The 129,142-nt window shown below is 41.5% G+C and overlaps 14 protein-coding genes across 16 annotated transcripts; 9 read left to right on the plus strand and 5 right to left on the minus strand.

The window, feature by feature from the left end:
• Positions 1-5,987: 5,987 nt before the first annotated feature.
• Positions 5,988-9,133, plus strand: LOC115683078 (homeobox-leucine zipper protein ATHB-6-like). Its single transcript, XM_030607492.2, has 3 exons — positions 5,988-6,195; positions 6,756-7,153; positions 7,605-9,133. The coding sequence occupies exons 1-3, from the start codon at positions 6,135-6,137 to the stop codon at positions 8,163-8,165; spliced, it is 1,020 nt and encodes a 339-aa protein (XP_030463352.2). The 5' UTR covers positions 5,988-6,134; the 3' UTR covers positions 8,166-9,133.
• Positions 9,134-14,974: 5,841 nt separating this feature from the next.
• LOC115683076 (bifunctional riboflavin biosynthesis protein RIBA 1, chloroplastic-like) lies at positions 14,975-22,800 on the plus strand. Of its 2 annotated transcripts, none has more exons than XM_030607488.2 (7): positions 14,975-15,133; positions 16,029-16,401; positions 16,524-16,745; positions 17,509-17,831; positions 19,758-19,887; positions 21,564-21,860; positions 22,397-22,800. In XM_030607488.2, exons 1-7 carry the CDS (start codon positions 15,078-15,080, stop codon positions 22,619-22,621), a joined length of 1,626 nt encoding a protein of 541 aa, XP_030463348.1. In that variant the 5' UTR covers positions 14,975-15,077; the 3' UTR covers positions 22,622-22,800. The 2 variants fall into 2 exon arrangements, with proteins under 2 accessions (XP_030463348.1, XP_056168513.1); XM_056312538.1 differs by having other exon boundaries at positions 14,981-15,133; positions 16,089-16,401.
• Positions 22,801-25,812: 3,012 nt separating this feature from the next.
• Positions 25,813-37,168, plus strand: LOC115682975 (ATP-dependent RNA helicase DEAH11, chloroplastic). Its single transcript, XM_030607345.2, has 3 exons — positions 25,813-26,898; positions 31,205-34,343; positions 35,744-37,168. The coding sequence occupies exons 1-3, from the start codon at positions 26,005-26,007 to the stop codon at positions 36,970-36,972; spliced, it is 5,262 nt and encodes a 1,753-aa protein (XP_030463205.2). The 5' UTR covers positions 25,813-26,004; the 3' UTR covers positions 36,973-37,168.
• Positions 37,169-39,234: 2,066 nt separating this feature from the next.
• LOC115682976 (E3 ubiquitin-protein ligase RING1) lies at positions 39,235-40,779 on the plus strand. Its single transcript, XM_030607346.2, has one exon. It carries the CDS (start codon positions 39,433-39,435, stop codon positions 40,609-40,611), a length of 1,179 nt encoding a protein of 392 aa, XP_030463206.2. The 5' UTR covers positions 39,235-39,432; the 3' UTR covers positions 40,612-40,779.
• A 3,269-nt stretch (positions 40,780-44,048) lies between these two features.
• On the minus strand, positions 44,049-45,963 carry LOC115683048 (transcription factor bHLH96-like). Its single transcript, XM_030607446.2, has 3 exons — positions 45,327-45,963; positions 44,715-45,113; positions 44,049-44,363 (listed from the first exon to the last, which is right to left on the minus strand). Exons 1-3 carry the CDS (start codon positions 45,717-45,719, stop codon positions 44,265-44,267), a joined length of 891 nt encoding a protein of 296 aa, XP_030463306.2. The 5' UTR covers positions 45,720-45,963; the 3' UTR covers positions 44,049-44,264.
• A 9,157-nt stretch (positions 45,964-55,120) lies between these two features.
• LOC115683058 (60S ribosomal protein L35a-3-like) lies at positions 55,121-57,905 on the plus strand. The gene is made up of 5 exons (XM_030607460.2): positions 55,121-55,244; positions 55,365-55,400; positions 55,915-56,143; positions 56,228-56,270; positions 57,679-57,905. Exons 1-4 carry the CDS (start codon positions 55,213-55,215, stop codon positions 56,267-56,269), a joined length of 339 nt encoding a protein of 112 aa, XP_030463320.1. The 5' UTR covers positions 55,121-55,212; the 3' UTR covers position 56,270; positions 57,679-57,905.
• A 2,649-nt stretch (positions 57,906-60,554) lies between these two features.
• On the minus strand, positions 60,555-70,530 carry LOC115683019 (uncharacterized). Its single transcript, XM_030607395.2, has 8 exons — positions 70,223-70,530; positions 70,008-70,124; positions 66,911-67,137; positions 66,621-66,832; positions 66,394-66,496; positions 65,666-66,036; positions 63,764-64,262; positions 60,555-61,842 (listed from the first exon to the last, which is right to left on the minus strand). The coding sequence occupies exons 1-8, from the start codon at positions 70,380-70,382 to the stop codon at positions 60,694-60,696; spliced, it is 2,838 nt and encodes a 945-aa protein (XP_030463255.2). The 5' UTR covers positions 70,383-70,530; the 3' UTR covers positions 60,555-60,693.
• Positions 70,531-75,526: 4,996 nt separating this feature from the next.
• On the plus strand, positions 75,527-76,078 carry LOC115682988 (E3 ubiquitin-protein ligase ATL6-like). The gene has a single exon (XM_030607365.2). It carries the CDS (start codon positions 75,527-75,529, stop codon positions 76,076-76,078), a length of 552 nt encoding a protein of 183 aa, XP_030463225.2.
• A 1,576-nt stretch (positions 76,079-77,654) lies between these two features.
• LOC115682961 (putative clathrin assembly protein At4g40080) lies at positions 77,655-79,275 on the plus strand. Its single transcript, XM_030607329.2, has 3 exons — positions 77,655-78,199; positions 78,322-78,602; positions 78,711-79,275. Exons 1-3 carry the CDS (start codon positions 77,830-77,832, stop codon positions 79,158-79,160), a joined length of 1,101 nt encoding a protein of 366 aa, XP_030463189.2. The 5' UTR covers positions 77,655-77,829; the 3' UTR covers positions 79,161-79,275.
• Positions 79,276-81,364: 2,089 nt separating this feature from the next.
• Positions 81,365-86,796, minus strand: LOC115683036 (protein DETOXIFICATION 27-like). The gene is made up of 8 exons (XM_030607419.2): positions 86,434-86,796; positions 85,769-86,310; positions 85,335-85,421; positions 84,926-84,982; positions 83,125-83,363; positions 82,850-82,968; positions 81,850-81,939; positions 81,365-81,599 (listed from the first exon to the last, which is right to left on the minus strand). Exons 1-8 carry the CDS (start codon positions 86,737-86,739, stop codon positions 81,552-81,554), a joined length of 1,488 nt encoding a protein of 495 aa, XP_030463279.2. The 5' UTR covers positions 86,740-86,796; the 3' UTR covers positions 81,365-81,551.
• A 4,666-nt stretch (positions 86,797-91,462) lies between these two features.
• Positions 91,463-95,818, minus strand: LOC115683037 (protein DETOXIFICATION 27). Its single transcript, XM_030607420.2, has 8 exons — positions 95,417-95,818; positions 94,752-95,293; positions 94,396-94,482; positions 94,088-94,144; positions 92,501-92,739; positions 92,231-92,349; positions 91,971-92,060; positions 91,463-91,728 (listed from the first exon to the last, which is right to left on the minus strand). Exons 1-8 carry the CDS (start codon positions 95,720-95,722, stop codon positions 91,681-91,683), a joined length of 1,488 nt encoding a protein of 495 aa, XP_030463280.1. The 5' UTR covers positions 95,723-95,818; the 3' UTR covers positions 91,463-91,680.
• A 9,656-nt stretch (positions 95,819-105,474) lies between these two features.
• Positions 105,475-106,694, plus strand: LOC115683038 (non-specific lipid-transfer protein 8-like). The gene is made up of 2 exons (XM_030607421.2): positions 105,475-106,069; positions 106,445-106,694. Exons 1-2 carry the CDS (start codon positions 105,720-105,722, stop codon positions 106,452-106,454), a joined length of 360 nt encoding a protein of 119 aa, XP_030463281.2. The 5' UTR covers positions 105,475-105,719; the 3' UTR covers positions 106,455-106,694.
• Positions 106,695-113,384: 6,690 nt separating this feature from the next.
• On the minus strand, positions 113,385-114,410 carry LOC130138542 (classical arabinogalactan protein 4-like). The gene has a single exon (XM_056312820.1). The coding sequence runs from the start codon at positions 114,158-114,160 to the stop codon at positions 113,726-113,728; it is 435 nt and encodes a 144-aa protein (XP_056168795.1). The 5' UTR covers positions 114,161-114,410; the 3' UTR covers positions 113,385-113,725.
• Positions 114,411-124,405: 9,995 nt separating this feature from the next.
• LOC115683041 (uncharacterized) lies at positions 124,406-126,501 on the plus strand. Of its 2 annotated transcripts, XR_008816809.1 has the most exons (7): positions 124,406-124,768; positions 125,053-125,151; positions 125,276-125,317; positions 125,438-125,582; positions 125,785-125,972; positions 126,073-126,174; positions 126,266-126,314. XR_008816809.1 is itself a non-coding variant. In XM_030607437.2 (6 exons), exons 1-6 carry the CDS (start codon positions 124,550-124,552, stop codon positions 126,328-126,330), a joined length of 672 nt encoding a protein of 223 aa, XP_030463297.2. In that variant the 5' UTR covers positions 124,407-124,549; the 3' UTR covers positions 126,331-126,501. The 2 variants fall into 2 exon arrangements, 1 of the variants encoding a protein (XP_030463297.2); XM_030607437.2 differs by lacking the exon at positions 125,785-125,972 and having other exon boundaries at positions 124,407-124,768; positions 126,266-126,501.
• The last annotated feature ends 2,641 nt before the right edge of the window (positions 126,502-129,142 follow it).

Consider the following 129,142-nt stretch of genomic DNA (forward strand, 5'->3'; position numbering starts at 1 on the left):
CTAAGCTCCGGGGGCGTGCGACGATACTCTCCTCTTTTCACCACGCAAGAAAGCCTATAGAACTCGTCGTTCGGCGATGCACGGAGCATTTTAGGACGTGTTTGTCCGAGCGAAAGGAATTTCTCGCGAATTAATTTTCCGGTCACGTATTTGGTTTGCCGAAAACGATCAAATATAACTGAAAACCAGCGACTGTTGCTGTTGAGCCCGTTTCCGATGACATCTTCAGGGCTCGTGACTCATCGGGAACGCCGTTTTCTCGCCCTAGTCTTATATTACCAATGTATAGGCCAATTTGAGATTAAATCAAAAGGGGGCATTTATGTAAAATTACTAAAGAGAAGGTACTGAATCTTGTTTGAGGCTTTGGGATGTGATTGGAGCACATACAAAATTTACAAATTGACTCGGAATATCAGGCTCGGTTTTTCTCTGTGTGTGGGGATGGGGGCCATGTTCACATTGCAAAAGGGGCCAAAAGAAGCAGAGAGAGAGAGAGAGAGGGAGAGTCACTTTCTGTCACGACAAGTAGGCTTTTCTCCACTCGGCACGGCAAGGAAAAAAAAAAGCAGCTCCCCTTTGTTTGAATCGATCCAGCGAATGACGCACGCGAATGGCAACATATATATATATATATAGAGAAATTATTTTCGCGCATCGGAAACATTGCACTTATATATCACGCAACAACGATAATCGAAGAGAGATCAAAACGATTCTTCAAGAAGAACGAGCCACGGAAAGAAAAAAAATTGATCGAAGCGGGTACTTCGTTTTCGAATAACATAATCGAAGAGAAAATAACACGGGCGGTCCCTGGACTCTGATTTGACGCGCAATTTCATCCCGGAACTTTTAATCTGTACGTCTCGATCGTCCCCGAATCGTTCTGAGGGACAACAACTCAAAAGTATAAGGACGGTATTGTGCATTGAACCAAAAAGTTCGCGGGACTGCGTTGGGGGCCAAATTAAAAAAGCTCCGGGGACGACACGGCATGCCGGACTAAAAGTCCGGGGACCATCCGTGCAATTATCCCCGATCCCGGGGGGCTCCGGGGGCAAAAAGGTCGCCAAATTTCGGGGGTGGGGCCCCCGTTTCTCGAAACTTTGAGAAGTGAAATCGGCACGTGTCGCTGTCCGATGAAAGGTTGGGGGGTGGGGCCGGGGGGGGGCGCGTGGGGGTGGGTCCCAGGAGGAGCGATGACATCTCGCTAACATCCCCCCTCCCTCCCCTCTCCTCCACCCCCACTAACTCTTGTCGTTTTGCCTGTCACGGTCGCCCACGCACACATATCCCCGCTCCTCCTCCTCTTCTTCTTCGACAGCTTGCTTGCTTACCTGCCCCTCTCTCTCTCTCTCTCTCTCTCTCTCTCTCTCTATTGCCTAATTTCAATTTCACGCCCCCTCTTCAAAAAAACCCCCCAAGAGAGAAAATTTTTCTTCCCTTTCCTAAAATTTGAGGAAAAAAAAAAAGGAGGAAAAAAATTGACCGCCGAGAATACATTATTAGGCTCGTTTTGCTAATTGAAATGAGTAGTTAGAGCACGGGGCGCAGAGACCGCGCGAGCCGCCGTCGAAAGAGCGGGACGGTGTGGCGGCGGCGGCGGCGGCGTCGGCGGAAAATCTTGTGACCTTCGAGGTCATTGTCTTGTGAGAACAATCGGGGGGGTGAAATGAGCAGTTAGAGAGTGATTATCTACTGCTGTTCAAGGGGGGTGCAAAAGCCACCTTTTTTTTTGGGGGGGGGGATGAATTTGTGATTGCCGCCGACGAGTTTGGAGGCGCCGCGATCGTAATTCACGATGGCGTCGAAGCGGCGGCGCGGAGGGGGAGGGGAGAAGTGCGATTCCCCCCCGACCGATCGGAGACGAAATCGCGGCTTCCAAAGGGACCGGTTCGGAAATGCAATTTCCGGGAAAGTAAAGTGCAAAAAGTATTTTTGACCCAAAAAGAAAAAGACGAAAAAAGCGCAAAAGGGTATGATATCGCGGTAGTTTCGAGCGTGGAAATGCGAATTTCTTGAAACCTCGAGGTCCAAAATGGGGATTTCCTAAAAGCAGGGGGGGGCGGGGGGAGGGGGGGTGGTAAGAAATGAGAACGTCGTGTGCTCGTCCGTCGTGCTCAATTCGTGCGACTTGTGCATGCATGTGATGCAAGCAAAAAAGTAAATCACATGAACTAGGGCCGCTAGGCCTACTCTATGCTCGGTCTGAATACCCCGCGGGACTTTGAGTAAAAGGCGTGTCGGCCGCCTCGTACCTTAACCCGACCCCGAGCCCGGGTGAATTCGACGCGCCGGAGCGCTCCGAACCCAGCGTCGGCCCGACACCAGTCGGACCCACGGAAAAACGGGGTAACGGCGCGAGGCGAACACCGGGCGGCTTGCTTAGATACGAAATAATTCGTGCTCGATAGTGCAGAGAATCGAACACGCACGTGCCCTGCATCGTCGGATCGGTATTATAAATTCGTTCTCATCTACCGGATCGAATCCGGTCGTTTTTTCGCAATACAAATTTTTTTTGTTCTTTTATGAGTAAATTTCGCAAATGCGCGTTCTTTATTATTTTGCGTCGACGATTAAAAAATTATATACATATAAATTATTATGTTTTTTGGGGTCAGATATATACATTATAAAGAAATTTAACAATATGCTTTTTTTTTTTAATACGTGATAAAATAATGCCACCGGGTTCTGGAATCGCGCCGAGCTCGGGTCCAAAAGTCAAGCTCCTCGCCCCGAGTTTTCAAACCTCGCCGTCGTGGCCCCCCGATTAATCGCGCCGACTGCGACCCGCGATGGCGATGATTCGCTGACGCTCGTCGCGATCTCCCCTCCCCACCCCCCCCCGGGCTCGAGCCGAGCCGAGCCGTTTAAGCCGAGCCGCGCCGTTGTTAAGGTGCTTCGGACTTCGGAGTATGCTAAATTGGAAAATCCCACATTTCATGTTTGTCCAAAACTCGAGACTATTAATCACGTTTAATTGCAAATCCCTATAGTTCCACCCCCACCTTCCACGCGCAATTCTTTTTTTTTTTTTGTAAAGCCGTCGTCACGGGATATTTTCAATAAATTTTTTCGGCTACAGACGGGTCATTAACATCGATATAAGATGATTTGCCGAGCACATGGATTTTTTGCCGTCACGTTTCATGTTGCCGCGTCACCTGCGGGCAGAACTCGAGGCCTCACGTTTCTCGAGATTACCGATGTTCAGTTACTCGACCGATCTCGTGATTTTAATTGGACCGGGCGTATAGTTTCAAGTTATTGCGAATGTGATGTCGACTTCACAATGTACGTACATGTATAAGTGGTCTTAAAGGTTTTTTTTGCCACTTAAATATTTTCTTTACTTATTTGAAATTTTAATTTCATGTCAAATCAAGCACCCTAAAATAATTAACAGCGTATCGCTAGTAGTATCTTAACAGAAGGTTGTTTTTTTTCTTTTGGGGTAATTTTTCTTCAGAATTGATATGAATTCCAAATTTCAACAAGCATTTTAAAGGTGAATATTTTGGAAGATTAAACGCCCAACCAAACATGCACTCAATATTCAGGTTTTGGTTTTGTAGCTCCTACATGAATAATAAGTAGCTGAGCCTCTTCGTGGATATATGCTAAGTTTGTCGAGATTGTTTTTATGAAATTCAATTCGATACTTAACTAAATTGGTACTTTTCTATTGAGTGTCCGCTTGTAACTTACTACCTTACTTAGGAATTAAATTTATAAACTAATCTCGACATACCTCATTGAGAGTAAAAGCTAGATAATTTTTTTTTTATCTATTTTCGATTTTCTCTATGCTTGGTTGAACGAAGTTCCCTTATTCTAGTTCATGAATTATAAATAGGGACGTTACTTATATTCATATAAGTTTTGGGTACAGTAGTAAGGTGGTGTATGGATCGGCTTCCACGTACTTCGACTAGTCCACTTCCCCAAACTATCTTAAGAATGTATTTATATTTGTATTTAGTTTGATTTGCATGTGGCGATGTCTGAACTTGAAACCTACTAATAAGAAATCCGATTGAATGAAGATTTGTCCAACAACAATTTAGGGAAAATATAGTTTACTCTGAGGGGATATTACACAAAACTCCCCTGAACTTTGGAGGTAGTACATGTTTGCCCTTTAATCATCTGAACATCATTTTATTAGGGTCGTTAGCCTTTCGTTATATTTTCCATTAGCATGCGCAATGCACGTAACCTTAGTTTTCTCTCCTGTTTTCCAATCTGATTTTTTACAATAATTAAGGTAAAAGAGACTTTTCCTTTGACAAATGAGATGAAAATATAGATTTACAATTTGGTTCCTTAAAAAGTCATGTACGTTGAACATGCTAAAGGAAAAAAAAAAGAAAAGGAAAATGACATAAATGATCTCTGAACTTTGGCCCAATATGCAATATGGTCCCTAAACTTTTAATTTATTCAATGTAGTTCATAGACTTTAGCCTAACGTATAATGTGGTCCATGAACTTTTAATTTGTTCAATGTAATCATTGTACTTTAAGTACATGTCAATTTAGTCCATTGATTATATGAAAATGTTTAGTGTTGTCGTTGATGTTAAATTAATGGAAATACTACATTAAATATTTTCATATAGTTTGAGGGACTACATTGAACATGTACTGAAAGTCTAGGGACTATATTGAACATTTGGCTAAAATTCAGGGACTACATTGGACAAATTAAAATTTTATGGATTACATTACACATTGGGCCAAAGTTCAAGGACAATTTGTGTCATTGTCCCCGGAAAAAAAAATGATGCAGGGGCTGTACCAAAATTAAAATTTATCAGGTATTATGAGATAGTCAAAATTTCGAAAAGTGTACTACTATCTGTTTCGCGAAAAAATGAATGATTTGGAAAATATTTTTGTAAATGATTTTTTATATTTCTTACAAAAATGAATAAAAGAAACATACTTTTATCGTGTATGAAAATATTCAGACATAAATTATTATCTATAATAAAAATATTTTTCATTGATTAATTATTTCAAACGATACGAACGATCAATTTAAAAAAAATATTTTTTAAATTATTTATTTTCTACGAAATAAATAGAGACGGAATTTTATTTATTTTTTCCCCGATTTTGATAAGATCGACCACGGATCTTCTTATCACTCCAAAAAATATCTCCCCCCAGGGCCACCGGCACGACCGGCTATACCCGGTTGGCAAGGGAGCTGCATTTGGGTTGAATTTTGGGCGCATTTCATTTGGCTCAGGATGCGCTTAACCCCAGTCAGATTCTAACCCCAGGGCCTGACCCAGGGCTGGTTTATTTAAAGAGAGAGAAAGTGCGTGACCACCAGCTGGGCAGTGAAATCGCTCCTCTCATCCTTCCAATCCCTCACCACTCCCAAACACCGGTCCCCTGTGCTTCCTCTCTCCTCTTCCCACCATTATTACAGAAGGTGCAGCCCATGACCGTGCAGTGTTAGTGTTGAAAAACTTGATCCACAATTGATTGGGCAATGATGATGTAGTGAGAGAGGGAGAGCATCAAATCAGTGCAAGCCATTGGTTGGTGAATTGGTGATTTGGTGACTTGCTCTTCTGGGTTGGGTTGGTCTTTTGCTTGTAGTGTCTGTTCTTGTCCCTGTGCATGAATTTTCTTGGGCCGTGCTCATGCAGTCTCCTCCTCCATCTTCTTCGTTTTCGTCGTCGTCACCACCACCATCATCATCTTTGGCTTTGATGGGTTCACGGGGAGGAGCGTTTGGGGAGAGGGCGAGAGACGGGGGAGAGAAGAGGAGAGAGAAGTGGCTGTGCATTCGTGTGCAGAACTGCACGAGCTGGTCTTGCTTCATACACGGGCGCTCTGCTTCCATGGCTGCTTTTAAATAGGACCCAAAAGGAAAAACCTCGCTTCTATAAAAAAAACTCTCCACTCGAGCGTCATGAACTTGCACTGAAAGTGCCAAACCAGGAAGGAAGGAAGGAGGGAAGAAAGAAACCCCCCTCCCTAGAGAACACGAAAAGAGTAAAAGTAAAAGAGCAAGCTTGATCTTACCTGTGATCTAATTATATATAAGAACTCTCTCTCTCTCTCTCTCTGTTTGAGAGAAGTCACAGTCCCCACTTTTTCCAGACATGAAGAGACTTGGCAGCTCAGATTCCTCGGGTGCTCTGATGTCCATCTGCCCACCTTCAGGTTCAACTTCTTAAATTAGATTAAAACCCATTCTTTTTGTTTGGGGGAACTTCCCTTTCTTTTCACAAGATTCACGGGCACTAGCAATGCTAGTTTTTGCATAAAGTGATAGACCCATGTGACACATGCTCTTCTGGTCCTCCTCATACATCTTTCCAACTGCATCGATCTCGTGTGGAATATGAATTATTCCACCCCCATGTTCACAAAAAGCCAGAGAATTTCTTTTCTTCTTTTTTTTCCTCATCTTTTCAGGCAAAAGAACAAAACACAAGAAGGAGCAAAAAGAAAAAAAGACCAGTTTTGATTCAATTTCAGGAACTTCACGCCCCCTTCTTTTCTGGGTTTTCAATCTCAGCCCAACTCACAAACCTTTTCCGCTTATTCACTTGATTTGAACTGATTCGGAGGAACTACAGCACAGCCCCCAAAAACCAGCATTTTCTCCCTGCTTTCCTGAAACAGTTGCGATCCAATTTCGACCTACTCGCCAATTCATTTGTGGGTTTCAATCTTGAGCCTAAACCCGCCAATCTTTTCTGTGTTTTATCTCGATGCAGAGGAATTGCAACACAGTCCAAGAAACGGCAACCCCATCTACAACGGCAGGGACCTGCAGTCCATGTTGGAGCTGGGCCTCGACGAGGAAGGCTGCGTGGAGGACCATTCCGCCGGGCACACCGCCGGCGAGAAGAAGAGGAGGCTGAGCATCGACCAGGTCAAGGCCCTGGAGAAGAACTTCGAGGTCGAGAACAAGCTCGAGCCGGAGCGGAAGGCGAAGCTGGCCCAGGAGCTGGGGCTGCAGCCGCGGCAGGTGGCCGTGTGGTTCCAGAACCGCCGCGCGCGGTGGAAGACGAAGCAGCTGGAGAGGGACTACGGCGTGCTCAAGGCCAACTTCGATGCCCTCATGCTCAACTTCGACGCTCTGAAGCACGACAACGACGCCCTTCGCAAGGAGGTAAAAAACAAAGCACTGATTAACACTGTGCATGGGTCAATGCGAACGATGCGATGACGTCATAATTGGGGTTATGGTCGTAGATCAGTGAAATTATTTATCATGGTACGGTGAATTGTCATCACCCGGATTAAAGTAAACAACATTGGATGATGAAAAGTACTTCAGGAACATGGATTTTGATGTAGGCCCTCTTTAATTATACGAATAAAGTGAAACATATCGCGATTCGCGAAGTAATACGGTACCCAAAGTAAAGTCCGAACGATATGTGCTAGGTCTTGATAAATGTCGTGACGCCTTTAGAGCGATGTCTCTAGCAATTGTATTCGTGTAATTTCCGCAATTGATTTGAAGTGTAGTTCCGAAACTAAGCAATTGGACTCCATACGTATATTACCCGAAACCACAAAATCTTTCTTACCAATTCGTAAATTGAACTTTGCCGCAGATACAGGAACTGAAATCGAAACTCCGCGAAGAAGACAAACCCGAGAGCAACCTTTCCGTCAAAGAAGAGGTCATAATGCCCGGCCAGGACTCCGACAAGATCCGGGCCCCGGATGACGGGGACGAAGCCAAGGCCTCTCCTCCCCCTCCGATTGCTGCCCCGCCTTGCGAGCTGAGCTTCAACAACGGCGGGCTCAAGGACGGGTCGTCTGACAGCGACTCGAGCGCTATCGTGAACGAAGAAAACGCCGCGACCAGCAGCAGCAGCCCGAACCCCGCCGTCCAGAGCCACGGCGGCTTCTTGAAATTCATCGGGTCGTCATCCTCCTCGGCCTCCCCGCCGCCGCAGCCGTCTTCCTTCAGCGGGTGCTTCGGCTTCCAGTTCCAGAGAGTGTACCAGCCTCAGCCTCAGCCTCCTCACCACCACCACCACCACCACCACCAGAGTCAGTACGTGAAGATGGAGGAGCACAATTTCCTCGGCGGCGAGGAGGACTGCAACTACTTCTCCGACGAGCAGGCTCCGACGCTGCAATGGTATTGCCCCGATCAGTGGAACTGATGGATCCGAACCTTCCTTCGGTCGACGGAACTGCAGATTAGAGAGAGAGAGAGAGAGACAGATGGAGGGCGAAAAAAACAGAGGGAATCCCTAGCGTTGCGTGCTTGGGAAGCGATACGAATTTTCGGGTACATGATCGCGTGAATCACTTCGACCTCGCACGACATGATACGATACGACGAGAGTAAGATCGAGAGAGGGGGTTCGGGTGCGGACCGGGAATTCAAGTAGTATGCGGTTCCTTATTGCAGGGTGGCATTCCAAGTTATAGGATGCAATTGAGATTGAATATGATGATGCGATTTGCTAATGTTTTTGTTCGCTCTTGCGACGGATCGTGAGAACTAAAGCATGGACAGGCCGGGTCACATGAAATTTCTAAACCTTAAGACAATATCAAGACGTGATCAATTATATTCCTGATCAACCAATAGGCAGCAAATCTGACCAAAAAAGAGAAACGAAATTGGGAAGCAACGATTGGCTTATCATAACGCGAGTTGCCAGTGTCGACTAGTCAAAATTCGGTGATTAGAGGTAGGGAAAGCTATTCGTAACAAATGCCTTGTGGACCCTTGACAACAATCCACAGCGATAGCAATTAGGGTTGTTGACAAATGGGACAAGGCGAGAATGCGGTTCTCGAGAGGCATTTGGGTTAAAAGCCCACTTGAGATAATGCCCATTTTGACTTAGCCTATATCTATCGAGTTTCATTGTTTTATCTTTTGATGTATAGGTATAAACACTTTCTCAAGAGGTCATTTATCTTGGTATTGCTATCACCTAAGCATGCTTGATATCAAAATTCGAATGCTAAATGATGTTGTTACGTCAAAATGCACCTCTTGTAGTTAATTGCTAAATCACATATATAATTATGTAGTGCTCTCTCCTTATTCAGCATGTAATTTGGTACAATCTTGACCCCTTCGCCGTTGTAAAAGTCTGCCGTGAGCTTCTCCTTATCCGAGCTTGTTCGCCTCGATGTTCACTCTCTGCCTTCGTCGATCGGACTCAGTTGTTACAAGCCCACCAGCTTTCGTGTGATTTGTTCCCCAATCACACAGCTACTAGAGGATATCCCGCTCTGAAGTAACACTTTTGGATTAACTTATTTGAGGTATTGTTCGTTTTGATCTATCGTGTACGAAACCTCACAGTTTTGTCATTTGGCATACAATTGGGCACTTTCCTCATGAGGTCACCTATTATAGTAGTGCTCTTACATAAGAACACTTGTCATCGAAGTCCCAATACCAAACTTAATCGTCACGCTAAGATGCTTATCTTGTGAGCTAATTATAGTTTTACATATATTATCTAGGAACGCTTTCCCTTTGTTCGGTGCACAATTTAGTTCGTTCTTGGCCCCTTCGCCATCCTAGAAGTTTGCCAAGAGTTGCTCCTTGTTTAGGCCTATTCGCCCTGACAATCACTCCCCACCATCTTTGAACCGGGTCGTTACAGGGGTAAATCCCTTACCTTTGTCTCAAAAGACATAGGGATGCCCTATCTCCTTAGCTTGTTATAGATGGAGCAAGTTTCTCTAACTTTATCTCCATTGTCGGTCCCTTCAAGTATGTGGATTTTTCTACTCAACTTGCACCGCTCCACATTAAACAAATGATATAAAAATCAAGCTATTGAAGTTTACTACATAACCTATTGGGCAAGTGGCGCAGTGATAAAGGGAATTGGGTGACGTGAAGACGTTTAGTTTCAGGTGTGAGGTCCGACACCTCACGCTCCGTAAAGAGGCGGAGTGAGAGTCCGAGAGAGAGAGAAGAGGATTAGAGTAGGACAGACAAAATAAAAAAGGTTTACGACAGAAAGTCTTCGTAATCAAATTAAGGAAAGAAGAGCGAAAAAATTTGGCTCTAACTAAAAGAGTTTTAATGCGTGAAAGAAGAATAGAGGAAAAGGGTAGTTTATACAAGGAAGAAACTGCAATTCATGAATAAAAGTTGAAAGGTAGGGGCAAGGCTGAGCCTATGCGGCAAGGGCAGCCATTTCCACTCCTTCCCAAGCTCCTCGAGCGAGGAGATGAGAATTTGCTCCATCCCTTATCGGACATAAGTAACTGGTCAATTTGTATTTGGATACGTACCCGTCTATGCATATTGGTATAAAGTAGACATACAATACGATTGTCGTTTCTGTATTGGTACGGATTATTTGGGTTGTTTCAATGTAAATGAGTGCAAACACTAGTCGACTCGAAAATGCACGAAATGTTTACGCTCTTTGCTGCTAGCTTTTTTCTTGAAGCAAGCATGTTGCACGCATGTACTTCGATTCGTGGGACGGGATAAAAAATATTCGCGACGCTCTAACTTGAACGATAAATTTTGTATATCAAATTTCATAAATGACGACGTACAATTAACGAAAATTTCTCCAAACACCAAGAGATTAATTAACTAACCGCAAGAGTCATTGTGGGTGACTTTTATTCGAGGCAACTATAATCGTTTTTAACTATTACTTGATTTCATTCCAACTTATGCAACTTATTCTTTACTATGGAAAGCGCTCGGTGAAGTATGGTCTGGCGTCTTAGACGGTATGAGATGGGTAGCGGTTAATGGGAGAACAGTTAAATTCTGAATTGATAACTAGGTTGATGAAGTTGGTCCCCTGGTCAATTGGATTTTGCCGTTTGCTACAATTCCAAATCTTGCCTCGTTCTTGATTTTGTTTGTAACAATCAATTGAGTCTCACAAGTCCAGCAGGTGTCCTGCCTCAGTCAATTTTGATGCAAATTCAATCCATGCTCCCACCCACCTTCAGGCTGTGGTGGTGGTGATTTGCTAGCTAGTTTGGGGTAGCAATAACAGTGGTTCATTCACTGTTAAAGAAGCTTACGAATTGATTTCACCAAGACATCATTTACCTACAGATAAGCTCTGGAGTTTAGTGTGGAAATGGGAAGGACCATAAAGGATTAGAAGTTTCTTGTGGCTGGTTTCTCACCGTGCCAACTTACTAATTACGAGAGATTCCAACATAAAATCACTGCGGATTCCTTTTTCACTTCTTGTCCGCAGTCGTCTGAAACAATTTTTCACGTGCTTAGAGATTGTAAGTATGTAAAGGCCGTTTGGCTAAAGATTTTGCCAGCAAGCTTAAGAGGCGAATGTTTTGCTCGTGATCTACACAAGTGGTTGTTGGCAAACCTATTTACTTCAACAAATCTGGTAAAAGAAGCGAACTTGCCACTAGTTTTTGGTGTAACTTGTTAGCATTTTTGAAATTGGAGAAACAAGAGATTATTTCAGACAGATTTTTCTCTTCCTGGGGCACCTATGGGCCTGATTTTGAGATATGGTAAGGACATCATTTTGGCTCGTATAACTGAGAACAGATTGTCTTATCAGAGGAAGAAACAAGATATGTTCGTAGGTTGGACCGTCTCTCCTATACCGACGAGGCCTCTAAAGGCAACTTGGTCGCTTCAATAGGTGGTCTTATTCGTAATAAATCAGGCAATTGGCTTGCTGAGTTCGCACAAAATGCAAGAGTGTGTTCTTCGTTCAAAGTAGAACTTTGGGCACAAAATGACCATCTCATCAGACATTCGTAAACTTACTGTGGAGGTGGACTCATAAACGGCTATTTCCCTTCTTTAGAAGTGAACTCCCTCTCTCAATTTTGGTGATATTCTCATTTCTCAGATTAGGAAATTGTCAAAGTATTTCCGATAGGTCAAAATCGTAGATACTTTTAGGGAAGGAAATTCATGTGCAGATTGATTATCAAATTGGATGCTTCAATCTATGATCTAAATGACCCTTTAGCATTAGATAGGCCACCTAGAGGTTCACTTTCTTTGTTGATAGGAGATCAGACATGATCAAGTTTTTTTTTTTTTTTGGGTAAGGAGACATGATCAAGTTTTATAAGGAGAGAAACAAAAAAAAATATAATAATGATTGACGTATGAACTTAATGGAATTAAAATTTGAGACTGGCTTGGTTTGTTTCGCGGAAAATGTAATATTCCTGGAAAATGGTTTCTAGGAAATTGAAAATATATTTTGGTATTTGGCTGAAACCTGAAAATAAGGCTGTGTTCGTTTCCGGAAAAATATTCTCCCGGAAAATATTTTCCGGATTTTCCGATGTTCGGGGCGGAAAACGTTTTCCGTGGAAAACATTTTCCTTCCCCTTCACAAAATAGCTTTTTTCCTATGGAAAATGACTTCCGCTTCTTCAAAAGCGGAAATCATTTTCCGTAGCATTCTGCTTCTTCTTCTTCACTATTTTTTTCATTTTTTCTTTCTTCTCTTTCCTCAATTCACCGTGGCACGGCCGGCCGTGGCGAGGCCCGAGCTTTCCGGCCTGGGGACGACCTCGGCCTCGCCGCCGTCGCGGCGTCGGGCGAGTCTCAAGCCTCGCCCAGTCGACAGATCCGGATGAGGCCGAGCTCGCCCGAGGTCGGCGAGCTCCAACCTCACAGATCCACGACTCGGGCGAGACTCGAGGTCGCCGGATCTGATGCTTTGATTGTTTTGTTTTCGATGTTCTTTGTTTGTGGGTTCTTCTTCTTCTTGTTCGTGGGCGAGGCTCCTCGGCTGCTTGATCGCCCGGCGCGACTTGGGCCTCGCTAGATCCGGCGACCTCGAGCCTTGCCCGAGGTCGCCGACATTAGCGAGGCTCCGGCGACCTCGGGTGAGGCTCGAGCCTCGCCCAGTCGCCGGATCGGCGAGGCGGCTCGCCGCGGCCTCGGCGGATCAAGCGAGGCGGAGCCTCGCCACAAGCCGGCGAGGCTCGACGTCGCCGGAATTTGGCGAGCTCGAGCCTCACCGGCTGGGGCGATGCTCGAGCTCGCCTCCGGCCGGCCGCGCCGCACCGGTTGCCGGCGACCTACGGAGAAGAAGCAAAAGAAAAAGAAAAAGAAAAGAAAATATTAAAAATATTAAAAGTATTGCAAGAAGCAAAATCATTTCTATACCGAACAACGGAAAATATTTTCCGAGACTTTTTGATTTTAGCCGAACACCGTAAAATTGTGTTCCAGGAAAATATTTTTCAGGAAAATGACTTCCGGAAAATATTTTCCAAAAGGAGAATATTTTCCGCCAAACGAACTGAGCCTAAATTGAAAAATATTTTCCATCGTTTACTATGGAAAATCTGATTTGATTTTTCTTAATATGCATACACTATTCGAACGCTAGTAACTTGCGCATGGACAATCAGGAACCGAGTACGGGCACTAGAGTCCTAGATCCGGCCTCGATGGAGCCTCGATGTACCTTGACCTGGGCACCGAGATCGAGGCATGGGCACTTGAGTCTCGGGCTTGGCCTCAATGGACCCGAGCGAGGGAACTGAGGTTCCGGGCCTGGCCTCGATGGACCCGGGCACGACCTTTGTGGACCTAGGCACAACCTTTATGGATCCGAGGCCGGGTGTTGAGGATCCGAGCTTGGGTATCGAGAGCTCGCACTCGGCCTTTGTGGACCTGGGCCTTAGTGCAAGGATAGGCATAAGCATTGGGGGCTCGGGCCTAGCCTCGATGAACCCGGCCGCGGGACCCAAGCACGGGCACTAAGGTCTCGGGCTCGGCCTCAATGGACCCGAGCATGGGCGCTGGGGATTCAGGCGCGGACACCAGGGTCACAGGCCTTAATGGACCCAAGTCCAGGCGCAGGAGACCTGGTCTTGGACATCGGGGACCCAAAAACCAGCATTGGAGTTTTCGTACCTAAGCGTAATGTTTCGGGTTCAAACGCTAGTTATATTTTAGAGAACGATTTTTGATTTTTTTTTTAAAATAAATTATTTTCCCGAAGTATAGGTAGAAAAACATTTTCCGTTGACTTATTTTTCCTAAGCGAACTGAATGCTTGAAAATGAGGAAAATGCTTTTCCAGAAAATGTTGTCTGTAAAACAAACGGAGCCCGAAGAAAATTCAAAATTTCTCCATCAACAATCCTAGGATAAAACAATAAGGGTTAATACCACCAAAAACCCAAAACTGGTACGCGTGTGACAATTTTATCCTGAACTTTTTTTTTTACCATCAAAAACCCCAAATTGGTACACCTGTGACAATTTTATCCCAAACTTTTTTTTTACCATAAAAAACTCCAAATTAGTATTCCAAACTGGTAAACCCGTGACAAATTTACCCTAAACTATTTTTTTGATCACGAAAAATCCCAAACTGGTACACCTGTGACAATTTTACCCTGAACTAATAAATTTTTAATATTATTTTTTATTTTTTCGATTTTTTATTATTTTTTCTTTTCTTTTTTTTTCTTCATCTTCAATCTCTTGCCGGTTGCTGGACCAGCGACTAGCCAGAGGCGGAAGCCGGCGAGGTCGGCCCTGACGGCCGTTGGCGAGGCTCGACCTCGCTGGCGCGGGCTAGGGCTGCCCTCGCCCGACTCAGGTGAGGGATGCCCTCGCTTGAGTCGGGCGAGGGCTGTCCTCGCCCGCCCAGGCGAGGTCGGTCCTCGCCCGACGCCGGCGAGTTTTCCGTTGACTTATTTTTCCTAAGCGAGCTGAATGCCTGAAAATGAGGAAAATGCTTTTCCAGAAAATGTCGTCCGCAATACAAATGGAGCTCGAAGAAAATTCAAAATTTCTCTATCAACAATCCTAGGATAAAACAATAAAGAAAAACCGTAATTCCAAGCCAACCATTAGTTCTCATCTATGCGACCCACTTGTTCATCATTTCCGATGACGTTCGAGTTTTCAGGGGACAACCGACCTCACTTCCGTACTATTTATTATCCGATTTATTCGTCTGACCAAAAAAAAAATGTTATTCGATTTATTCGGATAATTTTAAGAATTACGAAACCGAGAAAACAAAGAAATAATTATCCGACCGGCGATTTTCAGTTTTCACGACCATCCGCTCGCCATCGCTCGTTTCGTAGGGGAGGTGATGATGGCGTCACTCGGTCTTCGCCACCCTTCTTCCTCCGCGTTCGCGAGCTCGCAGTATGCTCTCTATCTCTCTCTCTATCTCTCTCTCTCTCTCTCTGACGTGCCTGTGAACCAGAGTGCAAGGGTGCGGTGATTAAAGAATTCGCTTGCGTTGGCATGTAGTGCTCGCCTGTTTCGTTATTTAATGCGACCCGCAATCGTGTCTGTCCTTCGCTCTCGAAGCGGCGCCGTTCGTTACTCGCGTTGGGATTTCCCAGATGAAGGGTTGTCGCCGATACCTATGAAAGTTCTGAAAGTTCTGGGATTGAAGCGTTCGGTTCTGTGAATTTTTGTGTGGTGGGTGATGACAACTGGGTGGAGTGTTGAGATCTGGGATCAGCTGGTTCCTGGTTTCTAGGTATTGTGAACAATTCGGCTGGAAATGGGTGGCTCTTGGCTTGGTGTTTCGCTTCTCTTGTAAATTTGAATGGGGGGCTGATCCAAAAGGAGAAGAAGAGACGATTATGCCAATAATTTGTGCTGAACTTTGGCTTTTGTGGTGACCAACGATTTGTCTTTGCGGTTCATTTCGGGCATGGCTAACTAGGAGTGATTTCTAATCGCGCTTATATAAAAGGGTATTGTTTTAACTAATGTCCAGAGCACTGGATTTCCAAAGCACCGAATACGGATGATCTGAGAAAAAGCATCGTATTGAAAACTGCAAACTTTCTTCTTTTGTTCCTTAAAAAGTGCCATGGATATTATAAGCTTTGCGACTCGCGATAAATAAAAGAGAACGTCTTACGATGCTGTGTTTATTTTGACTTGTAATCTAAGTTGTTTTCGATAAGTTAATGTATAATTTTGGGAATTCAATTTCAATGTGTCAGTAGTTTTGATATTCCAAGCAAATTTTATGATGAATGAGGAAGGATGGCTAATTCTTTCTTTGTTCCATACAACAAAGTTGTAAGCATGGAGTGAGTACTTCCACATCATACCTCTCCAAATCCGGTGTGTTCTTCAGGATTCCGAGCAAACCCTGTAGATTAAGGGCTATCAGAAAAGCGACATTTGCAGTACTTTCTGGGGAGGATGATCTCTTACCCCATTCCTATAACAATGGGGCGGCCTCAGGGCAAAATTTTATATTAGATGGCCAAGCACAGCCCAAAAGAGTTCATGTTCACTCCAACGGTCTAGCGTTTGGGACGCTTGCTGCTGAAATAACACCTACCACTCAAGGTTTTTTTCCTAATGAAGATGTGTATGACCTTGATGTACCTTCCGAAGGATTTTCTTCAATTCCGGAGGCAATTGAAGATGTTCGTCAAGGCAAGGTTGGAGCTTCCTTGCCAATTAACTCGTTTGTCATTGATCTGCCCAATCAAAATTCTTCTCCTCATCTGTTATTTGGAGATGGGAATGGGATTAGGATATTAAATTCTGTGTGTTCTTGCAGTTTGTTGTTGTAGTAGATGATGAAGACAGAGAAAATGAGGGAGATTTAATAATGGCAGCATCTTTGGTAACACCGGAAGCTATGGCGTTTATAGTCAAGCATGGTACTGGAATTGTATGTGTGAGCATGAGAGAAGAAGACTTGGAGAGGCTGCAACTTCCCCTCATGGTGACCCACAAGGAGAATGAGGAAAAGCTTTGCACAGCTTTTACTGTTTCGGTGGTATGGATTTTCTTGAATGTTAGATCGATCCTATTACCATTTTAATTATTTCTCTGGAAATTTTTATAATGGGCTTTTACCTAGACAGATAGTCTGACATCAAATTGTCTTTTGCTTTGGAAGACAATAAGTCCCAAAGATGGCATGACTAACCATGCAATTTATGTTTGATTTCTCTTATTTTTTGGTACTATCTGGAATAGTTTTGGTTGTTTCTGTGTATAAATATGATATTTACGACATGATTCTTCCACTTTTATTGTTTGGCGTGCAAGTATTTTGAGAACCATCAAAAGGTTGCATCACCATTCGATGATTACGAATATGTCTTTCATCTTTATGCTATTATCTAGTTATTCAATACCATATGTAACATCAATGGTTGATGCTGGACATCTTGACTGAATTATTGTTTTATCTGCTTTCTGAAAAATCGATCTTTATATTGAACACTGTGACATCAACCTATGATGTAATTGCTCATAGTTGTACATGTGGTTTTTTAGGCAATAGTTTGCTTCTTCTGAGAGAAGTTTGTAGGTTGGATACATGCTAGAAAGGAGATTGAGGTTGCCATGAGAGAATGCATTATCCCGTCAGAGGACCTTAGCATAAAAAAATCATTAACTATAGGCTGGATTTTTCCGCAATTGTAGTTGACTAAAAAAACAAGTTTGGAAATTTCTGATACCTCAGTAGCTTCTTCTCATGGACGGTTGCTTGATTCACTGTGAGATCTGAGTCAGTCATCTTTTCATATAAGGACGCAAAACGCGGGACAACTACTGGTGTCTCAGCTCATGATAGAGCCAGGACAATATTGTCTCTTGCATCAAAAGATTCAAAACCTGAAGATTTTAATCGGCCTGGCCATGTTTTCCCCCTAAAATATAGAGAAGGAGGGGTTCTCAAAAGAGCTGGGCATACAGAAGCTTCTCTTGATCTGGCAATGTTGGCTGGGTTGGAGCCTATTGGAGTTCTATGTGAGATAGTGGATGATGATGGTTCTATGGCCAGATTACCAAAGCTTCGTCAATTTGCACAGAAAGAGAACTTAAAAATAATTTCAATTGCTGATTTGATCAGGTACTTTTGCACCCTTCTTGCATGCGCAATTTCCCTTTTGTTAATTTTTATGTCCCTCTGCTTTTAGCCACACAGACGGTCTTTGATTGTCTTCAGAGTGGTCATTTGCAGCCATTTCTTCTAAAATGGCGAATCTCCTTTCTGAGCGTCCAATCTTTGAGGTGATTTTCCTTGTGGAATTTCAACCTTCAAGCGATTAAACACTGGTGTATCTTGTTTATCTTCTGTACTGAAATGAGGCTTCCTCTGCAAGTGATATGTCGACAAAGCTATGAATTGACAAATTCTGCGATCTAGGTTGCTATTACTGGTACCCTGCGCTCGTCTCATCTGATATTTCACTGTATCTCCTGGAATCAGATGCATGTTGCATCTTTTTTCTTCACTTGCTTCATCTGTGGATGATTTATCGCTTAGATTGCATTTGGAATCTCATGCATTTTTTACTGTTAGATCTAATCTATGTTTTGTATGAGGATTGAGGAGTACTATGACTGTGGAGAAGCTAGGAATGTTCAAGTTGAGTTATTAGAAGTACATCAGAAGGGATAAGTTATACAAAAGAAAGTTCTTTCTTTTAACTCACCCAATCCTTGGATTCTGGTAGATTCCTGATCTAGTTTTTCAAGTCATGTAGGAAGAACGGTGAAAACTTCCGTTCCTCTCGCACGATTCATGGTTATTCCAGCGTAATCTTTATCACAGTCAAAGTTGTAATAGCTATTACATGGAGCCCTCCGTAATAGCTATTACAACTATTCTCAGTATATGCCTTTGTTCTCGATGTTGTAATAGCTATTTTCAAAATACCCATCTTTATCACTCATTCTATCAATGTTAGAGTAAATTAGCGTTGAAATAATTATTAATTCTAATTAAATTTATTTATATTACTTGTAATGATAACATCAATTATACTTATCTTTGACTTTAATCACAAATTGTGTAATTAATAAATAAAATATTAAATAGTAGGTAAATAATTCATGAAATATAATTTATGTTATCTTGATAATACACAACTTTCATAATAAATTGACAGTCTATTAGTTGCTCCCTATTAGGTAAGGTTGTCTAAATTTTCATAACTTGAAATTACATTAACTAATGCTCAAATTGTGATATAATTATTATTTCAATCATACTATTAATTATGTAATCACTAATATTTTTTTCATATAATCTCATATTATATGATTAAATCTAAATCATAATCATAAATTAATTATTAAGTGATTGATGATAATTTTATATACTATTGAAGTAATAATTACAATAATATAATATTTATTTTATTAAAATCACGTGTTATGTGCTTAATTTTTAATTATAATCATAAATAAGTTACTAAAATATAAATAAATGTTTGATGTAATGGATTATTTTCAAATGATTTATACGGGGTATTAAACTCATGAATCATGATTAACAATTAAAGTGATAATTATAATATTCTCTCCGATTTCTATTTTAGGGTTATTTTAGGAATTCTGATGCTATATGTTATTCATGAAATCAGACTATGTAACGGGTATTACATTTTTTAAACTAAATAGCATAATAGGCGTTCGGCTTTATTACCTTATAGCATAATGGCATGTTCCAACCTTATTCCATTTTTGAAACCAAACGGGCTGTAATTGATAGCCTTTCTTATTACAAATAAGCAATGACACCTTGCGTCCTTGAACTGATGATTGTCTTTCGCCTGAAGTAGCCTCCTCTGACCCTTGGGATCAACGAGGCATAGTAATTGTCCTTTGAGAACAGGTTGGGTGATGTGAGATGCTGTTGGAACTTGGAAGATTGTCTTCCATAATCATGTTTCCAGCGTAGCATGCATGTGGTTTTTCTGTTAACGCTGTGTGCTCTTTGATCCAAATAATTTATTGCGATAAAATTCTTTTTGTGCAATTCTTATGGCAGATATAGAAGGAAAAGGGACAAGTTGGTGGAGCAGGCTGGTGTTGCCCCAATACCCACGATGTGGGGGCCTTTTATGGCCTTCTGTTATAGATCACTGCTTGATGGGATTGAGCATATTGCCATGGTTAAAGTAAGTGCCATTGCTGGATAACTAAAGAATTTTTCAAGTAGTTACTATTAAACTAGTACCAGATGCAAGATGCAGGGATAAACTTCTCAGTTTGCCCAGTGTTTTGACTTTCCATATTCGTATTTGTGATGCAACGGCTTACTGAAATCTGCGACTCTGTTTTTTCCCCTCGAAGGCTTCTTATAACGTTTAATCATATAATCAGGTTCTTTTTATGGTTGCCATCACTTATACGGTTCAAAAAATTTTCAAAGAAAAAAAAGTAGATAAAAGATCGGCAAATTGTCTTGGGACAAAAAGGTGCTGTATTGTACTTTCTATGATCAATTTTCTAGGTGTTTTTAGAAAGATGCTTGTTTGTGTGTCCTTTGTGACTTTCATTTGATTGGTCCATGACAGGATGAAGATACATGGGTTAAAATTGGCTGTAGGCTTCAATTCTCCATTTAATTTATTCTGGAAAATCCTCGTCATCTGCTTTGTCAAAAATTTATTATCATATTACAGTCTAATTATTATACTTCCTTGGATGTAATGAAACAAGACAAATGAAGAAGACAAAAGATGCTTCTTCTCTTGCTTAAATATATATATATATATATATTTTCGGAGTACCTGTAGTTGGAAGTTCCAAACTGCTGATTTTCTTGTTCTGTAGTTATACTTTTTTCTACTTGATTTTCCTTTCTCAGTATAATCTATCTGCAACAGTAGATGCTATGTGTGTGGAGCAGGAGGAATATCAGAACTCCTGAAGATAGAGAAAATTCTTATTCTATTGTTGGGCTTGTAAGACCATCCACACCTGCAAAGATGTTCATTTGGTTGCGAATGTCTTTGATAACTAATCCCATAGCGGTGACGGAAACATAGGTGAGAGAATATGTTGAATGATTATAACAGGCAGGTGGTGCTCAGGGGGTTTTAAGAAGAGAAACCAAAAGACCAATCAGAATCTAGTGGTCTTAAAATAATACCTGAAATTATTCAAATATAGACTATAAATACTCACACCACAAAAGCAGGGGAGCTTTGGACTAAATAATGCTGCATGTGCTTTTCATTTCGATGAATTTTCATAGTTATTTTTCGGGGGGTTGGGGGAAGGACAAAGTTCGCCTTTAAATCAACTTTGTTTTCATCCTCCACTATTTAAATCAAACATTTGCATTTGTCCACATGGAGGACGATTATCTACCGGGTGGTTAGTAAATTCTCAATGTCACAATAGTTCAGTACTTACGTGGAATGCCAACTCAAGCAAAAAATAAGCACTAAATTTTAAATTTGTAAGAAGTTTTTATAGGTGCTGTTCAATATTAAATACTGTAATGTGGTCGTGATGTTTCTGAATATTCTTGGAGGGTGAGTGAAAGGTGCTTCTTCAACAGAGTGATGAATGGTATTTAGTTGAAGTAATGGATACTTCTGAAGCCAAAAGGAGTAGTGAATGAATTTTTTAGTACCACTTAGCATCTAACTGCTATGATAATCCTGTTTGTGCATCTAGTTTCTGACTAGCAAAGCTTCCCCTATCAGACCACATAAGTCTTTTAGATCGGACAGTTGTGTTGGTTGGTACAGAATATTACTTGTTAATGCTGTGTCTTGCGAGAATCGGTGAATACTTTATTACGTCGAAATGGGTAAGGAGGTTTGAACTTTGATACTTCCAGGGTGAGATCGGAGATGGACATGACATTCTTGTGAGGGTACATTCAGAGTGTCTCACCGGCGATATATTTGGATCGGCGAGATGTGACTGTGGCAATCAGCTGGCGCTTGCTATGAAACAAATCGAGGCAGCTGGGAGGGGTGTGCTGGTGTATCTTCGTGGGCATGAAGGGAGAGGGATCGGTTTGGGCCATAAGCTTCGTGCTTACACCTTACAAGACGACGGTCGTGACACTGTGGAAGCCAATGAAGAACTTGGATTACCTGTTGATTCCAGGGAATATGGCATTGGTGCTCAGGTACACACTAAAATCCCATTCTATCTGCAATGTATTAATGTGCAAATGCGAATCAAATGATGGCTCGAACCGTGTGATAGTATCAAGACGTACAAACTTGTTTATGGAAGAGGTACAAACTTCTTGATTTTGAACTTGCACCAAATTTGTAATTCTTTTTGAAGGCTTTAGCGTACAATGAAAATGATGGATAACACCATCTAATGTGCTTCAAAAAGGTCACTCTTAGGGGGTGTTTGTTTCAATAAAAATGATATCCATGAAATGATTATCCAAACTCTCGTGTTAAAAAGTGGATGATCAATACAAAGGGTTTTACGATCAAGGAAAACAATCGTAGTTAAAATTGAGGAAAATGATCTCTCCAACTGTAGGTATTTCATGTGTTTAGTTGCGAAAGCAGACGCTGCTGTCCCGTACGCTTTATTAGATCTGCATATCTCGTCTCTCTTGTTCGGTCTATTTCTTTTCGCACCCATTTCTTTCTGTCTTTCGTTTCAAAGTACGTGTTGTTGATTGGCGACCAATCACTGCAGATTTTACGAGATACAGGCGTACACACGATGAGGCTGATGACGAACAATCCTGCCAAGTATGTAGGTCTCAAAGGCTATGGTTTGGCCATAGTTGGTCGGGTGCCGTTGTTGACGCCTCTGACCGTGGAGAACAGAAGATATCTGGAGACGAAGCGCGCGAAGATGGGACATGTCTATGGCCACGAAGATACTGATTCCACCGCAGATGACTCATCTGAGACATGAACAGTTTCAAGAACGCGACCCGCCTTTCAATTTTTCATACGTTTTTGCAGCGTTTTGGATTTCCTGCCATTTTGGCTAAAACTCACATTTGAGTTTCTCTCGTCCCTCGGAGAAGACTATACCACGGTAATCAATTTCTCTTAAAATGATTTCTCTATAGATAATGTTTTGAACCGTAAGCAATTTCTTATAGAATTTAGTAGATAGGCGCTTAATACGTTGGCTAAGGTTTTTAAAGGTTTGGCCCGGTTTGACCTGGGATCAAACTTCGTGAAAATTTGATTAGAGGGTGTAATTGGATCGTATCTATGGCAGACTTTCCAACATTACTCAGCCTTCACAAATCTGGCTGGGAAATCCCAAGAAATTATATTTTCTAATCGCGACCGTCCGATCTCGAGGGTATTGGAAAAATTGGGAATTTCTACGGCCGATTCATCTTAAAAAAAATGCAGATCACAAGATACATGGAGGATCGATCGAACTTACAAAACGGAGGAATGATCATGGCTTGGTCAAATTACTTGGGACAAAAGTTGTCAAAAATCGAAAATTATATCCACTGTAATATATTTATCTAATTTTTTTTCTGTGACACTAAAAATTTCAAATTTGTACCTGTGTGATATATTTACTCTCTATCAAGGTTTCGTCAATGAGCACCGTTAAAAATCTGTTTATATTGACGCTGAAAAGTAAACGTTATTAATATGGCATCCACATGGCTTAAGTGAAATAAAAATAACGTTGTTTTGACTGAAAAATCATTTGACGAATTTTGACGGAGGGTAAATGTGTCATATAGGTACAAGTTGATAAGAAAAAGTTTAGGATAAGTGCTTCACAGTGGGCATATTTTAGGTTTTTTTTATATCAAATTAAAATTTTCATAATTAATGTGTCAAAGTAGTCATTGTTTATGATTTTTTTTGTGACTTTTTCCCAATTAATTACTAATAACGGGGTCTAATGAAAACAGAAAAGCGTGGCATTTTGTGATGATCTTTGAAACTAAAGGAGAACATGTGAGAATTTCGAAAAACAAAAAAAAAAAAGAACATATGAGAATGAACTCAAAACAAACTTCTTGCATTAGCCATGCCAAACCCTAACACACTATACTTCATCTTCAATTTTTCAATGATGTACTAGAGTTTATTCGGCGTGGGCGATCCCGTCTCCAATGTCAAAGCACGACGCAAGTGTGTTTTAAGAGATACACATCACTTGTCTGTTGGACACCGAGATAAATCGCGCAAATCCGATATTAATCGCGGATGAAGATGCGCACATCGGATGTTTAAGCAAAAAGAAAAGAAAAGGAAAGGAAAACATCGGCCGGAGTTGCCACATTAGAGCATGTAGCCTCCTCTCACTCACTATTCCAAGTCACCTAAGTCAGATGCCCTCTCTTGAAGTTTTGACTCCTCTTTTTCTAGTCATAATTTGTGATTTTTAAATTCCAATAACTTCCATTAATCCTTTTTTTCTTTTTTTTATGTATGATCACTACCTTTTTTGTAGTAGCCATGCAAAAGTATCGAATCATTCGTGGGTCCTGCACCCTCTTTTACTTTATCGGATTTGATTAGATATTCGAATCGGTGGCGTATCATCGCAATCATTCTGACACGTACATACATATAATTGACCAAAACATCGACATTTATACTTCCATTTCCTTTTTCTACAAAAGTTTTTGATCCTCATTCCATGTAGACGAAAACAAAACAATATATTCTAGCAACGTGAAATCTTCGGAAGATCCATCGTCATTACTTCATTAATCCGACTCAGGTCTAGTGCATGCATGTACGTAGAGTAAATCCATCCTCGGAAAATAGCTTTTGGTGACCACTTTATGTGCATTTACTCACTCACCTATCTCATTTGGATTTGAAAGGCATAAAAGGAAATCTTAGATGATTATTGGTGTGATTTCATTACCTAATATGGTGAGAATATAACCTAACTTTGGAGGCATGGCATGGCATGCAAGTAACTATACCTCCAAAGTTGCCACATGAAAAGGCAAAGAAAGGAAATAAATCATTTAAAGGACAGTCAAGAGACAAAAAAAAAAGAGAGGACAACTTTCCTTATATACTTTCTTACCCACTAAGCCTTGCTTTAATTTGGATAATTTTTTATTTGTTCTAGATATCTTTTTGGGGAAGGCAAGGAAGGCCAATAGGCAAAACAATTAATAGGGTGGGTAAGTTGTTGCAATCAAAATAGGTAATTTCAATCCACTTTACTAATCTATTGATGGAACAATTTCAATTTTTTTTTTCCTATTGAGAGCACGAATATTGGGATATGCAAATCATTTATTCTAGGAAATTGCACATTTCAAAAAATAGAAAATTATTTAGCAACGAAAAATTAGAACATATTCTTCTTCTCTTTTTACCTTTTTTTTTTTTTTTTTTTGTCTTTTTAAGTCTTTATAGGAACATTTGCCACCTTTTTTCTTTTCCCAAATTCATGACTTGGCAACAAAGTATCACCCCAATGGCCAACACTAGGATTTCTATTTCTCGGTTAGGCAACAAAAAGATGGTAAAGAAATTAAATCGAGCACCAAATTGGGAGGGAGGGAAATTATTTTCACACATCGCCCAAAACCGCATTCCATAATTTTTCTCTATTTACCACCATTGCAGCTTTTTCTGCAAACTTTCCTAGAAAACATCTCCGAATCGAGCTCAATTTCCCTACACATGTACAAAAACACTCTAAATATGGGCTGCAGTACACCTTTTGGCCCCGATCTTTCGACCGTCACCCAATTCCCCCCTCAATTTTCATTTCGTCGCGGTCATCAACATCCGGTTATCTCGACTATAACGCGCAACAATCGAATACGGGGCTGCAGTACACGTTCCTCCGCCCCCCGAACTTCCGACCGTTACCCAATTCCCCCCGCTCGACTTTCATTTTGTCGCGGCCATCCAACATCCGGTCATCTCGACCCTTAACGTGGTAACGAAACAATCGAATGAACATATGGGGCCAAAACATGCGATTACTCGCAAAATCCGGGAGAGTTTCGTGTAATTTTTTTCTTGTTTATTTCCTTTGGATGGAAGGAAGGAAGGAAGGAAGGACGGAAGGGAGGGAGAAGAGAAACCCCTCGAAAGATCGAATTGAAAATTGAAACTTTATGAACGGAGAGAGCTCAAAAGCCGTTTCGTCATCATCCCCCAACATCTCTCTCTCGCTCTCTCTCTCTCTCTCTGTCTCTCTGTCTCCGTCAGTCCAGTCAAGAGTCGAGCTTTGGTGGTGGTGCAACGCGCACAGAGCGCGAGCGCGAACCAGGTTCTCTCTCTCTCTCTCTCTCTCTCTCTAGGTTCATCCTCCGGCGGGTCCCATCCGATGCCATGACCCAATCGTCGGCCATCCCGGACGGCCGGCACCGCCCCCCGCCGCCGCGGGCCACCCCGTTCCGCCGCTCCCTCTTCCCGCCGAATTCCTCCGGCCCCGGCGGCGGGGTGGCGCGCCGACGGCCCCCTCCTTCCCCCACGACCACTGCCGCCCCCGGACCCCGCCCCCCCGCCGACCGCCCCCCGCCGCCCTGCTTCATCGTCGAGCTCCGCCTCCGCCACCAGCTCCCACGCGGCTGCGCCAGGCCGGGGCTGCAGGCCCTGGTCGCGAGCTGCCGGCCCCGGCCCGCCAATTCGACCTTCTACGCGTCGGACGACGTGGTGGCGGCGCTCTATTTCGAGCGGTGGGAGGACGCGCGGGACGCGGCCCTGCATCTCTGGGAGTCCCGCGTCGCCGGCGCGCACCCGTTCTCGCCGGAGCTCGCGTCGTCGATCACCCTGCCTGCCGCGAAACAGGAGGTCGAGGAGAGGCTCAAGGCCTTGTTTCTTGATCGAATTGGGGCGTTGATGGAGGGAGAGGTGGTGAGAAAATGGGAGGTGAAATTGGGCGATGTAATCGTTGAGATTGAAAAAGTGAAAAAATTTATGAGGTCGAGGATGATGAATCTCAGGATTTTCGGAGAACTGAGCAAGAAGGAGAAGGGGCTTTCTACGGAGCGCGAGGTGATTGAGAAGAAGCTCATGGAGTTTAAGTCTGCGATGCTTTGCCTAAGGGATCACATTGAAGGGAATGCTGTTGAGGAGACTCTGCAGGTCTTCAAGTTTGAGAGTGGCCATGTGGATTGGTCTAGGATTCATCAGTTGATTCTGAGGGAGTGTAAGAGGCTCGATGATGGCTTGCCCATCTATGCCTGCCGGCAGGGCATTCTTCAGGAAGTTTATAATCAGCAGGTAGTTGGAACTTTTCTGTTCTTGTACTTTATCTTTGATTTTATGTAATTCGGATGCTGAACAGTGGGAAATCCACCCGTGTTTATATTCCGGGAGTGCCACTTGTATGTGTATATACAATAGTTCTTTTCTTTTTCTGAACTGGTGTATCATACTGCCCTGACGATTCCTAAGGGGTCCTTGACCTTATTGCCTTATGCATGAGTGATGGCAAATTTTCGTGCTTTTCTGATGATGGTTGCCACAAATTTGCTTGAACCAAGTTGTTTTAGTGAGATGGCGCATCTCCCTCCATTTTAAGTCGTCTGCCTGGACTGATTCTCTTAGAAGTTCATTTTAAATGCATCTGTTAGGGCATACCATTCTTGTTGGCAGCATCTGTCAAGTGGCTCAGGATATTTTGTTTTTTGTTTGGGCTCTTCTGTTTCTTTACACACATATCCCTCATCTCTGAAGGAGTAGTGGTTTCTTTGGAACTAGGGGTGAGTTTTGCATATGACTTCAATAGAAGATGAATCATCAATGTTGGTATGCACTTTGTTTGAAATTTGAATTCTTTCCAACCTTGCCCAAGATGTCCAGTACATATTTCGAAGTTACATGTTTGCAATCAGAGATTGCATTTTTCTTTAGCCTGTTGAGACTTGATTGGTTTTATCTTTATTGTCTGGTGTTCCTGACATGTTAAACCTTGATCCCTGAAGCATGTTGGCATTGGCATGATGTATTCTCCGTCCTCTGTATCTCATGACTTTCTGCTTATGTGATATTTTCCAATAGGGCATCTTTCTTTAATCTCAACAATTCAAATTTTCTTTTTTTTTTTTTTCATTTCTTGGATGCTGGTAGATTTCTGCTTGTAAATAAGAGAACATTGTTATTGGATCACCTTTTCTATTTATCATTATGTAGTCTATCCTTGTCTCTTCTTTTTTGCTGTCCAGTTCTCAACTTTGTAGGGCTTTTGCCCTAGCTTAATGCTTCTTGTCAAATCTCTGTGGGGCTTTTGCCCTTGCTTAACGATCAGTTTCCATCAAATGTAAATCTCCATCGAATATTCAGTTTTTGAATTTCTCATCATAGTTGGGTGCCGTTGAACCTCATATGTTACCTGAAGCATCTATTTGCTAGTCGGTATAAATATGGTGCCAAGTGGTCGCATCTTTCGTTCAGAAGAAGTGCTTCTCTGTGGTCAGTTTCTGTGATTTTCCTTGTTTCTTAGCGTCTAGCCATTCACCATACTCAATCATCCTTGATAGATTTCTGTCTTGTTTCAAGGATCTATTTCATCTCTTAAAAACACTATTCTATTGATCGTAGAGCACCATCGTTGAAACTGCGCCTGAAGTAACGAAATACAGTAGTTGGTGATTGGTTAGTCACAGAAACTTGTGTCTAGTGGATGATACGATCTGCCTTTAGGTTGTTAGTGGTGACGGTAGTTGTTAATGCATGATTGTATTTAAATGGAATGATGAATTGTTGGTCTTGGAAGTTTGGAACCAAAGTGGGTGGCAAGATGGCGGCAGCAATGTACTTTGGACTAGTAGGTTGTCATTTGATGGTGATCAAGGTGACTTATTGGTTGATGGTGGTTGATTGTGATTGACGATTGGTGGTCGTTAGCTAGCGACATGAGTGACAAACATCCTTAGAACGACTAATCCCTGTGGAAATTGGAAGTGTTTTATGATACTTAGTATGTACTTTTAGATCTACAATGTGAATTTTTTAGTTCAAGATGTTTTGACTATGCCAATAGCAATAACATGCAGAAGATTTTTTAGGGAAAGTGCAATAGAAGTCCTAAAACTTGAACTAATTACATATGAGTCCTAAAACTTAGTGATAAATCTATTTGAATTGTATAATCAACGATTTTCAGCGGTTTCTCTCACCAGCAATATGCCATGTGTGATATTCGGACAGTATAAAAGTTGCCGGAGTTGCTTGTTTGAACCATTATGAAAAGTTGCAGGACATATATAATCAACTGAAATGTTTGAGGACTTATTTGTACTCATGGAATAATTTTAGGACTTCGAGTGTACTTTCATTGGAAGATTTACATAGTTTTTATTGTAAGATCGGAACTCTTTGGTTAACTCATAAATTGTGATCAGCAGATTTCCCTTTCTTAAACTAGATCGCTCATTATCCTATTCCGGTGCTGTCAAGCCACTCTTTTTGGCAACTTTCATTTAATTCTTTGTCTTACAGTCGCCCCGATTCATAAATTGTGATCAGTAGACATAGTGTTTTATATTGAAGAATGATACTATTGCTTCTGAGGCATCTCTAAGATATCTAAATCATTATGATATACTCAGGTTATGTTTCGTCTCTGATATTAGAAAAGGATACCATTCTTTTTGTTGGGAAGAGGGGGGGGGGTGGTAAGCCACCTAAGGGTGCCACTATTTGTAAAACAAATTTCAAGTTGATGACACAAGATCTACTGTGCTGGAAGTTCCTACATTTTACTCGCTGAAGACTAGCTGATGAATGGCGGAATACGTGAAGTTAGCTAATCTGTCTGCAAAATTACGAAAACTTCCTCCTCGTTATTTCTAGGATGTGACATGCATCTTAAACTATCGTGGGATTTACTATTTCATGTTGTCGAGACATTATTTGAGATTACTTTGCTAAATCAATCCAGTATTTATTGAGATCTTTTTTTGCATGACTATTCCGTCAGCCTTCCTCTTTTCTAGTTCCTCGTTTTATGCTCTTCCTTCCTTTTTTAGTCTTTTCACCTTAAGTTTTCAGATTCTTCTTGTGCCTGTCATGGTACTAAATCTTCGGAGTTGCTTATCAACCCCTTTAGATCACAAGAAAGTGTGAATGCCGATCTCTGAATTGCCTTTCAACCTTTAAATACCAATCTCATGGAGAATTTTTTCCCCTCAATTCTAGAGTTGGACATTAAAGATTAGGAGAGCTTTACTGTAAACGCTCTTTGTACTAAGACGGTATTTAAGGTGCATTAAGAATGCTTCGACATTGGCAATGTCTTATAGACTGAGTACTTGCTTCCGTGTAAACAAACTCACGATGGATTGCTTTTCCTGCTCCACTATTATGTTCTCCGACAGAAAAGTTAGTTTGAGTAGCAGATACTTTCTTTGAACTTTGATAGTGGCTCCAATCCTACATACTTGGAATTTGTTTGGCTTCTTAAATTGAGATGAGCTCGTTGAGGGAGAGGATTATCCCTGATATATGCGATAAAAAAGGTAAGATGGAAGAAAATGCATGTAGTCATGTCTCCACTAATCTCACTTTTGCCACTTGCGGTTACGAGATAATTGGAGTCAGTGAAGCATTTATGATGCTTTCCCTTTTATTGCTTGATCTTGCGTCATTAATTCGCAGATTCCAGGAACAGCCAAGAGGCTGTTTCCTCAACGATAATGTCTTGATTGGAGAGGTCAAATAATGAACTTTGGCCTCAGGTGGGAGGGGAAAATAGTCTCCTGTGGGACCATTGGCCTTAGTCTTTCAAAAGAAAAATTAACAATAATAAAGATGATTGGACAGACAAATTGGAGCATTAATTTTGTGAAGTTAGTCTCTGATTTATTTCCGAATGTTCTATATATCGGTTACCTTCTATATCTTTTAGTTCACAGGTATAGTACTCATCTATTTCTTAACTACAATTATCTGTAGGGGTGAGCAAGATGGACCGCCCAAACCGGGACCGGACCGGACCGGACCAACCGGTTTGGTCCGGTTCTCGGGAATATCAATCCAGTTCCCAGTTCGTAAAAGTGGAACCGGTTTCCGGGCGGTCCGGTTCCCTGTTCTAGGTTGGGAGTTGGACCGGACCAATAAATATATATATTTTTCTAATTTATATATATTTATTTACTTTTTAAAATTTTTGAAAAAAATAGAAAGCCTTATCTAATTTTCCAATTCCCTCTTGCGTTTACCAATAAGTGATTGGTCCCATTGGAACCGGACCGGACCAATGGTCCGGTCCGGTCTACGGTCCCAAGACTAGCTGGTCCGGTTCCCGGTTCATGGGTTGGACCGGACCGGACTGGGAACCGCTTACCCCTAATTATTTGTCACGCATCAAAGCGAGAAACCAATTCATAGGATTAAAAGGGTTAGAATTGCATAAATAGACTACTTGAGGTGATTTCACGTTCTTTTTACTACAAAATACTTTGTGGGTTCACTACAAAATCTATTACGATCATTTGTTGCATTTTTGCATTGGTAGGTTATGTCATTCACTATGATGATGAATCTAAATGCTGATTTTTGGTTCTCTTTTCAAATATTTGCACAGATAATGGTATTGATAGGAGAAACTGGTTCTGGGAAAAGTACCCAGTTGATTCAATATCTTGCTGATTCAGGAGTGGGTGCAAATGGTTCCATAGTATGTACTCAACCTCGCAAGATTGCTGCAATCTCCTTAGCGGAGCGGGTCAGAGATGAAAGTGTTGGTTGTTATGCAGGCAATTCGGTTGTCTGTGATCTGACATTTTCCTCTTCTCAATTTCTGAAGTCAAAGGTTATATACATGACCGATCACTTTTTGTTACAACACTACATGTGTGACGAGAATTTATCTGGGATTTCCTGCATTATTATTGATGAGGCACATGAAAGAAGCTTGAGCACAGATCTCCTTTTGGCAGTAATTAAAGATTTACTTTGTCGGAGGCCTAATTTGAGGCTTATCATAATGTCCGCAACAGCTGATGCAGACCAGCTCTCAGAATACTTCTATGGGTGTGCAATATTTCGTGTTATGGGTAGAAACTTTCCGGTAGATATCAGATATGTGCCACCTTCATCTGCTGGGGCAAATTCTACCGGGGTTATCGCATCCTATGTTGTCGATGTTCTGAGGATGGCTAGTGAGATTCACGGGAGAGAGAGAGAAGGGACCATTCTCGCCTTTTTAACTTCTCAAATGGAAGTAGAGTGGGCTTGTGATAATTTTGAAGCTCCATCTGCAGTTGCGCTGCCCTTACATGGGAAGCTTGCTTATGAAGAGCAGTTTCGAATTTTCCTGGAGTATCCAGGGAAAAGAAAGGTAATATTCTCCACAAATCTCGCTGAGACATCACTTACCATTCCCGGAGTTAAGTACGTGATTGATTCCGGTTGGGTGAAAGAAAGCAAGTTCGAACCAGGCACTGGAATGAATGTTCTCAAAGTTTGCAGGATTAGCCAAAGTTCTGCCAATCAAAGAGCTGGTCGAGCGGGGAGAACGGAACCTGGACGGTGTTATAGGCTCTATGCCGAGTCTGACTTTGTCTCGATGCCCCTCAGCCAGGATCCTGAAATTCTTAGGGTGCATCTAGGCATTGCTGTTCTGAGGATCCTCGCTTTGGGAATTTATGATTTGCGGGATTTTGATTTTGTTGATGCTCCCTCTGACAAAGCTATTGACATGGCCATCAGAAATCTTGTTCAGTTGGGGGCCATTACTGTGATTAATGGTATTTATGAGTTGACAGATGTGGGCAGGTATTTGGTTAAGGTTGGAGCTGAACCTCGGCTAGGTAAGTTGATCTACAGTTGCTTTCGTCATGACTTGGGCAGAGAAGGTGTTGTTCTTGCTGCTGTGATGGCAAACGCAAGTAGCATATTTTGCAGAGTTGGTAGCGATACTGACAAGCTTAAATCTGATTGCTTGAAGTTGCAGTTTTGCCATCGTGATGGCGATCTGTTCACTCTTCTGTCTGTTTACAAAGCATGGGAGTCTGTGCCTCGAGAAAAGCAGAATCTGTGGTGTTGGGAGAACAGCATCAATGCCAAGTCAATGAGAAGATGCCAAGAGACAGTTAAGGAATTTGAAGATTGCCTTAGAAGGGAACTCAACATTACAGTCCCATCTCTTTGGCATTGGGATCCTTATAAGCCTAATAAGCTTGATGACCTTCTAAAGAAAGTTATACTTTCCTGTCTTGCTGAAAATGTTGCCATGTACTCTGGATGTGATAAACTTGGTTATGAAGTGGCTTTGACTGGTCAGCATATACAATTACACCCTTCATGTTCGTTATTATCGTTTGGGCAGAAGCCGAGATGGGTCGTTTATGGTGAAATCATATCATTGTCTACTCCATATCTGGTTTGTGTGACGGCTTTTGATTTTGACTTTTTGTGTACACTCTGCCCTCCTCCCTTGTTTGATTTTGAAAGGATCGAGAGTCGGAAGTTGCAATCGAGGGTATTGACTGGTTATGGCAGTACTCTCTTGAAGAAGTTTTGTGGGAGGTCCAACTGTAGCCTTCAATTCCTGATATCACATGTTCGGGAAGAGTGTATGGATGAACGGGTGACTGTTCAAGTCAATGTGGATCAAAATGAGGTTTCAGTATTTGCTTCTTCTCAGGATATGAAAAAAGTTTTTACTCTTGTCAGCGACTCACTGGAGTGTGAAAAGAAGTGGTTGCTGAATGAATGCATTGAAAAGTGCTTATATCATGGCCCAGGCAATTCAGCCCCCGTGGCACTGTTTGGAGCTGGTGCTGAGATTAGGCATTTGGAACTGGATAAAAACTTTTTGACCGTTGATGTATGTCATCCAAATGTTAATTCTGTCGATGATAAGGAGCTTTTGGTTTTTCTTGAAAAACACGCACAAGATAGCATTTGTGCTGTCCACAAATTTACAGGCAGCTTTCCAGATGGTGACGACAAGGACAGATGGGGCAGGATAACTTTTGCTACCCCTGAGGCTGCCAAACGAGCTGCTGAGATGAAAGAAGTTGAATTTGGCGATGCCATGCTGAAGTTGCATCCGTCGCGGTCATTTTTGGGAAGTGATAATAAGTTTTACTTGTTTCCTGCTGTCAGAGCAAAAGTCTACTGGCCACGGAGGGAGAGTAGAGGTTTTGGCATAGTGAAATGTGATGTCCGTGATGTGCCTACCCTGGTTTTTCAGTTCTCTAACTTAGTTATAGGGGGCCAATATACTCGTTGTGATGCTGGCAAAGATTGTCAGGGCAGTGTAGTTATTAGAGGACTTGGAAAAGAGCTTTCGGAAGCTGAAATTTTGGATGAGTTGAGGAGAGCCACTAACAGGAGAATCCTTGATTTTTTCCTGGTTAGAGGGAAGTTTGTGGAGAATCCTCCAATCAACGCCTGTGAAGAGGCACTCCTGAGAGAGATCACTCCTTTCATGCCCAAAAATAATCCTCGAGTGAGTCATTTCAGTGTTCAAGTCTTTCCACCTGATCCTAAAGATGCCAATATGAGGGCTTTGATCACCTTCGATGGCAGATTGCATTTGGAGGCTGCAAAAGCTTTGGAGCAAATTGAAGGAAAGGTATTGCCTGGTTTTTTGCCGTGGCAGAAGATAATATGCCAGCAATTGTTTCACACCTCGTTATCATGTCCTGCACCTGTCTATTATGTTATCAAAGAGCAACTGGAAGATTTGCTTGCAAGTTTCAAGGACATTGAAGGTAGTTCTGGCATCACTTCTACTTTTTCCTCTCTCTTTCAGGCATTTTTTTATTGTGAGAATGATGTTTCTACTAGTTGTTACTGCATGATTCATTATGAGTCTGGTCTATCATATTCTTACTAGATACTTTCTTCTTTTCTTGTTCGTTCTTATAAATATCGCTAGTCTGTGACAGTGTCTAGAAGTTACTAAATTTCTGTCTTGTCACACCAGATCGGTAAAAATATGCATAGTGCTTGCCTATAGTTGCAGAAGTTAGAACCTATTCATTAGAACTTGGTTCTTTAAGTGGAAGTTGGTGATTGGAGCCCTGCAGACAAATAGTAGGGTATTCTGTATATCTTGTTTCATTTGCTGTGTTGGTTTGGTATTTTTGGTTTTTGTGCAGGGTCTGTCAGGCTTGAGTTAGTGCCAGTGGTATCAATCTTAACAAGGTCCTTTGCTGTTCTTTTGTGTCTACAATGAGCGTATTTGCAAATGTTACGTTTCCGTTTTCTGATTTTATTTTTCTAATTTACATCAGCATCTACTTTATCAGTGGTTTCTCGTAAGTAACTTTATGAAGTACTCTATGCCCATGGGGATTGTTTTACATCTTGAAGCTGAAGTTTAGTAGCAGTATCCATCTCCTGTGGTATCCTTGGATAAGGAATTGTAACCCGTGATTAAAAAAATGTTGATGTTGCTGCACCTGCACCCTAATCTTCTTATGTGGTCTGTTTTTAGCTTTTAACCACTTGAAGTGCTGGATGCGATATTTTATGACAAATGAGGTTTCAAAAAAGGTTGAAATATTTCCTAAATGTGAGTCTTTGGTATCTCTAAATTCTCGTGTCAGAAGTTCCCTGAATTGCTCTACCATTATGTAAACAATATAATTGACAACTATAGTTGCATGACTTCCCTTGTGATATTAAGTCTAGATGCTCTTCTTCTTTTGGTTTTTATGACATTGCTGAATTGCTATTTCATGGAAGATCAATATTTTCTGTTGATGAAATTGATTTATTGCATGGCATATCTTCAATGTAATATCTGGAAGCGAAGATTGTGAGAGAGGTCTGTAGCAGTTATTGAATTTACCTTGTTTGTTTGCAAGTTTATTTGTCTTAAGGTTGACGAATTACATATCAATAACGACAGACCGGGAAATTATAGAGTATAGTTTTTCAATTGGAATATATGAAGATTAATGTTACATTGCTGCCCTTCAAGTGTTCCAACGTATGAGGAACTTTTTTTTCTTTTTTTGATTTCACGAGGTTTTGATTTGAGAAGGGTCATAACATTCACAGCCGCTGCATCATATATTGAATGCTTGCACATATCCAATGTGTGCTGAGTATCGCGTGCTTTGCTGTAGACGGATACTAACTGCAGTAAGTAATCTCATCTCAGGGGCAGAATGTCATTTGGAAAGGACTTTAAATGGTTGCTTTCGAGTGAGAATATCTGCCAATGCAACAAGAACTGTGGCAGAGATGAGAAGACCTGTGGAAGAGCTTGTGAGAGGGAAGACTGTTGACCACCCTAGTCTCAGTCCTGCTGTAGTACAGATTCTTTTCTCCAGAGATGGTATCAATCTCTTGAAACCACTCTCGCGACAGACTGGAACCTGGATATTATTCGACAGGCACATGTTGAAATTGAGGGTGTTTGGATCTTCAGAGAAAATTGCTGCAGCGGAGGAGAAACTCATCACAGCCCTTGTAAACCTTCATAAGAGCAAGCAACTTGAAATTCGACTTCGTGGTAGGGATCTGCCACCTGAACTGATGAAGGAAGTTGTCAAGAAATTTGGGCCCAACCTTGATGGACTTAAAGAAAAGGTACCCGATGCTGAAATCTGTCTTAATGCCTGTCGCCACATCATCTTTATGAAGGGCAATAAGGACATGAAGGAAAAGGCGGAGGAGATTATCTATGATTTGGCAAAGACTATTGGTGCTTCGTCAGAGACACCTGATGAAGTGGTGGTAGCAGCAGAAGATTCCTGCCCAATTTGCTTTTGCGAGGTTGAGGATGGCTACCAGCTTGAGGGCTGTTCACATCGATTCTGTCGGGCCTGTTTGGTGGAGCAGTGTGAATCTGCTATTAGAAACCTCGATAGTTTTCCCATTTGCTGTGCTCACGAGGTTTGTGGGGCTCCTCTCTTGGTTACTGATTTGAGATCATTATTGTCAGCTGAGAAATTGGACGAACTCTTTCGTGCCTCTTTGGGTGCATTTGTTGCGTCGAGTGGGGGGTTATACCGCTTTTGCCCCTCCCCGGACTGTCCTTCAGTTTATCGAGTCACAGGTCCTGGGATACTCCCAGAGCCGTTTCTCTGTGGAGCCTGCTATGCCGAGACTTGTACCAGGTGCCACTTGGAGTATCATCCATATGTCTCCTGTGAGAGGTATCGCGAGTACAAGGAGGATCCTGATATGTCTCTCAAGCAGTGGTGTTCAGGGAAAGACCATGTGAAGGAATGTCCACGGTGTGGGTATACAATAGAGAAGGTAGATGGGTGCAACCATATAGAGTGCAAGTGTGGAAGGCACCTGTGCTGGGTGTGCTTGAGAATATTCAAAACCAGCGAGGATTGCTACGACCATTTGAGGTCCGTTCATTTGGCCATTATTTGAATTTTGGGTACTTGTGGTTATAAGCAGCTCAGTTTCATGTTATTTATGTAAATATCGTCAATGTATATAGTTCATCTGAAGGCCCAAAAGAAAAGAAAATCATCTAGTCAATTAGACTTATAGTACTAGCTCTTAGACTTATAGTGCTAGCTCCTGGTCCGTGACATGTTTCAATAATTCTCTCTCTCTCTCTCTCTCTCTCAATATATATATACACACACACACACATGCACACACATTATGTGCGCGCGCGAGCGTGCGTGCATGCCCGTTCGAGTCTGGGTGTGCCTGCTCGCATGTGTGCTGGGGATGCAGGCGTGCTGCATGGAGATGAGCTCAGGTTGGATGGTCAGGTTGTTCATAAGACTTCTCTGGTGCTTGTGGTTATCGAGAGGAAGAGACTACCGTATATAAAAGACCCTGGAGTTTTAACATTTGGACTTGCTATGCCCAATTGACCATAGATAATAGCCTCTTTAGATCTTGAACGGATTTCAGTTTTTAAGTTTGCACAATGGAAGATAATGGCAGGGTGGAATATTTAAGGACTTTTATAGTATGAGCAGTCGAACCCCGCACTTCTTTAGGATCGGTCCCTCAGGTTAGACTTTTGTCGATATCAGGCATATGCTTTTTTACTAGTGAGAATGAGAAAATCTACACTGGTGGAACTGCTTTGACCCCTCAATTGGAACGAAGGACTGTGACTCAAGTAAGAGACTTCAACCATTAAAGAAAGTTGCACTCCAAAACATCACAAAGTGATCCAACTTATATCATTCTATTGCTCGACTGTTATGACTTTTGCAAATTGCTCTGTTTCTCTTCACTAGGGTTTCGCAGGCGACCTGTGACAATAAGAGATCATACTATTGCTTTTAATGCTTGGGTTATGTTCAGCTAGCAATTCTTAGTGAGGTCATGAGAAGTTTTGCTCGGTCGAAGTTTGTTGTTCATTAGTTGTGCAATCTATGAGCGAGGGCTGTTGCCCCTGTCGAAGATTACATTGTACGACCACCAATCGAAAATATTGCTCGAATCTAGTAAAGTTCAGCCTATTCGTGATATTCCGATTCTACATCTACACTGTGTAAATACAGTCAATACACACGCCTCTTACGCTTAACATGTAAACAACAATTGCAGTCATGAATTCACGATCTCTCTCTCTCTTTAGGTTCCATATGATACAGCTATGTATGTAATGTTTGTGTGATGCGTTCATATGCACCTCCAAACCTTCATTTTCAGGGAGGACCTTGTCTCTTTGTTTCTTTTCTTCCTTCTCCCGTCACTTCATTGGCTGATTTGGAGGGGGTAACTAAGGGAGCTGATTGTTATTAGTGATGGAACACATGCACAAAAAACAAACAGGTAAATAGGTGGGCCTAACACTAATTTCTACAACTTGGCTAGTTGTCCTAGTGTCCACTTTGATGTGATATAGTTTGAGGCTGATTAACATGTGTCTACATTAGTCTGAGTCCCACAGAGTAATATTCAAAGGTCATGAGAACCGTCCAACTTTGCGCGTTAGATCTTGCATTAATTTGGTACCAAAACACCCTCATGAGATCAGGTCACACAAAAGTAATTCCTTACGAATTTTCTCGGTTAATGACCTGTATACCATATCAAAGCACATGAAGGCTAGCACAAAAAATGTCTCTTACATGCTTTTTTTTATTGGATGACACGGGTATCCGAACCGTCGGCTCAATTAATTCCTTGAATGCTTGGAAATCGCTGAGTTCGCATGCATCGAGTATCGCTCCATCCAGAGAGGATGATGGGTTCGGCTGGCAAGTTTACTCCGAGAAGAAAACACCGGAATTCTAACATACACGGAGTTTAGCGTATTCAAGTTAAGAGCTTAAACACTTGCTCTATCTCTTGGACGATGCTATCGCCCCTCAATGTCATGGAAAAAAACAAGAGGAGAGAGAGAGAGAGTGGGACACTGCTGAAAGAGATGATTATGCTAAAAGCAAATAGCCCCAACCCAAGCATCACGCAAACGCGTGAAATACTTTCAACAAAGAGACGTGACTTTGCCCCTTCGAATGAGCAATTGACTCCTCGCCCCCCCAAAACAAACGCGAAAACGAAAGTGCCAAGTAAAAATCCTTCAAAGTCTTCCACGAAAACGACGCTCTTCTTTACCTTTTCATTTTTTCCAATTAGTCATAAAACTCCTTTCAGGGCTTGTCCAAAAAACTGTCATCTTCGATGATAAAAGAGTCATGACCTGTCCTTTCCAATGGGTAATTTGACCCCCGAGACAAACGCCAAGACGAACGCGTCAAGTAAATTGCTTCGAGTCTTCCCATGAAAACGACTGTCTTTGCCTTTATTTTTCCAAATGTTCCAACATCTCCCTTCAGGGCTTGCTCAAGAACTCTCACTTGAACTGAAAATTCTTTGCCACCCTCTATTCGGTTATGGTCCATTCCTTGCTCAATGGCTTTTCCTCACAGAAAGCTTCTGAACCCGAGTCCGGGCCCTAAGCCTCCTAAAAAGCGTGATCTTCCAATGCAACCACCATGCCCTGAAACTCCTAAGGATCCCATTTGGCTACCGCCGCCGCCGCCGCGTCCACCTCCGCCGCCGCCTCCTCTTTCGGAGAACGAAGCCCTCAAGAATCTGCCGAGCATCATGCCTTATGCTCTTGGCTCTGTTCTCCTGGCAGGGCTCCTCTGTTTGATCCTAGGGAAGTACTATCTGAAGCAGAACAGGTCAAGGAGGAGAAGAGACACGCCGATTCTTTTTCATACCCAGCAAGAGTTCTTGGATGAAGACCACGGACCACCCCTAGACCACCCGATATGGTTTATCCGCACGGTCGGCCTCGATCAATCCGTCATCGATTTCATTACGGCTTTCGAGTACAAGAAGGGCGAAGGGCTGATCGACGGGACAGAGTGCTCTGTTTGTCTCGGTGAGTTCGAAGATGGCGAGAATCTCCGGCTTTTGCCTAAGTGTAGTCATGCTTTTCATGTCCCTTGCATTGATACTTGGTTGAGGTCTCATAAGAATTGTCCTCTATGTCGTGCGCCGATAGTCAGAGATGCCAGGAATGGCCACATTAATGTGGATGTGGAAGAGCCTAGACTGAACAATTTGGGCTCTAGGGAAGAGAATATGATGATCGAGAGTCCTGGTAATAGCGAAAACACTCGAGCAAGAGTTGAAAGCAGTGAAAGCGCGGGTCAAGATGACGGAGTTAGCACATCGCATATGGACGGCGGAATAATTTGCGATAATATAAACAAGGTTCCGAGTTTTTGGGGTGGAGAGAGTTGTGAAGTCCTTGTTCCAGGTAATTTGGGTTATGAAGGACATAGAAGGGCCACGGATACAGAGACCGAACCGACAAGACGGTCACTATCGGTGGATATTACCATTTCCCCGGGCGAAGGCAGACAAAAAACTCGGCATAAACAAACAAAGAGTTTGAATTTTAAAGTCGCTGCCAGGCAAGATGCTGAACGTTTTAAAATGCGCAGAGCAGTGAAATTTTCCTCTTTCGGGCAGTCACAAAAGAAGGGACCTGTTCCGATAAACCGCTCACTTTCTTCTGGTGGAAAAGTATGGCCATCTGGACAGACTAGAAACCAGAATGCAGTACATTCATTTTGAAGCTTCCCTCAGAGCTGGTCTTTCAATGCACGGATGTAATTTTAGCACAATGAACAGATAGTTTAGGCATTCACCTTGTTAAAGTTTATTGTCAGTATAAGTTCTTGTCCACACTCTGAAAATGTTACGCCTAAGTCTACTATAATGGATGCATATTGGAGTTCATTACATAGTTTTTTAAGTGTGTTTGTGCGCGAAAGTTCATTCCAATCTGCTATTTGCAGGACTGGAATAGCAATCAGGTCAATTTGGCCAACTTCAACTATTGTACAAATGCAATGTTAAGATAATAATTGACGATGCTTCACAAGACATTTCCTACTTATGGGGGGCAGCTTGAAGACTGACTAAATTAATCGAAGTCCAGCTTGTCACTGAAAGTTTGCACTCATAAGAACCAAAATCTCCTGCATTCTACACCGAGACATAGATAATCACAATAGAGTGGTCTGATCAGTGAAGAGTGTGAGCTTTTCTTTTTTTTTAAAGAAGATGGAGAATTTACAGTTGATCGAGCCGAGTTTGCTCAATCATAACCTAATGGAATAAAGAAAATATGTTGACAGAATTTACTCCGTAGTTCTCCTTAGAATGGGAGCAATTCTTTTGGGATTTGCCTCATGGTGCTAACGCTCTCCATCAACTCGGAGGTTTGCATCCATCCTGAGAGAGGAGGCGTAATCGCCCTTGAACCCGACTAACTTTATTTGCTAGCGCAAGTAAAATATCAGATGGCACCAGCACAATAAGTGCCAACTCAGGGTCCAGGAGGAGCTCGGGGATAAGAATGGACCATGCATGCTCAAGGATCAGAAGGACTAACCCATCTGATATGGTTTCTGCAGTTTGTAGGCTGTAAAACTATATATTTCTGAAAGGTACAATTATAGAGGCTGTAAAACTATCTCGCTCTTACGAGATCATCAAGAGAATGATTGGTATTGGGCTCCTCATGCTTGATCTGATGCTTCGATCACTGTTCCATAAGCTTTTTGCAGTACTCAATCTCCTCACGTTGGCTGCTCTGATCGAGTTCTTCGGTCCCCTGCTACTAATGGCAGGCTTTCCATCTCCAATGCTCAGAGTTTACCGAGAACCAAGCCTCCTAAAGTCTCTTGGCATAAGATCATTTGGTTCTCTAATAATCATCCTGCCCCGGTTTTGCTTGGCTTGCGATGCTTACTAGGTCATTTCCTAATGAGGTGCACAGATTGTGATTGTGTTCTTTGCCGATTTGCTCACATATTTCATGATCACCTTTCATCTCAATTGTTCTCTCACTCTCGAATCATTATGTCCACAGCTGCTTCAATCATGTCTTTTCAATAGAAATATCTTAACACGGCAACTTGAAGCTCAATGGACGGCACAGAATTTCAAAGGGCTAGTCTATTTGAACGGTAGTCAATTAAGTTGGCCCAATGTACATATATGCATCGGATTTGGCGGGCTCGAAATCTTGTCATACACGCTAGTTGTTTCATGAACGTATATGCAGTGTACAAGTCCATTGTACCCATGCTCGTGGAGCTGCTGGTAGGCTGAACAACTTGGATGTTTTGTCACTCTATGACTAGTAATGATGTCTGCAGAACAGAGTTGGGTTGCTTTGTACCATGGATTGCACCTCAAAGTTCATGCAGAGCAGCATTGTGAATGAGTGAAATCTGTCTTTGTCGTGATGTTCGGGAATCGAAAACGGAATTTATTCCGCAGCAATGTTCCCATCAATCTGTTGGTCGGATGTCACTTCGTTCATATCAATCTTCTCAACATGGCTTCGAAACTGGCATCAGTTTTCAATTCTCTCAATTTTCGGATTCCATCAGAGTTTTATACAGTCCAAAAGAAAATAGTAAGTGGATATACCCTGTTTCGGAGAGAGCTGATGCTTGTTGGGTTTGATGAAGTGGGTGATCTAGCCGCAGCAGACGTACCGCAAATTTTTTGGTACATCAGATTCTCGTGTCCATATTTCATAATAATTTCGTGCTCCTTTCAGAGTCAACCCTCGGAGATTTGTTGCTACCGAACGACTTATCATTCCGATTTCCGTGAATTAGGACGGCGAGTTTCGAGCACTAAATCTGTGTCTAACAAGAGCTGAGGGATGCCGATTTCTCAATGCAAGAAAAGCAGCCTTGTATCGCTCTAAAATTTACAAGCAAGCATCGACGTCGCGCCTCATAGGACTCCTAAGTGAGAGACCGCCGCAGCCTTGGCTTCTTGGCCAGGATCCCGACCGGTCGAAGTACCTCGTCGTGGTTTTCCGAAATGGTTAAGCGCTTGATCATATAAACTCGAAAAGGTTCAAGACTCCGGCGAACCTGGTACGCTACCTTAGTAAGTTTCGGCCGTCTCAATGTCCATATCACCCTGATATTCTGATCAATTTACTGCCTGAATTAGGGAAAGAGGACACGTCCGGACGCTCCCATGTGGACCCATGGACAGCAGAAATCAATAAAAGAAGAAGAAGAAGGGGCCACCCACCATCTGATGGGCAAGGACCCAGAAATATAGAGATGAAGATTCCATTCCCTTTTGTCAATGATCATTACGTAATGCCATCCAAATATTCAATTCAATTGAATATTTGAATATGGCAAATATGGCACATTGCCATGGCCACAAGGAACGGGCCAAACTTTTGTCGCCTCTCCAAAAGACAAATCTGGTTAGCGAAATTAAGCAGCTAGTAATGAGCGTACTGCAGCAGATTTGATCAAGATCTTGCTTTTTCCCCTTTCCTTGTCTTGACGTGGCCGAGTACATTTTGTGCCCCCACTTTATGCATTAAATTTTTATTTTGGTCCTAGCGCTAGCAAAAGTCGTTTGTGCAGAAAGAGAGGCAAATTGGAATGAGTAGGAGTTAGGGTTTGTCAAAAAAAAGTCATTGTCATCTGACTTTTGACCCGTTTCTTAAGCAACGTATAGTGTTATGGCCCGGGCTTGCGCACGTGTGGAACGTATTTAGGTGACATTTCCTTGAAATTATTGCATGAGGGAAGAAGAAGACCCTCTTGAAGCCGTAGCTTGTGTATAGGGAAGAAATGAATTTTCGATATCCCAAAGTGGTAAAATGAAATGGGTTTTCTTCGACGCGCATCTTTTCCTTCTATTTCTTTCACTATTCCCATCTAGAAATGTTCGGGAAAACGGGAAATTAGTTCCCTTTTTCGGAGCAATCGCATTGGTGATGGAATGTCTACATGCGCGACGAGGCATCTTTTAAGTAAGTTAGTCTGGATAAGTAGGGGAAGAAGAGGGATTAGTGGTTATAAAAAAGGGCTAATTGCGTGATGATCTGTATTTCATTGCAAGTTCGTTTCTGCTTTCTACTGCAATCTATCATTGATGCAGTATTCATCAATAAACTCCGAGAGGGAAGTCTTTGGCGAATTCACTGGTTCATGAAATCGAAGAGGCGAGCAAAATGGAAAATAATATGCACGTACATAATTTCATCTTTTGCTTTTGTGCTAACCCCATCCCCTAGCACACAAAATCTCTAGGAAAACAATTTCTCAACAAGACCCAAAACTATACCCTAATTTATGCAATGTTTTGGAATTCGGTAAATACTTTTTAAAATGGGCAAAAGAGGAGAAATTAAGTTGAAATAACAATGAAGCCCCCCCTCTCAGTCACTTCTAGCACATAAAGGCAGCTTCTTCTTGGATCCTGCACACCATCTCGTACACAGCAGTTGCAATCTCGTTCACTGAGGTCAGCTGGCAACTATCCTCAACCTGCTTCACAAGCCACACAAACCCAACCTCTAATCAACAATCACATTGTTAGGTACATCAACTCCTGCTAATCAAACTAGATTTTTAGATGACTTTCTTGCTAATTTCTAATTGTGAACAATTTTGATATCGAATCATTATCGGGTAGTCACGGGCGGGGGTCACGATCGGGGTCTCGAAAACGTTTTAGACTAGTCAGCTTGGCTATACACTGATCCTGCCTCTATTGCGGTTTTCTGGACCGGTTTTGCTTGATTCGACTCTGTTTTCTTATCGATTCGATAGAATCTCGGACATCGGTCTGGCGTAGAACGGATGGTTCGCATTGTATTAGTATAGGAGGAGGCTGACCTTGACGCTAAACGAGTACAAGACCATGTGTTGGACCTTGGTGAGGGTGAGGTGGAGAACGCCGAGCCGGAGGGAGTGAAGCCCGACCACCATCTTGAGCAGCTGCTTCGGCCGGTTCCGGGACAGGACCTTGACGTTGGCGTGGCTGTCGACCAGGGTCACCTCCACGTCGGCGACCGCCGGCCGGGCCTCAGGCCCGTGCGAGCCGCCGGGCCGGGTCGAGTACTGCGGGAAGGTGAAGAAGTCGGAGAAGAGGGACGAGAAGTGATCGCCGGGGGCCGGGGCTGACCGGGGGCCGTTGACTTGCTCAGGCTGCCTCTGGGATTTGAGGGATTGGAGGTGCTGCTCAAGCTCCTTCACGAAGTTGATTGCCCCTGCTATTATTGATGCCTGGTCCCCCTATTAGATTAATCAATTTCCAAACAAAAAAAATCTGGAGATTAGCCAAAAAAATCTTTGTATCCAATATTTTTCAACTATATAATAAGAATTTTATTATATAGTATTCCAGCCTTTTGTGAATTAAATAAGATATGGGAGGAAATATGATGAAGTTTTTTTTTTTTCGTGAATCATGCAATCGGTACGGAGGGAGAGAGGCAGAGAACGAACCCTTTGGACGTAGGAAGGAGGCATCATGGAGCGGAGCACGGCGAGGTAATCGTTCATCTGCTTCCGGCGGTTGCGCTCCACCGCAATGTGGGTCATCCTCTGGCTCTCCACCTCGTCCCTGTTCTTCACCACCCTCATCCTCCTCTTCTTCCTCCGCACCGCTGCCGCCGTCGCCGGCGGCGGCGGCGGCGGCGGCGACGCCCCCGCCAGCCCCCCTCCGTCGATGACGTCCCAGCCGTCTCCTTCGACGTTCATCTCGGCTTCAGCCTCGGCGGCGTTCAAGTTCAGGGCCGCCTCGTCGTCTTCGAAGCAGCCGGACCCGGCATGATGAGTCCAAGCCCCGCCGTAACAGCTGAACGGGTCTTGCTGAAACACCACCGTCTCTAAGGCCATTGGAACTCGATCTTCCGGTTCACTTTTCTTCTTTCTTTGGATTGGCGTCAGAAGCAGAGAGAGAGACACAGAGACAGAGACAGAGACAGAGACAGGGTGTGTGTGCTCGAGAGCCGAGATGGGTCTAATGAGGAAGGAGGAAGGAATAAAAAGCGAGGCTCTCGACTCTGTAGGAAATGGAAGTTTTACCTTAAACAGCAAAGTCCTCTTTTCTTGCTCTGTCCGAGTCCGTGTGAGCCTCTGATTGAATCCATGTCTCTGTCTGCGTTTGTTTTTATAGGGGTGAGGCGAGCGTGTGCGATCGTCAGTCACCGTATCCGATGCTCTCTACTTCCCTGAATTCACCTTAAAACTACTCTGTATTTGCAAGCAACTTGACATGACAGCGACATCTCTCTCTCTCTCTCCCCCTCCTGCAATCCCAATCCCACTCGGAACTTTTCGAACACCCGACTAATTCTCATATGATACGGCACCTTTAAATATTGCGGTATAACATGTCGTAAGGGCGCGAGAGCGATGGTGGTGATTGAATTGGATTACTCCGAGCGTGTGATCTGAGAGACCAAAGATTAGACGCCATGAGAGCATGTTTTGGGATTGTGAACAGGACATGGCTTGAGCCAGGAATGCGGACAACACACTGCCAGTGCAACCCCCTTGAATAAGATCGAATCAGATAATGGATGTTGTGTAGTGATATGGCAAGGCGATATTAGGTCGTTCGCATTTTAAGAGTATGAGATATGATGATGTTTATTGTTTAACACATCGCGGCTTTACATAAAGAAAATGAAATGAGAATTTTTAGCATCTCTGAATCTCTTGAGCAGTGATGCTTAGCTTGGATCTCTTGGAAAATTATCCAAAAAGTCCTAAACCAATTGTACAACGATTAATTCAGTCATAAACTTTTCAATTTAGCTAGTTTAGTCCTAAACCTTTTGACCAGTTTAGTCCTAAAAGTAGGACGATCGGTGTCCACGTTGACGATTTCCGGTAAAAATTAGCCAGAAAAACGACATTAGCAAATCATCAAAAGGATTTATGATTAAATTGGCAAATCATCAAAATGTTTCGGACTAAATTAGCAAAATTGAAAAGTTTAGTTCTGAATTGGCCGCCGTACGATAATTTGAGGATTTTTTGGAAAATTATCCCTAATTATCTAGTATGATTTTCTTGCAATAGTTTTTAACCATGAAAAGCGGCATTTCCGCTTCGTTAGGTGTTTGGACAACACTCCACATATTCAAAACTCTACGATCTTCACTGTAGATGTTGTTTCGCCCAACGTCAAACTGTAGATGCACCTACATGTCCATTTCTTATCCATACGTCAAATTCGCGGGGTAAGCTAATTAGCTAGTTTCGGTATTGTAAAAGTTTTTTTCAAAAAATAGAATGCATAAATCCAACGAATATAAGTTCCCAGCACTGATAAAATATCAAATGATAGGAGGAAATTGCGATTGATGGGTAGTTGAGGACTATTTGGCAAATTTTCTACTCTTTCTGTTGAGTATCTGATCTCAAATCTTATATCTAGCACAGACAGTGTAGTGAAAGAGTGGTTTGGATACTCTGGAAAACACTGAAGAGATGGTAAGATGTGATAAAAGAGGAGAAAATGACATCGCAAGTGCCATATATGACATCCGAGATTTTCTTTTTTCGATAATTATATATAAAAAATAAAAAAGGTTAAGTAGCTTGGAATTTTGGATGGCATATGGGTCATTAACTTTTTGAGGTACGGAACGTTAGAAGGAAGATTTTCCGCAACCGTTATCACCCTAGAGTCCGATGTATTAAGATTAAATTGATAAATGTTGACATACACGTTGATGGTGTAGAATAACGGTAGTTGATTTACCCCCATATTAGTTGTAGAAGGGGACCTCCGAAATACTATTGTATGGTTTTCAAGTTTTGATAATTGGATTAATACCACCAAAAATCCCAAACTGGTACACCTGTGACAAATTTACCCCCCGTTAGTTTTCGTTGTATTAAGATTAAATTGATAAATGTTGACATACACGTTGATGGTGTAGAGTAATGGTAGTTGATTTACCCCCATATTAGTTGTAGAAGGGGACCTCCGAAATACTATTGTATGGTTTTCAAGTTTTGATAATTGGATTAATACTACCAAAAATCCCAAATTGGTGCACCTGTGACAAATTTACCCCCTGTTAGTTTTCGTTGAATTTTACAGTCAAATTGTTGAGTTAGATGACACACGACAATTAATTGGTGTACCAGTTTGGGGTTTTACCCTCCGTTTTAGTTTGTGATTTTTCGTGATATTAATCTAATTTAACGAAAATTAACGGAGGATAAATTTATCACAAGTGTACCCGTTTGGAGTTTTTGATGGTCAAAATATTAGTTTGGGGTAATTTATCATATGTGTACCAATTTAGGATTTTTGGTAGTCAAAAAATTAATTTGGGGTAAATTTATTACAGATGTACCAGTTTAGGGTTTTTCGTGGTATAAATCCTTAATAATTTACTAAGTTTAGATTTTCCTAGCATCCAATATTTGTCACTAATAATTTTAGCGAGTTCAAAATATTTTTGTGATTTATCAGTGCTTGGAATGGGCACTGGTTTCCTTATTTACGTACCGATTTGCTAGATATTTTGGTAATTTAATGAAATATCAACTTTAGAAACCATATAGTTGAGCCATTTGTCCCTCTTTAATTTATACCACCTCTCCTCATTTTCCACCAATACTTTAACCCACATGCTCTTAATGACATTGAACTTAGGCTCCGTTCGTTTGGCGAAAAATGTGACATTTTTGGAAAATGTTTTCCAGGAAGTCATTTTCCTGGAAAATGACATAATTTTCCTGTGTTCGGTTGAAATCTGAAAAAGTTTCGGAAAATATTTTCCGGTGTTTGGCGACCGGCGACAGCGGCGGGTGATCAGTGACCGGCAGCAGCGGCCCCGAGGCTGGCGAGGAAAGAAGGAGGCCGGCAGAAAATGTTTTCCGCTTTTCAAAAGAGGAAAACATTTTCGTTACTTTTCTTCATGTTTTCACTTATTGAGGGAAAATGTTTTCCGGGGTTAGTTTATTTTTCGCCCCCGAACACCGGAAAACCCAAGGCCACTGTCGGAGCCTTAGTTTAGTCTTGATATCATAAATTACATCACCTATTTCAACCTTAGCCAATCAATGCTCTTGATGACTCATTCATTTTACTTGGCCAAGAAGCTCTCTTACAAAATATCTCCTATTAGCTAATCTTATTAGGCCACCTCTATCTTTGCAACTCTCACCTAGGGCCACTTGTAACCTAAGGGTTGGAACACATATCTCTCTCCTTTACACATAGTGATTTTAGCCCAAGGTCATTATTACCTTTAACATTGGTATTCTAAGTTCATTCCCCTTAGCCTATAAATATATTTTCTAATATTTTCAAGCTTTAAAAGAATTCCAACTTGTTCTTGCAAAGAAAAAAAAAAAGAGATCTCCCAGCACCTTCCTATTCTATTTTCACTTTCTGATCCTTTGATTTAAAAAGTAAAGATCACATGCTTGTGTTGTTGAATCTTCAAAAAAAATGCCATCTTTCAAGAGTTACAAGGTGATATGGTGGACTTTATTCTCTTCTTAAACTGGTTTTGCTAAAATATTGAAGGTTGTTAATTTTTGTCCTTGTTTATTTTGCTTTGAAAGTGGTTAAGGCTTTGGGTTGTCGAAGTTTCGTTCAAGGTAAGTGAAACTCTAGGGGCTAAGTTAGGTTGATCTACTTAATACTCTTGACTTGATTAGTTAATAGTCGTTAATTTTAGTTTTAGTTGAATTTGATGCCAAGTGAAACCTTTAGGGACTAAGTTAGATTAATCTACTTAGTACTCTTGACTTAATTAGTTGATGTTTGTCAATCTTAGTTTTAGTTAAATTCGTGGCAAGTGTGAGCAAGTCTCATCAGCGGTGTATTGGGATATTATGATGATTTTACTTCTTTTGATGAGTTCTCACATGTCTAAAAAATGTTGGATTGATTTTCGTGAGGTGTGGTAACATGTTGGATGTGAAGTGGTGTGTTGAGATATTGTAACAATTTGACTTGTTCTTACATGCCTAAGGTGTTTGATTGATTTCAGTAATATATTGGATGTCAAAAATGTAAAAATGACAAATATGTGCTTAAAAGTGTTATTTTCATAAATTTTAACTTACCAGCTGCTTATACTCACCTACTGCTTATATACACACGTAAATTTTTATAGTGGTTTGGCTTAAATCAAGCTTACGTTAACTCTTTTCGACTAACAGCCATCAACCGACCGGATTTCACTAGTGATCCTTTGAGAGGTTAAAATGTATCATGTGCTGTTTCTACCTAAAGCTATTAGATCACACTACCAATTCCCTTGCACCACTGCAACACTTCTACACTTCTCAATGGAGATTACAATCAACGAGTCACTCTCGGTAACAATGACCAATTTCCTCAACAAGAGTATGAGGGTCTCTTAATATATATGATGTTTGCATATTTCATACTTCTTTAGCGTATGTCGATCTTCTTATATAGTCTTCAAGATTCAAACCAACAATAAGAAAATCTTGAAGATGATCAATTTAACTGATGAAATAAGTTCCACAATTAAGGGGATCTGGTCGCCATACAATCAAATTTTCCTAGTAATCGTGAGACTTCCATGAATATAGTTGCCTATATTAGGAAATAATCATTCTTGGCTATTTGATTAATAACGGATTAAATTTCTCTCATTATGCATATCTTCGAAATTCTAGCCCTAAGGTTAATTGTCAATATTCATTTACATCATTTCGAAAAGGAATGTCTACGTCTTTATGACATGATGTGTATCAATACACATGTTCTTCTCAAGTCATATAAGGAACTACTTCTATTAGCAACTCGTGAGTCTATCAAGGCTTCCCGCCATTAGATGACTGCGTGCTGACATCCACTTTATCTTCCTGTGTACAAAAACGGCCATATGAATTGTTCACCTTGTCATAGTAATTCAAAGTCCTCACGAACTACCTATTCCTTAACTTGTTCACTTTCATTAAGGTCCTTCTAGTCATCTTTAGTCTTTTACTTCATACTTCGGTTTTCATCAATGGTGATAGAATTATCCTTGTACTCGTTCAATGTGAGACAAGACAACATCTGCATTTATCTATTAACTGATATAACCATATTGTTTTCTCAGCATATGTGACCCCCAGGATGTAGTCGTTGTATATCTAACTAATTTGCAAAAATAGATTTCGTATCATTGATATCTCCAAAATATTTAAAAGATATCTTTAACATCGTTAAAAGAGCCAAATCATGTGAGGAATTTCCAATACTTTCTCACGAATTGATTGATCATATTGCATCAAGCGTGAGTATTAATCTTAAAAGGACGTCGAGTATCATGAGACGCAAGATCCCAACCGTTTAATTTCTCCACCAACATTAACTCTCTCACTTGTGGAAATTTTACTAGCTTAATTTCAGGAATCTTGCTTGATGTCAAAGAGTAAAATAAGATCAATTTGGATCTACTCAACTAGTAATAAAGTCTAGATGACCAAAACAAGAAACAAAATCAAAAGAAAACCTAGTAATGGATGTTTCGTTTTTTATCGTCACATTTTTAAGTTCTCGGTAGTCCATACAAAGTCTCATACTAACATTCTTCTTTTTTACAAATAAGATATGAGCTCCCCAATGTAAAACACTAGGTCAGATGAGACCTTTATCTAAAAGTTCTTGTGTTTTCAGTTCTTTCAATTATATATGACGATATTCAAATTTCACAACCTATACACTAACTTGGCGTCATCTATGATGTGCATCTACAAGTCCTCCAATAACTAGTGCTTGTACGAAACGAAACTCACTTTCAAAACCCCCAAAAGACCTCAGCCAAGATCCGCCGAAAGATCCTCTTGATTGACTAAAAGTATACGCAATGCATGTGTTCATATCTCAACCACAATCAAATCCGTATTCAAACCTAAGCATCTTAATAGGAATCACCTTAGATGTTAGGCTCCATGTATATATATTCTCCATGGTATGATGCATGAATATCAAACCCAATAATGATTCCTTTTAGAACGATTATTTAAACATCTCAAATAGCATAATTAGTGGTGTCCAACGCCGACAATCTGTGCTCCATTGCATGAAGTCGCCTACATTGCTTATCAAATCTACGGCCGTGCTCCTAATCGAGTCCCGACCAATTCGATAACTCTAAGTCTTCTTTTATCAATACATGGTCGAGAGCAAAACAAAAGCACGCATTCATAAATGATGCCTTAACGCATTCATAAATGATACCTTAGGTGCTTCGTGAGATCATTCATGTCACACCATCCAACCAAACCAATCGCTTACGATCTAAGATGAACATGACGATGTCCGGGCACGATTATCTCCCACAAAAGTACCATGATGACGTGATCTGCAGCATCCGAGAAACGACAAGAGAACGCCTTTAGGTGGTGGTGGAAGATCGACGATATTTGCCCCACGTCGAGGAGGTTGAAAAACGTGAAGAGTCCCCAAAAAGAGATCGTGGCGACGGTCATTTCAACCAAAGAAGAGAAGTTTCTACGAGTGCTGTCTTATCTTCCACCCGCACGCCACACAATTGGCAAAGACTTTTGCCGATCTTCTTCATTATTGGGGAATTAATAAGGAGAGGGGCCTAAATGCGTGGGCCTAATCTTGGAAAATCTGGCACCAAATGCGAAGATGCGTGACGGTAAATGTTAAAACCGCGACACTTCATTTGTCGTTTTCAGATCGAGGTAACCAAGGTTGGCGACAAACCCCCCCTTCGTCATTGTACCCTCGTTCGATTAAATTAGCCCCGCAATCGGGAACCATCCCTTAAAGTCGACTCAGTTGATTGGGGCGTCGGGAGGATTTACGGCTCGGAAAATGGAGATCACATGTTCGGATCTCGCCGATCGGACTCAGATTTTTCTAAATGAGACTTGCTTGCACTGGCCATCGGACTTGACCGGTTCATGGACGGCGTTCCATTGACCTCCAAGTGGCGGAGCTCTATGTTCACGCCCTTCGCTCATCGAAAACAAAAAAATTGATAGTCTATTTGGCTCGGTACTATAATACTAGCGTAAGGGATACCGCACGAAAAGAAAAGTTAATATCGCGGGATTCGGTTCAATTCAAGAAGAGAAGTTGCTACGACATCTCGTCCGTTTTTTAGTTAAAATACCATTATTATCAATCTTATGATCACAAAGGGTTTCCTTGACACTTTTGTGTAAAATTTAGAGTTAAAATACGCTTTCGAATTGTTCCATATCAAAGAGAGATCATCTCCGGTGTACAGCTAGTAAAACCCTCCGTGGGATTTCAACCTCAAATTTAGGTCGTGATCGTTTGAGTGAAACTATTTTCCGCGAATCAGCTCTCTAGACTTTCACGCGTTCGGTTTGCCGAAAATGATCAGTCAACGGGAAACCATTTACGGTAAAAAGAAAAATGCACGCTTAAAGTTAAGAAGATGAATTTTCCAACCCGAAAAATGTCTTTTATCACGAAATTTTTTCCGGAACAAATACATTCTTATGTAGAAAAAAAAAGAAACTTCCTAAAATGTCCATGTCATATGCTAACCTCCTACCTACACGTTCACACTTTCGTCCTTTTCCAAAGCCTTCCTACGTCGCCCTCTTTGGGGGGGTCCTTGGAGATCGCTCCCAATCTTCCGAGACATGACCCGTTTCCACGCAAAAGTTCATCAAGCCTAAGTTCACATGAGAGCTACGGCGGTACGAAAAAACCCTTTATTTTATGTCGTTTCGTCCACCACCATGTGCACGGCCAAGACAAAACACGACATGTCCGATGTGGTTGAATAATTCGTTCATCTCCTCCTCCTCCTCCTCCGAATCCCCCCAACCATACGTGCGCGTGACGCAGCTACAATGTCCGAGACTTCAATGATAGAGCAATGAAATAGAAAAAAAACGGAAACGCCGCGGGGCCGCGGAAATTACATTAGACGCCGGTCCGCGCTTAGGTCGCCCTTCGCGAGCTTCCGAAGCGGGAGAAATTGGGAAGAGCGTCGTGGTTCGAGAGCACATATTTTCCGATTTGGGTTTGCGGGTACGTGCAAAATTAGAAGGTGTACTTGATCCAAAGGCTCCGATTTCCCAGCTTTCAAATGGTTTTTAATTTGTACTGGTTTCTCATTCCGTACCTAATTACGGAACTAATACAAATCCTATTCTAATGGTTTTTTCTTTTGGGGGGATTAGTGCAGATTAGCTGTCTCGTTGACATGGAAAATGAATCGCTCGAACGTCAATCGGGCGGTTCGATTGGGGCGCGCAAAGTCTTGAGCCATTGAAAGTATTTGCCTCGAAATAATATGTTTGACAAAACATTTTTTTTTTATTAATTTAAGCTCGTCTCACGTGGCATACTATTTACGATCGTCTCATGCGCAAGGAGCTGGAGAATCCAATGAATAAGAAGAGGCAAGGGGAAAGATTTGATCACAAAAAAGGGAGAGATCAGAAGTCATTATCTGACCATAATCTTGCCACTAATCATTGTGCTGTCTTTGCATGGATGACTTGATGACCTCACCAAAGTCACTGGATGCATGGGAGTCTTCTATATCCATCTTTGTAAGCACTTTTTTGGTGTATGGTATTGCTTTTAATCTCCTTTCTCTATATTCGGTTAGTGCAATTAGACCCGATCAATGGGCGGCCCCCCGACCACCATATTTCGCGCCCGAAAGTCCTCGTGCTGGTGATTTTTATTCATGAAATGATCGGGGCTTGAGTGGGCCTCAGCGGACCTGCGTCGGCTAGCTTTGGCCCGAGAGGGAAGATCGGTTGCGTAGACCACCATTCTGATTTGTGCTTTGAGACTCGTTGATTTGGGTGGGGCCCAGTGGGCCGCCACGCCCGCGATCAAGTCCGCGCGCAACATACACGGTACCCTTTCTATTTTGAAGTAGAATGTATATTCAAGATCTTAATACCGTAACCTCCAAATATGTGCGATTTTAACGAGTAATGCTGGGTGATCTGCTTAGGGTTGATGCGTGGAGTTGGTATACCAGGCGACGAGAGGATTTCCTACGCGGGTGTTAAGACTGTTTAGAGGGCCGCATGGCGATTTGCATATCACTTAGCGTATCAATTTCAATCGACGCAGCATCATTCATTCTTTCTTATTCTCTTGTTTTCATTTCCACGGTCACAACAAAATATTATGAGTTCAAGGACAAAATCCGGAGACTGTCATGACATGGGATTTTGGGCCTTGGGCTTTCTCCGTGCCAAGTTGGGCCACGGTAGGCCCAAAACTCCACTTCCTCCCACGCAAGAGATATATGTTCCAAATTAGGGTTAGGGTTTCAGGGTCTCTCTCTCTCTCTCTCACTCTTCTTCCTCCGCGAGCCGACCGAAGCTGCTTCACTCCATCACCCCGGGAGCGAAAATGGTGAAGGGACGCCAAGGAGAGCGCGTCAGGTCGCCCATCTGCGTGCTTCCATTTGCGATTTCTTCTTCCAATCGATCCGTCTGTGGTCGGATTTGATTCGGCTGCTCGCGTGTGCGCTTATTGTGTTCCCTGTTGTGCGTTCTTTGCAGGCTCTACGTGAGGGGGACGGTCCTCGGATACAAGAGGTAAGCGGCGAATTCGAATTGAGGGGTTTATTGGGTTTTGAGGTTGGAGGATCTTCTTGCATAGGTTGCATTGGGTTTCGATCTTTTGCTCTGTTGGGCACTCACGTCAGCGAGTTTGTAAGGAAGAAATGAAATGAATCTGTTCTTTTAGCTTTGGGATCCGGCTCTAGCTTCGGGAGATGAAGATGATTCCGCAAGTTCTGATCTTTTGTATAGTTTGCAACAGAAGTGGCCAATGTAGTAGTAGCTTTGCTCTCTTTTTCTGCTCCATTATTTTCCCCATTCAGAATAATATGTATACTTCCTGTACTGGAGGCTTTATTAACAATTAGCTTTAAAAGATGAAGAAGAAAAAATGAATAGCAAAGAGAGTTTCCTGTTTCTTAATATTCTGGATGATGCAAGTATGTAGTTTAAATTGGAAGCCGCGAGGTTTTGTGCTTATGGCGCTTATGGAGATTTGTTATTGGGATATTTTGTGGCTGAGTATTGGGTAATGCGGTGGTTGAAATAGGTCGAAGTCAAACCAGTACCCAAGCACGTCATTGATCCAGGTCGAGGGAGTGAACACCCAAGAGGAGGTGGCATGGTACTGCGGCAAACGCTTGGCTTACATCTACAAGGCCAAGGTGAAGAAGGACGGTTCGCACTACCGATGCATCTGGGGAAAGGTCACTAGACCTCATGGTAACAGTGGCGTTGTTCGTGCTAAATTCAAGTCCAACTTGCCTCCCAAATCCATGGTATGAAGTGATGCTTAATTCAATCATGTCTTGTTAGAAAACAATTTTGATTCTTATGTTTAATGAAATTTGCCTTCTCTGCAGGGAGCAAGAGTCAGAGTCTTCATGTATCCCAGCAACATATGAGGTAAATCTATTAGCTGTTTGCGTATTACATCAGTGTATTTAATTTTGAACACCCACTTCCCTCCTCTGATCCTGAATCGTGTCTGCCCTTACTATATGTATTCAATTGGAAACTTGCTGATGGCATTTTGTGTGGACATGGAAGCACTTGGATTTTTTAAGATTAAATGTATTGTTTTGTTTTCAGCGCCTGATTAATTTTTTGATGTTATCTTGGAGGATTTGAGCTGCTTGTCTTGATACTGAAACTAGCATATTATACTATACCGAACTATGAGTAAGTGTATTTCAACTAAAATGACCTTGTGTGTGTGTGTGTGTGTGTGTGTGTGTGTTGTTCTTTTTTTATAGTTTTACATGTACAAACATGGTGTTTTTAAACTATTTTTTGTTATTGAAACTTTTGGGTTTATTATTGTTAAATCTTTTTTTTTTTTTATCTTTTTGTAATATTTGGGATAAAGACACCACAAGTGCCATAACTTTTATACGACACTCAATTGAGTGTCATTTTTTTATCACTTGAGTGCCACATTGGTGAAAAATCATTCACTTGAGTGCCTACTTTGGCTATTCGTGCTACATGGTTAAATTAAATTAAAAAATGACTCCTCGTGACCTTTCGAAAAGAAATTCAAGTCCAATGTGTACAATCTTCGATTGACGTGGCAAAAAAGGGCCAAAATTTTCCCTAAATGAACTCTCCATCTTCACAATTCTAGAAAAGAGTTTGAAATCTTGTCTCTAGTAAGCAAATAAGTGATTTGTGTGTGGCAAGGGATTGGGGATCCATGACTCAACCATCAGGAGAAGAACCTTCAAAACATACCTAGGAACGGGAAAGTCGAATTTTTTTCAAGGAAATTTAAGGGAGTTAAGGTTTTTTACGATTTGGGAATGGGGCTTGGGTATAAAAAGGGAAAGTTCTGACAGGAAAAGAGGACCGCCCGAGGCCGAGCGCTTCCCTCTTAAGCAATGAGGAAGCGTGGTATTCCACAGAGAGAGGGTATTCGTGGCGCACGGTATCGTGCGACGGGCGCACATTAGCAAACCTTGGGGGCTTCCATGGCCGCTCTGCTGCTCTAGTTCTTGCAGCTGAGCGATGGGGTTTCGCCCTACATTAAAAAAAATAAAAAAACTTGCCTCTTGTTTTGGCTCCTCTCGATTTCGCATCTTGTGTTGAATCTTGATTCTGTCTTTTCTGGCGCCTTTTCAATGTTGTTTGTTGAATGCAAATCTTTTCCTATGCTTTTGATATTTTTTAGGCGAATAATGATTCACCTTTGAAAGCTGCTCTGCAATTTCATTTTGCTATACGTTCTTTGCAAATTTGATCAATTGAGGCAAATATGAACGAACGCTCTTACACATTCTAACTATGCTTTCCTGTTCCTGTCGTCTTTTCGCAGTTCCTGCTTCCCAGGGGGCATCTGAATCCCAGCTTCGCGAAGGTTGATTTGGAGGACCTACATAGACATGTAGCTAAAGTGAAAGTGATTCTTCTGAATTCATTAGGAGAACGATGTGTCTGCGTATTTATTTTCGAAATTGTCGAATTGTTTACTAGTTGTATTGGATCAGATACCGATTTTGACAGATGCACATTACGCTTGGGTGCCGGTTTGGTTTTCTTTCAGGCTGCTTTTAACATTGCTCTGAGAAACTCTATCGCGGACATAGTTGAATTCTGGGCATTACGTTTGTTTGCCGTCAAAACACTCCTCTTTACCATCTGTGTCCATCGGCGATGGAATGCCATTGCAACAGTGGCGGCAGCGGCTGTGGGTACACATGTCAACGCGTCGCAGATGGTGGAGAGAGAGAGTACAATGGCAGAGTGTTATTGATGTTTAATCTTAATCATCCGGTCGTATTTTTGAATGTGTAGGAGGAAGAGGAGGGAGAGTGTAGAATTGATGCTATATGAAAATATAGTCTCCATCTTTTTATTCCTTTCGAGAGGACCCTTAAATGCTTATGCTATGTGAAAATACGATGCGTCTAGTTCTAATTCTAATTATTTCTTTTTCATTTTTCATTGCTTTGTTTTTCTAATTGCATGTATCAAGTTAATTCGAATTTTAAGACATACCCAATCAATATGTATTTGATGTGTATACTTAGTTGTTATTTTTTGTCATCACTTAGAATTTAATTTTCTTTAAATTAACATATGAAAGTTAAATAAGTACCATGAGTGTTTTGTAACGCTTATTATGAAGGCGAGATGAACATTATCATCACGATAATGCCAAATTAAACTCCAATGAAAGAATAAATTCTTGCTATACGATATGTTTGACCATCAGAGAATTAACATACTAACCAAGTTGACATCATATTATTTGGCTTTGCTATTTTAAATTAGGGAAAATGACGCAAACAATCCCTCAATTTTGGTCTAATGTCCAATTTGGTCCCTGAACTTTTAATTTGTTCAATGTAGTCCATGAATTTTTTCCAAATATTCAATGTGGTCCATAAATTTTGAATTTGTTTAATGTGGTCCCTAAATTTTTGGTACATGTTCCATTTAGTCCCTGAACTAGATGAAAATGTTCAATGTGGACTAAATAGAACATGTATCAAAGTCCAGGGACCATATTAAACAAATTCAAAGTTCAGGGATCAAATTGAACATTAGACTAAAGTTTAGAAACTACATTGAACAAATTAAAAGTTTAGAGATCAAATTACATATTGAGCCAAAGTTCAGAGACTGTTTGTGTCATTATTCCTTTAAATTATCGTTTCGTATACGTGGTTCTCTCTATACTTTGCAAGCATGGTTGAGAGAATTGAAATGATCAATGGCTGTCTCATTTTGTTTAAAGTACATATGTTTTCTAATTTGAGACCTCTAAGAATGATCTGGTTCATAATATTTCTCAAGTTAAACTATCACGTTTATGGCTCTATCATCATTATATTTAAGCTATATCTTAAGAAAAAGTATGACTGGAATATGTTAATAAAAAATTGATTATGCGCAGCAAAATTCGGGTATGTTGCTGTTTGAAAGACACTAAATCCTTTTTGGTAATAGGTCTCATAAATGATTATGTGCGGCGAAGTGCGACCATCAAATATTTACGTGATCATAAGGTCATATAAATTAAAGTGCAGTTACGAAATTTGACACTTATAATTTATATGTGTCAAAGTTTCTATCTAAGTTCTTAAATAAAATAATTTTAACAATATTGATAATGATTGCATGTGAATATGTCTTATAAATGATCGTGAATTTACTATTTGCACACAAGACACATAATTTATTAATTATTTATTTTTTTACTAGTCGAGTCATTGAAGAATTTAGAGTTAATATAGGATATAATTTAAAAATTTATTCCCTTGATTTGATTTTGTCAAACATGGATGGCCCCGGAATTAATGATTTTAATAAGTTGTCAAACTCTAAATTTGACACATATTTTTCCACATAAAAGTAATTTTAGAGTTATATTTTTATTGATTGATACAAGGGCCTTCTGATATCTTAATATACGAATATAAAATTGTCTAAACTTTACTTCGAAAAAGGTTTTTAGATAAACTGACATTTTATAGAGAGTGCTACAAATGTTAGAAAATTAAAAATGATAAAGTAAGCTACAATATCAAATTGTTAGTGTAACAAAAAGGATTGATAATGTCGTGATTGTTAAATCTTTTTATCCAGCGAAAATGCACATGTTAATATTCTACTTAATTTATAGTCTAATTTCATTTCTTGTGACCAAAGGCACTATTAACCGACTCCTTTCATAGTACAATGGGTTGTCTGAATTCTCGATTGCTCCGGCTTGTTATATCAGATCATGCTGCAATTTGCTGGAAAAAGCAGACAGTTTGTAACAAATGGATCAGTCTAAAGAGGACTCATAACGTCGATATGCATGAGATTAGTCTATGTGATCAAACTACAGTAACACATGATGTCATGTCTAAACTTGTACTGCTCACTCAAAAACGGACAGAATTTGACCCTCGCGGAGTGTCGATCAAAGAGCGTCTCCCATTTGGTTGGACTCCATTTCATCGAGCAAGTTTTCTAGTCTATGAAGTGACTTTACGCGTCATGACAGGTAGTGCGAGCTAAACCAATCACACCAAAAATTGATCTTGAGGTCCGATAACTACCGACAAGTTGTTAATGCGAGGGGCATCACTGTTATTGAAGTCATTATTCAGACATTGTGATTGTAAGTTATCCAAAGGAAGATTAGCAGATAGCAGATACTCACATTGCAGCAGGAGAAAGAATCGTGCGACCTGTGAATGATCCTGTCAAAATCTGAGGCTGTAATCTCTTCTCAACAATATACAATGACATTCCCAAGCAAAAGAGAAAAAAACAAAGAATAGACAAAATTTCTTTCCTATACCGAACTTTGTGCAAACAAACTCAGATCGATCGTCTATAACCATTTTCTATATACCAATATGTAAATTCTCTTGACTATCTGACCGATAGTGAAGTAACCTATGAAGAGCACAACCAGAAATCCAAAATATGATAAGGGAAGTCGGACAAACCCCATGATGGAACCGATTCCAGTGCATGGAATCGCTATCCCGATCGCCGAAATTACGACTGTCGACAAAACCACGGGCCATGATGCAATCTCCTGGATGAACGGGATCTTTTCCGTTCTAATCAAGTGAATGATGAGCGTCTGCATGAGCAGGCCTTCGACGAACCACCCGGAGCGGAAGAAATCTTCTGTGTCAACTAGATCAGCTCTGTAGTAGAACCAAAGAAACAGTAGTGCGGTCACATCACACACTGTACATACAGGGCCATTCCATAATATGAACATCGGTAAACCTTTCCGAGACCATCTCTGTGGGGTTTTCACATAATCTTCCTCCATTTTGTCCCATGGGATAGCAATTTGGCCAACACTGTACAAGAAATTCTGTACAAGGAGTTGCTTAGGAGTCAATGGCTCGAATTGGAGGAAAAGAGTCGCTATAAGGAGGGAGAGAACGCTTCCTACATTTGCAATCACGGACATCTTTATGTACTTCATTGTGTTTCCGTAAGTCATTCTTCCCCTCACAACTCCTGCGACTAGGACATTTAGATCTTTCTCGAGCAATATGATTTCCGAATAGTCTTTAGCAACCGATGCCCCTGAATCCACGGAAATGCCGACATTGGCTGCATCGAGCGCAAGTGAGTCGTTGATTCCATCTCCTAGGAAACCAACCACATGGTTTCCCACAGTTTGCAAGGACTGGACAACACGAAGTTTTTGCGTGGGGGTGAGCCGGGCAAGCACGGTCGCCCTTTGAACCGTTTCGTGGAAGGATTCTTGGTTAAGTAGCTCCAGATCAGGTCCCGTTATCACATGGGTAGTTCTGATGCCGACTTCCTGGCAAACCTTTATTGCCAGAGCAAGCGAGTCACCAGTTAGTACTTTGGCTTTTACTCCCTTCTCAGCTAACCGCCACAATGCTTGCTTAGCCGAGTCCTTTGGTGGGTCGTAGAATGTTACAAGGCCAAGGAACACCATGTCTGATTCTGTTATCTCATCATCATCCTTACTCTGACCAATTCTATTCTGCAACAGGAGAAGTAGGCGATCAGTAAAAGAAAGTTACGATGTAAAAAACAACAAACAGGAAAGATACTTCAGCACCAAGCTTTTTTTCCCTCTATAGGCATACGATCATCTACTCCTCAGAGCTTAATATTGATGATTTGGGACAAACTATGTTGTCAAGGTGAGAACATTTACAGGGGAATATAGCAGTATGGTTGAAGACAGAGCTTGAAAAGAGTATAACACTGCTAGCAGAGGACCACCGGCATGTTTTTTGGTACTTTTATTTGTCTACCGTTTGAGTATCGTGAAATTTTTTATCACATGTTGATTCATTAGGATGGCAAAAAGAAATGTTGATTACAAAAGTGATGAAGAACAAAATACTTTCGCGGATCTCAGTATGTAGTTTAGTAAGGTATGCTTTTACAAGAAGAGGTTAATGAGAAAGAATGATGAGAAGATGGATGATGGAAAATCCGGCCAAGATTAAACCCACACCAGAGCCACTAATAACAGTGGCCACCATTTATTGGGAAAATGTGCAATAGTAGTGCATTACGTCATCAGATAATGGCTGTCCACCACTTGTCGAGGAGACGCGCTTTTTTTCCCTCTATAGGCATACGATCATCTACTCCTCAGAGCTTAATATTGATGATTTGGGACAAACTATGTTGTCAAGGTGAGAACATTTACAGGGGAATATAGCAGTATGGTTGAAGACAGAGCTTGAAAAGAGTATAACACTGCTAGCAGAGGACCACCGGCATGTTTTTTGGTACTTTTATTTGTCTACCGTTTGAGTATCGTGAAATTTTTTATCACATGTTGATTCATTAGGATGGCAAAAAGAAATGTTGATTACAAAAGTGATGAAGAACAAAATACTTTCGCGGATCTCAGTATGTAGTTTAGTAAGGTATGCTTTTACAAGAAGAGGTTAATGAGAAAGAATGATGAGAAGATGGATGATGGAAAATCCGGCCAAGATTAAACCCACACCAGAGCCACTAATAACAGTGGCCACCATTTATTGGGAAAATGTGCAATAGTAGTGCATTACGTCATCAGATAATGGCTGTCCACCACTTGTCGAGGAGACGCAAGGACAAGCATGTCTAGATGCACCATATACTTTTACCATCACAGATACGACTTTTATCATCAGAAATCCGGTTCCTCTAATTATTTGCACTCAATGTAAAGAGATAAGGAGCATATAACAATTAACAGCTACATATAAATTTCTTAACGGAGAATCAGTCAAACAGATCATGGCATGCTTCAACCACAAGACCGGGTTATAGGTGCACAGAAATCAGAAGTACCTAACAGGGTCACACTTATATACCTATTTCACTCTCAATACATCTGTGTGCCACTGCCGGAACGTCTAAGTGACTCCAAAAATAAAATTCTTTTAAACCAATATCTGCCACAAGTCATACATACTATTTTTGTCGCATTTCTTCTTCCATCTAATTTGCTGATATTTCTTGATCAGCTTAGATTTATTTCGGGATGAAACAACATATTATGTTCTGAGCAAGTGAATGACCTAACACATAAATAATGTTCAAACTTTGAGCAAGTGAGCAACTACTAAAAAGAACTCATATAATGTAGGTTCTACACTGTTGCTGCACTTGTAAGATGGACGAATGTCAACTCAAGAGTTGTGAATCTGAAACACTTCCCTTTTAATGTGTTAAATTCAAATATTAAGGACAATTTTCAGCAAGCAACTCCTTTACCCAAAAACCTCCTAAAAAGATGCTACTTGAATCTGGGAGACCGCTAGTGAAGCCTTATCTAATAATGCAATAGAAGCAGAGTCGTTACCATTGTATCGAAACTAATACAGGCAAAAAAGAAAATTCAAGTGAGGTAATAGTGCACCTCAGATTCAAAAGGATGGAGGTAAACTTATACGGACCTTTGTTAGCCTCTTTACTGCAACTCCAATTATTCTTAGTCCTTCATTACTTAACTCTTCTCCCAAATTCAAAATCTGCTGATATTCTTCGGCAGAAAATGCTGCAGTAGAACCACTATCAATTTTCTCAATAAATGAACAAACTTTCATCACTTCTTCTAGTGCTCCTTTTGTTACCATAAATCTATCACTGCTCTTGCTTTTGCTGTCTCTTGAATTTGATTCAATTTCTAAAATAACAGATACGCGTCTACGTATAAAATCAAAAGGGATCTCATCGACCTTTGTCCACTGGGATGGCTGAAACCTGTAGCCATTTGTGTAGACATATGCCAATATTGCATCATCAAGAGGATACTTCTGATCAGTCTTGAAGTAAGAGTTAAGAAAGGCAAATTGTAAGACTTTTTCTCTCTTTACACCCCAGCAATCAAGATGGTCAACCATGATTGCCCGATTCATGGTAAGTGTACCAGTCTTGTCAATGCATAAGATATCCCTGATGGCAGGAAAGAAAAGCATAACAGTCAAGTTTTTTATAATAAAGACATCAAATGCGGGGTACTACAAACAGATAGACTCAAAAAAATCAGGTACCATAAGCTGAAAGCAAATTATATCTGGAGCTATATCAATTCAGCTCACATTCACAAGCAGTGTCCTATAATCAATTTTTGGGCTCAACAGTCTGATTGTAAAACATTTGGAAATTCTTTTCAACTTTATTAGAGACTCGAGTATCCTCCACAACTAAAGGACAGAAAATTCTCCAACTAACACCCAAAGAGAAGATTTGTTGCATCAGCCAACTACCCACAACTATGGAAAACTCTTTAAAGGCTACTTCTTGGTTAAATCGAGAATCCATCTGAAAAGCTAAACTGACATCTGATAGTTGCGACACACCATTCAAATTGGCCTTCCATATACAGATAGAATATTTCAAAAGACACAACTGAGATTTTTTCAGTCTTGACTTTGACATCCTGAGTGGCTGACTAATTATCTTATCCTTAGTTGCTTGTTGAATGAAGAACTGTGCTTACTTCTTTCTCTCTGAAATTCATAATGAAGCTGCTCTTTTCTGGGGGAAATATTCATATTATAAACTGTACAACCAAGAGATGGTGTAGATGCCACAGACATGTCCCACCATGCAACTAGAATTAGCTACTACCGTAAAGCTGAAAATAGTTAGCTTGACAAAATTGACAGCTGGATGAACTAAAGAACGTAAAAGCCTAATACTGGAGAGGGAAATAAGTGAAGTTCTCCAGATACGAAATATAGGGAGATGTCTATTAACTGTCCCACCAGGACCTACCCCACAACCTAGAGTAACTAGGTGGTGAAGTAAAATTAATCCTTGTTCAAACATGGGCACTTAACCCAGACACTAAAACGGAAGAATGTTCCATATTATTGAAAACGCAATTGAGAAAAGTGTGAGTGCTTGTGTGATCCTCACTCGTTGCGCAGTTGATCTATCTCTCTCCTTATGTTGACGTGCTTGCATGCCGCCTACTGGTTGACTGCAAGTGTGCACATTTGTCTGTTTGAAAAATTAGGAAAACTTTGACAAGTTGCCCCCTATTTTACTGTAGTTCAACAGAGAGTCCACATTGTCAGAAGTCTCAGCTGCCCCCCTGGTCAGAGGCGTGGGTCCTAGAAAGATCTCTAGAAGCAGGAGTGCTTGTTCAATTTCACCAAAGGAGGTGGCCATAACTTCCTAAAAAAATGACACTGGATATACACAGGGTGTTCATAAAGTTATCGCAAGAGAATATAAGGCCTTCTGAGTAATATAAGGTGTCATGACAAAGGTGCCTGAATTTTCTAAGTAAAGCATGCATGTTTACGAGTACTTATGCACATGCAGAATGCTGCTAATTCAACACTTACATGGATCCCATATCTCGTATGGCGGTTATACTTTTGACAACGCATCTGTCCTCGGCCATAGCGAGCGCTCCTTTGGCAAGACTTGTGTTAACTATCAGTGGAAGCATTTGAGGGGTCAATGCACATGCCACAGAAAGTCCAAAAAGGATGCTGTCACTCAGTTGGTTAGATGTGAGGTACTCTGCTAAGATTATGATAATGACAACTAACAGCATTACACCGATAAGAACATAAGATATTCTCCGCACGCCCATCTCAAAGTCATCTGGAGGCTTTCGCTTCCCAATGTTTGAAAATATTGTGCTCATATAAGTTTTGGATCCAGTTGAAATGACTAGGCCAGTTCCACTTCCTGACACCACATTTGTTCCCTGTACAATGCACATTTGACCATATTTGCTGAACAAGCATAGTAAGAAATATTTCAAACAAAAAAGGATCCATAAATGAGAACGTTTATGAAAATCACCAAGAAGTAGGCCTCAAATAACCAGCACAAATGGCAGTATTCAATGAAACTCATGCAATTTTTAATCTTTCTCAGCATGCACTATGTAATGCTTAGATCTACTGCGATAATATAGACATACACCTAAATCCTTATCCAGCAGACCCAATTTATATCTTGGATCAATTGAACTGCCAGAAGCTATGATTCTTTTGACTATCATAAAATCTCCCCTCCCCCCCCCCCCAAAAAAAAAAACCCAAATTGAACAGTTACCTACCATGAAACATATATTTCTCAAGTCAAGTAGGGGAGTGCCCTGATTTTCCTTGATATCAGCCATCTTGTCCGTTGTTCCTGACTCACCTGTTAATGAGGACTGACTGTGCAAAAATCAGTGTGTGACCATGGGATCAACCAGTGCCCGTAAAACTACAGAAAGAGATGACTTGAAAGGACTGAGAAACTGTCGCTCACATGCCCAAGGAAATTTTCTAGGTGCCATACCTGACTACAAGGTGCTTTGAGGATAATAGGCGCACATCACCAGGAAATAGGTCCCCCGGTTCAAAAATGACAATATCACCAGGAACAACATCCTTTTGATCAACTTGAACTATTAATTCAGTCTGCTCAACTCTGCCAGCACATCTTTGAACTTTAATGGGGCATCTGACAAATTCGGAAAGTTTCATAGCTGCTTTTGAACTGCTGTGTTCCTGATAGGAACCAGAGTGGATAAAATTGATATTGAGGCTTAAAGTACCTTATGAGAGTGCATATTAAGCGATAATTACCTGATAAAATCGAAGGGAGACACTTATGAAGACCAATGCTAGCATGATACATCCGTTATAATTATCACTGGTTATGTATGAGAGTACTGACAAGACAATCAAAATGATATTGAACGGATGAAAGAAAGCATTCCACAGGAGATGCCACCAACTCGGAAAAGTATATTCAAGAGGAGCATTGGGACCATTTTCTCTCAGTCTCCTCTCTGCTTCAGTGAAGCTCAACCCTGAAAAAAATAATCAAAAATAGTTTGCGTCCTTATGGAACATACAAAGGCACAAAACACACTATGCATAGAAAAAGAAATAATCAAAAACTCAAACACAATGATCTTCTGTTAACCTGGCAGTGTCTATACTTTAATTTTTTAATATATACTTCTTGTTTCCTAAGCCTCTCATGATGTGCTGCTAATTCTTTTTTCTTAAAGGTATGAGGGCAACCATGCCTCCCTAAGTGTGACCATTAGAGCCTTGATCCTGCAACCAGTAAACTTAACTTGAAAAGACTCAGCTTGAAACAGGTCTATCGAGAGAGATTTGAAGAAACTAATGCAGACATGATAAGTACCTTCTTCTCACCTGCGCTAACAGTTGAACAATAATTATTCTACAGATAATTCATCGCTAAACCCTAGGAAGTAGCAACACCAAGATTTAGCACTGTCCAGTCTGGAGAAGGACCAGCTGATATTTTCTTGGTAAAAATTGCAACGGTTGCCTCATTTAGGCCAGCTAATAAAAGTGTCCGACATCTAACCTTAACAGCTTGGTCACAGCCATAGCCACTCTTACATCCTTTATCTTGAGTGTTAGTCTACATCAAGGAACTCTGGTGTTCATGTCCCTTTTCTTTTTGCATCTTATGTTCTTTATCATCAAAATCTCTTTGCTTTGTCCCTAACCATGTATACATCTAATTCTGGTCAATTAAGGATGTCTAGCAAAGTGTAATCAGATTGCAAAAATGACTGAATGTAACTTCTAAGCAATATAGAAAAATTTTCGTTTATCATCCTCAACTGCCAGTCTTATGACACTAGGAGTTTTTTGCATTTTTGAAATTTTACTTTACATCCTCAACCTTTATTGTTTCTTGTTTCTCAACTCTTAAAACCTGCCATTCTCAAAAATAGTTCTGTACACTTACACAAATTAACAAAAACGCAAACTGGGATTTCACAATCACAAGTAGGCATGCATGTGCATCAAACCGTCAGCATGCACCTCCTCAATTACCACTACCAGCAACTCTCTCTCTATCTTCAAGCAACCAACCACTACGAGCATCATCGTATATTTATAAACAAAATTTGCTTGTGAAGAAACATTTTCTCTGGATGGATGATTTAGTGCTTTTGACAGGAAAAAAAAAATTTAAAGATGTTATTGTGAGTGGGCATAGGCTTACTTATGATAAGAGAAGTGCCATAATTTGGAGTAAATCTCAATTTTCCTGTTTGGCTTCTATGTGAAAAAGAGAGAGGTGGAAAGAAGCGATGGCTTGTAACATCCCATGATAGCAAACTGGTGGTGGTGCGTACAGTGCAGACACCAGGAAATAAATTATTATTTCTTTTGGCCAGAGGAAAATAGGTTGGCTGACTAGCTGATTGTAATTAATCTTCTTTTGGTTAGTTGCTCTCTAAAATTGTCTGTCAGATTGCTGAGAAAACAAGATCGACATGAGTCGACAATTTAATCTGATGGTGAACTAGTAATTCGGTTTTCTTGAGGTTATGACGGAGAAGAGTACCCCGCCTCCCTCTTCTGGGGGATTTTCATCCATTAGGAGAGCAGAGCTTTGCACAATTTTGGTTCTCCTGTTGCATAGGATGAGGGAACTTTTGCTTTGGAAACAGAGTTGGGGAAGATGGTTTTAAGGGAAGAATCAACATATAATGATCTCATTAACTCAATGATTCAAAGAGTAATTTGCAAGAAGAGAGGAAAGCGAAACTAAACCTATAATGCAGGATGTAATCACAGTATCCCCTTTTAGATAAGCTCAATCAACTTTAATTCTGTTTCATAATATTGCTTTTGTCTGATAAATGTCAACCAATAGCTCTGCAGGGATGTGAAAGTTGGCTATTGTTGGTAATTGGTGGCAACATAAAAGGAATGGATGCTGCAGAGATTGCTCAATTATCCTACAGTTGTGTCGATATATGCCTCTGCAAAATGCAGGTCATTTTAAAAAGATAGCGAATGTCCTCAATGAGAATGGTCTCTTAAGATGCAGTATCGAAATAAGCATGAGTAGCACTGCACAGCATACTCACACCTATTGTCATGGTCCAGGCCGTTTGGATTGGGACTCTCACAGGTGTTGACACCTGTACAAGTGCCACCTATATAAAGCTATCACATGGTTTATGTGGTGAAAGTTAATAGCAAAGCTCAAGTTGTGAAGTTCCTGAATTAGAATTCTATCTTCCAAATCAAATTTACTCTCTGGAAAAGGGAAAAAAACCAATTGAGAAGGGCTTAAGAGTTCGCAAATGAACACTGTACGCTATTTGCATGACCTTCTCCCTCTTGAGCCAAATGACTATATCAATGTGTATGTCCTCATCCAATAATAGTCAGGCCCAATAAATCTATGACTTATTCTAACCAATTCGTTTGTAACTGAAAGAAATGACACCAAGCCTCTCGAATAATGGTCATTTCAACTTCTAAAGTAATATGCAGTAGACATATTAGTTCCGAATGAACTCAGAAGGAAGAAAAGAACAGATATGGAAATTACATCAAAAGTCAAATTGATACGAGCATCAATTGAAAAGATGTAGTTGACATTTTTCAAGAAATCTACAAAATGATGTTGTGACCGATTTCTGAAAGATCATAGGAAGCGGAGAAGGAAAGCAGCCAAACCAGCCAGAGTACCTAAGCTGCTACTTGTTTGCCTTCAAGTTCCGTAATTTAAAGAAACTAAAGTCCCAAAATTTCGACAAATACAATTCGACTACACCTTTCATCAAACAGGTGGCACAATACCAATCTCGGCCCAAAGGTACCGCTATCAACCTAAACCGCAGTCCTCAAAGTCGAAACACAAATGAAGCGCTAGGAAATCTTACTCACTCACCTCTTTCGGTGGATTGAACATACTCGAAGACCATGTCCTTGTCCGACTGCGCCAATGCATATAACCAAGAATACACTTTCTCTTCCTCCTCCGTCCTTGACCCGCCATCGATTTGATCTACAAAGACCCGCCGAAAATCAGCCTCGCCCCACCCTTTCCCAAACCCGGAGACCCGGAACAGAACAAAAACAAAACCGGATTAGCTCGAAACTCACTTCCGGACATGAACCGCCGCAAAAACCTGGCGACCATGTGGGGAATCCCGTCCTCGCGAGGCGGGGGCTCCCTCCGGACGAGGCCATCCTCGATGGCGTTGCTGTTGCGGCCGTCAACGTCGGGAGCGAGGAACGGGAGGGTGGTTCTGGGCCGCCCCATAAGAGCAATCTGGGGTTGGCTGAAATGTGGGTACACACATATAGGGGCGTAGACTGTGTCTGACTTTGAGGTGGAGCAACGGAATTCATGGTTTTTGAAGGTTTGACAAGAAGGTATAGAGAGAGAGAGAGAGAGAAGAGTATTCGGGGCGACAGGAATACGTTTTCTAAGGCTTGGAACTTCGTTCGTTTGTGTTGCTGCCTCGTTCGGACAAGTTCGGTGCCCCTCTCCCTCTCTCTCTCTCTCTCTCTCTCTCTCTCTCTCTCTCTCTAGACCTTCAATTCAACTACCAGACTTCAAATGACGGTTAGGTGCAGAGGAGGCGGGAGATGACGTTGGAGCAGAGCGCAGCCAACATGAAACAGGTTCTTTTTAACCGTCAGGTCGTTCGGGCTCTGACCGTCGGAGGAACGGCGCGTCGTTTTTTGCCTAGCCGGCGGTCTCTCGACCCTCGAAGTTACGGAGCTTTTCTGTTCGACACCCTGAATTTTAGAAATCGTTGCAATTACATCCCCCCCAAATTTCAAATTTCTATGGTTGGTACCTACCTACAAGTCACCAGGCCTAATACCCTAAAAAAACCTCGAACTTTCGATCTCGTCCCAAATTCTGCTTTTTGTCTCGTAAAAAAACTCCAACTTTAAGCCATGTCCCAATTTTATCCTAAACTTTTTTGTATCATAAAAAACCCCGAACTTTAGATCCAATCTCAATTCTACCATAAAATTTTTTGTCTCATAAAAAAGTCTCAGCTTTAGGTCTAGTTTTAATTTCACTCTAATTTTTTTGGTCTCATAAAAGATCACCAACTTTTAATCGAGTCCCAAATCTACTCTCCATTAACCCTTCGTCAATATCGCCCTTAGTGATTTTTCGCTCGTCGATCTCTCGTGCTTGGGAATGTTCCATCTCTCATGGTTGGAGAGCTCGTGCTCGGGATGTTCGAACAGCTCGTACTTAGGAGTTTTCCATCTCTCGGTTGTCAAAGAGAAATTTTGGACGCAAGGTTAATTGGGGCATATTTGTGACTTAAGTAAAAGTTTGTGAAAAATTTTAGGATTAATTTGGGATCGGTCGGTAAAATTGGGACATGACCTAAAATTGAGAGTTTTTATAGGACAAAAAAAAGTTTAGAATAGAATTGGGACAAGAAGTTGATGATTTTTTATGGGACAAAAACTAGATTATAGTAGAATTGAGACTAAACCTAAAGTTGGAGATTTTTTATAAGACAAAAGGTGCATTTGGGACAAAATCTAAAGTTTGAGGTTTTTTAGAGTATTATGCCCACGAGATTTTTTTGCTCTCTACCATGTGCTAGGCACGTGATCCAAGACATCGCAAAATCACCAGATAAAGAAATAGAAAAAAGAAAAAGAAAGGAAAAGTCCTGACCAATTGATAATCATGCTTGTGGATGATTGAGATCTTTCACTAAATGATTAGCGCGTGCGCAATCCAAGTGATAGGGGGATCGAAAATTAATCATATCATGCATTCATCTCAACTTTACTAAAGTACCTTGCACTTTATAAGAAGAACTGTGTACACACGAATCGAACTCCAAATATCTTTATCTTTCTCGACATAAAGGCACTATGGCGGTGAATCGTCGCATGATTGATAGTTCGCGCTCATAGGACCACTGATTCGAGGTCACCTGGGGTCGGAAAACTCAGATTGGAGGATGAGACTGTCGATAGAGCGAGGGGAAGATTAGGTGAGAGCGGCACTAGCCGCGTCTTGAGGAAGATGAAGAAAAAGAAGGAAAAAAAGAAAAAAAGAAGATAGTCGGATGGTCGAAATTAAAAGAATTGATGTTTTGACTATTTAGAGGAGTATCTCATAGTTGGCCCGTAGATTGGAAACTTGTCACAAGTTCAATAAAAATGCAAGTAGACCAAATTGGTTAGTTAGACCTAATTATGGACACGATAGCCCGCGAGTCCACCTGAATTTGCATTTTTCCTTATGTAAATATAGAGGGATTTTTGGTCCTTTGAGTTTGTATGCTAATGGTCAAAATGGTTTTTTCATTTGGAGGGGGGACAGTATGGTCTTAATTTTTCCTAACCACTTCTGCCATAACATCTTAAATAATAATAATAAAATTGGCCCAGAAATCCTTTCTTGATTTATACAAGAATTTAAAATATTTTGGTTGTCTGTTTTTCTCAAAAAGAAAAAATAGATTACATCTTTGACACTTTATATGTTAACCAACTCAATTTCTCTTCTCTCCTTTTCTTTTTTTCAAGAGCAATGCTAGACTAGAGATGGATTTTATATATATATATGTTTCCACCGATCCACCACGGGGAAAGAATTTACAGAAAGTTGTTATTTCCCTTTCCTAACTAATAATATTCTTAATTTAATCATATATTTTCAGTTTTTCTATGATACCGTTTCTTCATTTTCTTAATCTAGCTTTCTCACCCAAAGTTAGAGTAAAATTTTTCCTCCAAGTGGAGATTCAATTTTCCTTACGATATCCACATATAATCCCTCCTTTATTATGTGCAATATTCTATCAAGTAAAGCCTTAGTTATGCCATTTAACGCAATAACCCAATTCATTGTGAACGCGAAATTATTGTAGCATCATATTTAGATCCAATCCATCATTTATAATGAAAATAATTTTCGTTTCGTTTAAAATTGCTCTTTTCGCCGCAAAATACGGACCCTCAACTAGTATATTGCGTTTGGGTGATCAGTACTTATATAACTGCGACCTACTATGACCATAAATAATAATAAAAAAATTGAAATAAAAGATAATAATTAAATATAATTGTCAACTGCTAGACTAAAAAGACTTATATTAAATATGATTTGTCCATGGTTGGACTAAAATGAATAATAATTAGTGCCTTGCATACAAGGCGCAGAAATACAACTGATGAGTTTACTATGACAAAGGGCCGTTTGGTTCGACTTCGGGGGAATGCAAATACTTTTGGGCTAAAGCGGTTTTCCGAAATGCAAGTAGTATTTGGTAAGTGTTTTTTAAAATCAACTTGGGCTAAAGGACTTTTGCTAATATTTAAAAAAAAAAAAAGAAGTTCTGATGGAGCTTAACCACCGGCCGTCGCCGCCGGCCAACCGCCGACGGCCAGATTTGGTCGCCAGCGATCGCTGCCTAGGGTCGCGCGACCCCAGCAACCGCCGCCTGGGGGTCGTGCGACCCCGGTGACCGCTGCCTGGGGTCATTGGACCTCGGGCGTCATTGGGGTTGCGCGACCCAAGCCAAGCGTTGCATGGGTCGCGCGACCCTCAGGCGACCACCTTGCCGGGGTCGCCGAGGTCGGGCTAGCCCTCAGGCGGCAATCGCCGGACTTGCCTTTGGGGAAGATGAATAGTCGCAAATGAACAGTGCAAGTTGCATTCCGAAAATGGAACTTCTCAAAGCACCTTCACTATTGCATTGGCCAAAAGTCCCTTGGAGAGCGTTCCAAATGCAATTGCATCTCCCCAAAGTGAGTAAAAAAAATTGCCAAACACCATTTACATTTGGCCAAGGGATTTTAGAGCTCAAATGAGCATTCCAAATGCTGAACCAAACGGGGCCAAAGCCCATTAAGATGTGATTTGTCCTTTAATGCCTAGAATCACAAATATTTATGCGTGACGTGACAATTCGTGAGATCTATTATATTAATACTGTTTAGAAAAAATTGAGAAAAGTTATATCGAATAATTCAATTTGTTCGCATGTGTGGGTTGTTATCCAAACTGCCAATACATTAGATCTCCCGAGCTCATCTATATAATACATGATATTTGACAGATGTTTATTGTTGAGAGATTCTGTTATGAAATATAAATAGTCAAAAAATTAAGAAAAGATTCTATAGAGTAAAATTTATTTTCTAGTAAGTTGAAAACCAACAAAGTACGAAGACAATATTCGGTAGGCTAGTCTGACTACGTAAGTGGTATGATTCTCCACTCATTAATTGCCACGTGTCTGAGTGGGGCCTACGTTTTAGATTTTGTCTCTCCCTCTCTCCTCCTCCTCCTCTCCCTCCCTCTCGCTTCTTCACCGGAGGCTCCTTCCTTGTCGTCAGTTCACTCATCGATTTTTCGTCCTCACCCAGGCCGCAAGGGTCGAGCTCTCGTTAGATCCAGTGAGGGCCGTGATGCCAATGCCCTTATCAATCCTCGCCTGTGGCCGGCCGCCGACCATGGCTGAGTACAGGCCACAGGTCGAAGGAAAGAAAGGGAAAAGGAAAAAGAAAAGAAAAGAAGAAGAAACGGTGAAGAAGACAAATAGATTGACCAATGGGGCTTACCTGGACATGTGACGAGTGCTGAATGGAGTGTCCTACCGCTTACGTGGTATGACTGGCCTACTAATGATTGATTTAAGCAAATTACATTGAAGTGTCTATTTTTCAGTGCCTGAAATCTCAAATAGTTACTGAGACGTAAAGAGACATACATAGTACGAAAAAATGAAATAAAAATGTTTATACTGAATAAAATTTATTGCTTGTGATAGGTCAAGCGAAAATGATGGTAGATCCATCGTCATGCAAGTTGTAAATAGGATAGACCCGTGTATGCACAGAATTACTTACTAAGTTAAGATCGAAAACGAAATCGAGTGGGCTTGGAAAGAGACACGGCCCACTAGGTCTGTTCAATCACAAAAAAATATCAAATGTACTTGGTCAATAGGTAGGGCCGGGCGGTCCGAATCGACGACCTGGTCCAATCCAACCCGACCGACTCGGCTCCGCTCACAACTGGTCCCGGCACCTTTCGGTTCATGTATCAGAACTAGGCCGTGGGTCTCCCTTTCGTGCTTAAAAGGGGGTTGTTGTTGCCATTTGCGGACTTTGGCCATTCTATGAAGAACGAGACGTGGAAATTCCTAGTTGTACTTCCTCGTTGTTATCTGCTTATAAAGACACCTTGTTTCTTCAACTTAATCCGATGCATTTCGTTTTCTGATATCTTCTAGAAGAGAACATGTTTGGTCGCACGTCTCACCAATAAGAGATTTGATCCTGATAACGAAGACGTGGCCGCCATTTTCATTGTAACTCGCCTGCCGCATTCCCATTCTGCCATTTGCACCGGACTTGAAAAAGAGACAGATGGGAATCCGCAGATGCGTTTGCGGCTACATATCGATGGCAATCAATGCCAGCATCATCGCTCTCCTATCTCTGGTGTTCTTGTCGGTGCACGGTTGCGTTGCCGCACAGCACGACACCGGGCCGTCCCCCAACCCCACGGTGAGTAGCCACAGCTTCAGCCCCGCCGCGGCACTCGTCGTCGTCTTTTTGGTGCTCCTCTTTTTCGCCGTTGGCTTCTCCTCCATCTACATCCACCGGTGCTCCGACTCGCCACTGCCCCTGCCCATTGCGTCCGTATCCACTCCAGCTCCCCGCTTCTTCTCGGTCTACATCGGGGCAGCCCTTTTCGTCCACTCTCGGCGTCCCGGCCTCGACCCACAAGTGATGGACGTGCTCCCAACGTTTGCCTACGGAGAAGCGAACGGAAGGGAGGATTGGATCGGAGGAGTGGAGGAATGTGCGGTTTGTTTGAGCGAGTTCGAGGAGTCGGACACGCTCCGCCTGTTGCCGCAGTGCGGTCACGCTTTCCACATCCCGTGCATCGACAAGTGGTTGGTGAAACACTTCGCTTGCCCCGTTTGCCGGAGCACCGTCGCGGTTGAGTGACACGTGCGAAATAATCTGACAAGCTTCAGTTTCATGGATCTCGCGCCTCTTCAAAACACTCATGAGTTTCAGAAAACCTAGCTATTCATGTATTTTGCGTCGAACAAGATCCGAACAACCACCACCACCACCACGTCCACCTTCATTGACCTCAAAAATGCCCCAAATCCTCAAACACTAAACCCTAATTTCACTAGCCACTGCCAACCACCAACACCTCGACAATGGCCAGATCTTCCCTCGCGGTGGTGCCTCACCAGCCCGACCCCTTGTCCCTCCCCCTCGTCGTCACCCTCGACTGCATCGAAGATTGCTCCCTCAAAAGCAATCCTCCCTCGACGGCGTCGCCTCCGTCAAGCACGTTCCCCTCAACCGCCCCTCCTCTTCTGACCGCACCATCGACTCCGCCTCCGCCTCCGCCATACTCCACTCCCTCGCCTTCCTCCCTCGCTGCCAAGCTGGGGCTCCGCCTCGTCCACATGGACACATCTTGAGCTGAGGATATCACGCCGAAGAGAAGCACAAGGCGACAAGGAGGAGAGGAGCTCTAGAGGCGGAGAGAGATGAGCAAGAAGGCGGAGAAGAGGAGGAAGGATGCAACGAGCTTTGTCTCGAAAAGTGCGGAAAATAGTTTCCTTGTTTTCCTTGATCTATTCATTTTCCTTGGGCCAAACAGTAAAAAAATTCGGAAACTGCGTAATAAACGAAGTCTTAAGGTCAAATTATGTCATCAGAGCGAGATACCAATTGACGTGTATACAAAATCGTATTTAATTACAGTGATTGTAATAGCAAATACAGAAAAGAAATTATTGCTAGATATAATATCGCCCACTTAGTCGTTTAGATAATCATGGTTGGTTCGTATGGATGCATCTTGGAAAGGTCAAGGTCAATAGAGACAGGGACATCACAGCAAGTAGCCGCATCTTCTCCGTGATTGGCTAAATGTTAATTTGATTAGAAAGAAAACTGTCAAGTTGCCCCATTAATTGAACGAGGAAATTTCAATTTGCTAATAGAGCCAAAATTCTGCTAATCAAATTGATGAAAACTGCTTTTACCGATGTGAAATACACACGGCACCTTGTCGTGAAATTATACTCTCTCGATGTGATTTCCTTACCGAGAGAGCATATTTCGAAGAAATTTTACACCATCTAATCGATAGACTGTTAAATTTCAATCCGTTCAAAAGCATAGAACACGTGTAGATAGGTTCAAATCGCTTATAATCTTGACCTCGTTCATCCTTTAACATATTTTGTTACGCATTGTTCAGACGTCTTTCTCCTCTCTTCTTCACTTTAGTTATTTAGGACTCGAACAGGGTTTGGGACCAGTTCCGAACCTGCGAGAACATCATTTAAAAAAAAAAAAATAGGGCACGGATATATGATATGGTCACTTGCCATTATTAAGGGGCAAATTGACTTTCTCTATATTGGCTAATTTAATGATTTTATTTTTCTTCCTTTTTTTTTTTGTTCTCAATTTGGCTTTTGTTGGAAAGGAAAGAAAAGGTCAAAAAGGACAAGACCACGTGCTCTCCCATTAAAGCCCACTTCTCTTGGGTTCTCCATTTTTCTAGGCAAAAGTGGCCACCCCACTTCTTCGTAGAGTGACGAAACGTTGCTTGTCCCCTTCAACCAAAGCAAAGCACGCCCTCATCTCCAACTCCCATAACCACAACATCAGATTCCCTCCGCCGCCGTCGCCGCCGCCGCCGCCGCCATCTTGTTCTTCGGTTGATGGGTCGACGGGCGACGAAGCTCAAGGACCTCTTGGGCATGGTGAAGGACAAGGCCTCCCAGGGCAAAGCGGCCCTCCTCCACCCCTCCGGGCCGGGCGGCGGCTCCCCGCTCTCCTTCCACCTCCCACTCCTCCGCGCCACCACCCACGACCCCCTCGCCCCTCCCAAGCCCAAGCACCTCGACCTCCTCCTCTCCGCCGGCCACTCCTCCCGCGCCACCGCCTCCCTCCTCGTGCTCGCCCTCATGGACCGCCTCCAGTCCACCCGGGACGCCTCCGTCGCTGCCAAGTGCCTCATCGCCGTCCACCAAATCGTCCACCGCGGCTCCTTCATCCTCCAGGACCAGCTCTCCGTGTACCCCGCTACAGGTACGAAGGCCGTGTCTTCGCTTGTCGAATTCCAAATCACGAAAAAGAGTTTGTCAGCATGTATCTATTTGGACAAACGTGTCAAATCGCGTCAGAAAATTGACTGCCCTCGGCTGCTGCAGGAGGGAGAAACTATCTGAACCTGTCCATGTTCAGGGACGAGACGACGCCGCTGACGTGGGAGCTATCTTCATGGGTCCGGTGGTACGCCCGTTACCTCGAGAACCTCCTCTCGACGTCGAGGGTCTTGGGTTATTTCCTCTGCTCCGTCTCGAGCGCGCTGGAGAAGGAGAGAGCAGAGGAGAACGTCTCGACTTTCCCCAACTCCGACTTGCTCAAGGAGCTCGACTCTCTCGTCGGTCTCATCGAGGAGACGTGCAAGATCCCCGATTCTCTGTGCCGAGTAAGCACTGTCTCCAACTTCATCTCATGAAACTATAATCTGATTCTTGATTCATCACATCCCCCCGTGCAACGGATCTGGAAAGTGTTCTTTTCTTCTTCTCTACAGGACAACGAGTTGATACGGGCGGTGACGGGTTTCGTTTCGGAGGACTATCTGTCTGCGATGGAGGCGATCTTGATCCGGGTCCGCGAGTTCGGACACAGGCTGAGTTGCCTGAGCTTCGGCGACTCGGTCGAGCTGGTGTGCGCCCTGAGGAGGCTCGGGCGGTTCGAGGAGAAGGTGTCGGCGCTGTTCAGCCACAAGATGGTGGCGTTCGAGGGTTTCTGGATCTCGGTGGCCGAGATGAGAGCGAGGCTGGAGTCGTCGAGGAGGGAGGTAGGGCCCGTGTCGCCGGCGTCGGAGAAGAAGAGGGTCGGAGCGAGCGAGTCGGCCCGGTTCGGAGGGCGCGTTCCGATGAGTTCGAGCCACGACTCGCTCAAGTTCTCGTCGGGGAGATTAGTAGGTTTGACCAGGTATCATTTGCCCTTCCAAGAGTCGGTCGAGTTGTTTGCTTGATGGCATCAAGGTTTTCCTTTCTTTTCTTTTTCCTTGACTTGGTTAATGAAGCTTAGTCCACATACATATGCGTGCATATACGTCGTATAATTTGTACGAAGGGAAATTGATTTAATTTGGACCGGTGTATATATATAATGGATTGTGTACTCTATACCATGTACTATTCATGCTTTGGCTTTACCACCTAACGAAAGGACACTATCAATTAAAGTTGGTATTTGAGAAAATAAATTAAATGTACATCGATGATGTTGAATATAATGCATGGAAAAATCGAATCAATACGGCATTAAGATACTCCACCACCATCATGGTTGTTCTGCCGAATCTAAGATATCTCCTTTTTGGAAGTCGAAAGAGCCTTGTCGTTGCATTTTGTTTTTTGTGATATATTTCGATTTAAATGCTTATCATACTAAAACGCGATAGCTTGACCCTGTACTGGTCAATGGGTTCGGTTTTGAGAGCAAGTACGAGAATGAGTTTTACCTAAACCTTCAGACCTAAATTGACCCAAGTTAAGATCTGTACCAACAAGGTTTTCCGATAGGTAGGTGGCCGCAATTATTTTTCGGCAAATCGTACTAGTTTCTGCAATCTCTCTATGGGTCAGAACATGGTCACATGAGGGTCGCAATCGTCGGGTTGTCACCGGATTAAATTGTCCATAGATTGAGAGGACGTGCATCCAGAATTCCCTTAGTCAGTGAGACCTGGCATGTTCTTTATCTATTAAATGTCGTGGTCCCGCCAACATTAATTTACATGCAAAAGTAGATAAGCGTGTTAACCTTTGATTAATTAGTGTCCCCAATGCAAAAAATAAGTGGAAAATTTGGATTAATGCGGTTTTTTTTCTCTGTACGGGCTAAGTCCCGGTGATCCGACTGTGCCGAGGCCGATTAGGTCCCAAACACCATGGTCACGAATCTTCGGGTGCAGCAGTTAAGATCACTGAAAATGGAAATTACTCGTGTGAAGGGACAATTATCCAAAAAGTTCTAAACTTATTGCGCTTTTACCAATTCAGTCATAAACTTTTTAATTTTGACAATTGAGTCCTAAACATTTTCAAGTTTTGCCAATTAACTCTTTAAATTAGACGGAAACCGCTGATGTGAACGTCATCCGTCCTATGTAAAACGGCCGGCGCTGATGTGGATAATTTTTAATAATATTTTAATTTTTTTATTAATTTTTTTTTATTTCTTTTCTTTTCTTTTTCTTTTTTGGTTCAAAGGGCCGGCAGGGCTACCAGCTACTGGCCGAGGGCTAGCGACCCCCACTGGCTCCTAAGTGATCGCTATGAAGCCCTCGTTGGCCGGGGGCCAGGGCTGTGATGCCCTCACTGTGGCCCACGAGGGGTCGCGGCCCCTCGCCAGATCTGGTGACGGCGTCTGCCCTCACTATGGCCGGTAGGGTCACTGGCCCTTGACTAGTAGCCGGCGGCCCGCCGACCCTTTGAACCAAAAAATAAAACAAAAGAAAAGAAAGAAAAGAAAAGGAAAAATAAAAAATCAATCAATAATAAAAAAAATTCGAAAAAAATATTAAAAATTTATTAAAACTTATCTACATTAGCAATTTTCGACAAAAATTGGCTAGATGGACTCAATTATAAAAGTGTGAAAAGGTTAAGGACTCAGTTGGCAAAATTAAAAGTTTTATAACTAAATTGGCAAAAGTGCAATGGGTTTATGAATTTTTCCCCTCATATGGGCACACTTTGCCAATTCGTTAAAAATCAGATGAATGACTCGAACTTTGAATTGTTTGCACTTGGGGTTGCCATAGAACAAGCTTGAATTATGCACCTAATTCACACGCAAAGCTGTTACTTAACCACTAAATCAACCCGATGGAATTGAAAATTCAATCGAAACCAGTAAAGGAGATGTCGTGGTAGCATATGCAACTTGGCACCATAATGACCTTTTGTAGAGGGGTTGGCATGATGTGCCGCAATATAATAAGAATAATACTAATGATGTTTTGCCGACCAGATTATGACAACTCTCTCTCATCTACCATGTAGCTCAATTACGAAGTGAATCTCAAGTGAGCTAGAATTAAGCACATTGTAGAACAAGTACCCTTTCACATGGACATATGCAAATTTTCAATGAAAATATTACTAGGGCCATCACATTCACATACACTATAGAAAACTAATCAAATGACATATTGATTGCCATTGTGGAAAAGGATGACACTTCTCTTTCAATCGATCCCGGATTAGAACATCCAATTTTGTTGGGTCACATATTGTAAATCTCTCTGCGTCGTTTAGCAATAATTACGTAAATTAGCAATTCTAATCCAGCTTGATTACAATAAGTTGAGACCTGAAAAATGTTCAAGATTAAGCGGAACAACCCTTGCTTCTGATCATTTTGGGTCCGCCCACTTGTTCACGTGTATGCGAGCCTTTTGGGCCTGCAAAAACAGAAAAAAATATCTTAGCCCAAGCAAATAAATAATGAGAAATTTAAAATCCCCCAATTAACCTGAATTTGATTAGCAAAATTGATCTACTGAATAACGTGACAAATTGTTTGTTGAATATGACCCACTCGCTAAAACCCTCCAATTACAGTTGGCCGCATTGTTTAGCAAACGAATTTTACATATCAATCTTAATAAATTGCTTAAAAAGAGTATCGTGATTTAATGAAGTCTTTGATACCTCTTTGTCCCAGTCGCATCGCCATACGATTATCGCCAAAATCAAGGTCTGAACGGCAGTCCCTCCAAAAATCATGCCGGCCCATATTCCCTGTTCTACACATAATTGTTTTGCCTTAGCTAATGACTAAGCACTCTAATTGAAATGTGACAATTATCTAGATTTTTGTCACACCAATATGAACAAATTTCAAGCATCTTCCATTGAAGGCAAAAAAGCAAAAGAAAAATGAACAAATGTGGGCCTAATCCCTCAAGAAACCCCAAACTTTAGGTTCAGTCACAATTTTGCCCCGAACTTTCTTTTGTCTAAAAAAGGAAACCCAAACTCTAGGTTCAGTCCCAATTTTTCCCCAAACTTTTTCTTGTCTAAAATATCCCCCAACAATATGTCTAGTCCCAAATCTGTCCCGGACTTTTTTTTTTGTCTAAAAAAAGTTGCTAACTTTAACTCTAGTCCCAAATCTGCTTTGAACTTTTTTTTTATCTAAAAAAGTCACCAACTTTCAATCGAGTCTCGAATTTGCTTTCGTTAACTCTCAGTCCAAAAATCGTCATTAATTGTTTGATGTAATATTTTCACGTCGTTAGCAAATCCATATTAGCAATGTGACGTGGAAATTATCTCCGAAATGAAACCGTTCTTTGATGAGGAAACTATGGAAATTAAGAACGACTAATGAAAATTTTTTGGACAAAAGGCTAATAGGGGCAAATTTAGGACTAGAGTTAAAGTTCAGGGTAGATTTGGGATTGAACCTAAAGTTATGGATTTTTTTTAGACCAAAAAAGTTTGAAGTAGATTTTTTTTTGTCAGTTTTCAAAGTAGATTTGAATTGGACTTAAAGTTAGGAGTCTTTTTTAAACAAAAAAAAATTCAAAACAGAATTGGGACTGAACCTAAGGATGAAGATTTTTTGTAATGCCAGTTTAAACAAATTTCAAGCATCTTCCATTTAAGGCAAAAAAGCACAAGAAAAATGAACAAATGTGGCACATACCATAACACCTTGGTGAAATCCCCATCCCATCAAGAAGCCGAGCGGAACCCCGACCAGGTAATAGCAACCTAAGTTTATGTACGCCACGTAGGATTGCCACCCCGATCCGATGGCCACTCCTTCAAAATCCCAAATGCATGCCAAGCAATCGCATCAAACATTAGCATACGCTTTGTCTAGAAATATTGTGGAACGGCTGTCGACTTATCTAAAAGAACAAACCTATTATATCAAAGTATGATTTAGTACTTAATTGGTCAAACGTCATTACATACCCGAGAGAACAGGTTGAACACTGTTGAGCAAGATGGTGAAAGCTAGGAGTACTGAGAGTCTGTTCACCTCTTCGAGCACGGGCTTGCTTGTGGTGAAGATCAATGCCAGCTTGTCATCAGAGAACATTATCAAGGGCCAGAAGACGAGGCCAATCACGACCGACGTCATCACCGACACCTCCGTTGCAAACTTGGCTGCCTTGCCATTCCCAGCGCCGAGCTCATTCGCAACCCTCACCCTGAACTTCCACAGATATTATCTATTTAAGCATTTTCCACAATTCTGTGATCTACGGTCATTTTATGCCCATGAACTCTACAAATTCGGGAGAGATAAATTAAAGAACCTTGATCCATAGATAAATTGCGGTACAAGAGTTTTGGCCGAACAAGCTTTTGTGAAAACCCACTCCATGGTTTATAGCAAACCCTGGCCATTAATCATTGTAGGTAGTATGACCTATTTTTCATCAAACCTTGCTTAGCAAATCAATTCTACTTAAAAATCTTGTATCCATAAACATGTTCACACGAGTTTTGGGAGTGTGGAGTTATCGCATAATATGCTGACATCTCGCAAGCAGATTGTAGGGCTCACGCCTTCCCATCCAAGATGTTATCGTTCGTGACCGATAAATGACGAAGGGAATCGAATATGTGCACCACACAGTGATCACAAGATGCCCTCTTCTCTGCTCACAACCACAATCTTCCTATGTCATGGACAGTCAGTCTTTGTACATTCAGTCACCGAAGCGACGAAGACACTTACACCATGACGTATATAGCAACGCACTCTTGTCTATTCTCGTCATACGGACATTCTCCCTTGTTACATCGAATCAGCCACATTTTAGATGTTTCTGACTCGAAAATCTTTTGCAGTGATTGTTCGTATTTCGCGAAATCTTTCATATAGAATGAATTTGCTGTTGCAAATCTATCCATATCATCGTTTACGTTGGTGTTGTGTGCTGAGTCCCCCTGGTCAAAAGGATGGCAAATTACAAATGGCTCCACCGAAAGGTAATTTGAAAAGTAGGGTTCTTTGTTTTCCTCTCCATCCAATGATACTACGAGACAAAAATGAGCAAACAGCGATCAATACTTTTGTTATTGCCTACCACATTGGCGAAAAAGGAGCAACCTCCTTTTGAATAAGTCGAACAAGACATTAGATGTAACACCGGCTCATCATCATCATCATCTCCAGATGAAAGTTTTTGCTAAACTAATTTGGATAGTCTCTCTTGAAATTTTAATAATATTGTCATGGTAATATTAGCTATAATACAAGTCTATACAATATTCTTCAATTTAAGTTTATTAATTTTGGTACTTAACCTCTTGAGAACTTTATTTACACATCAGATACTTGATTTTTCTCTGTCTTCATCTCTCACGGGTTTCTTGGCCACTAAAATGTGAAAAGAACAGGCAAACATTTCAATTTTTCCATCAAGCAAATCATGGGGAGAGATGTTCTAAGTCATCCTCCCCCAATCACATGGTCGTGTCGAATCCTCAGACATGAAGCCCTTATTGCGAAAGATGTAGGGTCAATTCTAACCCCAACACGACGCATGTAACTCAAACGTGGTGTCAAATCTAATAAAACGATTGGAGAAATTAGCGAGGAGAGAAACGATTAAAAAAGATAATGAAATGGATGCGAAATAATTTGTGAGTTTTTTTTTTTTAGTGAAAAGTGTGAGAAGAGGGCGACCGGCATTGATAATAGTGATGTGTCATATTTTAGAGTTAATATTTAAGTGGAAGTGAAAGAGAAGATAGATGTTACCCGGTAGCAGCGAAGAAAGCCAGAGGAATCATCAGCTCCCAACTATTCATCGTCATGCTGACCAAGCGAAGTCAAACAAAGTGAGTCCCACAACACTGACCGAAAGAGACGTGTGGAAATGTTGAATACGTTGTTCAAGAATGGATAAACATCAGACTATGTTTGATGAAAGGCACAAGCATTCGTCTGTTCGCAATAAATCAAACCATCATCCGAAAATGACAGGCACCAGCATATGTTTGTTCGCAATAAACCAAACTATCATTCGAAAGTGACAGGCACGAGCATATGTTTGTTCGTATGCAGATGAATCATGAGCAAAAGACGAGCGCAATGAATCAAATTCCGTGTAGAATTTTGTGTGGGGTGCCTGACTAAAAGTTGCGTATGATAGGATTAGGATGGATACCATATGGACAGAGCATCCACCGCAATCTTGGCATCCTCCATATTCCCAGTCATCAGTATCAGGAATTTATAGTACCAACTCTCCAGGCTGCATATGAACAATGTCATGGGCAATGATAGATCATCACGACTTACTATTTGTGAGATTTAGTAGGATCACTGTCAATTGTTCTAAAAGCTCAAGCTGTTCGATGAAAACTTGATTTAATATTTAAATACTCTAGCATTATTTAGCACGTTAAAACTGGGGTGAAAACTTATAAACTCGCAATGAATTTATGAAGAGTAATCTCAATTTGACTTGATACGATTGATCGAGCATAACCAAGACTTAGTAACAAGATCGAGACCATCTGAAAACAACCCAAAGTAACACGTGAGTGACTGATACCGATAGGTTTGTGTAAAGAGATCGAGAGATCGAGAGAGAGGTACGAGAGCATGAGTCCAGAGGCAGCAGAGAGCCTGACAAACTCCCAGAGGCCAGAGAAGGCCTCGATGGAGAAGCCGGTCCAAGTGAGAGGACACCCGCCGCACACGATGTAGCCAAACATCCCCAGCACCAGCACCCACCACGAGATATTGAGGGTCATGGCGATCCCGACCACGCCGAGCTGGAGCCCGTACACTAACAGCCAGCTCATCAGCACATGAACCACGAGAGCCCCCAAGGACACCCAGGCAATGGCTGCGGTCTTGAGCTGGCTCTGGAGGAACCGATGCAGCGGGAACTGGAAGGCGAAGCTGAAGTGGAGCGGGATCACGACCAGGGTCACAACGCCGGACAGCTCGGCGATGTCGTGGGGCTGTCCAAGGAGCTTCAGGAACGGGGAGGCGAACAAGTAGAGCGGCAAGAGAAGGATGCAGCACAGGAAGAGGACGATCCACGACCTTTGCATGTAGACGCCGAGCATATAGTACTTCTTGGCCCCGAACGCTTGCCCGCACAACGTCTCCAAGGCGCTCGCCATCCCGAGCTATTCACCACATTCAAGAAGGAGCATTTGGGATCGTCGACTCGACTTCAATAAAGAAAAGCATCTACAGAGGGAAATCACGTCTGACATGACACGAAGAGTGAGAATAATTAAAGTACGTACAAGTAGGCCGAAATCGAGGCCGATAATGAGGTTGTTGGTGAGGGCAATGGCGGCGAGGTCGAGGTCGCCGAGGTGGCCAGCGAAGGCCTGGGTGATGACCAGCATGGTGTAGGAGACGACGCGGCTGAAGATGGAGGGGCCAAGGATGTGCCACAGCTTCTTCGATTCGACCCACACCCTCTGGGCTAGGCTCTGATCTCCTCCCTCTTCTTCTTCTCCCGTAACCTCATCTCGGTCTTGCCGATCGGTCGAGTTCTGCAGAAGAGGGACCTTTTCTGCATTCTCTGGAGAGTTCAGGGTTGGCATTTTGCTTGGCGACTATCTGCGTCCCTGTGTTATTTTCTCCGGCTGGTCACTTCATATATAGAGAAAAGTTAGTCGATTAGTGTATTGTCCTGATGTAAAAAGAACAAGGATCGAATTCCTTTGGGTTGCTACAATGAAAAATCGTACGCTCATGATAAATTTATCAAAAATTAATTTTTCAATTACAAAAAACCTCAAATTGGTATACATTTGACATATTTATCCAAAATTAATTTTTTGACCACAAAAACTCCAAATTGGTACACTTTTGACAAATTTATTTTCCGTTACTTTTCATTAAATCAGTTTAATATCACAAAAATCTTAAACCAATACACTTGTGACAAACGAAGGGTAAAACCCCAAACCGGTACACTCATCAACTGTCACGTGTCATACGACTAAGCAAATTGATGATAAAATTTAACGGAAACTAATTAAGGGTAAATTTATCACAGATGTACAGGTTTGGAGTTTTTAGTAGTAAAAAAAATAGTTTGGGATAAAGTTGTCACATACGTACTAGTTTGCGATTTTTCGTGGTATTAACCCAATTCCTTTTCGCAATAAATGAAATTGGACATTCTAGATTCATTTCACATTTTCTTTTTATTTTCTTCTTCGCCTGCGTTATATAACCACCTCTTCCCGATCAATCGCCGCCAGCCTCGTTCTTGAACGACATATAAGAAATTAATATTCAAAAGATACTACAAATGTAAATATTCCTATTTGTTGACCAAGAATCACACTTCATGTCAAGTGCAACAGAACAAATACAGAAATATCAACAATTTGCTTGTGTAGGTGGAGATCCGATATTTTCTAAATCCTCATATAAGAAATTACACAAGAAATTCTTTCAACAAAGATTTGAATTGGGAAGGATTGGTTGACAAAATATGAATCGGAGACTAAATCTTAATATACCTCAGAACAATACATTTTTGTTAATGCAAGATATATTGTCAGCTGCAGATTATTTGATTGTAATGAAATTCGGAATGGGCACACTTGACGATATGAATGGTTTGAAAAATAAACGTATTGGTTTTGTAGCGGATCTCTTACAAGATAAATTTGGATTGGCTCTGGTTGTTTGGAAAATGCGATTAGAGGAACTATATGTGGAGCAATTAGGCATAAATTAATACCGACTTCTCAGAATTTGGTAACTTCAACTCCATTAACAACCACTTAAGTATGTCAATTATGATTGATTGATTTCAGTGCATGACCCCTTGTATGAGTTTATGTGATGATATTTTATCTTTGCATTCATGTCCGATCAACGATTTTACAGTGTAAGTAAGAAGTGATGACAAGAAAATAACTGATTCATTAAAACATCGATTTTTGAAATTGATTTGACAACCTGCAGATGGTATATTTAATTGAGAAGAAGATGTGCTGAAATACTCAATAAAAATTTGTCACCTCATTTTATTTTACATTGTTGATCAAATGTGAGGCACACTTAACCGTCTATCCTAAATTCGTTCTTCATATTATTTTCCGTGCACAACTTGAGGAATGAGTTACTAGCTAATCAATAAATTGTTCTTTATGTCTCCGAATTTCATATTGTTCTTTTTTCTTGTGTTATGACACTTTGTGTAAAATTTGCAATTACATCAATGTGATTACAATTGACCGAGACTGATGATTGGTCTCTTAAATAGGAGAGTTAGTATGATTGCACCTTCCTAAACTTGTTTGGTTTTTTAGAATAAGAAAAATGTGTAAATTCTTTTTTGCTAAGTGGAAGTTGTTGACATATAAATTTTTGCGACCGATTTAGTTATATATTGCATAATGAATTAGGCCCCAAAACAAAAATATTGTTGATTTTGACTTGCACAATAATAAGCCCACATAAATCGATTTTAATTGGACTAGAATTAATGGGCCTTTGAATTAATTAAATTACCTGGATTAAACCCGCATTGGGATTAAAGAATTCGGCCAAGCCCATTGAAGGCTCATCTGTCTCCGCTTTGTCACCTACAATCAATATATAAGCAATATATGTATAATTTTAACATACCGGTGGTTTAATTTGCCTTCTCTATATGCCCGTGGCTATAGTGTACTCTGGTTGTGATGGTTGTTCGGTATTACCAAGTTTAGGAATCGCAACCTCATCTACAGTATCAAGTCCTATTACCTTCAAGGTCTTCGTAGTCTCCACTTGAAACTCCACCTCACTACTAACACCATGATTTGTCTGCTCCATTGACGTGGACGCCGGCCATCCTACATGACACAGCCGGCGTAGACGTGAACAATTTTTAATAATATTTTAATATTTTTTTCAAAATTTTTTATGTTTTCTTTTCTTTCTTTTTCCTTTTTTTTTTTTGGTTCAAAGGGCCCGCGACACTCGCCAGTCCCTAGGTGAGGGCCACAAAGCCCTCACCAGCCAAGAGCGAGGGTCATGGCCCTCGCAAGATCTAGCAAGGCTAGGGTGTGGCGGCCCTCGCCCAGGCCCTCGCCGTGGCACGTGAAGGGTCACGGCCCCTTGCCTCGCTAAATCTAGCAAGGGCCATGACCCTCACCCCTGGCTGACGTGGGCTTCGTGGCCCTTAGCCAGTAGCCGTCAGCCCTTTGAACCAAAAAATTTAAAAAAAAAAAAGAAGAGAAAGAAAAGAAAAGAAATAGGAAAAATCAAAAAAATATTAAAAATTGTGCACGCTAATGCCAGCTGCAGTCGTGCCACATAGGATAGTCGGCACTGGCTGGACTGCCACATTAGTGATTTCCAATTAAAATTGACTAGATACACTTAATTGGCAAAACGTGAAAATGTTTAGGACTCAATTGGCAAAATTAAAATATTTAGAATTGAATTGGTAAAAGTGTAATAGATTTATGACTTTGTTCACTCATATGTACACACTTTGCAAATTCAGTGGTAATACACTTTGAAAAGTCGCTTATTTTAAATAGACTTTTTTATGTTTACGAAGACTTAATAAATATCTTAAGGGCACTCTTTAACATTTGCCTTTTTAAAACTTATTATGACGCTCACTTTTTCTATGACCAAAAAGCTCGTCTTAGGTAACCACATATACCTCATTGTATCTTGGATTAGGTAAGACGCGAGTAACAATTAGGGGTGAGCATCGGTCCAGGGTTGACCGTGGACCGATCCTGGACCAGCCCAACCCTGCCGGTCCTGGTCCGATTCCCAGGGGGACTGGGTCGGTCCTTGGTCCTGGGATCCCTGGACCAGCACTATGCGAGTTGGTCATCGGTCCAGATAGTTTAGAGTCGGTCCAACCCTGACCAACCCGGACTATATATATTATATATAATATATCTGAAATATATTATATATTTAATATATTATTTATAATTTTTTTTATATAGAGAACCCAATTGAAATTGTGAAATGCTGTGAAAAACTGACCAAAAAAGAAAAGGTGGGAAACAGCTCTCAGCCTCTCACGTGTCCAAAACGGTGTTACACTGTTACTCACGGCGTCATCCTCGACAACTTCTCTCTTTAGTCTTTCCTGTACAGTCTCAGAGTCTCTCTTTAGTCTTTTTTCACGCCTCTCACGTGTCCAAAACCCTCGGTCCTCCTCTGGTAGTGGTACTGACAACATCTTCTGATCTTCTCTTTTAGTCTTCCTTGTAAAGTCTCTTTAGTCTTCAGAGTTCAGACTCTCCATTTTGCCAAAATCGAAGAAAAAAACTTCACACTCACCCCGTTCGGCGCTCGCCTCTGGCCTTTCGATGCTCGCGCCGCTCGACGCTCGCCGCTCGTCGCTCGAGCAGGTGAGTCTTGATTCAAAGGGTGAGTCTGGAGTTTATGGGTTGAAGTGCTCGCCGCTCGTTGCTCGAGCGGGTGAGTCTTGACTCAAAGGGTGAGTCTGGAGTTTATGGGTTGAAGCTGGTTATTTTTGAGTTGATTGTTGGGGTCATCGAGAAGTCTAGCTTCAAATAGTGATCTTAAAGTTCTTACAAGTTGAAAAGGAAATGGTATTTATGTAATGGTATTTATAGTTTGGTTGCACAGCGCCGCATTGTCGATGATATGTAATTTGAAATAGTAGGTTTTCCTTTTCAAGGAGTACAAAAAATAAAACAAAAAAATTACCGGTTGGTCCCGGGTTGACCCTGGAACCGGACCGAACCCATTGGGTCGGTCCGGTCCTTGGTCCCAGGCTCAATAGGGTCGGTCCTCGGTCCCAAAAATTGAGGACCAACACTATGCGGGTTGGTCCTAGGGTTAGGGGGTGGACCGGCCCAACCCGGACCATGCTCACCTCTAGTAACAATCAGATGAATGACTCGAACTTCGAATTGTTTGCACTCGGTGGTGCAATAGAACAAGCTTGAATTATGTACCAAATTCACACGCAAAGCTGTTACTTAACCACTAAATCAACCCGATGTAAGTGAAAATTCAATCGAAACCAGTAAAGGAGATGTCGTGGTGGCATATGCAACTTGGCACAATAATGACATTTTGTAGAGGGATTGGCACGATGTGCCGCAATATAATAAGAATAATACTAATGATGTTAAATATAGTAATTTCCAAAATTGCCACCAGATTATGACAACTCTCTCTCATCTTCCATGTAGCGCAATTACGGAGTGAATTTCAAGGGAGCTAGAATTAAGCATATTGTAAAACATGTACCCATTCACATGGATATATGCAATTTTTAATGAAATATTACTAGTGTCATCACACTCACATACACTATAGAAAACTATTCAAATGATATATTGATGTGGCAAAGGATGACCCTTCTCTTTCAATCGATCCTGGGTTAGAGCATCCATTTTTTGGGTCACATATTGTAAATCTCTTGGCGTCGTTTAGTAATAATTAGGTAAATCGGCAATTCTAATCAAACTTGATTACAATAAGTTGGGAGCTGAAAAGTGTTTAAAATAAAGTGGTACAACCCTTGCTTCTGATCATTTTGTGTCCGCCCACTTATTCACGTGTATGCGAGCCTTTTGGGCCTGCAAGAAAAAATTGTAGCCCAAAAATATAGAAAATGAGAAATTTAAAATCTTCCAATTAACCTGAATTTGGTTAGCAAGGTTGATGTACTAAGTAATGTGACAAACTATTCGTTGAATATGACCGACTCGCTAAAACCTTTCAATTACAGTCTATCGCGTCATTTAGCAAAGGAATTTTAGATGTCAATCTTATGAATTGCTAAAAAAGAATATCATTGATTCGGTGAAGTCTTCGTTACCTCATTGTCCCAGTCGCATCGCCATACGATTACTGCCAGAATCAAGGTCTGAACTGCAGTCCCTCCAAAGATCATTCCAGCCCATATTCCCTGTTCCACACATAATTGTTTTGCCTTAGCTAATGATTGAACCCTCTATTGAAATGTCTCAATTATATCTATCTATCATAGATTTCTGTCATACCAATCTGAACAAATTTCAAGCATCTTCCACTGATGGCAAAAAAAGCACAAGAAAAATGAACTAGTGTGGCACATACCATGACACCTTGGTGAAATCCCCATCCCATCAACAAGCCGAGCGGAACCCCGACCAGGTAATAGCAACCTAAGTTTATGTACGCCACGTAGGATTGCCACCCCGATCCGACGGCCACTCCTTCAAAATCCCAAAGGCATGCCAAGCAATCGCATCAAACAATTAGCATACGCTTCATCCAGAAAGTTGGTGGAACCGCTATCGACTTATCTAAAAGATCAAACCAATAATATCAAAGTATAATTCGGTACTTGAAGACGTCATTACATACCCGAGAGAATAGGTTGAACACTGTTGAGCAAGATGGTGAAAGCCAGGAGTACCGAGAGCTTGTTCACCGCTTCAAGGACGGGCTTGCTCGTGGTGAAGATCAACGCCAGCTTGTCGTGAGAGAACATTATCAGGAGCCAGAAGACGAGGCCAATTGCGACCGATGTCACCACCGACACCGCCGTCGCAAACTTGGCTGCTTTGCCATTCCCGGCACCGAGCTCATTCGCAACCCTCACCCTGAACTTCCATAGATGTTATCTATATAAGCATTTTCCACAATTATGTAATTTACAGTCTTTTTATGTTCACGAACTCTAGAATTTAGGGAGAGATAAAACAACTTGACCTACAGATGAATTGCGGTACAAGAGTTTTGGCCGAACAAGCTTTTATGAAAACTCTCTCCGTGTTCTATAGCAAACCCTAGCCATTAATCATTATATGTAGTATGACGTATTTTTCGTCAAATCTTGCTTAGCAAATCGATTCTACTTAACACTCTTGTACACATAAACATGTTCACACAAGTCTTGGGAGCGTGGAGTTATCGCATAATATGTTGACATTTGGCAAGCCGATCGAAGGGCTCACGCCTTCCCATGCAAGAAGATGTTATCGCTCGTGAACGATAAATGACAAAGGACATCGAATATTTGCACCACACAGTGACCACAAGATGTCCTCCGCTCTGCCCACAACCACATTCTTTCTGTATCGAGGACAGTTCAGTCTCTTTACATTCAGTGACCGAAGCGACGAGGACACTTGAACCAATGGCGTATTCAGCAACAGACTCTTGTCCTTTTTCTCGTCATACGAAGCTTTTCTTATGTTAAATCGAATCAACCGCGCGCTTTAGATGCTCCTGACTCGAAAGTTTATGCAGTGAATGTTTGTATTCGCGAAATCTTTCGTATAGAAAAGAGTTCACTGTTGCAAAGCTATGCATGTCATCGTTTACATTGGTGTTTGTGTGCTCAGTCCCTGGTCGAAAAGGATGGCAAACTACAAATGACTCCATCGGGAGGTAATTTGAAAACTGGGGTTCTTTGTTTTCGTCTCCATCCTATCGATACTGCGAGACAACAATTGAGGAAACAGCCAAGGCAATTTCGAGTAGGGTCACAGATGAATAATTTTGTTATCGGCTGCCCTACTGGCGAAAAAGCAGCAACCTTCTTTTGAATAGGAGAAGACCAAGCACAGGTAACAACTAACAGACAGCCATTCCATTTTTTCCATTATGCAATTCATGGAGAGAGAGAGACTCTAAGTCATCCTCCACCATCAAATGGTTGTGCCGAATCCTCAGACATGTGGCCTCTATTGCAAAAGCTGTGGGGTCATTTCTAACCCTGACACGACGCATGAAACTCAAATATGTGGTGTCGAATCTAATAAAACGATTGGAGGAAATAGCATGGAGAGAAATGATTAAAAAAAGATAAATGAAGCAGATGCGACGAATAATTTTGTGAGTTTTTTCTTCGTTTTTTGTAGTGAAAAGGGTGAGAAGAGGGCGATGCGATAGTGATGCATCGTAATTTAAAGTTAGTATTTAAGTGATAGAGAAGATAGAAGTTACCCGGTAGCAGCGAAGAAAGCCAAAGGAATCATCAGCTCCCAAGCATTTATTGTCATGCTGACCAAGCGAAGACAAACAAAGTGAGCCCACAACACTGACCAAAAGAGACAGTGGAAATGTTGAATACGTTGTTCAGAATGGAAAAACAATTAAATCGAACCATCACCCGAAAATGACAGGCACAGGCATATGTTTGTCCGTATGCAGATGAATTATAAGCAAAAGACGAGCGCAATAAATCAAACTCTGTGTAGAATTTTGTGGGGTGACTGACTACAAGTTGCATATGATAGGATTAGGATGGATACCATATGGACAAAGCATCCACGGCGATCTTGGCATTCTCCAAATTTCCGGTCATCAGTATCAGTATTTTGTAGTACCAATTCTCCAAGCTGCATATGAAAAGTGTCACGGGCAATGATATTGGTCAGATTTAGTTTGCCTACCGATCCTCGTGGCTTGCTGTATAGCGCGTTGAAACTAGGGCGAAAACCCCGTAAACTCGCGATGAATTTATGAAGAGTAATCTCAATCTAACTCGATATGAATCAAGCACAACCAAGACTTAGTAACAAGATCGAGACCATTTGATAACAACCCAAAGTAACGTAAGAGTGACTGATGCCAATAAGTTTGTGCCGAGAGAGAGAGGGAGAGGTACCAGAGCATGAGTCCAGAGGCAGCAGAGAGCCTGACAAACTCCCAGAGGCCAGAGAAGGCCTCGATGGAGAAGCCGGTCCAAGTGAGAGGACACCCGCCGCACACGGAGTAACTGAACATCCCGAGCACCAGCAGCCACCACGAGAAGTTGAGGGTCATGGCGGTCCCGACCAAGCCGAGCTGGAGCCGGTACACTAACAGCCAGCTCATCAGCACATGAACCACGAGAGCCCCCAAGGACACCCAGGCAATGGCCGCGGTCTTGAGCTGGCTCTGGAGGAACCGTTGCAGCGGCATCTGGATGGCGAAGCTGAAGTGGAGCGGGATCATGACCAGGGTCACAATGCCCGACAGCTCGGAGATGTCGTGGGGCTGGCCGAGGAGCTTCAGGAACGGGGAGGCGAACAAGTAGAGCGGCAAGAGAAGGATGCAGCACAGGAGGAGGACGATCCACGACCTCTGCAAGTAGACGCCAAGCATGTAGTACTTCTTGGCCCCGAACGCTTGCCCGCACAACGTCTCCAAGGCGCTCGCCATCCCGAGCTACTCACCAAATTCAAAAGGAGCATTTGGGATCATCGACTCAACTTCCGTAAAGAAAAGCATCTATAGGGGGAACCACGTCCGACATGACATGAAGAGCATAAGAATAATTTTAGTACGTACAAGGAGGCCGAAGTCGAGGCCGATAACGAGGTTGGTCGTGAGAGCCATGGCGGCGAGCTCGAGGTCACCAAGGTGGCCCGCGAAGGCCTGGGTGATGACCACCATGGAGTAGGAGGCGACGCGACTGAAGATGGAGGGGCCAACGATGTGCCACAGCTTCTTCGATTCGACCCACACCCTCTGGGCTAGGCTCTGATCTCCTCCCTCTTCTTCTCCTCCCTTAACGTCATCTCGTTCTTGCCGATCGGTCGAGTTCTGCAGAAGAGGGACCTTTTCTGCGTTCTCTGGAGAGTTCAGGGTTGGCATTTTGCTTGGCGACTATCCTGCGTCCCCGTGTTACTTTCTCCGGATGGTCAGCAAATTGTGGACGACTCCGAGGAGATGCTCATCTTGATTTGTAACACGGTCGCTTCATCGTATATATAGGAAAGTTGGTCACTTAGCATGTTGTCCTGATGCGTAAAGAATAAGGATCAAAATCTTTTTTTGCTATAAAATGAAATAGGCAAAAGCCAGCAAAAATCCTAAACTATACCCACCGTGACATATTTATTATAACTTTTTTGCTGTGATTTGAAAAATCTAAAACCTGTACCTGTGTGACACATTTACCCTCCATCAAAATTCTGTCAACAAGAACCGTTGAAAATTCGCCCTCATAGACGCCGAAAAGCTAACAATGTTGACATGGCATAAAAACGATCTTATTTCGGCTGAAAAATCATCAAATAGAATATTGACGGAGGGTAAATGTATCATATAGGTGTTCGTTTGAGGTTGTTTTATGTCGCAAGAAAAAGTTAAGGATAAATGTATCACAGTGGATATAGTTTTGAGTTTCCGATGTCACAAAAATAAATGCGGGTAAATGTTTCACAATAGCCATAATTTGAGTTTTTCGTGGCGTTTGTCCAGATTTATTTCATATCTTTTTTTGTTTTCTTTGCCTGCCTTATGTAGCCGCCTCTTCCCGATCAGTCGCCGCCAGCCTCCTTCTTGAAGAAGCAACATATTTGAAGGACACATAAGAAATTAATATTAAGAAGACACTACAAAGGTACATATCGCTATCTGATGACCAATAATCACTTACTTATGGTCAGGTGCAATAGAACAAAGTCATAAATTTAAAGTATGTTACTTAAATGATTGATTGATTTCGGAGTCCGATCCCACGTATGAGCTTACGTGATGATATTTTATCATTGCATCCATGTCCGATCAGCGATTTTACGATGCAAGTAGGAAGCGGCGATGAGAAAATAATTGATTCGTTAAAAATTGATGCTTGAAAGTGATTTGACGAACCCTAGTTGGTATATTTGAATGAGAAGAAGACGTACTAGAATGCTCAATAAAGTTTATCACGTCATTTTATTTGCAGTAGAATACTTAACCATCTATCCTAAATATGTTCTTGATATTATCTTCCCTACACAACTCGAGGAATTAATCAATAAATTGTTCTTTATATCTCCGAATTTCACTTTGTTCCTTTTTTTGTGTGTTATGATACTTCGTATAAAATTTGCAATCACATCTTTGTGATTACGATTGGCCGACACTGATGATCGGTATCCTAAACAGGAGAGTTAGTATGATTGCACCATTCTAAACTTGCTTTGGTTTTTTAGAGTAAGAAGAACGTGCAGATTCTTTCTTGTTAAGTGGGGGCGGGTAAGACTTTTTGAACAATTATTGCCTTGATGATTAATTTGGATGAACCTAATATTTTCTCTCTGATCTCTTCCCCCATCTTCAAGCGTTCACTTCCCATCGCTCTTCAGGGCAGCGACCACTGTCGAGATCAGCAGCGGTCACCGCCCCGAAGGAGCCCATAAACGTGGAATCGACCGCCAATACCGTCTTTACCGCCTCTCCTCAATTAGCCAGGTTTTCATCTTAAATTTCATTTTTTTGTTAAGAAAAACTCCAATCTAATGCTATCCAATATACCAAAGAAGTTGGGATTGGACATATTTCTATATCAAACTTTACATCTATTGTTTCCCGGGCAAAGTATTTGGTATAGAATTTCTTATCCCATCCTATCTTATCCGGTCAAGTAATCCAGATTTCAAAACATAACCTATTAGCTTTGACGGATACTTTAGAAAAGGATAAGCGAGACATTTTTCATGCCGGATAATAGGTTTGATCATGGGTTTGGCAGGGTACAAGCCTGCCCAAGCTGAATCTGAGCCAAAAGGGCCCAAAAAGAATTTTGGACAGGCTTGAGTAAGGGCATTTAGTGAGAAGATCCAATCCCAAGATTTGTATATAAAAGTTTCAGGGAAAAATGCCAAAAAAGTCCTAAACCTTTTGTATTGATGCCAATTTAGTCCTAAACCTTTTGCATTGGTGCAAATTCAGTCCTAAACCATTTGTCTTTGTGCCAATTCAGTCCTTTTGGTCAATTTTGACCGGATTTTGCTGACGTGGACGCCGACCGACCGGCGGCTGGTCATCGGCGCTGACGTGGATAACTTTAATAATATTTTTAATATTTTAATATTTTTTTGAATTTTTTTCTTTTTTTTTTTTCTTTTTTTTTTTCTCTCCCCTCCCTCCAGCCGGTCGCCGGACCGACGACCGGTCGATGGCCAGAGGCTAGAGCCCAGAGGCTAGAGGCCGGCGCCGACCTCTGGCCTCTGGCCACCGGCCGATCACCAGCTTGGCGACCGGCTGGAGGGAGGGGAGAGAAAAGAAAAAAATTCAAAAAAATTCAAAAAAATTATTAAAATATTATTGAAGTTGTCCACATCGGCGCCGGTGGCCGGCCGGTCGGCGTCCACGTCAGCAAAATCCCGCCAAAATTGATCGGAAGGATTGAATTGACATAAAGACAAAAGGTTTAGGACTGAATTGGCACCAATGCAAAAGGTTTAGGACTCAATTGGCACCAAAAAAAGGTTTAGGACTGAATTGGCACCAAAAAAAGGTTTAGGACTAAATTGGCACCAATGCAAAAGGTTTAGGACTTTTTTGGCACTTTTCCCAAAAGTTTTATGAGGGGCGGGCTTCAGTAAAAATTTAGAGTCAGCTTCGGCGCATGGACTCGCCCAACAAATTAATGAATCGATGCTTAGAAGGTGCATAACATTGAGCCCCTTGATAGGTACTCGTTCCCTACTCCTAATCGCATACAAATATTTATAAGGGCATTTAGTGAGAAGGTCCAATCCCAAGATTTGTATATAAAAGTTTTATGAGGGGCGAGCTTTAGTAAAAATTTAGAGTCGGCTTCGACGCATGGACTTGCACAAAAAATTAATGAATCGATGCTTAGAAGGTGCATAACATCGAGCCCCTTGATAGGTACTCGTTCCCTACTCCTAATAACTTGTCCGCAATTTGTCACATGTTTGGATTACGTAAAGCCTTGTGGTTACATTCCGAGATTTAGCTTAAGATTAAAGTGTTGATCACAGAGGGTCTAAAGAGACTCAAACGAACCTAAGGTTATTACTAAACTTTTAAAAGCTTAAATTGTTAAATAAAACCGTAGCTAAGTACTTAAATCTTCTAACACGAATATGAAGTTAGCAAAGTTTTAACACATCATGTCGAAAATTGGAATATCTCTTCTAGAGATGCATCTAATGCAGTTCACTTTGCCACGACATCAAGACCAGTTGTAATAATACTAAAAAAATGAAATTGAGTCTTGGGTAATTAACGATCAAACTCATTTTGCCAAGCAGTCGTGAATAAGGCTTTTGTTTTTCAATGCTATCTCGAAGGAAGAAACAAGTGATTGGGTCCTTAATTTAGCTTTTATAAATGCGTGTATGCGATTCTTCATTAACCTAAGTCCAGCAGGGATGCTCGTGGACAGAACAATATATACATGAGAAAAAACGTTGCATAATCTATGGATCATATAGATCAAGTCCATCTGCAAGGTTGATTGCATGGACCCCACAATGAGATTCACGTAGTTGTTGATACTTTTTTTATTTGTTGCCCAATTGATTGCACAAAATTAAGAATTAAATTTTTGATTCCTAAAACAAAAATATTTTCATTGCATGACATGTAGACTTTAGGTGTATTTTTCATTATCAGAATATATTTCTTTTTTTTAAAAAGTAATTAAAAAAATCAGATCGGGTCTGGTGGTTCGACTCGACCCCCTTTTCCTTCTTCCCTTCCGCACAGGATTGGGCTTGGCCTGGCCCAGCCTCTCCTCCTCCTTCCTCACGCATGCTGACCCCATCTTCCTCTCTCCCTCGCACAACCAAATACCTGACACTCCTCTCTCTCTCTCCCTCGCGCAGCCGGTAGCACGGCCAGCCTTTCTTTCCCCTCGCCAGCGCTCAGCCTAGCCCCTCTCTCTCTCTCTCCTCTTCCCCTCCCCCTTGCCGTGGACACCGAGAGGCAGAGGAGCAAAGCACCCCTCTCTGCACTGGCCTAAAACGCCCACAAAAGTCAAAGACGCAGAGTAAGCCGATGCAGGTCATTGAATGAAGACATGTGGAAAAGAAGCAAGTGGCCTTCATCCATAAAAGGATCAGTGTAGAACGAGAGGCGAGCGGCCACAAGGAGAAACAAAGAAACAAAGCAGAGAGAAAGAAAAGAGAAAAATAGAGAGATTAAGTGAGAAAGTTTGGGACTTTCGTTTGTAGGTAGAAGGATGAAGCCACAGGAGCCTTCCCCATCAAGTTAGAGCCGGCGGCAATCCGCCAAGCTGTCCGGTTAGTCCTTTGGGTCTCCGCTGTGCTCTGTTTTCCCTTGTTTTTGTGCACGGTTTGGCTAGGACTCGTGCCGACCGTCTCGCGTGAATCCCGACCCATACCGTTCCTAATCTCGATCCATACTCGCTGTAGGAGGTGAGTTGTGGCCATCGGAGTAGACCTTGGCCCTGAAGTAGGTCGAAAACCCCTATTTTGCCAATGCACGCCATGTGTTCGATGAAATGTATGAATGAAGTCGTTTTATTTTGGCCATCGGCATCAGAGTCTGCCGGTGGAGTAGCAGGCCTAGGTTGGCCTCGTGGTGGCTGCCGAAGGCTAGTCAAGGCCAACCATTTGCTTGGGTTGGCCGGCCAAACCCCGACCGTCGTTTGGGCTCAAAGAGCCCCGATCGGGGTTCGATCGGCCACCAGGCAACCGACCGGGTAGGGATCTCCTCAGCTTGATTGGCTGAGGAGGCCGAGGCCTATGGCCAGGTGAGACGGTCGACAAATCGTCGGATCTCACCCGGCCGCTGTTCTCGTGTGCTTGAACACGCAAGAACATGCCTAAACCGGTCTATAGACCCTTCGAGGCTGGTTCGATCCAATTGAACCAGCCCTATTTTCTCCTTTTCCACCAGATCGAGCCCGATCCGATCCATAACCCGGGTTGACCCCGACCCGATTTGGATCTAGAGATCCGACCCGGGTCAACGCATATGGGTCGGGTCCGTTGATGCGGGTCGGTTCTGACCCAATCCGGATCCGCTGACCCGACCTGATATAATATTATATTAAAAAATATTTTTATTAAACTTTTAAAAAATAAAAAAAAATTCATTTTTGTTTATTAAAATTAGGAAATAATAGTATTTTTAAATATTTTTCTAAATTAGGCTATACAGTAGGATTTTGCATGTTATCTTTACTACTGTTGTATTATTATTATGCATCTTGTTTCTAGTTAGAATATAATTGCATAAATTGTCATGTTTTGAATGTTGTTGCCCTAGTTAGGATTAAAACCCTAAGCTACATATTTATCTTGACTGCTCATCATTAATTTAATGATTGTGCACTCGCTTGATCACCTCACATGTTAGGAGATAGGTTCTAAAATCAATCCAAACTGCCTAACAAATATTTTCTAAAATGAACAGGATAAAAAGTACCGAGAGGGCATTAATCACTCAACTAGTGTAACCAAGTCCCCGAACTCATTCAATCTCTGGTTAGTAAGAGTAGGGTGATTCTCTCGTCACCTTACTTGGGTTTCTAATCGACTTATCCCAAATTGATTAGTGGTGACTCCTAGATAAAAATCACTTACAAGTTAAAAATCTAAACCACAAGTCGCTATATGGTATGGGCTTGGAAGGGCCCGAGTTAAGTTTCAAACCTAAACTTAGCGCCATGCCAGGCTACACCATTCAAGCCATGAGAATGGCGGGTCGTGACAGTAGTCAATGGTTGAGATATTATGTTACATTTGGTCGTCCGGATTCTCATTGGGATATGATAGAATAAAAGGGATTTGAAATCCTCCAAATATCCTCCGGATCGTAGAAATATCCCATCAAATGTTTTGTGCGACCTAAGATAGAATTGAAAATCTTTTAAAATTTTTCTTGTGGAAAATCTTTTAATATCCCATCTACTCCTTGTGTACGTGACGACTTAAATCCTCTCAGCCACTGTCGTCAACAAGTAGTCTCTGAGAAATCGACCTCTTCCATTAAGCAAAATTCCGAACTGAAGGCGAGGAGGATCTCTCTGGAATTTCATCATACACTTGATGAGCACTTAGTTCAGACTCGACCAAGATAGAGATCGTTGAACAATGGAGGCCAATAATGAGTAATCAAAAGTGAAGTAGAGAGAGGAACCGAGAGATGATTCAGTGATGGTGGAAAAGCTGGAAAACCGACTGAGAAAGAGAAGGAGCCATGGATGAGGTGGTGAGCCCTGACCTTCCAAGTGAGTCACGAGCAAGGGCACCGGCGAGGATACTTGAGGATGCCCAAGTGAGGGATCATCACGGTGGACGACCGCTGGAGTGGTGGTAGGGTGTCGCCGGTGAGAAACGCCAAGAACAGTGAGTCTTACTGGAGGTGGGGTTTTCCTAGTGCATGGGAATTGCTAAGTTAATTTTTAAAATTTTATATCCAATTAGGGTCTATCTCATCCCCTAGGCCAGATTTCTTATCCGGCATTTTATCCAGATGTATCTGAGTTTATCTGGTCCGGAGAACGCCACCAAACACTAGATAGGATAATGGACTCAAACCCGGATCACCAAATGCAGCCTTATTGGTCTATTGGTCTACATGATCTATAAATCGTGCAATAACTTATTGGGAAAATTGTCCAAAAGTTCTAAATATATTCAATCTTAAATATTTCAATTTTGCCAATTAAGTCCTAAACCTTTTTATATTTTGCCAATTGAATCAAACCGGCCAATTTTGGCTGGAAAGCGTTGACATGAATGTCAGCTGCCCCACATGGCACGATCAACGTGGATGGCTAGCATTGAAGTGAACAATTTTTAATAATATTTTAATATTCTTTTGAATTCCTTAATTTTTGTTATTTTTTTTCTTTTCTTTGTCCTTTCCTTCTTCTTTACTTTTTTTCTTATTTGCTGGCAAGGTTGCTAGGCCCTTGCTAGCTATTAAGCAAGGGTGTTTCAGCCCTTGCTCGCAGTCGGCGAAGGCCCGGCGACCCTCACCGACCAGTAAGAAAAAAGTAAAGAATAAGGAAAAGAGAAAAAAGGAAAAACAAAACAAAATAATAAAAAATTCAAAAAATATTAAAATATTATTGAAAATAATCACGTCAGCACCAGCCATGCCACGTAAAACGGACAACGTCCTAATTAGTGATTTCTGGCCAAAATTGGCCTCATGGACTCAATTGAAAAAATGTGAATAGATTTAGGGCTCAATTGACCCAATTAAAAGATTTAGGACTGAATCGGCAAAAATGTAATAGGTTTATGACTTTTTCGAAAAATTTCCTATAACTTATCTATCCACATAGCCAATGATTGGGATGTCATTGGTCTATATAGTTTACAAATCATGAAATCACTCCTCTATATGTGTGCGATGATTATATTTTCTTCCATTTCTGACAAGAGAAAAGTTCCTCCAGCCTCTTAGCGGTGGGACACAGGTTGTGGACGTCATCCATGCAAACTTTATGTGAATATAAGTATTCGTTTGTTTTGTAAAAAGTAAATAATTTGAAAAATATTTTTCTCAAAATGATCGCTTGTATCACTTAAAATAATTAGTCGATAAAAAATATTTTCATCATCGAAGATAATTTATGTTTAAAAATTTTCATGAACAATGAAATATCTTTCATTTTTTTAATTTTTGTAAGCAATATTAGCGATCATTTTTAAAAAAATATTTTCTAAATAATTTATTTTTTGCGAAATAAATAGAGTCTAAAGTAGGTAGTGCCAACGTTTTAGGGTATGTTTGGATAAGCTTTTACATTCTTTAATCCATGTTTTGTGACAGACAAAGTTTGACTTTTTCTTGGCCCGTATCATTTGAAACTTCCGCAGCATATAGATTTTGACACGTAAATTCTCATATTTTTCATAATTTTTTAAAAATATAGATAATATTTTAAATTTGGTGAGAAAGCAAATTTTCTTTCTTCTTTTTCTAAACATAAACGAACATGTTATTAACTCGCCAATCAAAAGATTGATTTAGGAATTTTTTTCCACAAAAATAAATGGAAGCAAAATATGGTCCTACAAGCAAAATTGTCCAAAAAGTCCTAAATCTATTGTACAGCGGTCAATATCATTTTAATTATGCCAATCTAGTTCTAAACATTTTAATGATTTGTCAATTTAGTCCTAAACATTTTAATTATTTGCCAATTTTGGCCAGAAATCATTGACATGGCGGTCTAATCAGCATCGACTGTCCTACGTGGCACAGCCAGCACTGACATGAAAAATTTTTACAAATTTTTTTAATTTTATGAATTTTTTCTTTTTTTTCTTTCCTTTCCTTTCCTTTTTATCTTTTTTCTTTTCCCTTTTTCCCTTTGGTGTCCTTAGGCGAGGTCCCTCCTCGTCGGCCTTGCTTAAGGGCAGCAACCTCCACCAGCCATAAACGAAGCCCAACAATGGCTAGCGGAGGGAAAAAAAGGATAATGAAAGAGAAAAGAAAAAATAAAAGACGAGAAAAGGAATAAAAAAGTAAACTTTGTCCACGTTAGCGCCGATTATGCTACGTACTACAACCGACGCTGACTAGATTGCCACGTCGGCGGTTTTTGGTTAAAATTGGTCGAAAGGACTAATTTGGCAAATTGTTAAAAGATTTAGATTTAAATTGGTGAATCATCAAAAGTTCTAGGACGAAATTGGCACAATTGAAAATGCTTATGACTAAATTGGCCATCGTACAATAGGTTCAGTTATTTTTGGACAATTTTATTCCTTTTAACGATTTACCAATTTTGGCCAAAAATCACTTACACGGCAGTCTAGTTAGCATCGATCGTCCTACATGGCATGACCGATGCTGACGTGGATAATTTTTACAATTTCTTTTTAATTTTAAGAATTTTTTTTCCTTTCCTTTCCTTTTCTATTTTTTCTTTTCCCTTTTAGTCCACCCTCACCGATTGGGTAACGGACACCAGTGCCCTGGGCTGGCGAGGGCCACCCTCGCCTGGGCAGCGTGGGTAGCCGTTGCCTAGGCCGGCAATGGCTAGCAGAGGGAAAAAGGTAAAATGAAAAAAATAAAAAAAGAGAAAAGGAAAAAAAGTAAAAATTTGCAAAAAAAATATCCATGTCAGCGCCCATCATGCTAGATAGGATGGCCGACGCTGATTAGACCTCCACATCTGCGGTTTCTAGTCAAAATTAGCAGGAAGGAGTAATTTGGCAAATCGTTAAAAGATTTAAGACGAAATTGACAAATCATTAAAAGTTTTAGGACTAAATTGGAACAATAAAAAGGTTTGACTAAATTGGCAAATTGTCAAAAGATTTAGAACTAAATTGGTACAATTAAAAGGTTTATGACTGAATTAGTCGCCGTACAATAAGTTTAGGATTTTTTGGACAATGTTCCAAGCAAATTCCTATTCTTTTGACTTGATCTAAGTGAAATATATACTATTGTTGTGAGACTGTGACATTTTACTAGCCACCGTCTGCTCACTAGTTCAAGCAACCTTAGGCTTCTCCAGCTTACATGACAGGTGTTCTCCACTCGTTCGTCAAGCTCTTTGTGCCCGGATCACATGGTGGTTGGAAGATTTTTCTCTGTTTTTCACCGACACATCTCAATGTTAAGCAGCAAGTGAACACACGAGATAGACATCGACGCACACGTTCATTTGGGCAAGAACCAAGAAAAAGTGCAAGAAACCATGTCCAGCAACTTTTGCTCTTTCTTGCACTCAATATGCTCAATCATGGAGTGCCCTAAAGTCTTCCATGCATTTCTCTAACCTTTCTTGCTTTCTTTAGCTTCCCTGTAAACCATGTATATAGATAACCAGACATGATTAAACCCTCCTCACACAAACACCTTACACACACACACACACATACAAACGCTCTCTCCCTCTCTCCCTCTCACCATGAGGCCTTCGAGTTTTGCGGTGCTTGCATTGTCCATCGCTCTCTTCCTCCTATCCACTCGAGTCCCAGTGTCGCAATCCGTGATCTCATGCAGCGACGTGTTGAAGGACCTGAGGCCGTGCGTGAGCTACCTCAAGAGTGGCTCGGGGATGCCGCCGCCGGCGTGTTGTGCGGGAGTGTCGGCACTCGCGAATGCGGCTACGAGCTCGGCAGATAAGAAAGCTGCGTGCGCGTGCATCAAGAACGCAGCCCAGAAGATGAACCCTAACGCACAGTTGGCCCAGGCTCTTCCTGCGAACTGTAAAATCACCTTGCCCGTCGCCGTTTCCCCCAACGTTGATTGTTCCAAGTAAGCACTTAAGCGAGCCCTCAAACTATTTGAGAAATTATAGAATATTGCACAGCCAGTGTAAGAAAAAGAAAAATTATACATGCTGCCTTATCTTTTTCATTAGAATGAACAAATCATCACCCACAAAGAGAAGAACCTAGGAGAACTCCCTCTAATTTTATCATATGCATCGGAATTGGTTGGTTAGGCTTTCTGATAGAAAATCCTAGAAAGACGACCATTTGAAAAAAAAAATTATCTACCATCTAGCACAAACTTTCTTTTTTTCTAAAGTATATTTGGCGAGCCTCAGTAAATATATGAGACGATTTTCTTTTCTTTTCTTTTCTTTGACATTTTCTTGCTAATACCTGTGTTCTGCCCATGTTGCAGGGTCGGCTGAAACCATAGTGAGTCCGCATGGTCACGGTTCAAGCTATTTTGATAAGCGACGACTATATTAGTCTGTGAGTTGGAATAAGGTGAAGAACGAAGCTGCCGATGTTTCTTGTATAACGTTTCTCGTCCGTACCTATGTGATGCTTATCGAGCCAATATATGATATGTACCGATTAATAATAAAGCATACTGTGTCGGAATATGTTTGATGGGATGTAATAAAACTTATAGAACGGTTTTTATATGGCCTTGTCTCTGTGGAAATTTAGCAGATTTTATATCTTGTAATATGTGGTGAGAGGTTTCTGCTAAATAACGATCGATCTGATGCAATTCAAGCAAGCTTACTTAAGAAAATAAATAACACCGAGAACCCATGCAAGGTCGTGAACTACACAACAGCAAGACCCCAATTCCTACACGGAGACTTGTACGTAGTTTACTTTCAACAGCGGAGCATTCAAGTGAACGACCATGCACAGCCTTTTTTATTCTCAAAAAAATCACAACAGCACTAATAACGCACCACGAGTCTGTCCGTGAAAAATCAAGCAATCGGGAAGAAAAATAAAATCAGAATTTGAGGTGTGGTAACACTTTCTTTGAGGAATTATTTGTCCCATATTGTTATTAATGATTACGGAAAAATTCTCTAGGATACAACAAAGTCTCAATGAGAACGTCAGATAGCAATTCTGGTATTTCTCCAAGAACTCTCAAAAGGAAACAATTAGAAACAATAGCTTTAGTTTTAGAAAGAAAATTTGACCAAGTCCTTTTTTTTGAGATGGAAAATCAACAAATTATATCAGTCGTCTTTAGAACAGAAGCAACCCTTCGGGAAAGGTTGCAAAGCGAACGGATACTTTCTCAAAAAACACGTCCAAAATTTTGATTAATAAAAAATTATTCCAAATTATCATTGAATAAATACAACCTTTCAAAAATTAAGAAGTTATGTCCGAATAAACACAACCTTCCAAAGGTTGTAAGAGGCCTAACAATCGTTAGGCAAAAATAATAAAATTTGGAATTAAATAATAAAATTTGCAATCGCGCAAAGTAAGCCTAATATTCAGGCACCCGCATGCATGTATTATAGGGTCCAACCGACTTAGCCTGTCATCTTCATACTTCATTTGTTAAAATTGAAGATATCCACACTTTTATATTGGCCCTCGTATTCCCATTTATTCTATGTGGAACAAGGCACTTCCAAGTTTGTTTTACAAACACTTTCAACAGAGTCATGTGAACAACAAATCCTGGTATTGCAGATAAACTAAATAAGCAGCCCCGGAAAGCCTGAACAAAAGCTGAGGAAGAGATTTTTCTTTAGAAGAACTGATGGCCCAGGCAACTTCGCTATCCCAGTCACTAGGAACTCTCAAAATCTGATGAAGATGTAACACAGCAGACCAGACCTGAGAGGACACATGCCATCTCAAAAAATATAGATATTTCCTGTCTTCAATAGCTGATCAGTTCAGAAACAACAAGCAGGTGAGATGTGCATATTCCACTTGTGGAACCTATCCTTCGTGGAAAATCTGCTATTTATTGCCAACCAAGCAACGAGATTGTGTCGAGGAAGGCATGGACTGAACCATATCAACTTACACCAGGGCACTTTAAGCACTTTAATCTCAAAGCATTCCAAGCACTTCCAACGGTAAACTTTCCAGATGGAATCAACTTCCAGATGACACTGTCAGGGACAGAGACATTAGTCTGCATATAAGCACAAATACCAGTTTGAATCTGCACAAGAGCCTCTGATCGAGCAAGAGGCCAAAACCAGTCTAAGACCTGGATAAAGATGCATTAGTTGGAATTGACAAAATTCAAAAGGACCTATCTTTTTGTTTGTAAGCTGATAACCAAGCCAACCAAATTGAGCGTGCTTGTGCTAAAATCAACAATATTCATCCCATAATACAAACAGTGTTGGAAACCCAAATTTAGTGGGTAGCTCAACTGGGGAAAAGTTGGTAAGTCACACAAAAAAGGTTGCTAATTTATGCGATTGATAGTCAGTAAGTTTAAAGTATTGTGAAAAAAGGTTAATAGGAGTTGGTAAAAGACAAAATAAGTTCGTAATCTAAAAATAATAATAATAAACATTGGTAACTAATTCAAACAAAAGATAGTACTATAAAACTACTTTGTAACCTGACTAGAAATAAAAAATTGGTAATCATTATATTGGGAAAATGAAACAAACAGTCCATGAATTTTGGCTCAATATACAATATGGTCCATGAACTTTTAATTTATTCAATGTAGTCCCTGAACTTTAACCTAATGTGCAATGTGGTCCCTGAACTTTTAATTTGTTAAATGTCATCTATAAACTTTTGCTGTATGTTCAATTTAGTCCTTGAATTACATGAAAATATTCGATGTAGGCCCCGTTTGGTTCATTAATTCTCAAGGGGCTTTCGGCCTCGAAAACCCTTGGGGAAATGCTAGGGCGTTTGGCAAGCATTCCTAATGAGCTTTCGACCGAAAGCCAGCATTGGGAATGCTGAAAGTTAAAAGCTGGTCTGGACCAGCTTTGAGCTTTCAGCATTTGGCAATCAATTTTTTTCTTCCCAAATTACCCTCACTTATTCTTTAATATTTTGGTTTTTCCCTTCATTATTACTGTTAATCTTCTTTGCACAAGGGTGGCCGGCGAAAGCGGCCGACAACACCAGATCTGGATGGCGAAGGGCCGGCGAGGGCCAACGAGGTTGCTCGACCCAGGCGACGGTCGCCTGAGGTTGCGCAACTGCCCAGGCGTCGTTGGCCTGGGTTGCGCGACCCTAGGCAGTTGTCGCCTAGGGTTGCTTGACCCAAGCTATCATCGCTTGAGGTCGCGTGATCCCAAGCAACACTCCAGGCGATGGCCGCCTGGGTCGTGTAGCTTGGGTTGAACGACCCCAGGTGGCCGTCACCTGAGGTCGAGCGACCCAATCAACGACACCTGGGTGGTGCGACCCTCGGTGAGGGTCGCCCAACCTCGAGCGACGGCTGCCAGCGCCAGATCTGGCTCTCCGGCGGTCAACTGACCTCGAGCGATGGTTGCCGGCGCCAAATCTAGCACGCCGGTCGGCGAAGGGTAAGGTTTTTTTTTAATAAAAAAGAAAATCCCAATGCCCTTTGCAAAAAAAAATAAAATAACCAAACACTACTTGGGGCATAGTAACTTCACAAAGGATTTTTTACCAAACGCCATTTGCATTTCCCGGGGGGGCTTTAACCTAAAGGTATTTGCATTCCCCCAAGGCTCATTTGCAAAGTTGAACCAAACGTGCCCGTAGTCCTTGAACATTTTCATATGGTTTGGGACTACATTGAACATGTATCATAAATCCAGGGACCACATTAAACAAATTAAAATTTCAGGGACCATATTGAACATTAGGCTAAAGTTCAGAGACTACATTGAGCAAATAGAAAGTCCAAGAATCACATTGCCCATTCAGCCAAAGTTTAGAGACTGTTTGTGTCATTATCCCCATTATATTTGAGGTTGGTAATTTCTAAAAGGGCATGTACAATAAAAAAAAATCCAAACTACGCCCATTGTGACATAAATACCCCAAACTTTTTTTGTGTGACAAAAAACTGAAACTTATACATATGCAACATATGCACCTTCTATTTTAGTTTCATCTAGAATACATTTGTCACACTGGAATAAGTTTGGGCTATTTGTGTCGTAATAGGCAAGTTTAAGGTTTTAAGTGACACAAAAAAAGTTTAGGATATTTGTGTCATAGTAGGCATAGTTTGGGATTTTTTATGGTATTGACCATTTCTAAAAGGTTTATACCATGAAAAACCTCAAACTGATATACATGTGACAAATTTACTCCAAACTAATTTTTGACCACCAAAAATCCTAAACCGGTACATTTGTGACAAATTAACCCAAACTAATTTTTTGACCATAAAAAACCCCAAATTGATACATTTATGACAAATTTACCCTCCGTTAATTTCCGATTAATTGAATTAATGCCACGAAAAAACTACAAACTGGTACTCATGTGACAAGCAGAGGGTTAAACCCCAAACTGATACACCCGTCAACTACCGCGTGCTATCCTACGTGACACGGCCGGTGCTAACATTGACAATTTTTGCAATTTTTATATATATTTTTCTTTTTCTTTTCTTTTTCCTTCTTTCCCCACCGGTTGCTAGGCCTCGGCGATTGACCACAAGCGAAGGCCACCCTCGTCATATCTGGCGAGGGCCAACATCACTAGCCTCGGGCAAGGGTTGGCCTCACCAGCTTCGGGTGAGGCTCGACCTCCCTGGATCTGGTGAGGGCAAGCCTCGCTCGAGGCTAGGTTGGCCTATCAAGGTTGAGCCTCACTAGAGGCTAATGAGGTTGACCCTCGCTAGATCTAGCGCCATTGTTGAGGCCCGGCGACCGGAGAAGGAAGAACGAAAAAAAGAGAGGAAGAAAATAAAACAAAGAAAATATTTAAAATTCAACAAAAATTGCAAAAAGTGTCCAAGTCAATGCCTGTCGTGATATGTGGGATAACTGACGTCTACCGGTGCTTATGGTAACATTTCTGTTCCCAAGAACAATTTTTGTTCATAAATAGTTTTTTCTATTTCTATTCTCTAGACAAGTTTCTGAGTAGAAGAACGTGTTTGATAACTGTACAAAGTATCTATTTCTGGAATAGAAAAAGAACATAATTGCGTTTGGTACAACCCTAAAAGTTTCTATTCTCAATTTTTTTACTTAATTATAAAAATGTCGGTGGAGACTTAACAATTCATATTTGGATAAAACTGGACTTTTGTAAGGACTTAACTGATCAAGAAATTTTATGATTGCCTTAGAAAATCAAACGTAATAGTTAGTCAGAATTGGCTCGAAATGGAAGTAGAGTGTTTTGTTGGTTTATAACTCACAATATGAGGAGGTTGACAGTAAATCTTAGGGCGTTACAGTAAACAAGTGCATAAACCTTTTGAGCTTTAGGGTGAGGGTTTAGGGTGTAGAGTGTACGATTTAGGGTTTATGGTGTAGAGTGTAGAGTTTAGGGTTTGAGTTTAAGGCTTAAGATGTAGGGTGTAGGGTTTATTGTTTAAGGTTTAGGTTATGCTAAGTTTGTTTTTCTAAAATTACCTTGTTTTTCTTTTTGTTCCTACGAACACAATAATAGATTTCTAATTTACTTCTTGTTTCGGTTTCAAATCTATTCACTGACAACTGATCTATTTCGGATAATAGAAAAAAATAGCTGACGTACAAAAATAGATTTATGTTCTTTTTCTGTTCGGGGAAACAAAAGAACAAAAAAACAAAAAACATAAATGTTACCAAACAGGTCCTAGGTCAGTGATTTTCTGTCAAAATTGGCCGAAATGACTAAGGGCCCGTTTGGTAACGTGCCAAATAGTGAAAATTTCTGTTCTTTTGTTCCCAGAAATGCGTTTGGTAAACTTTTTGTTCCTCGGCACATTTTTGCAAAAATTTGCGCCGAGAAACATTTTGGAAGAGAAACAAGAAGTAAAAAAAGTTGCTTCTTGTTTCTAAGACAATTTTGAGAATCAGTTTTTTTTTCTTTTTCTTTTTTTTCATTTCTTATTTTGTGTGTTGTTCCCTGGCTGAGCCGGCCGCCGGTCGCCGGTCGCCGGCGGCCGACAACCGGCCACAGCCCAGGGCCGGCGAGGGCGTCACGGCCCTCGCCGGCCGCCGGCCGGTCGCCGCGGCGAGTGCGAGGTCGCCCTCGCCCGGCGAGGCGGCCTCGCCGATCGAACGAGGCCGAGCCTCGCCGCGGGCGAGGCGAGGCGGCCTCGCCCGGATCGAGGCGAGGCGAGGCCGAGCCTCGCGCCGCGGCCGTCGCGTCGACCCACGGCGAGGTCGGCCTCGCCGGCGGCTCGGCCCGACGGCGAGGCCGAGCCTCGCCCCCTCGGCAGCGAGGAGCGACCCTCGCCTCCGGGGCGGCCGCGCGGCCGGCGTCCGTGACGCCCTCGCCGGCCCTGGGCTGTGGCCGGTCGCCGGCGACCGGCGACCGGCCATGGCCAAAGAAGAAAGTAAAAAGAAAAAAAAAATTTAAACAATTCAAAATATTATTAAAATATTATTTGGGAACAGAAATTTTGTGTAGTTACCAAACGCATTTCTGTTCTTTTCTACTCTAGGAATAGAAATTTTAGACATTTATCAAACGCCTTCAAATACTCAGAAATTATTTCCGGGCACAGAATCAAAAAAAATCATTTCTGTTCAGAAATAGCGCCCAGGCACAGAATGGTATTCATGCGCACCCTAAGTCGACAAATTGTCAAAAAGTTATAACTAAATTGGCCAAATTGAAAGATTTAAGATTAAATAGGTGGAAGTTCAATATGTTTAGGACTTGTTTTGATAATTGTCCTTTTTTTTACGCTTACCAACTCATTTTGAAATCTACCCACATTGAAAAACAAATAAGTTATCTTTTTCGAAAGGAAAAGGTAGATTTGTCGATGTTTTGCATGATACAAACCTTAACAATTGTTAGAATTCTATATTCCACTTCATATAATGTGATTTGTCGGTGATGAAGTCTGTTATTTTTTTTTTCTATTCCCTGTTTTGTAATTCTCAATTGTACTATGGAAATGTCCAAATCGGAGCGTACCTAACTGAAGTTGTTCATTTCAAAATCATTTTCTACACATTCTCGTGAGCAAGTACTGCCAACACTTGCTCCATTGCAACAAATCAAACATACATAAGAGAAAGTCGAAGAAATCATGTTAGATCAAATGTTGCGATTGATTCTTTATATATGTGACTCGAAATTTGTGACTTTGCACTTATGAGAACCGGCAAGTTCATGCCACCTCCACATGAAAATTCTTTCTACAGATCATCGCCACAAGGTCGATCTTCTTCGAGGGAGAAAGATAATCACGGAACAAAAGCACATGATGAAAAGAATATGATCACGAACCTCTTTATTTCATCAATAAATATAAAGATTTACATAAAATGGGACTCATCTACAAGTGGATGATTACACGTGCCAACACCATACCAAAACGAATCACAATCGTCAAATCAAGAATCGAAATGAATCGCTCGTGAAGCTCCAAACCCTAAAGTCAAACCCCGAGCCCGAAAATACAAAGAGACGCTGACCAAAAGAAAAAGAAGTGTGACGTGAAAAAAGAATTGGAAAAATTTTATAACGACGGTAAATTCTTGCCTAAACTTCAGTTTCACCCTGCGATGAACGAAGTTTAGGCAAGGTGGCTAAGCAGTTCTTTCTCTTACGCCAGCATGTAGGCGAAGAGAATTCCGGTGAGGACGGTGGCGGCGCTGGCGACGGTCGAGGCTCCGGCGCTGTTGCCTCCGGTGGTGGGGGCAGTCGCGGGCACCTCGACCGCCGTGGGCGGGGCGGGTGGGGACGAGGCCGACGGAGACGGGGACGGGGACGGGGAATTCTTGGGAGAGAGCGAAGGAGACGGGGACGGAGTCGGGGTCTTGGTCGGCGACGGGGCCGCGGCCGGGGTCGGGGACGGGGTGGCCGGGGAAGGCACCGGGGCGGCCTTGGGCGCCGGGGTCGGAGCCGGCGGGGTCGAGACCGGGGTCGGCGCGGCGGTTGTCGGGGGCGTGGCGGTGGGCGACGGGGCCGGGGACTGCGCCATGCAGGCGGTCGCCAGGAGGGCGAGGAGGATCGACACCTTGAAACCGGCCAAATCCATCTTCGTATGCGAGTTCTTTGCTCTTCTACGGAAGCTCAAGTCGAGGAGAATGTGCAGAGCGACTGTGTAGAGAGATAGAGAGGTGGATGGAGCTTATATAAGAAGAGAGGTGGTGGTGGAATCGATGGAGGTTGGGCGACAGCGAATGTTGCAGAGGAGCAAATGGTGATGATGATGATGGTGGAGAGTTGCTGTGAGATTCCACTGTGATTAAACAAATGCGGACATGCCTTCACTTGATCGTTGTGTCCCCTCCCTTCTTATAGAGGAGCAGGTCTGACTGGTTCGCCTTTCTTTGAAGCTTCTTCAATGGGAAGTTGGCGTGGGCTGGTTCATCAGATGTCGCGTTGCTTTCCCTGAATTTTTCCTCTCCTTTTTTTTTTTGCTTTTGGGTCACTTGATGCTTTAGGGGGGGCATATGCGTCTTTTTCGAAAGGAAAAGGTGAATCCCACTTTTGGGTTTTTCCAGAGATGAAACGTATATACTTTAGCATATTTAGTTAGACTAGTAATTGAAAAGACTAAGCTTGTGTAAGTAAAGGTTTGTAAATCGGACGTTTTCCCATGATCGTCTATGGCGTCGACCGCCGTGAGATAGGTCAGGAATTGCTGTAAACTAACTTGGCACGACATGAATCACCTAAAGCTTTATCATTAGAAGTTATTTGTAACAATCAGTATAGATTTAGGACAAAATGAGTGGCTCTAGCCGAAATGTCGTCAACGGGCCCGTGGCTCACCTGACAGCGGGAGGCTAAGATTAATCGGAAATCACCATCTGAAGAGGTCGAGATGCGACGGGAACAATGAAACCGGAAAATCATGCTTTGATATCGGTGATTATTATTATCCAACAGCTGAGACAACATCAATTAATTTGGCTTTTCGACGACATTAATCAATTTGGCTTTTCGACGGCCTCTTTTCGTTTTCCGACGGGGAGTTACCAATTTGGCCATCGCCATTGCGATTTGCAACATGTGCCGGCGGCGGATCCCCGGTCGGTGGCGTGTCCCCATCGAATTCCGGCCACAGAAACATACAAGCCCGCGTCAGAATACTCAAAGCCCCCCGACTGTCCTCCACGTTAACCGGTCCAACCACCTACGTGGGGGGGGCGGCGGCGGTCAACACGATATTACCTAATTGCCCCCTCTCGACACCCCGCCGCGCGTCGCTTAACCGGTCCAACCACCCTGGAGTGGTCAACACGATATTACCTAACTACCCCTCTCTATCAATCCTCCCGTGGAAAAGTCTAGAGCGCGCGCCAGCCATCATCTTATATTTTTAGGGGGTCTCTCCATCTACGTGGCACCCACATATGGCGAGCTGGCATGCGCCATTAAAAAGAGGAAAAAAAGAAAAAACCGCAAATTTCCAAGAAACAAAAAGCAAAGGAGGAAAATCTCGCGCGTTCTCACCGCAAAAGGAAGCCACAAAAACGTCTTTTCACAATGTGGGGGGGAAGCGACGAAAAGTCAAGCTTTTGGTGTCACACGTGCCGTCGCGAGCTTTGGGTGCTGTGCAGCTTCCTATGGTGACACTCTTGGGCGGTGGAGGAAAAGCCGTGAGGGGGTGGGGGGCCTAGATTCGTAATTTCGCCACGCGCCTTTGACTCGGTCGGTTGCAATTTTCGCTTTAGTTACCTTTTATGTTTTTAAAATTTTTGGGGTTTAACTCTAACTCTTTCGTGAATATTCAATGGATCGGGCATGGATGCACCAACTGCTGCCCCCTTTTTTTTTTTTATAAATTCTTTTTTCTAAATTTTATTTGGGCACTTGTCGTATAATTGGAGAGAGAAAACGAATTAATTTAAGGAGAGGGGAGGAATTGGAGTACAACTAACACCATTAGTAATTAATTAATCAATTAATTAATTTCCTTCCCTTTCTTTTGTTTTGTTTTTCTTTTTTTGAAGGGTCAATTTTAAGGGCCTGATAGCAGAGACACATGCGGCCCCTAATAGCATGTCCCGCTCGTCCTTAATGAGAACGCCTAGCGTGCGAAGATTTTGACGCGGCGCGATTCGGTGGAACGGCACCATCCTTGTACGACCGACAATTAATAAATATTCTTTGTTTTATTAGTCTTTCTTCTTCTTCTTCTTCTTATTTTTTTTTTTATAACGAAGATGGCATCTCTCGAGTTTTCGATCGTTACATCGATGATCGAGCGTTGTAGAACCTAATAATTGGAAGATTAGAAGTCGATTTCACGTCGCGTCGCTTCTCTTCGAATTGGACCGTCTCCATGGTGAGATAGTGATTTGTCGATTCAAATTGGTCGTACCCCAAAATCCGATGCTGCGGCCGTGCGTGAGAAATGGGGTGCGCCGCATCTCTGCAATCCCATCACGATAGTTTGGTTTCGTTTTTTTGTTAATGATAAGTAAATCTGTCGAAATGACTTATGGGCTCATTTTTTAACATATATTTGATGGACTGAGTTATTATATGAGTTATTTATATTCAATAAATTGATTGTAAATGAGTTTGCAATTGTAAAACCCAAATTAATGTGAGTGTTAAATGGGTTTATAATTTATTTAGATTTAACCCACTTCTATGACTCTCTTCGCTCTCTCTCGCCTCACTCGATTTCGCGCTCGCTCATTCCGCATTCTCCCGTCGGATATAAAAGTATTTTGGTAATATAGATCAGGTCGGATATATGTTGGGTATTGATCACTAGATTTGTATTGAGTGGAAATATATCAAAAAAATTAAAAATATCAATTTAAATCGGACCATTTTCGACTCGATCCATACGTTTGACGGATTGGTCGAGTGATAAATCTCAACTAATAATTCCCTGGCGAAAAAATCCAATCATTCCAATAAGAATATGGAATGTTATTGGGCATTATTCTTGGATGCAATCGTCTCTCTCTTTTTTTTTCTTTTTTTTACCCTACACATAGTATATAAAAACCTATATTTTATTAAGTAATTATTTGCACTTTTCGTTTGTCCAAAATCGAGTAATTCACATAAGAATGAGCAACAGAGCTGGCAAAAGCTGGCCAAGTTGGACATTATAAGTGACAGCGACACTGTGCTGGAATCCATTATCCCGACGTTTATCTTTTTCTAAAGTGATTCCGCGACTTTGGTGGTCTGGAACAAGATCAAATGTTTATTTAGTTCCATGATCAAGATGAAAATCATGTCGGGTACATGGCTGTATTCGCTTGGCACATACTCAAAAGGGCCGAGAATTATTGCCCGACCTATCACAATCAGGTCCGAAATTTATATATCCGTCCCTGTCCCGTACCATCCTAGCTTCGCTTCGTGTATAATCGACAGGCTAACTCTCGATAATATATAATTTGTTCTCGATTAGTGCCTCTTTGTACAAATGCAATGAAGATGATGTTTCGCTAAGCTGGTGGCTATCGGCCAATAATTGGGCGACATCGTCGTTTTTGAGCCCACGACCACAACAGTGTAGAGTCCTAGAATCATCTCCTAGCTAGTTTGGATTAACATTTATTTATTTTTTGGGCTAATTTCAATTTTGTAGCTACGCACTTCAACTTAATTTTCTTTTAAAATTGGAAATTCATAAAAAAATTTCGTGACAATAATAAATTTTGTTACGTATGTAAAATTTGAATAATATTTTAAGTTTTGGCAAAAAAAAATTTTAAAAAAAGGGTCACTCTTTAGCTTGTTTTTAAGGGTAAACAAAAAAACAATATTGGGGGTTTTTCCATAAAGGTTAGGTTTTAGAGGAAATGAGGATGGAAATGAGCCAATCCTGAAAGCTTTTTGGAGACAAGTATATGTGAATATATACATTCATATAAAATCGGATGTCGGATTTATATTAAAATCATCGCAAGTGGACTATTTTGTTGTTTTTTTTTTCGTCGTCGTAATATTTTGTTTGCCGAGCACACTTGAGATCATGAGATGTAATCGCCAATGCGTGATATAAAAGTTTTAGTACGTGTCGAAGCATAAAACAAAGCTATTGAGCTTACTATAAGGAAATGGAGTTTCCAAATTTGTATAGTATACATGCCATACTATCAAGACCATGCTCGAGAAGGGAAAATCACACAATCAAGTCGTAAACCTATTGTACAAATGTCAATTTAGTTATAAACTTTTCAATTTTGCTGATTTAATTCTAAACGTTTAGGCGAAATTCCGGGATAATTACAAAAAAAGAAGTCATAAACATATTGTATGAATGCCAATTCAGTTGTAAACTTTTTAATTTGACCAATTTATAATTGAATTGACATTAGTTTAAAACCGCAAGAGGCTAGCTTATTACGTGAAAAAAGGATGAAATCATGAAATCAGACAGTATCTCGAACACAATCAGTGATTCGTCTAAAAAAGAACACAGGGGCAAGTCGAATTACCCCTCCTTCATATGCCAGCCTGCCAGACCAAGCCCTCCCACTCGCGCAACTTCTCCTTTCCTAAATGGACCTCGTGTTGAGCCAATTCGTGCCTTGTAGCCATCCCCCAATCATATAGAACGACCACTCTTCATTGATCCGGTTGCTCAGCAGCATTAGGATCTAAACCACATGGTAGGCGTTGGTGTGGATACTCGAGAGACTGATGAGGATGGGTCATGAACAAAGGCCGTGGAAAGCCCAGGATTTTGTGCCTTCGCGGGTTCCGAACAAGCATCGAAACCCTCGTGATGCAGATCCGCGAGTGGCCCGAATCTGTCCTGGAGAAGCTGGACTCGGCGTTCCTCGACGCCCCTTGTCCTTCCGCCGGCGAGTCCGGCTTGGAGGGCATCTTTGACCCTCCCTACTTCGAGTGCTTCCTGTTCCAAGTCCATCAAGTCCGTGGGCGTGTTTCGAGGCTTTCTAGGTCCGAATAGTGTAACTCTGTTGTCCAATAACTGTATTGATCTAAATTCGTACACATACGGTCAAATTGAACAACGAAAGACGCGGTCATGTAAATAGTGAAGTACTGAAATACTCATTTCCTCAGTAATATTAAAGCAAAATATTAATGGGTCAATCCATTTATCAATCTCAACAACTCATATATCAATAGCCTATTTCATTGATTAATTTCATCAAATCACATGTCGATGATCCATTTTATCGATTAATCTCAAATCATATGTCAATAGTCAATTCCATTGACCAAAGTCAAATTACTTGTCAATAATCCACTCCATTGACTAAACTCGTGCTCAAATATCTAACCACGATAATGAATAATGCCCCGTGACATGGCTAGGCCCCACTTATATTGCCGGTGGCTGGCCCACAATGATATTCTAACACTAGTATGCGCATACCCATAAACCCTAAATCGAGCTCACAGCGATATTGATTACCAAACTCACATCCTCCAATATCACTAATCAAATCCAAAATCAATATCACAAAACAAAACATTTCTTAGCTCCGTTTATCAATCTTTTACAAAGCATTTCTCAAACCATTACAGAATTATTCATGAACCAAATTAACAAATCAATATATATATAAAGTTTATCATAAAATGTTTCTAAATCATTTTAGAACTTATTCCATAAAATAGTTCACAACGAAATTCATTTAATATAAACTTTTACAACACCTTCCAGAACACGTTTCTCAAACCATTCTCAAATAATTGAAGAGCAGTAACTGGCCTATCCAAATTTTTATGCAATAAAAATGTTATTTTATAACTCATTATATATCACTTTCGAAACATTAGATCACAAACTCAAAGAAGAGATAATACTACTTATCTAAGGAAAGCCGAAAACCAATCTCCGATAGTTACTCGAGCCGACACACTCATTTTCCTATCAATTAATCGAAAAATGATATTAAAAACCGAGTAATACGCTACTCTAATGGACAACACTACTAAACTACACTTATTCATCGATAAAACGAAACTTACACATTAACGGAAAAAACTCGTTTATAGCAAACGTGTATCTTTCTCTATTACGAGTATTGTCCGCTATGCGTAACTCGAACGAGAGACTTCATAAATTCCTTCCAATCAAACCGTACTTCAGAATCGATTTTTGTCTAACCCCACATATTCACAACGTACTTATCTACTATTTCCATATAAATCTAAAGCTCAATAGCTCCTCAATCGAACTTCGCAATTCAAATTTCACGTAACTTCAAATCTATATATGACCTAATCCCGAAAATTACTCTGATTACACGAATGATATACTTGAATACTTACCAAGAGTTATAATTTGTAGTTGATTCGGCTTGTTGGAATGTCTGAAACGGCTACACACAAAATTTTTTCTCTCCTCTCTTCTTTCCTTGATTTCTTCCTCACGGTCACATGTCTTCTTCTTTCTTCGTTTATTCCGCTGCTTCACGTCATCTTCTTTTCCTTCTTCATGTTTCCTGGGAAAAGTGTCAAAAAAGTCTTAAACCTTTTGCATTTGTGCCAATTAAGTTCTAAACCTTTTTTTGTGCCAATTGAGTCCTAAACCTTTTGTTTTTGTGCCAAAAAATTTCCTTTTGGCTAATTTTTGCCAGATTTTACTGACGTGGGTGTCGACTGGTCACCAACGCCAACGTGAACAACTTTTAATAATATTTATTTGAATTTGTATATTTTTTTATTCTTTTCTTTTCTTTTCTTTTTCTTGTTTTTTTCCTTCCCTTCCCAGCGACCGGCCAAAGGCCAGAGGTGGGCGAGGCTTGACCTCGCCAGTCGCCGGATCGCTCAATCGCCGGTGAGGGCTCGAGCCTTGCCGGCGATTAGGCGAGGCCCGACCTCGCCAGATCTGGCAAGGTCGAGCCTCGCTACCTCACTGAATTGCCCTCGCCCTCGCCATAGGCTGCGAGGTCGGGGCCTTCGACGTCCTGGCCTCTGGCGACGAATGGAGCCTTGCCAGCCTAGCGCGAGGCCGCCCTCACTGCCATCCGGCAAGGGTGAGCCTCGCCCATGGCCGACGTGGTTCGCCATTGTTGACACCTAAATTTTGGCGTATCATTTAGTGTAATTTGCATAGAAAATTAGGGATTAAATTTTTAACCCCTAAACAAAAATATTTAAATTGCATAGCATATAGTTTAAGTTCATATAGGTTAGTTGCATTCCGCATCGGACCGGCGGTGGCGAGAAAGCTGAAAATTCATCGCGTAAACCGAGCTCGAGCACTCGGCTCGCTCAAGGAATTGGGGGCCAAAATTCACAAGTCTAAAAGGCTTTGGTTGTTTTAATTTGAGCTTAAATCACCTCGAATTAATTTAGCCCATCTGGAATTAAAATTAAATTAAATGATAAAGCCTAAGTCTAAGCCCATTAGGACTAGGAAGCCCGGTTAATTAACCTAGGGTTGCGATATAAATATGTCGTTATGCGTCATAATTGGGGGGCTCTCACAATTTTCAGAACACGATTTTTGAGAGACACACGTGAGCGAGAGTAAGAGTAGGGGGGAGAAAAATTTTCAGATCTGATTTTGAGAACTCAAGTGCGAGAGTGAGAGCTCAAGTGCGAGAGTGAAAGAAAGGGAGAGAAGGGAGGCCGGCAACACCACCACCCGTGGTCGTACCTCCCGTCGCGCGTCACCGCCGCGTCGGAGGACCGCCGACACCGTCCCGGTCAGCCACCATCACTCCTTCCCCGTCCGCAAGTTATAGCCGTTGAAGGACCATCGTCATTGCTTTGCCTCGCCGAACAGCTGTCCCGAGAGGCTGCTCGCCATTTTCTGCTTCTCCATGCACCAGCCACGTCTTCTCCGATCAACCGAGGAGCTTGTCAACGCCTCCTCTCCATCTGTTGGTCCACGAAGCAAGTAGCTGCGTTTTGAAGATTCCCCATGCGAGTGCATAAAGACGTCTTCGTTCAACCGCTTTCCTCGCCAAGTGAAGACTCTTCCTGTCCGGCCAATCAACGAAGGCTGCGGGCGGTGCACGTCGGTGAGGCCACAGCAAGCACTTCGTCCGGCGCAAGATCGAGTACCACATCACCCGGAACCGTTCGTGCATCGCTGTAAGCCCCCGCCAATGTCTTTGTTGAGCCGGTCATCGCCCCGCCATCTTCGACGCCCGTGAGCCACCGTGTCGTCGCCACCACCGCCATCTCGATCCGCAAAGCCCGATCCCGATCCACAATTCGAATTTGGAAGTTATCTGCAAATTAGGTAATTCAACATTATCCGATATTTTCAGAATATTTAATTTCCTAATATGGGTGTTTGAATATTTCGTGAATATCATGTGGATATTTAGATATCTTAGGATAATGTTCGATATATCCGCAATATTTTTAAATATTCAAAATTAGGAAAACTTCCTAATTTAGCAACGTATCTGGACGACTATCCGACCTTATCCCTAATGTTCGATACGCGGCGATACGGAAAATTATTAACTTATCCATAACCACTTAGGTACGATAATGATTTTTATCCGCTTTCCAAATTTGAATAATCGGCTTTCCGTCGATATCTATAACCCTATAGATATGACCGATAGTTTGATTTGTATGCCTAATTCGAGTTTGAAACAAATATGGCGGATCGCGTGGACGTTTTGAATGTGGTTGCTATCCTTGTTTATTTAATTGCTTTCCTTTTTCAAATAAACAGAAAATTCAAAAAATATTAATTAGATTTGAATTAGAGTTTTTGCATGTCTAGGAATCCTAAATATATCTAGAAGATAGAGTAGTTATTTAATTTAAATTAGGACTTGAGATGATTTATTTCCTAGTTTAAATTAAGTAATATTCTAATCTTAATAGATTATTCAGGTTATTTTATTATTTCGAATTTCCATGAAAATCCCAAGAAAAGAAGAATGAATTGTTTTAGGATAGATTAGGATAGATTGTATTCTTAATTTAAGTAATTCATTATTTCGAATTTTAACAAAAATCATAAAAAGAAATCATGCTAGGGTAGATTAAGTCATCATAGTTTGCATGTTAATTTAGGCATTTTTATTATTCCGAATTTAAATTGAGTAAATACCAAAAATAATCATTTGTCCGTCATTAGAATTAGGTCACGTTGTCGCATGACATATAGTTTGCATGTTAGGCTGCATTAATCGCATGTTAATTTTTGCACGTCATTACACATAGGTTAGCTTTCATTTAAATAAGTGAAAATCCTAAAAAATATTGAGTGAACTGCTTGTTAATTAGAAATCATATTAGGATTGTTGATGCGATTTTCTAGCTAACAATGCGGATGCTTACGTTGCTCGAGGTAAGTAATTCTCCCAATCTTGCAATTTATTTAATGTTTTGATTATTGGGTGTTACTTTGGTGGTTTCGCACCCGCATGATCACCTCACATGCTAATGACTAAGTTAAAATGGATCCAGTTTGCCTGCATAAACATTTTTGAAAAGAAAAGGTACCGAAAGGGCGTTAGACTAGATCTAGCGTAATCAGTCCCGAGCTTAGAATCTCTGAGTTCGTAGGAATAAAACATATCTCCCTATGTTTTATTTGGGTTTCTAATCAACCTACCATAAATTGATTAGTGGCGACTCCGAGCATAAAAAATTTTGCATGTTAAAAACTTAAACCCTAAGTTGCGAATTGGTAGGGCTTGGGAGGGCGAGTTAGGCTTAGTCTTAACAATCCATTAGCCTGAGAGGAATTTTAGGTCGCGACAGCCATAGGCCAGCGAGGTCTCATCGGATCGACGACCTGCTGGAGGAAGAAGGGAGGGGAGAAAAAAAAAGAAAAAGAAAAGAAAAAAGAATTAAAAATTCAAAAAAATATTAAAATATTATTAAAAGTTGTCTACATCAGCGCCGATAACCGGCCGACCGGTGTCCACGTCAGCAAAATCCTGCCAAAATTAGTCGGAAGGGCTGAATTGGCACAAAGACAAAAGGTTTAGGACTCAATTGGCACCAAAAAAAGGTTTAGAACTTAATTGGTACAAATGCAAAAGGTTTTGGGTTTTTTTGACACTTTCTCCTGTTTCCAACGCACAATCCTATTAATGTAGAAGAAAAATGGGCTGGGCTTAAGAACATGTGTTGGGTTATGGGCCCTTATATTACAATCCGTGCACGGAGGACATAATCTTTCGATGGGTTCAATACGCCCCGCCTAAATAATATCACACAAGTTTCATTTGGTAAGATAATGAAAAGTCAAGAGGTAAGTTAGAACAGAGAAGCACGTGTTAGACCGACTAGTTGGTCAATAGCACTAGATTCCAAGCTCGAGGTTTATTGGTTGGTGTGTTTGGTGGAGATTTTGAACGGCCGAAATGAATAGTCATGAATAATATAAGTTAACAAATGATACAAGTTAAGATATGAACGGATTATGTCAACGGGCCTTTAGAGAGAACTAGCCAAAAACCAAAAGAGTCCACTTTCAGCTGAGACTCCTGTCAAATTCCTGCTGTATTTCACTCCCAAGGTAGCAGAGAAAGCCGTAGCGATGGCCGAAAGCCAAGCCTGCAAGAAGCCCAGGATCTTGTGCCTCCACGGTTTTAGGATGAGCGCTAAGATCCTCGAGACGCAGTTCCATCAGTGGCCTGAATCCGTCCTGGAGAAGCTGGATCTAGTGTTCCTCGACGCCCCGTACCCGTCCAGAGGCAAGTCCGGCGTGGAGGGCATCTTCGATCCTCCCTACTTCGAGTGGTTCCAGGGCAATCAGGTCAGATTTCGAGTTTTATTTGGACTCCATCTGGTGTGACTATAACTCTCTTATAATGTTGTGATGTGATCTTCGGAAAACATTAACACCTTGAAATCGGGTGAGGCAGCATAAAGTGTACACCAGTTATGAATGTGAAAACACCACATACAGTGCTATAGTCTAGACCAAACGGGTTCTTGGCAGATAGAGGCTAGACCAAACGGGTTCTTGGTAGACCAAACGGGTTATTGGTAGATAGAGGGAAGTTCTTTGAACTGATGATTCAGAGCGTTCTGATTTAGGATTATACCGAGTACGAGAACTTTGAAGAGTGCATCGCCTTCATCGAAGATTTCATGGTGAAGAACGGTCCCTTTGATGGTTTACTGGGTTTTTCCCAGGTGAGTCCAGCCAAATAAAAGGACAAAGCAGCATCTCCATACTTTCGTTTGTTCAAATATTCTTCATTTTTTCAGTTTAATTTTGTGTTGCTGAGTGATTTTGGTACTTGATTATGATTACCAGGGAGCAGTTCTGTCTGCTGCATTGCCAGGAATGCAGGAGGAGGTAGACATATTTCTAGTTCCATGAATTCGAAACCGACCTCAAAATCGACACATAAAATGGAACAGAATCAAATAATTTCTTTATTTAGTTGATGAATTTAACAAATGCTGAAATTAGCAGGGATTGGTACTCACAAAGGTGCCCAAAATCAAGTTTGTGATTCTAGTTTGCGGGGCAAAGTTGGGCGGAGCAAAATTGAGTGCGCCTAGGCTGGCCGCCAACGCATTTTCAGCTCCTATCGAGTGCCCTTCTCTTCATATTATTGGTAACTACCTAAACTTCAGCTTTCTTTGATTCGATTAAGATCCGTGCTATACTTCTCTATGACAACACGACTGGAAAGGCGAGGGCTGGGCTAAGTTCGGCTATCGGAAGTGGGATGGTGGATACTGTTCCTACTATTACATGCCTAAAGGTCTAACGTGAGATTAGCTACAATAGAATCATAGGCCTTGTGTTCTCTGCAGCTCCCACATTAGTGTCCTTGCATTACACGATGTTGAAGGAGTCCTGGACCGTAGTAAGTCATCAAGCCAATTGTTCTGAAGGAGCTTATGAACCAACATTTTCACTCCATTTTATTGAAAATTAGTCATGTGTACTCGCACGTTGTGCGGAAGAAGCATCTTTTTCGTACATTACTCCGATGAAAAAGGTCCTATGAAGATTATACCAAACGGATTCTATGCGTATACACATGATATCCTTTGAATATACCCAAAATTATTTATACAGAGGTCATTATTTTGGTGTAGGCGAGACCGATATAGTGAAGACAGAGGGAATTGCTCTGCTTGATTCATTTGTAGATCCCCTGGTCATTCATCACCCGGAGGGCCACACAGTCCCCAACCTTGGTTTGTGCCCCTGCTAATTATCCAAGTCTCGTATTCTCGTTGTTTCAATTCATCTAAGCTGGAGCTCTTTTCTGTTCGACCCCTTGCGCAGATGATCAGAGCCTAGAGATTGTGCACAATTTCATTGAGAAGATCCAAAATCTGGCTACCGCATGAGTCGCGCTTCTTCAACTCAGCTATGAAGATGATAACGATTCTCGTAGGAGATTTTCACTTCGTCTTAACGAATCTGCTCCGAATGCAATATACCTCTATCTTTAACACGAACATAGCTATTCGTGGTAACACAATTGGTTAACATACGTTTTGTTTCCGACTTTCATTTCATGTTCTGATGAGACTTCAATTGAAGATGCCCGCTCTGTTCCACGCATGCGAAGCGCAAGTTCTACGGCAGTTGCATGTTAAAGATAAATATATTGAAAATTCTAAAATTTATCGTCAAAGAGCAATGAAGTCCTAAAACTTTCAAAATGTTCGGTTAAGTCATAAAACCTGTCACGAAAGTGTAATTGAGTTCTAAAACTTTTAAAAATTGCATTCAAATTCTAAAACTTGTCAAATTGATCTAATCAAGTCCTTCCGTTGATTACACTAATCAAAATTTTGAGGACTCGATTGCACTTTCGTGACAAGTTTTTCGACTTGATTGCCATTTTTGAAAGTCTTAGAACTCGATTGCATTTTCACGATAAGTTTTAGGACTTGATTGCACTTTTTAAAAGTTTTACGATTCAATTGTACTGTCACGGAGCTATCCCCCAATTACATAGAATGACTACTCTTCGTTGATCCGGTTGGTCAGTTGCATCAGAATCTAAACTACATGGTAGGCGTTGGAGTGGATCCTCAAGAGACTAATGAGGACAGGTCGTGAACAAGGTCGTGGAAAGCCCAGGATTTTGCGCCTTCGCGGGTTCTGAATGAGCTCTGAAATCCTCGAGACCGCAGATCTGCGAGTGGCCCGAATCCGTCCTGGAGAAGCTGGACCTGGCGTTCCTTGATGCCCCGTGCCCTTCCGCCGGCAAGTTCAGCGTGGAGGGCATCTTCGACCCTCCCTACTTCGAGGTGGTTCCGGTTCCAAGTCCATCAGGTCCATGGGCGTGTTCCGAGGTTTTTTTCTAGGTCCGATTAGTCTATCTATGTCGTGTTGTGCCAACATGTTTTTCAAAAGATAGCATCTCTAGCCGTCCTAGGATTCCCCCTTTCTCCACCAGGTGCCAGGAGACATCCGATCACGGAGGAGATAATAGGCCCGGCGGCGGCGGCAGGCCTTCCCAAGTCCACGAGGGCCGGATCGGCCCAAATGAGAGCCAATTGTTCTAAAGGAGCTTATGAACCAACATTAAGATATGTTGATAAATTAAATATTTTTCCGATCACACGACGCCTGGGCAACTATTTTTCGTCCTGGTAATAGGTTCGATTTGCCCATTGATCAGGTCTAGGCACGACTGAAATACAGCAAAGCTATAGCTACACCAAAAAAATTAGAGAAAACAGAACAGAAGAAAGGAAAACACTTGGAGCTGATAATGGGCGTGTCCTGCTTCTGGATTATACAGAGTACAAGACCTTTGAAGAGTGCATCGCCTCCATTGCAGATTCCATGGTGCAGAACGACCCTTTTGATGGCTTACTGGGTTTTGCAATTGACAAATGCTGAAATTTGCAGGGATCGGTACTCACCAAGGTTCCCAAAATCAAGCTTGTGATTATAATTTCCGGTGCTAAGTTTGGCGGATCAAAATACAGTGTGCCTAGGCTGGCTGCTAACGCGTTTTCGGCTCCTATTAAGTGTTCTTCTCTTCATGTTATAGGTAACCACCTAAACATCAGCTCTCGTCGATTCTTTTAACTTCATCGCTATATTTTCGGGAAAATCTATCCCGATTGCGCTCAACCACGATACGACCGAAAAGGGGAGGGATATCTTTCCAACGTGACATTATATTGGAAGTGGGATTGTGGATATGATTCCTACCATTACATGTTGTAGTTGGAGCTTCAGACCATTAGTTATCTTCTCCCTCTTCAAATTCAACTCCAAGTCAGATTGTTGTAAAGGAGCATATGAGCCAACATTTTCACTTCATTTATTGAAATTTAGTCGTACACTCGCTCATTTGGTGAGAAAGCTACTATGAAGATTTTATTGAAAAAAAAAAACATGTAATTGGCATTTGTTTTATAAGTATCTCAATCGTACTTAGTTTATGAAGCATTTAGTCTTTTTAAATGAATAAGATATTTAATCATAAACCACAATCGAATATCAATATATTACTGTCATAAACCTATATATAAAGTGAGAAATTGATTAATTATAAAAGATCCAAACAACAACGTGATTAAGCGTCTCTAAGTCAATACAGTTCGGTGCTTAGCTTTCTCTTCTGTTCGATCCCTCGCGCATTTGATCGGAGCCTGGAAATTGTGCACAGTTTCGTCGAAGAAGATCCTGAATCTGGTCACTACATGAATCGCGCTTTCTTGCAACTAGCTACGAAGATAATAATAATTATCGTCTGAGAATTTGATTTGCCATTTTATATTTTTTAGCACAAATGATAATTACTCAAACTTACACAATTGGATGATATTCTTCTTTTTCTTTGATTTTCATTTCATGGCCTGATGAGACTTCAATCAAAAGTGGCTCCTCCGACCAAACGCATGCGAAGCGCGAGTTTTACGGCTAGTCGTATGTTAAAATCGAACTTTTCTGGTATAAGTAGAATTTATTTGGTTATATCCGTGTCGCACCCCAAATCCTATAGGGATAGGGATAATGACACGGCCTTTTGTCCTCCCGAAGGATGCAGCCTTAAACCACATACCCAAAAATCAACTCCCAAAAGTCACCGTGGAAAGCGTTTTCGTACTATCGGCCGCTAACTGAGGAACCTGAAAAGATTGAAAGGAATAGAGTGAACAATCATAGCTCAATGAGTAGTGCATCTCTTCT

The sequence above is a fragment of the Syzygium oleosum genome, unplaced genomic scaffold, assembly GCF_021117445.2.
Source record: "Syzygium oleosum isolate NSW1041296 unplaced genomic scaffold, Sole_v2.1 Sole_v2.06, whole genome shotgun sequence".
NCBI classification, from domain to species: Eukaryota; Viridiplantae; Streptophyta; class Magnoliopsida; order Myrtales; family Myrtaceae; genus Syzygium; species Syzygium oleosum.

What these genes read in the sequence shown, in the direction of transcription:
- LOC115683036 (XM_030607419.2), bottom strand. Translation starts at nt 86,739, where the DNA reads ATGCCAACCCTGAACTCTCCAGAGAATGCAGAAAAGGTCCCTCTTCTG. An exon ending in GCCTCGATTTCGGCCTACTT is followed by an intron (nt 86,311 to 86,433) that starts GTACGTACTTTA and finishes TGTGGTGAATAG; the next exon opens with CTCGGGATGGCGAGCGCCTT. An exon ending in TGTTCAACCTGTTCTCTCGG is followed by an intron (nt 82,969 to 83,124) that starts GTATGTAATGAC and finishes GGGATTTTGAAG; the next exon opens with GAGTGGCCATCGGATCGGGG.
- LOC115682961 (XM_030607329.2), top strand. Translation starts at nt 77,830, where the DNA reads ATGGGTCGACGGGCGACGAAGCTCAAGGACCTCTTGGGCATGGTGAAG. An exon ending in CTCCGTGTACCCCGCTACAG is followed by an intron (nt 78,200 to 78,321) that starts GTACGAAGGCCG and finishes CGGCTGCTGCAG; the next exon opens with GAGGGAGAAACTATCTGAAC. An exon ending in TCCCCGATTCTCTGTGCCGA is followed by an intron (nt 78,603 to 78,710) that starts GTAAGCACTGTC and finishes TCTTCTCTACAG; the next exon opens with GACAACGAGTTGATACGGGC.
- LOC115683019 (XM_030607395.2), bottom strand. Translation starts at nt 70,382, where the DNA reads ATGGGGCGGCCCAGAACCACCCTCCCGTTCCTCGCTCCCGACGTTGAC. An exon ending in GCGGCGGTTCATGTCCGGAA is followed by an intron (nt 70,125 to 70,222) that starts GTGAGTTTCGAG and finishes GGGTCTTTGTAG; the next exon opens with ATCAAATCGATGGCGGGTCA. An exon ending in TCTCCCTTCGATTTTATCAG is followed by an intron (nt 66,833 to 66,910) that starts GTAATTATCGCT and finishes GGTTCCTATCAG; the next exon opens with GAACACAGCAGTTCAAAAGC.
- LOC115682976 (XM_030607346.2), top strand. Translation starts at nt 39,433, where the DNA reads ATGGCTTTTCCTCACAGAAAGCTTCTGAACCCGAGTCCGGGCCCTAAG.
- LOC130138542 (XM_056312820.1), bottom strand. Translation starts at nt 114,160, where the DNA reads ATGGATTTGGCCGGTTTCAAGGTGTCGATCCTCCTCGCCCTCCTGGCG.
- LOC115682988 (XM_030607365.2), top strand. Translation starts at nt 75,527, where the DNA reads ATGGCAATCAATGCCAGCATCATCGCTCTCCTATCTCTGGTGTTCTTG.
- LOC115683048 (XM_030607446.2), bottom strand. Translation starts at nt 45,719, where the DNA reads ATGGCCTTAGAGACGGTGGTGTTTCAGCAAGACCCGTTCAGCTGTTAC. An exon ending in CTCCTTCCTACGTCCAAAGG is followed by an intron (nt 45,114 to 45,326) that starts GTTCGTTCTCTG and finishes TTAATCTAATAG; the next exon opens with GGGGACCAGGCATCAATAAT. An exon ending in TGTACTCGTTTAGCGTCAAG is followed by an intron (nt 44,364 to 44,714) that starts GTCAGCCTCCTC and finishes CTTGTGAAGCAG; the next exon opens with GTTGAGGATAGTTGCCAGCT.
- LOC115683058 (XM_030607460.2), top strand. Translation starts at nt 55,213, where the DNA reads ATGGTGAAGGGACGCCAAGGAGAGCGCGTCAG. An exon ending in CGCCAAGGAGAGCGCGTCAG is followed by an intron (nt 55,245 to 55,364) that starts GTCGCCCATCTG and finishes CGTTCTTTGCAG; the next exon opens with GCTCTACGTGAGGGGGACGG. An exon ending in ACTTGCCTCCCAAATCCATG is followed by an intron (nt 56,144 to 56,227) that starts GTATGAAGTGAT and finishes CCTTCTCTGCAG; the next exon opens with GGAGCAAGAGTCAGAGTCTT.
- LOC115683078 (XM_030607492.2), top strand. Translation starts at nt 6,135, where the DNA reads ATGAAGAGACTTGGCAGCTCAGATTCCTCGGGTGCTCTGATGTCCATC. An exon ending in GTCCATCTGCCCACCTTCAG is followed by an intron (nt 6,196 to 6,755) that starts GTTCAACTTCTT and finishes ATCTCGATGCAG; the next exon opens with AGGAATTGCAACACAGTCCA. An exon ending in ACGACGCCCTTCGCAAGGAG is followed by an intron (nt 7,154 to 7,604) that starts GTAAAAAACAAA and finishes ACTTTGCCGCAG; the next exon opens with ATACAGGAACTGAAATCGAA.
- LOC115683038 (XM_030607421.2), top strand. Translation starts at nt 105,720, where the DNA reads ATGAGGCCTTCGAGTTTTGCGGTGCTTGCATTGTCCATCGCTCTCTTC.
- LOC115683076 (XM_030607488.2), top strand. Translation starts at nt 15,078, where the DNA reads ATGATGGCGTCACTCGGTCTTCGCCACCCTTCTTCCTCCGCGTTCGCG. An exon ending in AAGATGTTCGTCAAGGCAAG is followed by an intron (nt 16,402 to 16,523) that starts GTTGGAGCTTCC and finishes GTGTTCTTGCAG; the next exon opens with TTTGTTGTTGTAGTAGATGA. An exon ending in AGCATATTGCCATGGTTAAA is followed by an intron (nt 19,888 to 21,563) that starts GTAAGTGCCATT and finishes TGATACTTCCAG; the next exon opens with GGTGAGATCGGAGATGGACA.
- LOC115682975 (XM_030607345.2), top strand. Translation starts at nt 26,005, where the DNA reads ATGACCCAATCGTCGGCCATCCCGGACGGCCGGCACCGCCCCCCGCCG. An exon ending in AGGAAGTTTATAATCAGCAG is followed by an intron (nt 26,899 to 31,204) that starts GTAGTTGGAACT and finishes ATATTTGCACAG; the next exon opens with ATAATGGTATTGATAGGAGA. An exon ending in AAGTTTCAAGGACATTGAAG is followed by an intron (nt 34,344 to 35,743) that starts GTAGTTCTGGCA and finishes ATCTCATCTCAG; the next exon opens with GGGCAGAATGTCATTTGGAA.
- LOC115683037 (XM_030607420.2), bottom strand. Translation starts at nt 95,722, where the DNA reads ATGCCAACCCTGAACTCTCCAGAGAACGCAGAAAAGGTCCCTCTTCTG. An exon ending in GCCTCTGGACTCATGCTCTG is followed by an intron (nt 94,483 to 94,751) that starts GTACCTCTCCCT and finishes TTTCATATGCAG; the next exon opens with CTTGGAGAATTGGTACTACA. An exon ending in GATGCGACTGGGACAATGAG is followed by an intron (nt 91,729 to 91,970) that starts GTAACGAAGACT and finishes TTTTTCTTGCAG; the next exon opens with GCCCAAAAGGCTCGCATACA.
- LOC115683041 (XM_030607437.2), top strand. Translation starts at nt 124,550, where the DNA reads ATGGCCGAAAGCCAAGCCTGCAAGAAGCCCAGGATCTTGTGCCTCCAC. An exon ending in GTTTACTGGGTTTTTCCCAG is followed by an intron (nt 125,152 to 125,275) that starts GTGAGTCCAGCC and finishes TATGATTACCAG; the next exon opens with GGAGCAGTTCTGTCTGCTGC. An exon ending in TGCCAGGAATGCAGGAGGAG is followed by an intron (nt 125,318 to 125,437) that starts GTAGACATATTT and finishes TGAAATTAGCAG; the next exon opens with GGATTGGTACTCACAAAGGT.